Source organism: Haemaphysalis longicornis, unplaced genomic scaffold (assembly GCF_048455015.1).
Source record: "Haemaphysalis longicornis isolate Haplotype H1 unplaced genomic scaffold, Haemaphysalis longicornis Haplotype H1 scaffold_5, whole genome shotgun sequence".
NCBI classification, from domain to species: Eukaryota; Metazoa; Arthropoda; class Arachnida; order Ixodida; family Ixodidae; genus Haemaphysalis; species Haemaphysalis longicornis.
Window position 1 is genome coordinate 140,552,830 of NW_027526385.1, and position 144,179 is coordinate 140,697,008.

General features: G+C 45.9%; 1 long non-coding RNA gene and 1 other non-coding gene across 2 annotated transcripts; both read left to right on the forward strand.

The window, feature by feature from the left end:
• The first annotated feature begins 13,554 nt into the window (after positions 1–13,554).
• Trnaa-ggc (transfer RNA alanine (anticodon GGC)) lies at positions 13,555–13,627 on the forward strand. The gene has a single exon. It is a non-coding gene; the product is annotated as a tRNA-Ala (tRNA).
• A 5,331-nt stretch (positions 13,628–18,958) lies between these two features.
• On the forward strand, positions 18,959–102,456 carry LOC144139416 (uncharacterized). Its single transcript, XR_013316199.1, has 4 exons — positions 18,959–19,076; positions 27,375–27,436; positions 75,800–75,880; positions 102,354–102,456. It is a non-coding gene; the product is annotated as an uncharacterized LOC144139416 (long non-coding RNA).
• Positions 102,457–144,179: the final 41,723 nt, after the last annotated feature.

Sequence of the window (144,179 nt, forward strand, 5' to 3'; positions counted from 1 at the left end):
TACAAACAAAGCTACGGCAGCAAGGAGAAATTTCTTCCAGTAGTGCCATCTGCTCTGAGAAGCGAAATCTTACGAGCCTGTCATGACGAGCCTTCGGCCGGGCACCTAGGCTTTAGTCGCACCTTCGCTCGGATTCATGAACGGTATTACTGGTCCAACCTTCTTCGATCAGTACGACACTACGTGAGGACTTACCGGGATTGCCAGCGCCGCCAGAAACCTACCGTCAGGCCACAGGGATTCCTTCACCAAGTGAATCCTGCCGACGCGCCGTTCTGGCAGGTTGGGATGGATCTCCTTGGGCCTTTTCCAACATCGGCGTCGGGAAACAAGTGGATCGTAGTAGCCACCGATTACTTGAGGCGTTATGCCGACACCAAGGCCCTTCCCAACAGCACCGCTTCTGAAGCTGCCAAATTCTTCGTTGAACACATTGTTCTACGCCACGGCGTGCCGACCATTAATATAACAGACAGGGGCACCGCTTTTACTGCCACCTTCCTACAGGACGTCTTCAAGCTAACTAATAGCACTCACCGGAAATGCACTGGCTACCACCCTCAAACTAACGGCCTCACCGAACGCCTTAATAGAACCCTGACTGACATGCTATCTATGTACGTGAACCTGCAGCACAAAAACTGGGACGAAATTCCTCCCTATGCAATGTTTGCCTACAACACTGCCATGCAAGAAACAACGCGATGTTCACCGTTTGAACTTGTTTACGGGCGCTCTGTAACGACAACCTTACATGCAATGTTGCCTTTTGATTCAATCGACGTGACCAGCACTGATTCCGAGGCTTTTACCCAATGGGCGGAGGAAGCACGCCAGCTAGCACGCCTCCACATTCGACACCAACAAGAAATCCACGCCGAGAAATACAACAAGAGACGCCGCAACGTCGACTATCGACCAGGCGCCCTTGTGTGGGTGTGGACGCCGATTCGCAGCAGAGGACTTTCCGAGAAGCTGCTTCGGTGTTATTTTGGGCCTTACCGTGTTCAACTCCGTCTGTCCGACGTTACCTACGAGGTCGTACCCGACGACACAACAACCCGTTCTACACGACGGAGGTCCGATCCAGAAGCTGTCCATGTGGTACGCATCAAGCCGTACTACACACGGTCTTGCGAACCCGAAGCATTATGCTATGCGAGCTTACGTGGCCTGACTCTCGCCCAGTACTGAACATCTACGTGTCTATTTTGCGTTTTGCTTCCCTGACATCGGGCCGATGCCAACATGGAGGGGGGAGCAATGCCGCGACTTTATTATTGTGGGAACAACCCCCGACCGGCTAACGGGGCTGTTTCAAGTAATGGGTATGTGCTGAATGGTGGACGGAAGAGAAAGAAGTCCCAGCTCACTAGCTCTCGCTTGCTTGTGGAACGCCAGTGTTTGCCGGCACAAGTTCGCATTGTTAATAAACGCTTTTACTCTCCTTACTGGAGCTCGTCGCAACAATATATATATATATATATATATATATATATATATATATATATATATATATATATATATATATATATATATATATATATATATATATATATATAAAATATATATATATATATATATATATTTAAATATATATATATATATATGTATATATATATATATAAATATAGTACACTTACAAAGCTGTGCAACATGCAGGGTCTGGGGGCAAAAAGACAAGAGAGCTGAATGCACGGGAACGAAGCACGTCTGGCCATTCACATCTGTTAGAAATGATTGAGAAAGCTACCCCAATTTCTATGCAGTAGATGTCTACAGTCAAACTTTTTTGAACCCCAAAATAAACAGCCACGGTTTTACAGAAGGTATATAGACGATATATGTATGATATGCTAAGGTGATCCCACGTAACATTTAAAATTTATTGAGGTTTCTTACCCAGAGCCTTCTACTGTTTCATTCCGTCATTCCGTTCTCACATGATAGCGTAACATTTCTGGCTTTTACTATCACTGTTTTTATGGCTACCCTAAAACAAATGTGCACATGAAATGTGTGATAGCTACTTCGTAAACTGCTTATTTCTGATAACCAGCGAATTAAAATTCGCGATACCTATTTATAAGTCTCGTTCAATGCTGCATTGCCGTAAAGAAACGCTCTCAAGGAGACCGCTAACCGTGGTATCATCTGCGTGAGAGCAGTTGCTGTGGGAGAAACCCCTATATTTTTTACTCATTATTCTTTGTCAGTCTAATGCATGCACTTAACAATTTTGAGTGTCTGGGCTCAGTAATATCCAAGTCAGAAAAAATACCTATAATGAAAAAGAATGCATTGGAAGTGCACGGCCCTTAAAAGAGAGAGAACAAGAAAGTGGTGTGGGTCAGCGAACGAACGCGAGATAACGACGAATATATATATATATATGGGAGTCGTGGTGACGCGTTAATTGCAAGGCTATGGTGCAACCGGCTTTGGTGTGATGCATCCAAGATGGAGCCCGAAACGAACGCGCTCGTCGGCGAGATGGTTATGGTAAAGGGAGTGTTCTTGGCTGGTTCAGGTTTTTGACCAGTGCAGGACACGATATCCGATAGGACTGAGTAACTGTGCTCACACATATATATATATTTAGGAATTGGCAGTCAAGAAGACTTCGGAAAGCAAAGCGCAGGATGTAGTAGCTGAAGATAAATAATTTTGAAAATAAGAAAGTGGAGAAAAAATGCCCGCCAGGTGGGATCCGAACCCACGACCTCCGGAATACCGGTCTGGTGCGATGACCACTACACTACCGGCGGGGCTACTTTAGCCTCCACTTTCTGGGGTATTTGTGTTCAGTTGTTTTTTTTTTGTTTCCTGCGCTTTTTCCTGGGCACCTCCGCTCGGACACCTTCACAACCATACCGCAGGGGACCCTGCAAGGCTCCGTAATTTCACCACTACTTTTTAATATCGCAATGAAGGACCTCCCACCACTTCTGGAAGCGATCCCCAACCTCCGACATGGAATGTATGCAGATGATTTGACACTATTGACCCCTACAGGATCCATCGGTGCCCAAGAAGAGGCCCTCCAAACTGCAATACATGTGACACAGCAATACCTCCAAGCCCGCGGTCTTGAATGTGCTCCAGAAAAATCGGCCCTTTTAACACTCAGCAAAAGAACAACCAGGAGAAACGCTGAAGATATACCCGACCCGGAACTCAAGATCAACAACCAGCCAGTCCCCAACGTCCCCTACCTCCGTATATTGGGTCTAACCATTCCAAAGGATGGCTCAGGTTCCCAAACGATCCTCCCCCTACAGCGGACCCTCGCACAGCTCATGCACCTTATACATCGCGTCTCCCATCGTCGCTTCGGCCTCAAAGAAACCGACACGCTTCGCCTAATACAAGCCATCCTCATCAGCCGGATAGCATATGGTGCTCCATATCTAACCCATACACCAGCCGAGATCCTTAAACTTAACTCAGCGATCCGCCAAGCATACAAGACAGGCCTGGGTCTCCCTCCCAAGACAGCAACTACTAAACTCCTGCAGCTTGGCGTCCACAACACATGAAAGAAATCGAAGAGGCACACCACACTTCTCAAATACAGCGGCTTAAACTAACTCCAACGGGTAGGGCAACGCTCTTGAAACTTCAATACTCTATACCGCCCAACCACGACCAGAAAATTCGCATCCCTCTGGCTATACGACAAAACATTCGCGTTGCTCCAATCCCAAAAAATATGCACCCCACCTACAACAAAGCACGCCGAGCAGCAAGATCCCGCACCATCTATAATCAATACCACCACCTCCCCTGCACCCGATATACAGATGCATCGCCATACCCCCACAAATCTGCACAAGCCGCCAGCGTGGTTAATGCCAGAGGAACTGAGCTCGCTGCAGTGTCTGTTTTCACCAACTCCACCGAAACAGCTGAAGAGGTTGCCATTGCCCTTGCCGCCACAACAGGCCAAGACTTTTTAACCATTGTTACTGACTGCCAAGCCGCTTGCAGGAACTACCTAAAAGGACGCATATCACAACCCGCCTTGAAAATTCTGCAACAAGCCCAACTACTCCCAGAACTACAAATATTTTGGACTCCAGGTCACGAATCCCTCGGGGGTAACGAAGCGGCACACGCCGCTGCCTGCGCTCACTCACACCGGGCCGTTTCCCACGAGGGCCACGAACCCCCATCGGAAGCAACCGTTAAGCCCACCCCGCTGCAAACATACGCCGAAATACTCGCCCACTACAGGAACGAGCGTCGCAAATACCCATTCCCCCACCCGAACCTCTCTCGCGATGAAGCTACTACCTTCCGGCGCCTACAGACAAACTCCTACCACATAACACCCTGCTACATGCCATGTATCCACCCAATACCCTGCCACATGCAACTCCTGCCCCCACCCAGGCACGATGTACCACATTGTATGGGAGTGCCAGCAATCCCCTTCCCTCACCCCTAACCCCAACCCTACTTATAAGCAGTGGGTGGAGCTGCTGACCAGCTCCGACCTTCCACACCAGCGACGATTGGTGGAGAGGGCATGGATGGCCAGCATAGCCCAAGGCATCCCGGACTAAGGAAGCCTCCCACCGGGCGGGTGCCCTAACATCAGCCCCTGGTCTCCAATAAAGTTTATTCATCATCATCATTCCTGCGCTTGGGGGTGGTAGCCAGGGCCACTCGGACTACTCGGGGTGAAGGGGACCTTCTTTTTACCCCCGGGCCGTGACTCGAGCGTCAACGACAAGTCGAGAGTGGTCGACTAGCGTTGAACCCTCTTAAGCACCCTACGGCACCAAGACTGCCAGAACAGAGGCCCTCGCTATGCATGTAGCGAATCAGAATATGAAATTAGGGGCTCGTTGAAATCAAGAGAGAAATAAGAATTGGCAGTCAAGAAGACCTCGAAAAGCAAATATATATATATATATATATATATATATATATATATATATATATATATATATATATATATATATATATATATATATATTTACATATATATATATATATATTTATATATATATATATATATATATATATATATATATATATATATATATATATATATATATATATATATATATTTGTATATTTATATATATGTACACATATATATATATATATATATATATATGTATAAAACAATATCGATATTTATATTTATATATATAGATATTTACGTAACAGCTGGTTATGAAAATGAAGCCGTATCTCTATTTACTCAATGTGTCGCACGTGGACAGTACGCTCGCTAGAGTAGTGTGACCCACACTGGAAGTTGTTTTCATGCCGTTCCAACGCGGCAGTCTTCAGGGTTTTGAAGCATTTTCAAGATGAAGAGGGACAAGGAAGGACAATAAAGAAGTATTGAAAGTGACCGAGGGAAACAAGTATAGGCTAGAATATTAGACTGAACGTCCTTAGGGCGCTAGGGGAAACACAGTTATGTGGATGAGAAGGGCGACGAGTTTTAACTGGGGTCGGTGATGGCTGCATTCCAGTGAGTGATCATGGCGGAAGAAACGTGGTTTGTGGATGCCTTTTGATATCCGCGCGTTTGAAAGGTGCCTCCTTTCAACAGGTACTAAACACCTCCTCTCACTCTGCTTTTCGTCTGTCGCTCCGCCTTCTTTATTCATCTCCAGAACTAGAGTCATGATCTGTGTACCTGTCGAAGCAACATGGAACAACGAACAGACGCCGAGATATTGGAAGTGGGGCGCCATTGGCCCAAATGGCTGCGGACTAGGGTGGTCTGAACAAGTCCCCTATGTTTCCACCGGTGCGGCGTGCCATTGGGGTAAAGTGCCGGAGCGTTAAAGCGGGACGAATGAATCGCTTGAGCAAAAACAATATTGGCCTTGGAAAGAAAATAACAGAAAAAATTGTACGTAAAAAAAAAACAAGGCGATGAGGAAGCAAGAACAGATAAATATGGAAAAGAAAAGATAAGGCGCCAAAGAGAACAAGGTTATTTCTTGAGTGGTTAGTAGAAATCTATTTGGTGTTTAGATTGGCAAAGTTATTCACAAGGTCCCAAATGTTTCACACCAAGATGAGCCTCTTTAATATAGTTTGTATAGTTTTTGAAACACTTTGGACGTATTTTTGAACATTACAATGCCCCTTATTTTCGAAATATACTAAGAGACAGGAGGCAGTTTGTATTCATGCCGGACAAAGCTGCCGAAAGCAATTATTATTCAAGTTCACCTGTACTAAGTAGGTAAAACAATCAAAGAATTCCGTGCACCCTTTGCAAACCATAGTGACGGCAACGATAGACATCAGGGCTTCATTACGAACGGACACCACGATACAGGACATAAATAATTAGCGGTAGTACAGATGAGTAAATTGGAGGAATTCTTTTAGAAACACTACATGACGTTTCCTACCACAAACACGCACAAAAACACGAAAAAAACAAAGGATAGCTGTATTTCACAATGGGTAAATGAAATACGCTAACCGAAGCAAATAGTAATTAGGAGCAAGGAAGTGATGCACCAAATCCTGTGCTTCAGAGCAGCATGCCTTTTTGGGGGTGTTTTGACTCTTAAAACAGATATATAGGAAAGTTCACCAGCACTTTCATTTATTTCTTTCTCAGAGGTTTGGAATCTGAGGTTAGGTTCCTTTCAGCTCCTTTCTAGCTGTGCTCGTCCCCAATGAGTTGAGGCCTGATCCATAATGTACTAGCTCAAAACAACCTCCCGAGTCTTTGCTATCTTCGTTACAGTTTTTAGTCGAAATTGATATGGTGCCATAATTACTACCTATTTTAAACCTTTATAAAAATGTCTCAAGGTAACCGCCACGAACATGCGCTTCTATTGCGACCCGTCACATGCCCTGCGCGATTAATGAAAGTGATTTGCTCAACTTTAGCGGTACTGATGCCCAAATATTTGAGGGCTGCCTAACTCCGTACTAAAGGGTGAGCACACGCCGCTAGTACGAGGAGATCAATCTCAACAATGTTTTTTCAACTTACTATTGTTTTCAATCTTTGCTATTGGAACCATTACGCTGACATCCACAGGTTGTGGGGTATCAAGACCCGCTTTACTGGAGATTTTGACAGGCCTTCAGTCGCAAAGCTGCATGCTTCACAGCATTTGCGCAAACGCGCCCAGTGGTTGGACCAATCTTTCACATTGGCATTGGGGATATCGTCTGCTTAAGCACGGGAGTGAACAACACTATGAGCGAGGAAGGGACGAACAAGCATATTCTTGGGCATATAGATGGCGGTAACGTCGAGTTTATACTTGCTAAAACCCTCATACTGTGGCTAACATCAGCACGACGCAGACGCCATTTCCCGGCTTCGGCTCGAGAATTTTGCGAGACAAGGCGGTGATATCAGCTGCTCCTGCGGACCTCCCTGGACGACGTCACTACCCCACTACTACAAAGGAATCATCTTCCGAACCTTCGGTGTCGCTTGGCAGCGACGACAGGCCACGCGTGCATCGCACTATGTTTTTCAACAATTTTCGTCCGAGCAATTGACCGCGCAGCTGCAGCAAACGCCCAGTGCGGTTCAGCACGCGAAGCAGACGCCATTTCCCGGCCTCGGCTCCAGACTTTTGCGAGACAACGCGGTGATATCAGCTGCGCCTGCAGGTCTTCCCGAATGACGTCTTTACAACAAAGGAAGCATCTTCCGAGCTTTCGCTGTCGCTTGGCACCGACGACGCGCCACGTTTGAATCGCACTAAGTTTTTCATCGTATTTCATCCGAGGTTAGTGTTACCCTGAGTTGTTTCACATTTTTTTAATGGCGTATTTCGGCCCAATCTTCGCTGCGAAGTGTACATTTGAGGAATTTGTTGTTGCTTGCATCTCTGGCAAAATGTCTAAGAACATAGGCAAACTGAAGGATGAAGGGAGAGCTGAACTCAAAGAGTGAATAAAGTGAATAAAGCTGAAGGAATGAATGAATGAAAGTGGTAGGAGGAAAGTGGTAGGAGGAAATTAATGATATGAAAGTTGCCCAGACTAATTAGCCTAACTAAGAGCACAGAGTTTGCCCATGACTGAGTCCGGGACTAGAAGAAAAAACTGGACGATGAGGTTGCAAACAAATTACTCCATCTTCCCACGTGGGAACCCTGAGGGGATGCAAAGCCGTGCAATCTGGATCAGCTACTCGCCGCTGGCGTTTCAAAGCGGCTTCTTGTTCTCGAAGCGAGGAATACCCTGCTGGACGCTGCCGTTTACGTTCGGTGTCGCGACCTCTAACCTGAACAGCCTTGTCTTCGGAAGTGCTCGCGGTTCTGACAGTGGCCTGGCTGGCGCTAGTTGAAGGTATGCGAGCCAGTTTGCTGACGGAATCGTTGACGTCCATTTCCAGTCATCGGACGAAGCAGTACAGAAGAAGCAACTGAGCCGAGTGCGGACAAGGTGTATTTGCAGCGCAGAGGGAGTGTAGAGGAGGAGCAGCGCACGTAGCGCACAGGTGGTGTGGAGAGGAGGAGCAGTGCCCGCTTGCGTACAGGTGGTGTGGAGAGGAGGAGGGGAGAGAGTGAATAATCACAGGTGGTGTGGAGAGGTGCGGAGCCTGGACGCCGGGCGACGGAGGGTCGACTAAGCAACGCTTTGCATCTAAAACGAACGATTGACGGACGAAAAGGAGGCACTTATTTTTCCAGATGCAACGAGACTAGGGAGCAGAATAAACACCTTGCTAGCATGGAACAATATTCGACGAAAAAAAATTCCCGCGCCTTCCAGCGAGGGGAACGCGAGTAAATGCAGAGCATTCGGGGTCGTTTCGCCGCGTAAAGTCGCGTTAGGGTGGGTAGTTGGGTCGTAGTTGCGTTGATGTTGGTTGGGGGTAGAGAGAGAAGAAAGTCGCGTTAGGGTGGAGCGAGCGTCAACCAAGGAAGGAAGGAGCAACGCAGTAACTGAAGCACCATCGACCACTAGCCGCTTTATATTTGCAGCGCGCGCAGTAGAGGGAGAGCAGTACGGGGGGGGGGGAGAGCGCGCATGCGCAAGCAGCTCGCGCCCTTCCACGCCCCACCGTGCTGCTATCACGCACCTGTTACGCCGAGACCGCGACGGCACGAACGGGCTGACTACGACGCATACGCGCGCCAGCTGCTGTTGAGAGAGAGGAGGGCCGAAGGAGAGGCGCACCTGCTGCGGACGCGAAGCTGTGGACGCCGTCCGACGCAGGAAAAGGGGAGGCTAAGAAATGCTCTGCATTTAAAAACAACCTTGAGATACACGGGGGGATCCAGACAAAAAACGAATCGGTTCTGACATTCTAGCTAAGATCGGCAGCGCCATAAGCGAGCCAAATCACGGCAATCGACGTTGAAATCTGTCACCGAGTGCCTGCACGTGACGCAGATAAGACAGCCAACATCATCGTCCAGTTTCTGTCGCAAACAAAGCGCGACGCTGTTCTGAAGAAAATTAGGAAAGCGCACTGAACGCACAATGATATTGGCATAAATAAGGCAACGCCCAATAATGTCAAAGGGTATCTTTGCCCAGTTCGAAAGCGACTGCTCGCGATGGAAATCAAAAAGAAACATGAATACAAATGGAAGTCAGTGTAGACGAACCAACGAACAACGGACAGATTTTCGCAGAGCAAACTGATGACGCCGCCGGGGTTCGCATATCTAGTGAACAAGACATTGAAAATATTTTCTCACGGCCCCCGGCGATGGTATTTGTTGGCGATGCGGGGCGGTCGCCCCATACGGTAAAAACCCTTGAGCGCTGATGTCAGGATGTCGAAGTTACAACTTGTAACTGACGAACTAAGCACCACTGAATTACTTAGAGCGTATTCCACCCTGTAAAATAACACTGCAAGTTAGACTCTCGAATCTGTGCTACATATTATGCACGTTCCGTTTGTAACTAAGATGATGACATCAATCTTTTCTTGGGCGAACTGTCTTTTAAATTCAGTACAATAATTTTCTTTGAGACGTGGTACTCAGATGTCTGCAAAACGTTACATGCAGATGGATAAGGCCAATCTTACCTTAATCGTTCAAATCGTCGAGGTGGTGGAATTGCTCTCCTTACTATAAAAAAAAGTATACATTGTCCCTGAATTCAGCATGATCACTGGTGACTACGAATTTTTAACAGTTCAAAGTAAAAAAGACCTTATTTCGGTTATTTACCGTCCTCCAAATAGAAACATCCAATGTTTTATTAGCTTTTATGAATGGTTTCTTGACTATATTTGCAAGAACAATTTACGTCTTGTTATTGGGGGCGACTTTAACATCAAGTTACAGAACAGAATGCCGATACGAGCGATTTTAGCGGAGTGTTACTATCATCTGTTTTTACAAGTGTAATATCTATGGCAATCCGTATTACATGCTCTTCATCATTGTTGTTAGATTTAATAATCACGAACAGTGACATAAAAATTTTAGCGCCGGCACGATTTCATATGATATCAGTGACCATTGTCCCATCTTTCTGACTACCAGAGTGAATGTGCAACCAAAAAGGTGCAAAAACCAGCAGTTATCGTGCAATGTGTAACAGATGGTAGGCTTGTGTCCTTCAAGCATGATAATATGTTGGAAGAGTTGTTTTCCGTTAAAAATAAACAAAATTCAGATGAAGCCTACAATGAATTCAATAAATCAATAATGGTAATCTACTCGAGACACTTCCCCTTAGGGTATGTATGTCCTCAAGAAAGGCTCGGAAACCATGAATAACCCAACAGCATTTTAAAAATATTAGCGATAAAAACCGCAGCTATTAGCCATTCTTGCGCACACGTTCTCTTGAAAAGCTGTTAGAATTCAAAGAACTTCGAAATCAGCTCAATAAAGATATCCGATGAGGAAAGATTCGATACTATGAGGACTTATTCGAGAACAAAACTAAACAGCGCCCAGAGGCCGCGTGGAATCTTTTAAACAATTTTTTGGACTCAAAAAGAACAGTTCTTCACCGGATACGATGTTAATCATTGGTTACGAATTGGGCGGTGCAGCCCTTGCAGATTATATGAACTGTTATTTTGTAAATGTTGTCGTATCTTCTCATGATAACCTTGATTAAACGCGCAAAGAATATAGTTGTGTTTCGTATAGTATATTTCTCCAGCCGACTGCCGAAGGGGATGTTTTTAGGGTTTAGGGTTTTTATAAGCTTGCGGAATTCAAAAGCTTTATGTGTAGGTAACTTGCAGATACGACCATTTAGTTATGTATTGCAATCAATTGTATCCGTGTTTGTACACTTATTTAACTTAGCTCTGGAATCTCATACATTTCCTACTGCAAAGAAACGATCGATCTTGTCTGTAATTTATAAAGGGGGGGACCAAATTCTGTCCACAAACTATCGCCCTGTATCAATTCTGTCAGTCTTCTCTAAATGACTCGAAAATCACCGAACTCTTCGACAAACATGCTATTATGAGCGACTTTCAATTTTGCTTGAGGAAACATCGATCATCTGAAACAGCTCTTATAACATTGAAAGGATATAAACTACAAGACATCGACAAAAACCTGTTTTCTGTTGCGATTTTTGCACGTCTAAGTGAAGCTTTTCATTCTCTTAATCACAACATTTTAATTGATAAGCTTCGCTGTCCCGGAATTAGGGGAAAAGGTTTAGAACTCATTCAATCGTGTTTAAGTGAAAGAACTCAGTATGTTCACATCAATACCTCCAAGTCGGCCTGTCCGCCTATTAGACAAGGGGTGCCCCAAGTGAGCGTACTTGGCCCCTTTTATTCATCTCTTATATAAATGATATCGTTCATACTGATTCAGCAGTAAATATGTTATCTATGCTGATGACAGCCCGTTACTTATTTCCGGCCTTGACAATAATAATGTAGTTCAAAAATGTAATCATGTTCTTTAACAGTTGTCGACATGGGCAAACACGAATTGGTTGCAAAACAACCTTCTAAAAACTAAAGGTATTATATTTAGCGCTAGAAATAAATATCCCACGCTAACTATACCCGTTTAACTTGATTCTAAGGAAGCTGACATTGTTACTGAGTTTAAAATTCTTGAGGTATATTTTTCGTCACACCTAAGTTGAGATGCCCATATAAATTACACGTCCAAGAAACTTTCGTCAATTACTGGTGTTTTATCCCGTTGTCGTTTCTGTTTCTCGCAGATATTGAAAATAAAATGTATCACGCCTTATTCATCTCGCATTTATTGTATGGCTTATTTGTCTGGTCGACAACTACGCATACAAACCTTAATAGGCTTTTAGTTTTACAGAAAAGAATGATACGTCAAATAGGAAATATGTAACTTCAAGCTAGTACATCAGGCTCATTTTGAATATTTCGTATAATTATGTTATAAATATTTAGAAATACCACCTACAGATATTGCTATGCTTTTCCTATGTTTCTGTTATCAACTTGATAACAGGCCTGACTTCCTTGCAGCGCTGAAATATCACAGTTATTACGAGAAGTAGATATACTAGGGTTTTCCCGCAGTTTCGCACTTTTTACAAATATCAAGCAATAGCACACCACATTCCGTTTTATCATAATAAATTCCCAAAAATTGCAGGCCTAAACTGAAAGAAATTTGAATCATATTTTATAAAGTTGTAAACTTCGTTACGTCTGTGTTCCTGTCCGTATAGTCTGCTTTATATTATACCTACTAACATCAGGTACAGTAAACACGTGACGACCCATGTATGAAGTGAACCTATATAAATATGAACTAAGGATGAAATATGTGCTAGTACTTTGTTTTTCAGGTTTTTGTTTGTGCTTAAAATCTAGCACCTAAATGAAAAATTTATTTCGCCATGTAGCCACTTTTTTATGTGATCGCCCTATTTAGCTGATATTTATTGCTTCTTTATTGTAGTTCTGCTTGTTCTTTTATGTTTTCTTGTACTTCGCGGTCAATTTGATATCTAACGATGTTTCTAGTTACTGAAATTGCAATCACGCATTGTATATGTATAAATCACAAACAAAAAATTCTTCTGGTGTATTTTACATTTCTTTAAAAATGCTGTCAATTTCTGTTTACTGTGTCCATTAGCTTTTTATATTGCTGTAATATATTTTCTATGTATGTGTGTATGTATGTATGTATGTATGTATGTATGTATGTATGTGTGTGTGTATGTATGTATGTATGTATGTATGTATGTATGTATGTATGTATGTATGTATGTATGTATGTATGTATGTATGTATGTATGTATGTATGTTTCAATGACCTACCACATCCTCCCCTTTGCTTTGCGAGGTTTTCTTGACTGCCAACTCTTATGTCTGCGTTATTTCAACGAGCCCCTCATTTCCTATTCTATTCGCTACATGCATAGCGAGGGCCTCGGTACTGGCAGTCTTGGTGCCATAGGAAGCTTAAGAGGGTTCAACGCTGGTCGACCACTCCAGACATGTCGTAGACACTTAAGTCACGGCCCGGGGGTTAAGAAGGAGGTCCCTTTACCCCGAGTAGTCCGAGTGGCGCTGGCTACCACCCCCAAGCACAGGAAACAAACAAGCTTAACATAAATACCCCAGAAAGTGGAGGGGAAAATCCCCCGCCCGTAGCGTAGTGGTTATCGCCCCAGACCGGCATTCTGGAGGTCGTGGGTTCGGATCCCACCTGGCGGGCGCATTTTTTCTCCACTTTCTTTCCAAATTCTTTATCTGTTTCAATGACCTACCACATCCTCCCCTTTGCTTTCCGAGGTTTTCTTGACTGCCAACTCTTATTTCTGAATGTATGTATACATGTATGTATGTATGTATGTATGTATGTATGTATGTATGTATGTATGTATGTATGTATGTATTTATGTGCGTATGTATGTATGTATGTATAATATTGTACATTTCCTTTCCATGCATCACTCGCAACTTCTTACTGCCACACTTTGTTTCTGTCGCTACCGAGAAACGGTATTCTGGGCCTAGTTACGCTATTTTCCTTTACAGGTTTTTGCCCTGGAGGCTATCTAGGAAATCATTTTTTTTCTAAAAAATAAAGATGAATTGAATTGAACGTTTGAAAACAGCTTCACGAACCTCGTAAATATCAAGTCATCCTTCAAAGCCTCCAGGGCAAGAACAGTTCCTGGCAAGCTTGGCTTCTCATAACAGTGCTGCGCTGTTTTCGCATATTCAGCAGTTGGTGCGACGAGATGTGGTTGCGAGTTCACCCTTGTGCAGAACAAAGTGTAGACTCAGCCCAATTTCGCATGAAGTACCCAGCTGAGTATTAACAACAAACCGCCGATGAACTTCCAGGCGCCCGCCAGGTTATTCCCGCGGTGCCTCTCGTCTCATACATCAGCAACCAGCTGCAGACACCGACGGCCGCTGTTTGAACCTGGGATCCCAAGAACAACCCAGGCTTTACTTATGCCTGTGACGGGGCTAGATTTTACGCCGCTCATACTGCAAGCTTTGCAAATCTTGTATTTGCAGAGTCCTAACGCGTCAGAACTACACCTGCGGCGACGCATCGGCATTTCCAGTTCGCAAATCCTTGGCACATGCAGGAGATTTGCAAAACTTTGCAGAATTGCAGGATGCTAATATAACTACGGCTGTCGGGCCTTCGGGGTACGCATATCTTATGATACACCTTCGCTTCGCTGCTCCAGATTCAATGAAATACGCTCAGACCCAGTTGCCGACAAAACGCATGCATTCCCAAAACGGTTACTTTGCCAGCCGTTACTTCTGACCTTCGCAACTCAGCTCAAGGTTTTATACGAGTTCCTACTACCACGCAGGCGGGAAACTATTACCCACAAGTTCCAGAAGCAAAACCTGCGTTGCTTTTCACGTGCCGAGAACCTCCATTATGCCTTTGATATGCTAAAAAAATATCTTTTGGAAATGTCATTGAATTCACTGCAAAATGTGTGCCCAGTGTTTCATTCTGTATCTCTGCGGCATCACTCATGGATTGCAAATTAGGCCACGTTCAAAGAAGGTGGTGACTGCGTAATAAAACTATGTTTACGCACCACAAATGTTCCGCACCTGCATCTATTAGACCCGTGTACCGCTCGAGTTGTCATTCAGAATTATTTGAGAATAATCCAGTCCACCGTACTCTCGTCGTAGCTACATCAAGTCCTCAAATGAAGGCCTTTTTTCCAAACTTTGAGCCGCCATGAATGTGCTCTTTCTAAAATCAAATTGTACCTGTTTTCTCGGTTCTTCTGCCGCCGGGTCACCTTCTTCCGCTCTAAAAACTGCATCTTCGTGAAGGATAAGGCAATTCCCCCATACACCACGCTCATCTTTCCTGCAAGATGACATTCTTGCCGCCACTTCTTACGCCATCACCTCTGTTCGCCCGTATTCACCATGCTCAATGTCCCAAATGGCCGGAGCAATACTGTCAGTATTCCCACCCTATGTCCCAGACTGTTGCTTTGCGTTCTGTGTGCCTGACCAGACATGCTAATACATCGCGGGGTCTTCGCAATTCAGGCAGATGATTTGCCTCAAAACGAAATTGACACATTTTGTTTTGTTTTTTTTTTCATGCGGAAGTTTGGCATATTTACCATACATTTTCTGTCGTGCATTTTTTGCGCACCTAAATAAAAGAGGACAAGGTGAAGTTCTGCAGCTACTCAACCGTTTCCAGTGTTCCATTTCTCTGCACAAAACATTACTTCTTCCTCCACAATTCCAGGTACATTGGCGGCCTACCGTGTACTACTATCGAATATCAAGTCACTGGCAATGAAGCCGAAGACATGCTACAATGTAGTGTCTTCGAATTATCAAAATTCACATGTGTCTTCATGTTTTGCTTGTAAGGAAGAATGGTGGTTCTATCCGACTCTGCATGAAATATTATTTTCTAAACAGGATAATCCTCAAGAAGAGTTGGCCTCCAAAAGATGATGACCTATATTGCTGCACTGCGCCTAATTTCTCTCCACTCTGTGTTGTGCTCAGGGTTCACGCGAGATCGTGTGGCAGAAGCAGATCTTTCCAAAATCACGTTCGTTTTTTTAGAAAAATATACGTGTTCGAATGTAATTTACAACTTACATTGTTACGTAGTTTCTACCTACATGGTTACAGATTATATATTTTTATTTTGTATCAAAGAGTGGAACAACAGGTCATTGCTCATTTCTCATTTAACTGCGACAATTATGGCGCACGGTAAAATAAATCATAAATATTGTGCCGGCTAGCGCAAAAAAGCTAAATTCTAGTTTAATATCATCGCGAGTAATATACCGTATTTATTCGAATATAAGGCGAGGTTTTTTTCCAAAATCCGTAATCTCAAAGTCATAACCCGCCTTGTATTCGAAGATCAGAAAAATACTTTTTTTTACTCTCCAGACTGTACCCTCGCCTTATAATCGTGACCGTCTTATAATCGAATAAATACGGTATGTATGCAATATTGGTATGCAATATAGCACATACCGAGGAATCTTCGGCGCTGATGTGGTAATTTGGAAGAATTGAAGGGCACGTACTCTAATTTTTAACGAAACCTTTAAGTTGTTCTCTTTCCTTTATCTGCAACACGTGCGAGACATTGCGGTTCCGCAAAAACCTGACGACACCTGAAGTCCGACACATACTCGTCGCATAAGTACGGCGTTGGTACACCGAACAAGGGTATTTATGCTGCGAAGTAGCCTGCACAGAATAAAATGGACTGTTATCTTCTTTTTATGTTGAAGGCAGGAAAGTTTAGGGCCTACGCTGAGTTAAAGACCAGTTTTTCAGCTTTTTGTGACGCATGCTGTCTTCAATTTATTAGTACAGCCCTGATTAAAAGCTGAGCCTAATGTAGCAAAATGAGCTTTTTTCATGTTTTTGCCGTGCGGCGAAAAGGGTGACGTTGCTCTGTCACCACGCTCTGCCGAACACAGTTGTGTTCCCAGAAAAATGAGGAATTATACAAGGGCTCTGAATTGTCGTAGTTTTCTACCTCTAAAATACGGACAGCTTTTTAAGCAGCTAATTACAAAAAAAAATTCCTGTTGCTTGCGAGTTTGTCGTGTAAATGACCTATTCTTCGAACTTCGGGATTTATTTCGCTTTACTATTATTATATATACTCCAAATTATACGTTACCTAATATATGAACACGAACACCTCCGAAAGCTCCGAACAAATTTTTCTCAAAGGGTCGGATAACAGACACACATATATGTACACAAGGACGAGGAGTATAAAAAATTGCCTTTTTTATACTGAAACGTAGAGCTTCCTGTAATACACGCTACCAAACTTTACTAAGTTTTATCGGCTATGGAAGCGCGCTCAAAATTCTCATCATTAAAAATGCCCTCCCATTTTTCGCACAACAAAAGGCTGGAATACGAAGTCTAAGCGCGCTGCAAAAAAGCACTAGCTCCTCCCCTGTATGAAATTTGCAGAACGAGAGGAGTTTGTCAGTGTTACTTATTTCATACATCTCAAAGTTCAAAACTCTTCCATGAGCTAGCTTATAGCAGGGTAGATAACCCGTGTTTAGTCAAGGGTAGTGGTCTAGACTAAGGAGCCTCCTTGTGTAACTAGTGGTCACTACAGTTATTGCCAAAGAAGTGGGAAGGGCTCCTGGTACGGATAACTTTACGCATATCTTGAAGTGAAACCTTCAATTGTGATTGTTTACTGCAGGTCTGCTCAAAAATCGGGGTATATAAGATGAATCCGAATGTGCGAAAATTTACAAACTAGTGTTTTTAAAATTTTTTGAAATATTCTGAATACCAAGCGCCGTAATTCAAATGGAAACTGTTAAATGCGACTACCTGTGTTTTTAAGATAACAGTTCAGGGTTCCTTACTGCCCAAGATTTTATTTGTCAAAAGGATATTACCGAGCAAATGATGATTGATTGATGATAGTGTTTAACGCGCCGACGCAACGCAGATGATGAGGCGAGCCCTAGTGGAGGGCTCCGGATTAATTTTGACCACCTGGGGATTTTTAACGTGCGCCGAAATCTTGTATACACGGGCGTTTATGCTTTTTACCTTCATCAGAAAAGCGGCCGCCGCGGCCCGGAATCGAACCCGCGACCTCGTGCTCAGCAGTACAACGCCTTAGCCACTGACCAGCACGGCGGGTTTAACGAGCAAATGGGTCGCTGTGCGCCCGGCAATTCGTGCCCAAGCGAGTAATAGGGGTTGTATGTTCGACGGCGGTATAGGCACCAAGCACACGTGGGCGTAAAAAGTAAAAAAAAATGGTATGTCATGTTACAATTTAACGGCAGTACAAATTCAGGCCCGCCTCCTTCTTAAATATTTCTCGCAGCAACTCAGTTTTATTTCAACATAACAACAAATTTAAAAACTTGTCAATATTGTCAATATATTGGCACGATGAGTATCTGCAACACATTACCCAGTAAACTCTAAAATACGAGAAATCCACATGTACCCCCAATCAAGTTGATGACCCAGATACGCAAATCTAATCTTCAAAATATGAATGTTTTAGGTTTCTTGACTAGTAAGGTCCGTGAGACCAAAAATGTCTCCCTGCTTACTTTGTCAAAATGGGAATAGCGAGACATAGCGATTTGAAAAGCGTTTTAAAATGTTGATACAGCAAAGCTTACAGATGTTATTTTAAAACAGTTGACCTCCTGAGGCGGAAACAATCATGTATCAGAGGTTTAATAGCCACAGAGAAATGCCATTGTATGAACGCGTAGTACGCGCCCACCCGGATGATAATGTTGCCCTTTCCAAAGCCGCGTAGGCCAGACGCACCGTCAAAAATATTGTATTTGATGAATAAACTAAAGCGAAATGGCATGTGTCAAGAACATTCACTCTGGAAAATGACACTTTGGTGTGACCCTGTGTAATGTTTTTGCAGATCGCTTTTTTTGGAATAAAACCCAGAACGGTCACCACTGTTTGGATGTTTACAACCATAAAAACATAAATATATTGTGCCGAACACCTCCAACTTCTACAAGTGAAAAGTAGAAGGCACGTTTAGTGTCAGCCTATCTTGCTCAGAGAAAACGTCTACAAGACGACGTTTTATTGAAGTACAAAATGTCACCGGTGAAGACTTTGATTTTGCTTGTATCCGAATTGGGTGAGATGTTGATAAGTTTTATTACAAACCTATGTTCACTTGGATAATGGTGTTTGATTGTCACAGGCACGGGGAACACGAAAAATACCAACTGTTACAAAATCTTCGTGAAGAGCAGTTAGGAAGTTGGAGAACGTTAGTGCCATATTTTGGCTGACGTGTTATAAAAACTTTTGCACTAAAGCTTGAGCGAACGAAACTTCTCTATGATTTACTCTAGTGTGTTATCTAAAAGTATTATCAAGCAGATCACCGAGAAATATTAAGATTGCCGGTTTTATTTTCTGCCTATGCTAATACAGGCGATCCATGTTGGTGAATAAATTTGGGATATGTCCGTGTCCATGTTGTGAGGTTTTGGATATGTCCTTGTCCATGTTGTCAGGTTTTGTCACATGCAACCTCCGTAGGTGCGATGCCTCGAGAAAGGTAGATTTATTACTCGCTCCTAATTTTTCAACTGCTCCCTTCAGCGGGGATATATTCTCGCTAACTCCTGGTATCGTTTTGGTAAAAACGTCTGGACACTGCCGCTGGACGGACGAAACAAGGAGAAGAATGTTTATTCAATGCGCATTTTACGGCGATCTGCACATATTACAGAAGTGGGTTCCCCCGCTCAGAAATACATCAGATTTCTAAATCTTTTTTTCAATGGTGGCCAGGTGTCACTTATACTGGAACTGGTGTTCCGAGGTTCTGCTATATAGCAGGGTCCTTATTATCTTCCTGAGGCATAGGTTTGAGCACATTAGGAGAGTCCTTGCTATAGCGGTCTGACAAACGTGCACGCTGTTATTGCCCAGAATAGTGTTTCCACGATTTGTTACTTTGTACCAATCTTGGAATCTTGTGTTGGGTAGACCGGCGCAAGGAAAGACCTGTGACTCAATGTTTTTCCTTTTTTTTGTAGATTTATCAATGCGCTTTGCACGTGCCGCAAACTGGTACGGTCGATTTCATCATTTCACGCTAACAGCGTGCGCTATGCCAAATATATCCGTGCTAGGAAAACATTTTGGACAGTGCAAAACGTCCACGACAAGGCGCTGGTTGACTTGAGCAAAAATGCCCGTGCAATATTGATTGTGGAAAATGCTGTTACTCACATTTAACACATGTAAATGAAAAGTCGTATTAGAAAGTTGGGCAAAAAAACATAACTTTGTAATTTGCGTTGAGTTGTTCGTCATTTGTTATATTTATTGTAGTTGACCGGCGTGCTTTACGCGTCTGAGAACCGTCTGTAATTTTCGTTGGTTCAGCTGCCAAATGATGTTTACGAGAGAAGTTCGTAACGGAATGCAAGTTTTTTCAGAACCAGTGATAAAACTGTTACAACGGCCCATAATCTAAGCATTTTTACTTACAATATCTATACTCACAGTCACTGAGAAACCAAGGTAACCGTTACAATTCTTCTGCGCAGTCACTACTAACATGCATAGAGACACGCACTGCACGTGTCCCAATTTTTTTACTAAAATATAAACACTTCCTAGTTTTAAATAGTTGCAATTTGCGTCCTTCTGGCGGAAAAAAAATCCTTCGCTTAGACGTTTATGATAAACCTTTCCAAAAGAACGCGGAAACAACTGCAAATATGCACAAAAATTGCTCATAAGGCAATCCGGAAATATAGAGAAAAAATTGAGTGGTGCCTGCATTGGGCGGGCAATCCGCTCGTCTTCACACGACTGCAAACCAATTCAAATGAACCTCCAGAGTCTGGCGCCCCCTGCGTCTTAAATATCAGTATGAATGTTGCTTTCTTTCTATGAATTATCCACTTCCTGAACAGAGGACCATTTTTATTTCTTGTTTGTTTGCAAGAAGCTCACTTTTGCGTGCCTCCTGGCTAACGCTTTGAAATACTGTTTCATAGACATATTTATTAATACAAAAAGCGGTATGTGCGCAACAACATATCATTGAACATATATTATAGGCGCTAACAAGGAAAAGTATTGATGGCGTCACAAACCATTCGTTTTCAATAGTGAACCATCTAGCCTACACCAGCGTCTGATTACCGCCATACAAACCTCAAGGACGCTTGTATACGCTAAAATAGAGGTCAGCCTGGCTTTCTTTTATCAATATTTTTTGTTCCCAAAGCACAGCATACTAAAAAAGCAGTCCTTGCTGTTTCTAATACACAACTCTAAAGCAATGCTGAGGAGTTGCGCCACGTTCAACACTGCCACTAATAACACAATTGCAGAGGAGGGAGCTGACTCAGTGACGCTAAAGAGCAGTCCGAGCACCGCAGTGGACATTTATAAACTGGGGGTAATGCAGAACGCCTGCCCACAGAAAGGTGATAATAGAAGATCCACGTTAAGGCATGCGTTCCTTCGAGGGAGGTTTTATATATATGCCTCAGTGTAGAAACTTCGCTGTTCTTCCTACCACGCGATCATATATTGTTTTTTGACAACAAGCTATTTTTATTGACCCCTGCTAGTCAAGAAGACGCCAATCAGATCATTAGGTGGGTTCACTTCCCTAGAATAATGCAGAATTACAGAGTAACGAGCACCTTGTCTCCGTGGCGGGACACATCCCCCTCTTGTGGTGGCCCACACCATTTGCTTCTTCCTCAATAAATGAGTCACCTTCTCTCTCTAAACTGTAATATCTTCAACCAAACAATTATTATTGCATCTAAAAACCTGAAATTTATGTCGAAGCATTTTATATTGTCTTTGTGAAGTATACAGTGATGAATGATTATATGCGCGCACGTCGCATTACAAAAAATAGTTTCGACATGTTCTGCTTTCGACGTTTCTTCTACGAAGAATCTCCCAAGGTCCTTTGGTCAAAAAAAACATCAATCCGCCTGGATTGCCTTTGGGAGCCTATCGGCCACGTGAGAAACATTTCGGGGTACCGACGCACTGGTCGGGGACATTTATATTCGGAAAAGCATATATTTCTTAAGACATGCTTCAAACCTGAGAAGGCGGCCTGAAAATCACACCATGTCTTTGCGATGTGCCCTCATACCGTCGTAAGCCTCGTCACCGTGTTCCTTACCGAAATATAGGAGCGCCTTATTCAGTTTTATAATGCAAATGTCCTTGTAAGGGCGGCTAATATTTTGGTCTTATACATGTGGCGCTGCTCTATGATTTTGCACATCGGAGATGTTCTTCACGGTGATCGTGTTACTCATTATTATGCCACCTCCGGGAGGAGCCGGAGGAAAACAGACACGAACGTTTTTGCACAGAACGACGCCCTCATGAGACAGAGGAAACAATGCACTCTAGTGCTAGTGACTCCAACCCAGAAATCGCTGAGGAAACGTCTACATGGCTGTCGCGCCACTTTACAAAATAAGTATCGGAGAATTTTATTATATACCTAACCATCAACATGATCCGGCTATCACAACCCAGTGCAGGGCATAGGCCTCTCATAAACATCTAATTATCCCGGTCTTTTGCTATCTGCGGCCAATTTATCGCCGCAAACGTCTTGATCTCATCTGCCCATCTAAACTTTTTTCACCCCTGCCACGCTTGTCTTTTCTAAAGATCTACTCCTTTGCCCGTAATTCCTAATAGGTATCTTGCCCTCTCATTTCATGTCCTGTCCACGCTCAGTTCTTTCTGATTTTCCAATAATATAAAGTATTGCTCAATAACCTCGAAAGTGCCCATTGGTTTGATATGGGTGTCATGACAGTGGAAGTGCTACACGAATATATATAGTTAGGCCAAGTAGCAACTCCGGTACCCAATTATAACGCAGAGCTAATTAGAAGGATAACAATGGGGTGGAATGCATTCGGTAAGCATTCTGAGATAATGAATGGCAGCTTATCATTGTCCCTGAAGAAGGAAGCACATGACAGCTGCATATTACCGGTGCTCACCTACAGGTCAGAAACTTGGACGCTCGCTAAAAGGGTTCAACTTCAACAAGAGATGACAGGTGTAATATTAAAGACAAGAGAGAAGAGTGGGTCAGAGAACAAACCCGTTTAAAGAATATGTAGGCAGAAATATACATATTATGTAAAATGAAAGGTCTTGCGGTTTACTCTAGATATGTATGAAGAGATTTCTTCCCAAACATTTGCGGAAATGTCACAATTTGATTTATATCTGTGCCATTGGCATAACGGTCTTTGGCATAGGGTAGTTGTGCATCCCATTAGGGCCATCGAACTCGAAAGACACTGTGACGTAGCTCTGCCGCAGCTGCGAGCGTGTGTTACTTCTAGAAAATAAGCTCAGATCCTTAGGGCTAGTTCAAAACAGCATATAAAATAATAATAATGGCCCAATTCAACAACAACATGTCCGCCCTATGTTACCAATTACAGTAGTGGACAAAATTTTAGGACTTGGAAAAATAGTCCCAATAAAGAGTAGTCCGAAAAAGCTCCGAGTCGCAAAAACGAACTTCATTCCATTTAAATAGAACTGAAGAAGTCGCGAATGGCTCACAGCCCTAAATGCATCCTTCATGTGCGAACTCTGCTTGAACCTCTGTAAGCCTCCTGTTTTTTTTTTTGTAAACATTGGTCAAAAACGCCACATCGTTATCAGAGTACTGTGTTGGCCGTTGCAGGCGGTCGAGATTGTCTTTTTCGGATTCAGTTTAGCGTTGTTGCAGTGTGGTCGGTTACCGCATGATTCCTCCATCCGTTAGCGCTGGGAACAGAAAAAAAGCATTGAAAAAAACCTCGCCCCATATGACACTTTTTTGTCGTTTTGGATTGCTTCCGCTGCAGACTACATGTAAAATTATGGCCTCGAATATCGAATGTTCCTTACCCCGGTGGCAGTAAAGCCAATCCCCTTCCAATATGTAGCCACGTAGGGGGCTAATGATTCTCAATAGCTTCGACCTGGAGTCTTACCGCGGTTGTGTCGCAGAAACGTTGGTCCGGCAATATCAAGTTTTAGCTATATTGTGCATGAAGTATTCGTTGTCCATTTAAAATATAGGACAAGCGGTGGTTCCTCGAGGAATTTTGGAATATCCAGAGAGTCCGAATTTCTGGAGTCCGATAAAATGGTTCTACTGCAGCGTACGTAACTTGTGTATGCTTAAGGGGCAGCTTGAAGTCAGCACCAGTCGGAAGGCCTCGTTTCGCGGTCACCGTGGTGTGCCCCTGGAACTGACAAACAAGGCGGCGGCTTTTGTTCTCGAGCATCGTGCGACGTATTAACAAATATGTGTCCAGTGACAACACAAATACCCCTGCTCGATGCCTGCGCAGACCACGTCTCGCCGAAGCCTGTACGTGGGCGTCACATGCTTGGCGCTCACTTCCTAAACCCATTGTTTTTCGAATGTTAACAAGTACTCCATAAGTAATACTCCACACTGCGCCGAGGACGACTTGCTATATTTCATACAGACATACAAAATCCCTTGTTTGACAAAAGTTGCAATGAGTAACTTTAGGCAAATCAACTGCTTGCAGCATAAAGAAAAAAGGTAATGTGCTCATCACTTTTTCCCGTTTCGGGACCGCAAAGTAAGAGAGTAACGTACATGGTGGCTCGACCTACATTCCGACTTATACGTTTGAAGTGCGGACAGGCGAGGGTAACTATGTTTGTGGAGTAGGACGGACATCAGCGATGTTACACTGACCAGATACCAATAAATAAGGCTACGCGTGGTCGTAGAAGTTACATTTTTAATGAATGTGTCTTCAATTGTGACTGCAATTATCAGTGAGTATAGAAATACCACAAAGCCGTCGTGACCAATCAAATGAGGAAGTGAAGATGCAATAATGTTTTTTAAAGTCCTATATTTAACCAAGACAGTGCAGTACCTTTGTGCGCCCGATTGTTCTCACTAATAGTACTGAGACAAACTATTGATCTTTTATAAGAAGTCACAAACCGGTGTCCAGCAACAATGCGGTGTTTCAGAGGCATCATATATATACCCACATATATAACAGCTGCATAACAACAATTTTTAATAATATTTGGTTATGAACACAATCCCGTATACTCTTGCGAGCTGGAACAAGTGACGAATATTGCTTTTTACATACTTTTTGATAACTTTCCAACGTGCCTACTCTGCAATCAAAATACTTATCAATCATCTAAATCCTTTATGAGCTTTGTTTTGTGACACGGACGCTATGCGATTTCTGCTTTTAAATATTTACACAAGATTTGGCGATAAAGAGTCTTAAGCCATTCAGTGCGTTTTGGCGATCTCCCCATAAGAGGTAAAAATGAAAGCTGCTCAGTAACCAATAATTAGCGCACAGTAGTCATACCGGCCAGAAACGTGTCCGAAAATCAAGGTTTCAAAAACCGTTTGAACAATCCGCAAGTTCGGTGGCACACAAATTCGCCTGTATTGTATACTCTGCATGTCCTGGCTACGGGTTTGGCACTATTGCAGAACTGCTTAGAACACTGTGATGGTTTACGGAAGCCCATGCCAATGTGGCAGTGAAGATGTTCTGTGTTCTCCACTTGCGCTATAAAGTTAATTTCGAAACATCAAAGTGGACATGTGCCTTTATAAAAATACCTAACGCGTCCTAGCTGTACAGAATTCTTACGTCACCAGCTGGGGCTGATTGATATCAGTGATAAATTTGGAGTTTTCTTTTACAAGCTTCTGGTTGGATACATTCTGCTCGCAAGGCTTTGAGTACTTCTTTGAAAGTAGCAATAACGTTCCGACTTCAGTGGTGTACATGCTGCAAATATGGTGGTACGGTCGTGTAGTTGTTTTTGTTAATATTGTCACGAAGACAAGGACGATGCACTTGTGTTGAATGAGAAACACGTTTATTGGAGCGAACTTGTGCTCCCCTAACGACTCAAAAGAATACAGAGGCGGCGGAGCAGCGGTCAGCAAAGTGACTTGCACAGGCGAGTGTCGTCGAATCGAATGCCCCGGCGTCCGCACTGCAGGCTTTTTATCTTTTGGCGCGCGCGGTTCTCGAAACGTCGATTCGCATCGAGAACATAGTAGATCCAAGAAGATTATTCTGGGCTGTTCACGTTAGATCGGAATGCTCTCCCTATCACAACAGATAAAACATGCGCCACAGAAAGAAAGAATGGAACACGCGCTTCCCTTGGCGCAGAGATAACACAAACCGGCGCAGCCGGGCGGTAAAAGCAAAACACAAATAAACGAACCCAATGTATGGTTCGCGGCAATATATATGGCTACAGTACACAAAAATATTCACTGCGGCTAAAATCAGATTGTTAGAATATTTAATGTTACACAATTTGCAAAATAAAAAAGAGTTCCTCATTTGGTAACCTACTACGATTATTTTCAGAATAACGTGTTAGATGGCAAAAGTGCATTGCGAAATGTGTTGTCGGGCAAAGAGGTCCTAAACACAAAATATTCAATCCCAGAGCAGGTTTATTTCTTCCCGAGAAAAATGCGAACAATTTTATGGCAACTTCAAACAAATAGTGGGAAAATTAAGTAAAACAGATGAAGGAGCAAGGACTCAAGAGTCAGTTACCACCTGACTTCTCAATCATGTAATAAAAGCTAGTTTGTGGAAGTTGCGGTTGCCGTCCTAAGGCAGAGGGAAGAAACAAGACAGCCGATTGTAGCGGGGATTCTTGTTTCGCTGCATGGTATCACTTGAATGCTAACGGCCAATTACACACTGAAAACTATGTTTCAAACCACCGCTGAATAACGCACACTTTTTCACTATACGACACTCAGAGGCTACTTTTGAGTTTTTTCAATATTTCTTGCGTATTTTTGTTAACATTTTTCCACACTGAAGTGGACTTCAACGGGTGCCAACACTGGTGCAGTCAAATTTTCAATGTCACATTTTTCGGTGGCCACTCTAAGGGCTGCAATCAATATAAAAACCCCAAATAAGAATTGGGGCCCGACACAATCATCATTTATTGTACAGACGGTAGTCTGAACGCTTTTCTTGTGCCATAAGTTATCTGCAAGTATGTTGGCCACCAAAGCTATGTCAGGCTCCATCGGACTGAGTACGTTTGTGGGTGTAACCATGAAATAAAGACGCTGATAAGCGTTGGATATTTTTGACAATGTATGGTTCAATCAAAGTTCGATTTGGTGGTATACAATCCTGCCTGAATATAATTCAAGAATTGGTTAACTTAGCTTGGGAAATAAAATAAACTCGAAATCAGCCTATTCTAGGCCTTGAATCGTTGATTAAAAATATATTTTTTGGAATATAATTTTGTGTGCAAAATAAAGAAAACCAGGTATCTTCCTAAGACATATAAGGGTAAATGAACCAGTATGTTTTCTTGTGTATTCCCGCAGTGTTACTTCACGAGGTAGCAAGTTGTGATCCTTACATACTACCCGACTTCGAAACGCCTAAAGTAAGTATAGAACTTTCCATACGCAGATATAGGTCCTCTCATAGCGACGAATAAAATTTCCAAGATCACGTTAGGCGCTTCTAGCAGAGGTTTGTTTTGAATGAAAATATGCAATATTTGTTTACCAAACCAACCCGTAAGCACTGCGGTGACAAAAGTGCCATTTAGACTTTGATTGAAATTTTTAGCCTGTGCGAATAGGAACCAACGTGTTTTCTTTGTTGTCGTGACAATAGATAAGCCAAGGGGGCTGTATTCGTTGTAAATTTTGGAGGAACAGTTTTGTAGTGTTAGTAAAAAAATCAAGAGCAGTGGTCGTCAATACATTGAACAAATAATTACCTGCGGCCAAAAAAAAACATCGCGCCAATCCACCCCGTTCATGTGGTTGGGAAGCAAAGCAGTAAACGGCACCCATAACGATTACCCATGCAACGCAACTTAAATTCACTCACATCGCTCTACAAACAGTAAAACCAGAGAAAAGTGAAATGCACTTAACCACACCACTTATTAGTTCAAATAGATGTTCTTGGTAATGTTAAATCAATGCATGATGCATGGACGGTGTTTGGTTGAATTGTATTGGTGTAGCACAAGAGTTGAAACATTTTTTAATAAAATAAAGCTCCAACTCGGTGTTAGACGATCTGACTTCTCCGTCTCTGCGCCACGAACGGAGGCGACGACATTTGCGGCAGAGAAGGAGAAGAAGGAGGAAGAAATACTTCTGTTCAGATTTCCGAATGGCCCACAGTGTAGCCCTGGGGAGTGATTCCTTCTTCTGTGGGGCGCATATGCAGTCCGCGCGGCCTGTGTTGTGTCCACCCGCTGAAGCTGGGTAGGTAGACAGGGCCTGGACAGCACCATCTCCCATTGCTCTTGTTGGGTAGTTGACGGAAAGACAGGAGGGTGCTCGGGGCTAAAGTCGCACACCCCAATTACGGGGCGGAGTGTTCCTACTTCTGAGCAAAATTTACATTCAGCGTCGTAGCGATTCGGACGCGTTAGGGGAAGACGCGTAGGATGTGGGAAGGAGCCCAGATTGTATGAGCCGCAGGGTAGTTTGTTGTTCTCTGGAAAGGTGAGGGTAAGGCGAAGGTACGGTCTGTCTCAGAAGGCGATAATGCTGGGTTATCTCTCTGAACGTGACAAGCGGGTGACTGTCCTCGTGCAGCTCCATAGCACGGGAGGTAAAAGCGCAGGCTTGTTGGTTGGGCGTATTTGGGTGGGCGTATCCAGAAGATTGGGTGGGCGTATCCAGATGAGCTGACTGGACCCGTTTGGTGAGTGCTTTTTTAGCATGCGCAGTGCAGGTCAGGACACCCAACCCGACTGGTAATTCAAGTAGGCTTGCTGGGGATCGGTAACTACCCTCCGCACCCCTGATTGAGTGAGAGCCAGGCTGATGGCTGCCTCTTCTGCTGCCGTCATTTCTTGGGTCCTAAGCGAGGTACACGCAAGAAGGTTGGTTCTGGAGGTAGCCACGATGATGGCGTATTGCTGCCCTCGATGTTAGGAGGCATCTGTGTAGATAACTGCATGATTCCACTAAGGGTGGTGTTTAGAGCTTGAGCCCGTGCTTTTCGGTGACCCTCGTCATGTGAGGGGTTCATATTTCTAAGCAATGGGAGCATCTTTATTTTTAGTCGCCAAGAGTCTGGGAGTACGTCAAGTGTAGTGACATTCTGGGCTGCCCAGCCAATCTGGTGAAGCTTGCGGTTCCCCACCGCAGTTCTGAGTCGGACCTTCTGGTTTGAAAGATGGCCTTCTATTAGCTTTTCCACGTGTTTTGGAGCCCCATGCTAAGCAGCCTCTCTGTGGACGCACTGAGGAGAAGACCAATGGCATGCTCGACCGCCTTTCTAATCCTAATATAAAGCATCTCTATGTCTTCCTTTTTGAGAAGAAGACCGGGGGTTGACGCAAGTAACTCTCGAGAGGACAAAAGCTTCCATTATTCGAAAGGTACCGGATTCCTTTAGGCCTCGCTTCTTGGAGGCAACTCGCCTGATTATGTGTATGATTTGATTAATGCTGTTTTGATGCGCTGCCAGGAGACGTCACTCTTTGCGTTAGCCTCGAGATGTAGGCCCAGGAGCTTGATGCTGGGGCTTGGAGTGATAGCCTGGCCATCAAGGAGTATTTGAATGTATTCCTTGATTTGACGTGAGGGCGGACAAGGAGCTGTGACTTTTTATATGAACTCGGGAGGCCACAGGCTTTAGCACATTGGCGTACTAGAAGTGAGATACCATGCATTGGTGTGAGCTTCCTTGATTTTTCGTAACTCTTAGCACATGACCAAGTTGCGCACAGGGCCGCTCGACGGGCGTGAGTGGTCGCGTGACGCTTTCACATGGCATTCAGCGAGAACGCAGGGGGTAAACCCGTAGATGTGCTTGGTGAGTACACAACCTGTCTTACCCGTCTCCACGTGGGCTCGTAGCTAAATCGGTAAGACACAGGCCCTGCCTTTGTTAGTCTATTAGTTCCAGGTTCCATTACCGGCGGTGCCAGTAAATTCATTTATTTGTTCGCTGGAGTTTTCTGGTGACACCAATGGTGGCGAAAGACCACTTGGGGGGTAGAGGTAAAAAGCTTTCCTTTAAAAAATGTGATAAGTGAATACCGACTGTCACAATAAAAAAAAATGCCTCATAAAAAAACACTCAAGAAAACGCTCTTGGACAGCGAAGTTTTACATGTCAACGAAAGATAAATGAAGTCCGGACGCTTTTCTGGACGAACAAGAATTCAACAACTCGCTAACGCGCACATACGCGAGAAGAGAAGTATAATCTGGACAATTTATCATGGCGAGCGCGAGGGTGGCCCAGCGGGTACGCCGAGGGACCGCCCCGGCAGAGCACGTAGCCCTGAGAGTCACGCACACACTCGATGCTACCAGCAGGAACATAACCCGGCCCGGCGGGGAGCTTGCTTTATTTGAGCGCCTAGAGTCCACTGATGATGATGGTAGGCGTGGCGCCATCTAGTCCAGACCCTACACACTAAATCCCCCCTTCAGACCCCTCACAATTCCAGGCTTCTTGGCTCGCAAATGGTTCTACCGAAACGTGACACACGCGCAGTGGGCTTCCACACAGTTGGTGGTGTCCCACCATGTGACGCAGAAGGGGACGCTTGCTCACTCCCGGTGGCCACTGCTGGTGAGGCTGAAGTAGGAATAAGGTGACTGCGGTAGCGCTGCAGCACCCCTTTGGGTGTCTCTACCACATACGAGCACGGACGCTGCGCTGGGCTGAAGACGACAGCTGGACTCTTGATATCCCGGACCCAAACATGTTCACCTGGCTGAAGAAGACGAAGTTCACGAACAGCGTGTCTTCTGTTGAAGTCCTTCGCCTGTCCTTGCCTGTTAGCAGGATCCCGTTGGTCCACTTGTACCAAAGACGGCCAGCCTGGCTTCAGCTGGTTACCGGATTTGGGTATGCGAGTTTGCAGGCGTCTGCCCATTAACAGCTGTGCAGTGCTATGTCCATTGACGACCGGTGTGTCTCGGTAGGCCACCAGGGCCAGGTACGGGTCTTCCGACTTGCCTAGGAGGTCTTTGACAGTGCGGACCATTCGCTCCACCTCCCCATTTGACTGAGGGAAGCGAGGACTGCTCGTGACGTGATGGAAGCCGTAGGTCAGTGCAAAGTCCCCGAATTCCCTGGCCGCAAACTGAGGACCATTGTCTGTGCGCAGCAACTTGGGGATACCATGGCTGGTGAAAACGCTCTTGATTGCTGTGATTACTGCTGCTGCTGATGTTCACCCAAGGCTGATGACCTCGGGGAATCTGGACATGTAGTCCACCAGAAGAATGTAGTCCCTGCCGTTCAGATGGAAGAGGTCGGCGCCCACCTCCTCCCAAGGAAGACCTGTGTGACTGTAGCCATCATGGGTTCTGGACGTTGGACCCGAGTCTCAGCACACTTGGGGCAGCTGGAGATGGTGTGTTCAATTTGGCTGTTGATGTCAGGCCACCATACTGACTCTCGTGCCACTGCCTTGCAGCGGTTGACCCCTTGACGGCCTTCATGCAGCAGTTCCAGCATGTACCGCTGAAGAGAGGTGGGGATGACAATGCGAGTGTTCTTCAGGAGCAAACCATCACACCCAGTGAGGTCTCCCCTGCGTTGCCAGTACTTTTTCAGATGAAGTGGCAACCGAGACTGTCTGGGCCAACCCCTGGTGCAGTACTCCAGGAGAAGTTCGCACTCGCCCTCAGATGCTTGGGCTTGGCGCAGGTCGTCCCACCGTACGGAGGCAAGGTCTGGAAGGGAGCGGACGAGTTCTTGCACGTAGAGTTCGACCTGGTCGGCCTGCTGCGACGAAGGAGTATTCACAGGAGCTCGAGAGAGCGTGTCAGCTGTAGCGAAGAGTTTGCCGAGTACATGGAGTACCTTGTGCTGGTAGCTCATGAGCCTCAGACGGAAGCGCTGGATTCTAGGTCGCACGAGGTCGATTTCGATGTTGCCTAAAAGTGCAACGAGAGGCTGATGGTCGGTCTCCAGGATGAAGTCCAGACCACCGACATACTGGTCGAACGTCTGCACAGCCCAGCTGGCTGCCAATGCTTCTTTTTCGGTTTGGCTCTATCTTTTTTCTGCTGACGTGAGAGACCTTGAAGCGAAGGCAACTGCTCGACGCTCTCCGGATGGTTGCTCTTGAAGAATCACGGCCCCCAGGCCAAAGGAGCTTGCATCTGCTGAAACAGTTGTCTTGTACTGGGTGTTGTAAATTGCAACGCACCGTTCGGAGCACAGCAGTTCTTTTCGCTTCCCAGAAGCCGACTGCTGCGATGGGCCCCACGTCCATTCAGAGTTCTTCTGAAGCAGGGCGCGAAAGGTGCGGTGACGTCGGAAACATTCGGCAAGAAACGTCCCACGTGTTTCACGAGTCCCAGTAGACGACGAAGGCCAGAGAGGTCTTCGGGAGCAGGCAGACGCTTGATGGCTGCCACCTTGTCAGGGTCGGGTGAAATACCGTGGGCACTCACTACGACTCCTAGGAAGATGACACTGTTGGTGCCGAAGGAACATTTGTCTCGGTTTTGCGTGATGCTTGCCTTGGAGAGCCGTGTGAGGACCTGCTGGAGGCGCTGGTCATGCTCTTTACGAGTCTTGCCAAAGACAAGGATGTCATCAGTCATGTTCACTACGCCGGTCTGGCCTTCTAGTATCCAGGACATTTGCTTCTGGAAATACTCGGGTGCCGATGTGATGCCAAATGGCAACCGCAGAAAGCAATAGTAACCAAACAGGGTAATGAACGTTGTGTACAGCTGTGACTGTGGAGACCGCCGGACTTGATGAAAACTTGGCTTTGCATTCCACTTAGAAAAAACTTGGCATCTCCAAGCAAGCCTAGGCATTGTTCCACCATCGGTAGCAAGTGGCGTTTGCGAAGAAAGGCTTTGTTAAGCTGAGAGAGATCTACAGATCCTGTAATCACCATCACCTTTTGGCACAGCTACCAGTCCAGCACACCACTCTGTCGGAGCATCGACGCGGCGGACCATTCTTTCCGATTCCATCTTGTCCAGTTTTTTTTTATGGGCTCATGGAGAGGTAAATGAAGACGTCTCGGGGCACTTAGTGAGAAGGGCGTCGCCCCGGGTTTCAAACAGATTGTATAGGCGTCAGGCAATGTCCCCAGTCCCTTGAAAAGGCCAGGGTCTAAGAGAAGCTCTCCTGACGACTCCTGTGAGCCTGAGACATGGTCAAGGAACGTGCATACTCGCAGGGCCTGAATTGCAGGGAAGCCTAACAAGGGAACTGTTTTTGATTCCAGAACATACAGTTTCTGCTCTACGGACTTGCCTTTCCACGTGAGTGTGCCTTGGTATGTACCCCGGACAGGCAACGTGTGATTACCGGGACCTTTGAGCTCGGCTTCTGGAACTTTAAGTTTTGGCGGAACTCCGGAAAAGGAGCTTGGTACGACCGAAACTTCGGCTCCCGAGTCCACCTTGAACGACAGTGGGGAGCCATTCACGAGTACTTCAATGAACGTGGCGTTGGGGTGGTTCTCTGCCACCGCATGAAGCTCAACGGAGCTTGCTGAAGACCGAGTGCGCTTGGAGTTGCATCTTCTTTTCTTCATGCAGACAGTTTCGAAATGACCTTTCTTGGTGCAGAAATTGCAAGTTGCTTGTCGAGCCGGACAGTCTGCACGCTCGTGCGAAGAACGTCCGCAGAAAAAGCACCCTCTCTGGTTGGGCCTGTCAGGTGACCCGTTCTTTCCTTTCGCGTTACGAACACGCGCGGCAGCATCGAAGGCAAGCGGTGACGAGTCGGCCGAGTTACGTGCCCGGCGCTCGTTTTCTGCGTCCTCGTGTTGACGGTTGTGCGTAAGTGCCTCTTGCAAGGTGAGCTTCGGACTTCGGCACAGTTTATCCAAGAGGTTACGGTCGAGCAAACCGACAATGAAGTGGTCGCGGACGAGCCTTTCCTGGACTTCCGGCGACACGTAGGTGCAGCGCTTTACCATCGAGCGGAGAGCCGTGTAGAAGGCATCGGCAGTTTCGCCCGGTTCTTGAGCACGGCGGTGAAAGCGGGCCGTTTCGTACAGCTCGTTGGGTGGATGAATGAAATGGTCGGTAAACGCTTTTTTGACGGCGGCAATGTCTTTGAGCTCGGAGTCACACAGCGGCGTGGTTGCGAGTATGACGCAGGCTTGCGGACCCATACAGTAGAGCATAGAACGCACCTGAACCTCCAGCGGTGCTGTGTAGTGGCCTGTGGCGAAAGTTTAATCCTCATACTGGAGCAGCCATGTAGTCCAAGAGCCGGGGTTGTCTAAGTCGAAGGGCGGTGGTGGGCGCAGCTCAGTCAGCTGCGGCGCGGTGGTGGCGGCGATGGCAGGGGTAGTCATGGCGGCGGCGGCGGCGGTTGTCTCGTGGCGGGCGTGCGGGGTTGAACTTGTTGAACCGTTGAACTACGGACGGGCGTTGAACCGAAGAACTAAAGTCACTTCTGACACCATGTTGAGGGGGGCCGAGCGGGTACGCCGAGGGACCGCCCCGGCAGAGCACGCAGCCCTGGGAGACACGCACACACTCGATGCTACCAACAGGAACATAACCCGCCCCGGCGGGGAGCTTGCTTTATTAAAGCGCCTAGAGTCCACTTATGATGATGGTCGCCGTGGCGCCATCTAGTCGAGAACCTACACACTACAACACAGGCCCTCGCTTTGTTAGTCTATTAGTTCCAGGTTCAATTCCCGGCGGTTCAATTCATTCATTTGTTCGCTGGAGTTTTCTGGTGACACCAATGGTGGCGAAAGAACCTTTGGGGGGTAGAGGTAAAAAGCTTTGCTTTAAAAAATGTGATAAGTGAATACCGACTGTCAGAATAAAAAAATGCCTTATAAAAACACTCAAGGAAACGCTCTTGGACAGCGAAGTTTTACATGTCAACAAAAGATAAATGAAGTCCGGACGCTTTTCTAGACGAACAAGAATTCAACAACTCGCTAACGCGCACAGACGCGAGAAGAGCAGTATAATCTGGACAATTTATCACGGTGAGTGCGGCCGTTAGTAATTTTCTGAATGTCCAATAATTACTGCCTCAAGCGGAAAATACCTTGTGCAGTAGCATGTATGGAAACACATGGCATGCACCCCAGATGGGAGCGCTCATCTGAGTCAGCCGGCTTTGAACGGTTGGTCGTCCAAAAATGATGGCAAAGCCGCAGCGCCAGACGACGCTAGAGCTGTCAACGACGACCGACTGGGCGACAATCAGAGCCTATTTAGGAACTCTTATGGCAAAAGAGACTACCGGAAACGTTTTGGCGGGAGAGCACTGCACTCAAAAAAATGCAAACAAGGGCATGAGAACACTGAGAAGAGCGTGGCTCATATCGGCCAACGTCACATTTTCACTCGCCAAAATGGTGAATGCGTTTTTATGAGAACAGCCGGTGCGATCGCGGCGGAGAAGATACAAAACTCGGGAGAAAGGCGGCGTGCGGAACATACCTGTTGTTGCGCGCGCCATTTCTCTGTACATAAGGCATGATCCATACTCTTGCTTTATGCCTTGCTTCAAAAATTTTAGGTCATAGGGACGTGACGTGACTATTGACTATTACTGACGTAGACACTTGTATCAAAACATAACAACAGAGTAGTTATTGTATACATGTCGTGGGTTATATGGCTCGTAGAAGTAGAGAATATTCCAATGGCTTTATGTCGACAACATTCAACGTAGGACTCATGTGTTCCTGAGCATGGACACAGGAAATATTGTCACGCAGCCAAAGAGGCCGCAGTTATCTTCAAGTAAAACAAATTTATTGGAGCAAATTTGTTCTCCCCTAAAAACTCAATCAAAACACAGGCGGAGAAGCAGCAGTCGACAAAGTAACTTTCGCAGGCGCGCGTCGGCGAGTCGAATACCGCGGCGTCTGCTCTGCCGGATTTTATCTTTCAGCGCGAATATTTCTCCAACCGTCAATTTACATCCTGAACATTGTAGATAACACAAGAATATTCTAGGCTAGTGACGTTAGGACAAAACGCGACCTTTACCATTGATGAGATAGCCAGTGCTAAATCAAAATAAAGAATGAAACACGCGCTTCCCTTAGTAAACCGATAATACACCCGAGCAGCGCTGGGAAGTAAAAACAGAATATAAACCAACAAACGAACCAATGCATCGTTCGAGGCATTGTTCGCTATTTAAGAGTGCAATGACCCGATTCAGAAACAAAACGACAATCCAAACAAACAAAAACAACAAAACAGTCTGTCATCTTGCCTCTTAGGTTGGAGGCAAACACACGTTGACAACGTCGGGTCGTGTGCGTCGTCGTAATGTGCCGGAATCACCATCGGGGATCACTTTATAGGTGGGTTGGCGAACACATTGTACAACCTGGCAGGGTTCGAAGTACCATCGGAGAAGCTTTTTACTGAGTCCGCTTCGTCGGATGGGAGTCTAAACCCACACACGATCGCTTTGGTGGTACTCAGCGTCTTGGCGTTAGAGGTTTTAGTGTCGTGTATTCGATGCTGCTAATCCCTTGTATGAACTCGAGTGAGCTAGCGGGCCTCCTCCGCATGCTCAAGGTATCCATGGACCTTGGTGTTGAGGTCGTTCTTTTTACGTGCGGAAGCATGGCGTCAAGCATCGTAGTCAGCCGTCTTCTGTAGACAAGCTCAATCATCTTCGAAGTTTCTTGCATCGCTGTTTTTGACGCAGAAACGGGAGGACATCGTCCCAAGTCTAAAGTTCAACGTCGACGTGTATAGACAGCATATCAGCGATCGTTTGGTTCAGGCGTTCCGTTATTCCGTTCGTTTAAGGGTGGTACGCCGTCATTCTTCGGTGACCCTTGCTGCTGTAGCGTAAGATTTCTTGCATAAGCTCCTTAACAAAGGCCGTTCCACGGTCCGTAATTAGGACTCCAGGGGCTCAATGTCGCAGAACAACATGGTTCATGAAGAGCTTCGCGACTTCTTGTGCAGCCCCACTCGGAAGTGTTGCGGCCTCTGCGTAGCGCGCCATTCAGTCTGTCGTTGCGACAATCTATTGTTTCTTGATTGTGACGTTGGAAACCGGCCAAGGGTGTCCATTCTAATCTGTTGAAAGGGCCTCGATGAGAAGTCGATCGGCTGCAGAAGTCCGGCACGTCTTTTTGCCGGCATTTTTCGCCGCTGGCAGTCACTGCAGCTGCGGACGTAGTGGGACACATCGGTTGTAAGGTGGGGTGAGTAGTACTTCCCCACTATTTTTCCCGTAGAGCGTGGTGTGCCGAGATGTCCGAAAGATGGGTCGTCGGGGCTCCCCTCCAAACTTCCTTCACGAAGGTCTGTGGAGATGACAACAAGATAACAAGAGCAGCGGCATGGTAGTATTTCGGTTTGTTGTACATGTTGAGGACGAGATGTCTGGTTGTCTAGACGACATCCGCAGGACACCGTGGTTCTGGCCGTCCGTCTGACGGGCCGCAAAACCAGTGGACGCACCGGGAAAGCCAGGGTGCGCAGGGCTGCCTCATCCGAACCTTCTTTCCCCTCTATTCTTTCCTCGTAATCCTAAGGATGACGCTGAACTTTCGTTATATTACTTCCGTCACAAAGCGCTTCCCCTAGAGATTGGCCAACATCACACGCCCCCTGCAGCGGTTGCCTTCTCTAGGGATCCACTCGGTTACCCTTAATGACCGACGGTCACCTTGCCTTCGCTATACGTGCCCTGCCCACGTCCATTTCTTCTTAATTTCTACTAAAATGTCTTTAACACGCGTTTGTTTCTTGACCCACTCCACTCTCTTCTAGTCCCAAAATGTTACATCTATCATTTTCCGTTCTATTGCGCGCTGAATCGTCCTCAATTTAAGTTGTACCTTCTTAGTGAGCCTCCGTGTTTCTGTCCGTAGGTGAGAACTGGTAAGATGCACCTGTCATACACTTTCTTCTTAAGAGACCATGGTAGGCTTCTATTTATTATCTAAGAATGCCTGCCGAATGCACTCTACCAAATTCTTATCGGTAGAATCTTCTCTACCTCATGGTTGGCATCTGGGGTCAAAACATAATTTAAGTAGATATATTCGCTTACTAGTTCAACGGCTTCGCCACCTATTTCAAACCGCTGCGCTGTCCAGAGGTTAGTGACCATAACTTTAGTTTTCTGCATATTACTTTTCAGTCGAATAGTTCTCCTCTGTCCAGTGCTGTAGGCATGATTTGCGATTCCTCCCCTGAGTTACTTAACAAGGCAACGTCATCAGCAAATCTGAGGTTACTCGGGCATTCTCATTACCCTTACTCCCACCTGTTCAGAAATAAAAGTTATAAATACTTCTTGTAAACATGCTGTGAATAACATTGCCTAGATTCTGTCTCCTTGTCTGATGCCCTTTTTATAGGTATTTTACTGCTCTTCTTATGGAGGATGATGGTAGCTGTGGAGTCATTGTAGATATCCTCTAGTATTCTTACATAATGCTCATCTACACCCAGGTTCCGTAATGCCTGAATGAATGCTGAGGATTCGACCGAGTCAAATGCTTTCTCATATTCTATGAAGGCTTTATATTGGGGTTCAGTATACTCAGCGCACTTCTGTATCACCTGATTGATTGTGTGAATATGGTCCATTGTTGAATACCCTTTACGGAACCCTGCTTTTTCTTTAGGTTGACTGAAATCCAAGCTTGCCCAAATTCTGCTCGCGATTACCTTGTTAGTACCTTGTAAACGACTGGCGGTAAGCTGATCTGCCTCTAATTTTTCAATTCCTTCATGTCACCATTTTTATGGATTAGGATGATTTTTGCGCTCTTCCAAATTTCCTTACACTTGCGTTCATCAGGCATTGTGTATACATGTTTGCCAGCTTTCCAAGTACAATTTCAACGCCATCCTTCCAATGGTCTGCTGTTATCCGATCATCACCAGGAGATTTGCCCCCTTTCATTTCTTTGAAACCCTTCCTTACTTCTTCTGTCGTTACCGGTGGGATGTCTATCTTCTCTACACTAGTTTCTTGTTCGGCACTATCCTGGATGTCCCGGAAACTGTACAGATCAATATAAAACTCCTCGGCTTCTCTTACTGTTTTATCTCTATTTGTGATGACGTTGCCTTTCGTGTCTTTAAGTGCGTACATCTAATTTTTCCCTAGGCAAAGATGCCTCTTGACTGCTTTCAGGCTACCTCCGTCCTTTACTGCGTATTCGAACCTCTCCGTAATATACTTCTGTATGTCAGCTGTCTTAAGCTAATTTATGAACTTCGAAAGCTCCACTTGTTGTATTCTGTCAGCTGGGGAAGAGATTGTCATGGTTTTTCGTTTCCTAATTAGATCCTTCGTCTCCTGAGAAAATTTACCAGTATCCTGTCTAGCCATCGTGCTCCCGACTTCTACTGCACACTCCGTGATAATGCGTGCAAGGTGGTCGGTGGGCTCCTGTGTCGTACACGCTGCCGCCTCGGTAAGAGCTGCATATGGGTTCTGCAGAATGATCCCGAATTCTTCTACCTTATGTATTACTGTTAACTCATTAATCGGCTTCTTTCGTACTAGCTTGTTGCGGTCCCTCCTCAAATCTAGCCTAATTCGGGATCTTACCATAAGGTCGTCACTACACCTACCCTTCCGAACACTTCCACATCCTGCACGAGGCCAGGGTTATCGCATATTATGAAGTCTTTTTCGTTTTGTTGCTCCCAATTCGGGCTCCTCCACGTCCACTTCCGGCTGTCCCATTTTCAGAAGAAGGTATTGATGATTCGCAGGTTATTCCGTTCTGCGAACTCGACTAGTAGGTCCCCCTGATATTTCTACAGCCCAAACCATAGTTCCAGCAGCCTTTTCTCCAGCGTGATTCTTGCCTACTTTGGCATTGACGTCTCCCGTAGCTACGGCCGACTGTGTTTTTACTTTAGCCTTTGCCGATTCAACATCATCACAGGAGCGTTCCACTGCCTGGTCGTCGTGGCTGGATGTGGGCGCGTAGCCCAGTTCCACATAGAGTTCCAGATACTGGTACTCCTTGTAAATTTACTGACCAAACTTGGGATTTGCGTTGTTTAAAGTGCGCAATTTTTTTCGAAAACTTGAGTCATTCCCTACGACAACATCAACATCACGGACCGCATCTTGACAGTAAACGGTGATTATCAAGCTTGCGCTGGGTGGCAGTGGCACGTGATCATCGGCGATCCCTTCAGCAGCAGGGTGTTCAGGATTCGGTTCAAGCATCATGGAGTGATCGGAGAGAAATTATTGACATAGTCTGCAGAGTTATTATTCCACCGTTGTCCGTCAAAAATTTCATTCCGTGAATAACGTCGCGGGAGCGGTTAGGCAAAAAGACGAACGCAGGAGGGTACGTGGGCCCATCTATGGTGACACGCGATGTGCACTTCCCACTTTGTCTTACCTGATGACCTCCTGCTTTACGTATGTGCGGGTCGTTTCATCTCCTCGTCACTTTCTTAAGCTTAGACGCGAATGATCCGCTCATTACTGAGTAGTCGGCTCCAGTGTCTATGAGGGCGACGGCATGAAACCCGTCGATAGACACGGTCGCGTACCGCAAGGTCGCAGCGCAGCGCAAGAGAGAAAGTACCAGCGTGGCAGGCTTTCCGAATCGAACTGCCCGTGCCGTGCTGGCGCACCCAGCATGCGGCGCTCGTTTCTTTATTCTCATCTTTCATAGCCGGCGCCAAGGCGCCGGATAAGAGCGCCAACCAGAGGGCGCTTCAGGGCCCCCCGCCCAGACGGAATGTCGAACGTGACGCGACGGCCAGGCAGGCGGGCCTTGGTTTTGGGGGCGAGCAGTGGAGTGTTTAGGCCTGCGATGTCTGCGCCGAGTTCATTGGGTGGCTTCTCGAGGTAGGCCGGTTTGACGCGGTCGAACGAGACGACTTCTTCGCGGCTATTCAAGAGGATGGTGGCGGACTTCTGGGTCTTGTTAAGGACACGGTACGGCCCATCGTAGGAGGAGGTAAGAGGCGCCTTTACAGCGTCCCGCCTTAGGAAAACGTGTGCCGAAGACGCCAGGTCGGGATGCACAAAAATGCGGTGGTCAGAAGACCGAGGTGGGACCGGTCGCAGGTGCTCTCTATCCAAGCGCGCAGTGAGGGCATTTTTTAGCTGCGATGGAGCCGCTCAACAATGCCGTTGGCACAGGGATGGTATGCCGTGTTGTGGCAGTGTTTAGTGCCAAGCAAGCGGCTGAGGGAAGTGAACAGAGTACATTCAAACTGCCTGCCTCGATCCGTGGTAACAATGCTGGGACAGCCGAAACGGCAAACTCATGTCGAAATAAAGGCTTTTGCGACCGTTTCTGCCCGGATATCCGGAATTGGTACGGCTTCGGGCCAACGGGTGAAGTGGTCAATCATTGTGAGAATGTACCGGCAGTCACGGGAGGGGGGAAATGGTCCGACCAAATCGAGATGCACGTGGTCAAAGCGACAGCTAGGTGGCAAAAAAGGCTGCGTTGGGGTCTTCAAGTGGTGGGTCACCGTGGCTGTCTGACAAGCGAGGCACGAACGGGCGCACTGGCGGACATCGGTGTTGATGATCGGCCAGACGTACCGCTGTGTAATGAGGCGCTGCGTGGCTCGGATGCTAGGGTGGTAGATGTGGTAGAGCGAGTGAAAAACAGCACGACGAAAGGCAGCCAGAACGAAGGGTCGAGGCGCCACCGCTGACATGTCACACCACAGTGAGCCAGGCACAAACGGATGAGGCATAAGTTACAAACGAAGGGAACCCGCGTGGCCCCGCAGTGCTTGCAGCTCAGGGTCTTCAATCTGCGCCTAAACTAGGCGTTCTCAATCCACAGCAGATGCAGCACTGCCGATGGAGGTAATGCGTGAAAGCGCGTCAGCAGCCTCGTTGTCGGTACCTTTGATGTGCCGAATCTCCGTCGTGAATTCCGAAATATAGGCGAGCTGACGGAGTTCCCGTGCGACGTACTTGGAGGAGTTTGTACGGAAAACGTACGCCAGAGGCTTATGGTCCGTAACAACGTAAAAGCACTTGCCCTCCAAAAAGTGCCGGAAGTGCTGGATGGTGGCGTAAATGGCGAGCAGCTCACGACCAAAAACGCTGTAGCGCGTCTCGGCGGGTTGGAGCTTCCGAGAGAAGAAACCCAGCGGGTACCACTAGGAATCGATTCTCTGCTGGAGAACGGCGCCGATTGCAACGCTGGATGCATCCACCATGATGCGAGTGGGGACGTTGGTTCTCGGGTGGATAAGGAGCACCGAATCGGCGACGGCTTGTTTAGCAGCGTTGAAAGCTGCTTGAGCTTCGGGAGACCAGGAAATCGCGGATGAGGAACTCTTGGTTGTGCGAAGCTCAGTCAGTGGATGCAAAAGCTCGGCGCAGTGGGGTATAAAGCGTCGCGAGAAATTCACCACCCCCAGGAACTCACGAAGCTGGCGGAGGCTGGTAGGTTCGGGGAAATCCTTCACGGCTTGAACGTGAGAGGGTAAAGGGCGAATTCCCTGCGCCGAGATGTGATGGCCCAGGAACTCGAGCTCGGACGTCCTGAAGACGCATTTCTGGGCGTTGACAACCAGGCCAATTTGTTCAAGGCGTTCAAAGAGTTCTCGGGGGTGACGCTCGTGATCTTGTGGAGTGGGACTCGCGACGAGGATGTCGTCAATGTACGCAAATACAGTCGGAAGGCCGCGCGTCACCTCGGCAATGAACCTTTGAATTGTTTGAGCTGCGTTGCGTAGCCCAAAGGGCATGCGCACATGCCAAACAAGCCGAAGGGTGTAGTGATGGCCGTCTTTGGGATATCGACAGGCTCGACGGGGATTAGGTGATATGCTTTAACAAGGTCCACTTTACTAAAGATAGTGCACCCTTCCAAGTGGCTTGTGAAATCCTGGATTTGGGGTAGGGGATAGCTGTCGTGGACAGTCTGAGCATTGAGCACCCGGTAATCGCCGCACGGACGCCAGTCTCCACTTTTCTTAGGAACCATTTGCAGTGGAGACACCTGGTTGCTGGACGACGGGCGGATAATACCGAGTTCCAGCATGTGCTCAAATTTGCGTTTAGCAGTCGCCAAACGCTCAACGAAAAGCCGGTGGATCACGCGTGATGATGTGGTGGGTAACGCTGTGCTTGGGCGGCTGCTTTAATTTGCAGGGTCTCGTAACCTCAGGGAAGTCTTCGAGGATTCTTGCGTACGGCGACGAGGGAAGCAGCCTGCAGATGCCAGTTGGAGCGGCAGTAGACAGTACGTGCAGGATGGAAAGGCGCGTCTTGCTGTCAATCAGGCGATGGTGACGCATGCTGACGTCTAGGTAAAAATGGGTCAGGAAATCGGACCCGAGGATGGGCTGATTGACGTCGGCTACTACGAAGACCCACCGGAAGGCACGCCGCAAACCAAGGTTGATGGTGAGGGACCGCAGACCATACGTGCCGATAGAGGTAGAGTTGGCTGCACGAAGCTTAGGCCCAGGTGACTTAGAAGTACGCTCATCCTTGATGGCTGGTAGTACACTGACCTCAGCACCCGTGTCCACAACGAAGCGCAAACCCGAAATGCGATCCGTGACCAGGAAAAGGCGGCCGGGTTCTAAGGCGAGGTCACATGCCGCCAACAGTGATCTCCCGTCACGTTTCCCGACCAGCTGCATGGGGAAGTGCAGTGACGGGCACGGTGCTGGAAAGTGCAATGGTACGAGCAGATAGACGAGATTCGAGGGCTGCGTGAGCATGAACCTCCCGGGGAAGACGAACGACGGCTGGGACGTGGGGAGGAGCCGCATCGGTGATTAGATGACGTCCTAAGCGCTTCAATGGAAGCGGCGAGTTGATTGATCCGAGCCTCTAAGCGGGACACGGCGGATGAATCTGCTGTCGAAGCGAGGGTAGCGACTGAGGGAGAAATCGCGTCGTGAACCCTATCGGCAATGTCGGCGGCGCGGTCGAGGGTCAAGTCCCTTGCAGCAGCTAAAACGACGCGAGTGGACTGTGGGAAGCGCTGCAGAAAGAGCTCTTTTAAAAGTGCACTGTTCGAGTCCACGTTGCTCGCGCCTACGATCTGTCGCATGGTGTTGAGGAGCTGGGAAGGGCGGCGATCTCCAAGCTCTTCGTGGGTGAGTAGGTGCCTGAGGCGCGCGCTATCGGACGCCGTGGTTCGGTCCAGAATACTCTGCTTGAGCCGCTGGTACGGAGCATCGTTCAAACGTACACCAATGACGTCTGCCACTTCATCAGCCACCTCAGGCGGCAGGTTGCAAAGCAAGTGGCGGAACCGAGTACTCTTCGAGGAGACGCTTTGCAGATCGAAGATGGCTTCGACCTGGGCGAACCGAACGTGTGGGTTCTTGCGCACGAAGGTAGGCAGACGGAGCTATATGACTGCGACTTCCGGCGGCCGCGAGGAAACGTCAGGCAAAAGAGGGCCCGAGGGCGCGAGGTTGCTGGGGTCGCTCATGTCTTAGTCCAGAGTCACCACTGTCGCGTACTGCGGGGTCGCAGCGCAGTGCAAGAGAGAAAGTACCAGCGTGGCAGGCTTTCCGAATCGTACCGCCCGTGCCATGCTGGCGCACCCAGCACGCGCCGCTCGTGTCTTTATTCTCGTCTTTCATAGCCGGTGCCAAGGCGCCGGCTAAGAGCGCCAACCAGAGGGCGCTACAACACGTTGGCGTCAGACGCCGCCTTCCTCGAGTTCTGGGTTCGTGGGGGGGGTGGCATCTCGGGCACTGGGCTTCGTCGTTGTCATCACCTTCTCAGTCGCAGTTTCGGTTATGTCGGATATGCATCCCCCGTGTGGCTGTCATCGTCTTCGGCAGTCTCGTCAGGGTTAAATCGGGTAGTCCGGCTGAGGGCACGGTGTTTGGTGCGTCCTTGCGTCGTTGCAGGGGTTGTCGTGTTTCCGCCGTTGTGCAAGTTTAGCTCCAGAAGTTGCTGCTTTTAGTTTCCCCTGCAAGGGCTGGTGGACCTTCCACGGGTGAACTCTCTGTTGCTCGGTATGGGTAGACCGACAGAGAACAGTTCGAGCGCGCTGGACCTCTATTCGTGTTGGACAGGCATTCCTTCATCTGAGTAGGGTGCTGGCCGGGTAGGACGCGTGGTGCGCAGAAGAAAAACCCTCGCAAATCGAGCATCTTCTAGGGGCACCGACCGTAGATGTGGTGGGCCTTTCCGCAGTGCTAGCACAACGGACAATTTTCGATGATTCGGCGTGCATTCGTCTTCCTCGACAGCTGGTGTTGGTCTCTGGGTGTTCGGGTGGGCGACCGTGAATGGCAGTACAGCGGGGCCTCTTGACGGTGGGTTGGAGCAGGTCGGGGTCGAAGAACAGCTGCCGAGTAGGTCATTGCTTGTGGCTTGCGACACGCTTCAGATGACATAGAAGTTTTGAGCACCATTTGAACTTCTCGGATGACGTCAGTCAGGTAAGCGACTTGGGGTTGCCGCATCGTTGCAAACATTTCTGAAGCTCCTTCGTGACAACTGCGCGGATTGTTTCCCGTAAGTCTTCCGTCCCGAAACCAGGGACGTTGACGGGGTTCGCCCAACCCGCGTTGGGTGGTAGATTGTGCTGGCTCGAGGGCATGTCGAGGATCGTCTCCATCATGGAAGATTCGATCACGAATTCAGCAACGGTGTTGGGGGTGGGGGAGTGGCGAATGAGTCCAGCAAAGAGCTACTGTCTAGCGTCCCTAATCAGAAAGCCAGTTCTTTTCTTTGGCCATTTCGGGGTCACTTCGTCGGAAGAGCATCTTAATCTCTTCAACGAACACTAGAACGCCTTCGTTGGGGTTTTGGGTTTGCGTCTGCAACAGCAGCTCGGCGCATTCTTTACGCACGACAGTTGTAAACGTCGTCAAAAATTCCATTTCGTACTTGCTCCATGATGTTAGCGAGGTCTCCAATTTTCGGACCACACTTGAGCGGAGCCTTTGATGTAGAAAAAATCTTGCCTCAGGGTTTCTTCGTCGTCCCACCAGATCAATATTCGAACGCTTTCCAGCTTCACAGGGATCTGTTGCGGCTCTTCACCAGGGGATCCTATGAATGATGGGGCCTCCCGAGGGTGCAGAAGAACCACGGGAGGATTGGCTTGATTATCCATGGTCCCATACAAAAATGCCTTATGTGCGTCTATTGAAAAATGTATGTTGAGCTAAGGCCGCCTATGGGTCCCTATGGTCACCCATAACAGTGCATAAATTAGGCTATAGCCAGCTATTGAAGTTTTTATATATCCTGCACTAAAGACTGTTAACCATACAATTCTCTTTGGACGATTATAAAACACCCTATTGTGTTTAGTCTATAGAGTCACAGCTATTCAGGTTACTGTAGTCAGCTAAAGAAATATGTATTGCTTTATTCTATATACCAGCCGCGGCAAAGCTCCTTTGGCTGGCTATATACCATTGTTTAGCTTTAAGAGTACAGACTTGGAACCATTCAGCTGTCTTTTGCAAGTATTGAAAAGAGTTCGTCCTAAAGCTATAGAGAGAAAGCCATAAAAGCTCATTTGGCTGGCTATGAGCCATTGTTTAGCTCTAAGTCTACAAACTTGGAGCCATACGGGTGTCTTCTGCCAGCTATTGGAGAGAATTTCCTTTAAAGCTAAAGAGAGGCAGCCATAAAGGCTTCTGCGGCCGGGTACAGTGCAATATATAACTGTAAATCTTTAGACGTGTGATAATTAGGCAACGTTTTGCCGGCATTAAGAAAGTGTTTGGCTCAGAACTTACAAGCCTGCATCCATAAAGGCTTCTTTAGGTAACTACATAGTAACATAAGGCTCCAAGTCTAAACCCGCTAATCTCAAAGTGTTAGCCCCCTAAAGTATATTTCGAGCAACTAATAATCCCATTCTTCTGGTTTCAATATGACTTATTTCGCGAAATTCATATACTCATGATTTACCGAGCTACATGTACAACACAGATTGGATAACGATGATGAGGTTGATCGGCTGGTTATATGAGCGTACTTGTTCAATAAGGTTTGGTACTTATTATACCAACGATACGGGAGAAGTACAATGAACGGAAGCTACTAATTAATGCTCAAATTCAGGTGGCATCATTGGATACTGCGCGTCGGCAAAGCTTGCAAGTGAACGTTGACCGAAAGACCTATAATTTCGGAGAATTCTTCCTCTGCGGCTCTTCGCTGCCGCATTCAAATGAAAAGCGGGCTTCTCTGAAAACGACCCTCACACCGTCGAAGCAGATTGGAAATAACTTTCGCGGCCCACGGTACGCTGTCTCAGAAGTATGGTGGAAGCTGCGAACAACCGCATTATTTCTCCCGCGGAGCCACCTTTCAGATTAGTCATTGAGAAGAAGCCGGACCCAAGGAGGCGCGATAAGGAAATTCTGGGAAGCGATGAAAACGTAGAGGGGACACCCCTGCTTCCAGTTTTTTTTTCTGTTGTTTGTTAGGCACACTGGTTTTCTCGATGGGTACCGAAGGACACGGCCGTGCGGCCCGCACTGTGTTAGTATTCCTGCGCGCAGCAATGCTAGTGACAGACAAGTTTCCCTGAGTACTGAGAACAGATACAACTTTTTCGGATGAAGAAAACAAAACGTTAAGCGATCTTGTATTTACCGAAAAAATAATTACCAGCGAACAAGTTAGAAAAAGATAAAAATATGGGCACGTATCTCCGCACTAGGTACCTGCTTATACCTGGATGGACTCAGTCAGCCACATTTCGTCACCTTGCTTATGTGCGCGGGCATGGCACGTGTTGCCTGGTACTTGGGATTTACAATGTGCTCGTGTAGATGGTGTGCCGCCAAGCAAATGCTTCGCTTCTTGGTATCGTAAATTTCGGTGTTTACGGTGACAGTGTTACGATTAATTCAACATCAACTTCAAGTCATGCGAAAATGGATACCTGCGACACTGTGACAGGAATTTCATCGTAGGAAAAACTCCAGGGTGAGTGATCTTACGAACGGAAGAGAGTCTACACTGCGAGAAATGCAGGACTTTTTTTGGTGTTCACGAATACTTTTTTAAACTACCCTGCACCACATGGGCATTGCAACGTACACAGAAGTGAAGATTTGGCCGCGGTGATGTGGCAAAGGTAATTTATTTTTCGCGAACTGAAAAAACTTACAAGGAAATAATTGAGTGTACTTGAAAAAACGTTTTTTTAATCATTGCATTTTGTGCGGACGTCTTCATTGTTTTATTGAGAGTGCATTTCCATTTTCGCCACCGTACCTGCAGCTGTGTGCGTTGAGTACTGAGTGTAATGAGCGACCTCTGAGTGCTCTCTTTTCTGAGGACTACCCAGAACGTGTAGGTATTTGTGTCTAGGCGGGCGTCTACTGAGAATGTGCCGCGTAGTGTGGCAGTCGAGCGAGTCACTTAAGCGTGAGCCAGAGTGTTGGAATGCGTCTGCTGTGTTTTTCGATCGGCGTGTGTGAGCAACAGTTTACTGGTGATGAAGTAGCGTAGATAGTAGCCCTTTGTGTAATAAATAGAATGAATAAACCCCTTGGTTTTGGTTTCCTTGATTCCTTGAAAAACTGGCGAAGGGTTTGCAATCGCAACCTTGCACTGCCTCTATATTTCTGAAGTGTTCACGGAGCATATATTACAGAATGCAGCTAGGCACGCTACCTAAGTGCCACAGGAGAAGTTCTAGAGATCTGCAAGGCTGTATGCCAGCATGGCAGCGTGCTAATAATTTCTCAGCGGCTGCTGCTGTCGCTGTGTTTCAAGTAGTGTTGATTCTCTTTTGGCTGCAGCCCATGTAAAATATTGTATGGTCGGCTATTGAAAAACCTCCTTATGGTTATCTTTAGATATTTGGCCCAATTATCTTTAGACATTTCTATGGCTGCCTTTAGCCATTCCTATCGACATTCCTATGGGTGTGTTTAGATTCTTCTATAGCCATAGTAATATCGAAAGAAGAGCTAAAGGCAGCCGTAGAACCGGTTATAGAAGACTCTAAAGACACCCTTAGGGGTTTCAATACGAATAGCAAAAGACAATCATAGTACCGGCTATTGAAAGCTAAAGCCACCCATAGGAATGTCGACACAAATATCTAAAGACAACCACAGAACCGGCTATAAAGGACGCTAAAGACACCCATATGAATTTCGATACGAATAGCTAAAGACAACCATATAACCGGATATAGAAGAAGATAGACACCCATAGGAATGTCGATAAGAATAGCTAAACACAGCTGTAGAACCGGTTATAGAAGAAGCTACAGACACCCATAGGAATGCAATACGAATCGCTAAAGACAGCCATAGAAAAGTCTAAAGATTATTGGGCGAAATAGCTAAAGATGACGATAAAAAGTATTTTCTATAGCCGACCATACAATATTTTTGTACGGGGTGCTCGTCCCGTAATCTTCCTTCTTCACTTTCGCCGGAAGTAGACCTGGCTCTGGTTTGAGGCCTAGCTCTCGGCGGCTGGTAGGAGTTGGGCTTGCTTGGTGACTTGCACAGGGTTTAGGGTGCATGTACCAAGACCCTCCACCAGAGGTTATGCTGCCAAAGACGACGCAGTTGTTTTTGAGGAAAACAAGTTTATTGCTGCGAACTTCTGCTCCCCTAACAATTCAAAGAATACAGGTGGCGAAGCATCAGTCAACAAAGTAACTTGCGCAGATGAGCGTCGGGGAGGGGAATACCGGGGCGTCAGCTTTGCCGGCATTTATGTTTCAGCGCGAGTGTTTCTCGAGCCGTCGATATACATCCAGAACATTGTAAATCAAACAAGTATATTCTAGGCTAGGGACGTTAGGGCGAAACGCCCTCCTTAACAAAATGTGATAGCCAGTGCGGCATAGAAATACAGAATGAAACACGCGTTTCGTTTAGGACACAGATAACAAGCCGGGTGCCGGTGGGCAGTAAAAAGAAAACGTAACAAAACAAACCCAATGCATAATTCGGGGCAATATTGTTTGATTGCTGCTAACACATCATTGCACGCGAAACCATCCCACTACACTTAGAACATCCATCATCACGACATGCTTTTAAAAGTGTTGAATGTCTAAGAACCACAGCGTAGACATTCAACCATATAGCACGACTGGGTTTGCAAGATGTTACTGGATTTATCCTAAAAAAGACGACGCCAAAACTGCAGACTGCGGTTTCCCTTTGGGTGATTTTTTTGAAATGAAATAGACATGTTTGAAGAACATTTGCAGTGCTTTAACACCAGGCAGTTGGCATAGCGCGCCACCTATCAAAGCAGCAATGTCGCAAGGCGGTATACCATAACACTAGCGCGCTTGTTGTCGGCACATGCACAATCCGCACCTTCAAGACGCGGCTGCAAAAAAAAATGTCCGAGGCTCCTTGAGGGTGGTGCCTCAGCACGTACCGCAACGAGGAGCCAGAGACTCTGCTCAGATGTTTGGACGAACTATGGGAATCTTTCTATACATTGCACCACAAGAACCCTAAAAAGAACATGTTTTATAGAATACAGGGGCACCAGGCGATCCGAGAGAACCTCGCACAAAAAAGTGTGAAACTGCAAGCAAGGTTAAATTTTGCATGTGGACTGTAAGAATAGGGTGGGGCAAAGACAAGCGGGACATAAACCAGCCGTTGCGCTGACGATGAGGATGAGGATAATGATGAAAAGGGGAATGTTTTTTGGTAAATAGCAAATTCCCGAACCGAGGGTTGGCTAAAATTACGTTTCAGATAGTTTCTACTGCTTTGTTCTGTTTATTTTTCTGACTATTTCTCGACACATTGCATACATGGAACAGTTTGTGGCAGCCGAGTGTAAAGTGGCCAAGGGAGCATGTTGTACGTCCCGTCTGGTATGCACGCCCACCATCATGCTCGCAAATTACTCGTGTCATAAAAATTTAGTCCTCGGTACGGTCAACCACGCACGCAATTGCGGCTGCCTCTCTTCTCCTGTCGTAACTCCGAAAAAGTTTTTATCCTAAAAAAGTTAAGGAAATTATGTGGCGATACAAAAGCAAATAAGCATTACAATTCAATACAGTTAGGCAAAAATATTCAAGATATTCTTGCTCATTTTGATAACATAAAAAGCACTTTCTTTCAGGGTCGTTGGCTAGCACTTCTTGTAAGGCTCCGCAAGTGATATTGAGAACTGAAATATTCTGCATACATAAGGAAGTAACGCGACGATAGGCTTCATTTGAAATTGATGGGTTTACTGCATGATTCCTTAATAACCGCTGCGGGATCAGATCGCGCGCACACAAATGTGCCGTTCTACCAAGCCGAATCTGATGACGGGCTTTGCTTAGAAACTTCGCAATTGAAAAAAAAATCGCCCTGGTCCACAATTCAAACTCGGTACCACTACCAATTGCGGCCATACGGCTGCAATAAGGTAGATAGCCTACTTTTCTTCGCAGGTTCTTACTCTACGTTGGGGATTTCCCCCAATACTGGTCAATTAGCCCAGCTCTATAGGTACCAGATTTTGATCACATCGGTCTCGCGCTACAGACTGCTAGCCGCCTGGTTAGCTCATTTGGTGAAGCGACTTTTCTAGATAAGTAGTGGTCCCGGGGTTCGAATTCATGACGAGGACAATTTTTTCTTCGACTGCGATGTTTCTGAGAAAGCTGTACAAAAACTCATTTGTAGGCGTACAGATGCTTGAGGTGGATGTCAAATTTTCCTCCGCAGAACTCCCCCATTTGGGGGATTCCTACTAAATATAGTTGATTAGCACCTTGTAGAAAGACTGCTCTTGATAGACGGTTGTCCCGTGTTGTGATCCTGAAAAACAACAAATTTGGCTTCTACTGCAACGTTTCTGTGAAAGCTTCCCAGCTTTCCTGTGTAGCCTTACGGCTGCGTTTAGGGGGATGTCAAACAATTCCTCGCAAAAACTTACTGCACCTTTGGGATTCCCCATAAATCTCGTCCATTACCGTGGGAGCAACGCATGAAGCACTTACTGCGGCATATTGCTTGGTTAGGTAGTGAGTTGTGAAACATTACTGGGATGAGTACTTCCACTACATTGCTTCTTTTGTAAAGCACTTGGGTTTCCGGACCTGGCTGGTGAATAAACCGAACTTTTTTTATCCTTACTCACAAAATCTAACATTCTTTGTCGCCAGTTCTAGAGCACGACGTCATAATAAAAACTTAGGCCTCAGTCGCCGGAGAAGGGAGAATTAGTAGCAATTTTTGAATATTGATTGCTAAATGAGGTTTTTAGAGGGCTAAAGGAGGTTTAGGTATGTTCCAGACTTCCGGAGTCCGCAGTTCTGCGCTTTTAAAACTCACGTTGAAAGGCGGGTTTCGTTAATAGGAATTACAGCTGCTGAATTCAGAAGGACCTTCTGGAATAGGGCGCTATTCCAGAAGGCTCGATTTCCGCCTAATTTCAAGTTTTCAGCTGCGTGGGTTATGAAAGTATTGATAGTGGAGCATCCAATACACCTCGAGCGAAACCGCCGGAATCGCGCAGAGAACGCCTGGCATATTCCGCGCGCTGTATTTGGGCCTCTTACATTGCCACAGTACGGCTTGTGCTATCTTCCACATGCAGCACCATCTGAAATTGATGTGATTACTCCTTTCCAAACATAAACTATATAACCGCACTACTACTTTGATTGCCCCAGCCTGGTTGTTGGACACGCTGGGCGCGGGGCTGGGGGTGGCGGTGGTTCGTTTTTCTTAGTGTTCTGTTCTTACACTGAATTACCTGGCTTGAGTGTACAACGAGCGAAGCTCTGCGCAAGCACAAATAAGTAATCAAAGATGCTCACTGTAGCCAAAGGTATGCGCTCTGCTCCCGACCATCATATGACTTTTGTTTACGGCTTGGTTGAGTATGCACGACGGGCGATTATCAGACATCGCCCGGTGTCAAGATGGTGTTGGAGCTTTGAGCGAGTGCGTTTTTGATGTTGCACTTGTGTCATTTATCATCTAGCGGGTTTTCAGAGTACATAAAGAAGGCTCCCACGAGAAGTAGTGTAGTCTTGGCCTCTCGTATAGGCTCGGACAAGAGTGAACTTCGGTTCGGACGGAACAGACCCGCGAATGCGGCTCCAATGGCTGACGGTGGCATAAGGACTTTATTTTTGCTTAGCGCTAAGTCATTGTGTCTGCTTGTGGCCTTGAAATGACGGCTTCCTGGTTACGACATTACGTCCCCCCTAAGTAGACGCTATGAGTGGGTGTGACTTTGGTCGCTACACCACGCCCATGTATGGGCTCGGTGGGTTTGACTGATATTAGAACTCGGAGAAAACTCGGCAATAGTTTTGCCCGGACAAGTTGAACTAGGTATGCCCGTTCCGGCCGCTGCTGCGGCGTGGTTTATTGTTATGGTCACCGTAGCAGGCATATTTCAACCTTAAAAGGTCTTTTCAACGAAGAAGGAATTTTGAGCTAGTTTTTATCCCACGAAAAGTGCTGTTCAATGATTGTGCAATAGTTTGGGGACAGACCCCCGCTTGTGACGAATTCGAAGCGGCTTTCGCTTCACGACCGTTGAGGAGCAAGTTTTGTCTGTGGTGTGGTTTTACCTGACGGGTAGTTTCTACAGAACGGTTGGTGGTGACCGCACCATCGACGGGTACTAGTCGACCATCAGCCGGTGTGTGCGCCATAAGACCGCTGGAGGCGTGTTTCTCTCACCTCGCATCTCTTTTAGGTGGCTTGGTAGACATGGCTTCCGTAGGTTCCTATCCCGACTTTATTCATGTGCAGCCGAAGCATGCGCTTCAGTTATTTATCATCTGCCCGCAAAACACTTTCGAACAAGGCGTTGCATGACCATGCGTTTTTTTTTATCATCAGCACGGCAGACAGTTTCCCCCGAGGGGTTGCTAGACGCGCATTTATTTTTAAAACGTTACGGGGAGGATATCTTTTACATATTGCAGTGGAGCCACACAACGCATTAAAAATGAGCAACACCCTAGTCGTGCATAATTAGAGCTCGCTGCAATGGACCGGTTACTTCACCTCAGTAATCATAAAATAGCACAAACCGCTTTCTAAAACGTTTTAACCATACCCCGAAAAATTATCATGAGCTTATCATTACCACTAAAGCTCCGCCTTGCCCGATGTTTGCTCCCACTCGGGCCTTCTCGACTAGCGCTGTAATTTTGCATTTTATGGCGGAGATTCGGTCTTTTCTTTCGCATCAACAGGACAAATATCAACTTGTTTCCGATCATTTTTTCAGGGTATCGTGATAGCGTGGAATTTTCTCTCAACTGTAGCGTTGCTGAGTCGCCCTTTCAGAAGTTAAACATTCTAGGCCTTCTTTCGGTGCCATTAGTTTCCACATAAATTTATCTGCTAATATCACCATGTTTATTGAGATTTTTACTTTTCATTTATTTTTTCCTTTGTTTGGCTTGAGGACCACTTCATTGATCGCTTATACTTGATTCAATTGTTTTAGTTTTCTTTCGGTGCATTCATGTAGGCAGTGAGGCCGTGGCAAATTTGTGCTCTAATTCAACTTGCTTGGCGTCCAGCTCTGTTTTCACTGAACTTGTCTTCATGAGCGACTTGCTAAAGAACTTGCAGAGAGAGCTGTCTGTTAAGAGCTGTGGATGACTTTCAGCTCTTTCTTGCGTTAAAAAAATGATGGAAGCTCCACTAATGCGTAAAAATCTAAGTTTGGCAAGCTGTATGCCACCCTCCCAACCATCGCGATGTTTTAACGTCAGGATTGCCGACGATTGCTTGTTTTCGCTGCCCCAACGACCTCTACTGCATTATTGTTGCAATTAGTATGATATCCTTTCATTTTTTGGAGGTTATAATGATTGTACGTGCGCTATGACGTGTCTTTCTCGTCTCGAGGAAGTGTGGGCAATATTACGGCAAACGCTGGAGACTTTCTCGTGCCGCGCAAGTGTTGCTGCGATTACGGCGAGCGCTAGAATTTTCTTTTTGCCAATCTTGGCCAATCGTCTTGAGTGGGTATGCTCGGCTTGAATAACGTACGCCGAAGACGCTGGGCGGTCACGCGAGGCACGCACACATGTCCGGTTAGCATTTCTTGGTTTTGTCAACTGCGGGCGGTCTCCTTGCGGCCCGCGCTCATGTGCGCGCGCTCGTAAATTCCTTGGTATTACAACTGCGGACACAACAACTGACGCTTTGCTAACAGTTTCGATGTTAAAAGAACTACTTTCCGCCGAGAGTTCCTCTAAGCACTCTCATTTCGCATGAGTTGTGCTACGTCCTTTCTTAACGGGTTGGAACAACGTCGCTTGCTCAAGAACCTCCCTTTGTATACCGTTGCCGCCGAGTGCGGACATATAAACTCAGTACTTTGCGGACTATTGTCTTAAAGCGCTCTCACAGCTTGACTGGCACACGAAAAACTGCATACGGTCTCCTTCATCTTCTAATTGTTTTAGCTTTGCCGGCTTTGCCGTACGTAAGTTATTGGTTGTTTTGAATATAATTTTACGTTTTTGATAATGTTTTTGTATGCTTCATTTTGTTGTTTCTATTTTAGCATGGTATCTTGGACTAATCATTTTAATCATGCCTTTGGAGTCTGTTTTTTTTTCAAGCGCACTGCTATCTAGCTGTCGAATTCCCGCGCGTCAGATTTCACGGGAAGTTTTTAAAACACTAGCTCATATTCTTTATTACAGCAAAGTTCTAAGCTCTGCCTGCTTATTATCCGTTCTTGCGTCCGCGACCACAATTGCCATTCGCTGTATAACTCACGGGGCCGCTATTCTCTCCACGCGACCTGCCGAGGGCGCAGCTGGTCGCTTTGAGACTACCGTGTTCTCTGCAAACTCTACATGTAGCGAACAAGCTCGGCATGTACCTCGTTGTGAAATTGTCCTGTTGGTCGGTGAAAATATATGCCAGGACATGTTTTTGAACTTTACATGAATCTACTAAGCAATTCATAAAACTATCCAGTGAGCCATGGGGAAGTTACGACGACCTTCACGCGGACATCGTTGGTACGACTAGACTCCTAGGCTGAGCGACATTCGTGTGTGCACACACCCTCGTCATCAACACCACTTCTAAATTCTCCAAACTTTGCAAGGTGCGAGAAATAAATGCTTAACAAGACAGGTTGTTCCGCAAATTTACAAAAGAAAAGTAAATGTTCCATCATTCTGGAAATTCATATTGCGCTCTCAGAGAGTTTCTCTGTTCAATCATTCTTACCCTGAGAACTTCGTCATGATATAGGCCTTCCACCCTAAGACAGAACGAACAAAGCTGCGCGGGTAAATTAGGCCATCTGGCCTAGCAAAAAGATAGACATCGTGTTAGCTAAATTGTATTCTGTAATCTTAAGTATCAATGGCCGGTTCGCGGTCATGCTTCAAAATATCAATCAAATATTGCCTTTGAAGCCTTCAACCGGAAACCATTAAAAGGAGGTATCCACCACAGGGACGATAACAGGGTTCCAGATTTTTAACTTCAGTAACTCCAGATTTCTAACGTATACAGTATCATCACGGCCGGCATGATGGGCTCTACCCAAACTGTGGATCCCAGGTTGGCCGTTACATGCGTGCCTGTAGAAGTCCACTACAATGCTGGCCTACATAATGTACACAGCACAAACCACGCGCCCAATGCTACAAGAAGTGATTTTAGCATGGACATCCAGCTGCATCTTCACGAAAGTTTCCCACCCACATTTTGCGAAATCCGCATCAGCGAAAAAAGATGACGAAAAAAAAACTAAAGCCAGATACACAACATTTGCGCAAAAACTAAAATTCAGACACAATCCGGTAATCAAACACTGCAACACGCCAAAACAAATTCTAAGATATCTGGAGGATGGTAATTACTCCTACCCGCCATCAGATACGCTGATATGGACGCGAAAGGCGAAAACTGTGAGTGGGGCAATGAAGAAGCTCTGCTCGCCAAAAGAAGCAGATCCGAAAACCTAGCTGGTCATCGTTCAATCAAGCAGAATTCTGAAAAAAAATGTTCTACCTCTCAAAAAAAAAAAATCGCCGACAACAAGGAACACGTGGCGCTCCTATTATAAAACAACCCAAAAAAGTACAAGCCGGCAAGCGCCTTATATGCCACCTGCCTGACTCTGTCGGAAATCCACCAAGCTCAAGTACAAAGAACAGCCGCGATAAGAAACCAGCAACAAACATTACAGCCACGTATTCTGAATGCAATAAACCCCCTGTTTTTCAGAGCAGAACAAATATCATGAAACCTTAAGCTCATCGCATCCCCAGCTACTTGATATAAAATAGCAATTAGTAGATTTTCATCCTACAGTGGAAGTGCCATTTCTTACGGAGAAAACAGCCACCGTGTACCACCGGATAACAACCGAGCTCTGCGCTCTAAGTATCCCACTAAAAAAAGCATGAAAGAACAAAAAAATGGAGGGCACCATGACCTATAAACGTCACACAACATCCCCATCTGGTAAGCAACAGTATAGACGCTAACAATCAACATGAAACCAATACCAGCCTCAAAAAATCTGTCTCTGTACAGGGACGCTTTACTCAATTTGCCAATATATACAACCTATCAAAATCTACGATACAAAAATAAAAAAACGACTCACATGCAGGACAGGAACACCCATTGAAAGGTGATTTCAATTCCCTGAATATGGCTCTGAATTACTAACTACGCAGTAAATAGGGCAATAGATTACTTCGACTGCTAGCCCTAACGGAATACACAACACAAAATGAGTTCCCTGAATATAAGAAACTGGAACGTGTTGTGCAGACCGACACCAACCAGGACTTCTCTATCTTTATCAGACAGCCTAAAAATCAATGAACACACGAACAAAAATAATTTGGCAGTCAACATGCAACCCTACAAAAGATCCACCAGGCAAGGCCAAAGCGTCTTAAATAGTACAAACAGCGCCTCTATTATAAGCACAAATAGAGGCTAGGCAGTCAACGCTGTCACCAGCCAACTTTTGAAGCCTGGAATAAAGAGCACAAGAAAGCAAAGAACTGCACCAAAATTTACTCGAAAACGGAGCACCAACCAACAGGGAACACACAAAGGACTTTGTTGGGAAGCACAAACGGCACTGGGCAAACGCTGGAAGAAATAAAATTACAACAGCCAACGTAGAAAACAGATGAATACGCTGAAGGGGAATTACAATTATACTCAGCGCAGTACGTAATGTTCAGTGGATGAAAATGTATTCAAAAGACGTATATTCGGCCCAGTGATTGATGTTTCAGATTGAATCGCACTACGTATAAAAAGACATGCGATGCTGACGGGACCGGGACGAGGCGCAAACTTGCCGGAGTCTATTAAAAAGGCGACAAAAAGCAAGAAGCCTAAATGTATATACAAGAGCGATGCCCGGCGCTTGCGCGTACAGAAACGGTAAAAACCTGAAAACAAAAATAAAATAACATAAAACTAAAAAACATATCTACTCAGACGAAAAGAAGGCATAAGAACACTAGCAGGAAATGTGGTAATGATTGATTGCAGTATATTTTCTTTCTAATCGTGGTTCCTCTATGTAAAAAAGTTTTGTTCATCATTACAAGGAGGATTGACGGAGGGCTAGCAGCCTCTTGCGCTTTTGTTATTGTGTGGCTTCATGGATCTCGGGCAATATCCTGTCTTCAACGCTTGCGAAGACGTGCGTGTCCTGAAACTTTGGTGCGTACTCGTACGTTTCTCAAGGTTTGCTATGGAGTTACAGATTGCTCGTTTGCTGTGTTTGCTGACCTGCGTATCGGTGTTTTATGAGGGGGTCATTGATGTACCATGTGTTTTTTTTCCTATAAAGCTTGCCCACTAACCAGAGGTATTTTTTATACGGCGTGCATCTGATGGTGAACCAATTTTCGCCTGTGTTTCACGGCAAGTTTTTCTTCACCGTCCTGTCTTCTGTTCCCTTTCTCGCACATGCTTTTTAATTTGTGGCACAGAGAAAACCAATCACGCCATTCTTTGCAGTACGCTTTTTAAACCTGGGCGATATTCTATGGGTATATAGAATTGCCCACGGTGACTTTTTCTCTGTTACATCCTTTTCTTTGATCGTAGTTCCGTCTATGATAAACTAAAGCAGCTTTTTCTAACCGATGTCATATACTTACGAAATATCACACAGGTTAAAAAAGCTTGCAGAAAAATGGTGTAAAGTGCTCTTCTCTCACCGCTAAAGCCTAAGGGCAAGCGAGGGAAAGTAAACGTAAGAAAGGAAGAGGAGCAGAAGAGGAATGAGGTGTGAAACACAGTCAAATATTTGTTGCCTGTCACATGAACATAGTATATAAAATTCTTCGGGCGTGTGGGCAAGCGCATATCGGATGAAGCTGAATTTGTGTCAGTGAGCGCTTCACAGAACACCGATAGGCCGGTACACAAACTCAGCCAATGAACATTTTGTTACTCCTCCGCACAATTAGCCAAACCTGCGAGTGCACACCGCAGTTTGAGGGCATTCAATGACCAGATATTGCGCGAGATCGTTGAAGCCTACCATACAATCAGAGAAGCTCAAGGGTGAGCTAAACCTCCCTCTATCCAGCTGTGCAATGCCGAGCGAAACGTCTTTCAGAGAGAGACACCCCACTGACAATGACAGCATATTTCATGCAGTCATTACCCATTTTTCTGCCAGTGTTCTCGTGCATTATATTCGTCTGAGTAGGTATGTTTCTTCACCTTCATGTTATTTGTTATTTTTTTTAAGTTTTCATCGGTTTTTGCCCCGCAAGCGCAAAGTATCGCTTTTATGTATACATTTTTAGGTATACGCCGTTTTTGTCGTCTTTGTAATAAACAACCGCAAGTTCGCGCGTCGTCCCTGTCCTATTAGCGTCTTAGTCTTCTTTCTTTTATTTATAGCGTATGGAAATATGTGCCTAGTTTCAATGCCTACTCAGCACTAGAAAACAAATCGAGGCCACGCAGAGCGCTCATCATCCCGGACGCGGCAAAAAACACGACGCAGACAAGCTGCAGGACTTTACATTGAGCAATACAATTAATCGGACCGGCTTATCCAGTCTATCAAGGACATACGTATTCCATCGCCTAGACAACCACATTTCGCTTTTATTCGCTGCTTTCAATGAAGAAATTATTGTAACAAATTCGCGGTAATATCTCGGTAACGGTGGTTGGAAAGCGAAGCTGCCGACGACACCTACAACGATTACTCATATGACGTCACTTGGATTCACAAATGAGAATCTACCAATGGGGAAACCAGACAACAGTGAATTCCTCTTTACCACACCCTTTATTACCTCGAATAGATATTCTTTGCTAAGGTTTAATAAATGCATGATTCATAAATGGTGGTTAGTTAAGTTTTATTAGCGAACAGTATGAGTGGAAACCCTTTTTTTAATAAAATAAATAGGCTCAAACAAGTTGTTAGACGACCTGACTTCTCCGTCTCTGCAGCCGATCTCGTAGCCTCCTTCTGCGGCGGCATAGACCACCTACTTTGGCGTTCGCCTCCTTCGGCGGCGACCTCACATTTCCGTCTCTGCCGCCGTTCTCGTCGGCTCTTTCTGCGGCGGCACATACCACCTCCTTTGGCGGTCGCCTCCTTCAGCTTTCAGCGGGGGTGGCTGCCGCTAAAGGACGTGACCGCCCGAGGGGGTGGTCTGTGCTGCCGCAGAAGGAGGCGACGAGATCGGTGGCAGAGACAGAGAAGTGAGGTAGAAAGAGGTGATGAGTTCGGCTGTAGAGACGGAGGAGAACTGCGACGCCATGAGTTGGAGTGAGCTTCCTTTCTACGCCTAGCGCAGGCGCAATGCGCGCACACAGCCGCTGCAGGTACCGTGGTCGGAGTGCACACCAGCACCAAATTCGCGTGACACTATGACGTTGCATTCAGAAAGAACACAGCCGGTAAATATTTGTTGGCACTTCTGAAGGAATATTCAAAACGTAGATTGGACAAGAACCCCCTGGGAGGTAACGGCGGATTAGGAACATAGTATTAGAACATAGTTTTTATTCGTAATCCAGAAGAAGCCTTCCTACTCGACAGCCTTAGCCAGAGCCAACTAACCTCAAATGCCATCGAATACATGAAGCTAATCACCTCCTACTGCCTTCAACGTCATTTCGAAAAGGAAGAAGTACGTCCGTACAACATGGTAAGGTACCCATCCACCAATGTTGCACAAGATGCACCACTTCAGATTTTCGAGAATAACACAAAGTACCCCGCCATTCTCAAACCAAATTTAACCAAGCAATAGAAATCAAAGAAGCAATAGATCTCAAGAAAACCTGGATCATCATGAAAAAATAGGGGCACTCGATAAGGTCTGCCGCAGAGCCCGCCTGCACAACAGTTCAGGCACTTTTTATACGACAATGTACATAAATTGGAATATGCGAGCACACATGCGAAGACTATCAACACCAAAACCAGGAATCCCACAAGGCTCTGTAATAGCACGAAGTATTTCTACTCGGTATGCTAAAGGTTGACCAGTCCTTAGAATCTGTAGCTCACATTTAACAAACCTTAATGCGGAATTAGTTTTCGTACGCACTACACTTTGCACACACCTTTTGGTGGAAAAGTTTGGAAAATCTTGTCCCATGGAATAGATTTTTAAAAAAGGATTTTGAGTACAACGAATATGTAGAAAAAAAACGATTTGCTTGTGAACACACCACAATGTTGGAGTAAGGCTGCAAATACCCCTGTCGAGAATGGAGATAACCACCGACACTTCCGACAACGACCTAATACCAGTCATGGTTCGTTGTAATAAGGAATCCTCCAGATTCGTTCGGGAGCACCTCGCTATAAAATGTGATGCAGAATACAAAAGCCTGAGTGCTATCCGTTAGCGCGCTGAGCGGAAGTCTCGCTGTAATAAAGATTCAGAAGATTTCAGGCAGGCCCGCAAGGGTCAAATGCATGTGCGACGCTATTTAGAAAAGTTTTGTTGACACCGGTGGCGTGACTTCTCTACTAAATTGATATGTCCGCCAGTCTTTCTCTCGGATATGGCGAGTCATAAAGGCCATGCGTAACAACAACCAGCCGCTCAAACCATTCTGGGCACTGTCATTACACGACGGAATTACCGTACTTACCCGATTCTAACGCACCCTCGATTCTAACGCGCACCCGATTTTCCTGGCAAAAAAACCAAAAAACCTTGCACCTCCGATTCTAACACGCACGGAACATTATAACCCAGACCAACGAATGCGGGAGAAATGGGCGATTTATTTCCCGAATTAATCTCACTCATCTCCCTCCTTGTCGCTTTCCGCTGACCACAACATCTCATCATCGGTGCCGCCAAGAGCGTTCGCGATGCCACACTTCAGAACGAACGTTCAACCATTGTCGAGGGGATCGTGGCCCACGCCTCGCACGCCACTCCCGCGAGCTTCTCCAGAGCCGCACGCTTCAGCCGACCGCTCGTTTTGGACGCGTGAGAGCCGTTGCTGCCATTGCTGTTAGCAAGTGCGCAAGTGGAACGATTTGAGGATTTGTGTGAACGCCGATAGAAAACCATAGGCGCTTAAGCTTCCTCCGTTCAAAAAACTGTTGTTATACATGGAGGAGGTCTTCCTAGATGTTTCTAAAGGCTTTGGCGCCATCTTGAGATGGCGATGGCGAGGGGGGGACGAAATTTTTGCTGTTTTGGCAGTTACGGTTTCGTATCCGATTCTAACGCACATGCGATTTATCGGCCTATTTTCCCTCAAAAAAGGTGCGCGTTAGAATAGGGTAATTACGGTACCTAAAAAGAAACGGCTGAAGAGAATAGTAGGCTCCTGTCTATTATTTTTATGCTTCAAGTGTCCTCTCTACGTGTTTCTGACACAGCGCCCCCGGCCTCCATACCTGCCATGCACCTCCCATTTCGTAAGCGAGCTGAATACGGGAATATCAAACTTCAAGAAACACTCTTCTCCAGGTTGCGATGGCATCACTTATAAGGCGATTCCCCACCTCCCTTATCACTCCCGCTTACGCCTTCTGGAGTATTATAACTCGACGTGGCTGCGGAGTACTTTGCCCGTAGAATGGAAGAGTCAAAATAACAGCAATTCTGAAACCAGGAAAACAACCAATATGATACGGCTCTTTCCGCCCCATAGCTATACTTACTTTATTGGAAAAATCATGGAAATAATGAATTTAAAACAATGACTTAGTACATAGAAAGCAGGAATGTTTATCTACAAGAAATGAATGGGTTTTTAGAAAACCTGTTAGCTATCGACATCTTTGCTCTCGTGACGTCCCTAGAGGAGGTCTTACACCACGGACACATAGCAACAGTGGTATATCTAGACAAAGTCGTCATTTGAATCCGTCTCTCATACAGCGATTCTAGAGTCCCTTGCGGCTCTTGGACTTGGTGGGAGGCTGCATGCATGGATTTCCAGCGACTCGGAACGACGAGATCTTTTTGAGCACATCGGAAGGTCCTACGTCATGTTACAGTATAAAAATGGGGTACCTCAAAGAGCGATTTTGAGTCCTTTGCTATGAAAAATTACACTAATCGACGTCCTCCTGCCTCCTGGCGTCAAGGTCACAATTTACGCCTACGACAGCAGGATTTGGAGTGCCGCAAGGGCACATCTAAATACACAACAGAGACCCCAGGAAGCTCTAAAAATATTTCTGAATATCTGGCACCGAAGGGCCTCCACCTCTCATTTGAGAAGAGCATTGTCATGGCATTCACCCGCAAGCGGACGACTCAGTACACAAAAATCATTGGTGGTCGTTGCCTGCATTATGTGCGCACTCAAAGATACCTCGGGATAACCATGGGTGGAAACCTCCCCTGGGCAAGTTAGGTTCGGAGACTGCGTAGTCGCATTTGCGTGGCGGCGCAAATCATTGGAAACCTTGCCGGAAGTCGACGGGGCAGTGACCGTCGATCGATGGTGCTTCTCTACGAGGTTTATGTCGATGACTTCCTGCGTTACAGCCTGCCTGTACTGCAGCGACTGTCTACCACTAGCAAAAAGCAGCTTTATGGGGCAAGGTATAATTGCCTGCGCACCTGCCTTGGCCTTCCTAGGGGTTGTTCCTGTGCTAATGCCTTTGTGGAGGCTGGTTGCTTGCCCTTAGATGTTCTTCGGATTCAGTAGACATTCCGAATATACCTGACCTATCGATCGCACGCAACAACCAATCTTTTGACCCTTGTTTTACAGTGCAACAAGACATCCAGCTTCGCAGAGACTAAAAACTCTGTTAAGATATATGTGCCATCCCAAGCGCAACAGGCCTTGCTATGGGGCTCCCCCCCCTCCTGAACTCTCTCACCGGTGTGCATAAAACTCAACATACCTGGTTTCCACTTGAAGCAAAGCCTCCTTCAATTGTGCCTCCTTGAACTTGCGCTTGCCCACATCAGTACCGTTATTCACATGTGGCCCACATTTTTACGGACGGTTCATCTACACCTCGCCGTAGTTCATCAGGCATCTGCGTTTCGTGCACCGGCCAAGCGTTGCCCTACCGCCTTGAATGTGCAACCTCTTTTGCGTCGGACGAGCTTCATGCAATTAAACAAGGCCTCCGCTATATTCTTGGTCAGCCCTCAGGAGAATGGGTTATATTCACTGATTCAAAGACAGCATTGAAAACCCTGCGGCGTGCCAGTTGCTTAAGCCTTCACGACCATATAACCCGCGACGTCACCTACCTGCACCATCTAGCCTACGTCGTGGTGCATCATGGGACCTTACGGTGGATACCCGCACATTGTGGCATTCTGGGCAACAATAAAGCAGATGAGGCGGTTCGCAGAGGGCTACTACAAAGCAATGCAGGAATTTTTTAAATGCGAATGCATTTCTTAGTCGGGGGTTGTCGTGCTTCGTCGGCGTGCGCCTAGCAACAGCTGTGGTGTACCTTGCGCGAGGGAACACGAGGTGCCGCGAGCAAGCTCGCCTTCTTCTTCTTTTTCTCTACATCCTCCTCGTTCAAAGCGCGTGCAAGTTCCTCTTTCTCCTCCTCGGCTTTTAAATGCGAATGCATTTCTTAGTCGGGGGTTGTCGTGCTCTGTCGGCGTGCGCCCGCAGGTGTTATCTCTCCGCGCTCCTCCGCGCTCCTAGCAACAGCTGTGGCGCACCTAGCAACCGGAGCAGGTGGTAGCTCGGGCGGGAATTGCGAAGGGCAAGGGGAGAGGAGGAGCGCGCTCGGGCGTGTGACGGCGCTCACATCGCGGAGCTCGGCCGGAGTAGCGGAGAGTGGGCGCTTGAGGGCGCTCGCATCGCGGAGCTCGGCGGGCTGTCCTCTCCGCGTACCCTCTCTCCGCTCGCTGCGCTCGGAATCTATATAATGCAGTGGAGCACGCGCCTGGCGCCTTGATAGCGATTCTTCATTAAGTACGCCATAATTAATAATTACTCGCACCGCACTCATCGGTGCACCCAATGCATTCGCATTTCCGCACGATCCTCTTCGGGGAGGTGGACGGGTTTTTTTAAATAAAAAGCACGAGGCTAGAGCGCTAGCGACGCAGCTATCGTTAGAGGAACGAAACGGCGTCTGGTCCTTTCGCGAACCTCATCACCCTTTTCTGTATCATATAGACTATGACCTCAGAATGAGGCTCCCAGTGCGAATCCCACGTCGACTTGAGACGCTCTACCATCGGTTACGCCTCAACGCAGCACATACGAACTCCTACCGACATTTCCTCGGTCAAACCACAAACTCTTATTGTGAAAACTGTGGCTTGCCAGAAACTGTTGAACACATTTTATTAGAGTGTCCGGCGTACAACCACGAAAGGCACCACCACGTTAAAAAAATCGAGTGCCACAACAGCGGACTTTTATCATTGAAAGCTCTGCTTAAACCATGGTCATCTCCATTATCCCAGCGAAAAGTATTAGATGCAGTGTTTGGTTATTTACACGACATCGGCGTCGCAGAGAGAATGTACAGCTATACATTGTCTTGTTGTGAGACCACTTGGACTTTTACGTGATCAAAGGAACACTCCATGTTGCCGTATTTTTTACCGCTTTCTTTTCCCCGTGTCTTTCGCCCTGTTTCCGTTAGGGGCTTTATTTCCTTGATCCACACCACCGCTGAGTAGCATGTAGGCGAATACATGCCAGCGGATCTCTCTGCTTTCTTCTGATAAATAGCAATCTCTCTCCCTTTCTACCCTGAAATAAGGGTGCCGACAATGCAGCTATTGTTGGCGACGGAACAAGCTGAAGGCGCAGCATGACATACTGATAGAGTCAACATGAACAGAAAACCTACGTGATAGATGAAGAGAGCGGGTATATATGAACGTTACCGTACAAATACGTCGGCTCGCCTTGCTTTATATCTGATAGAACGAAGTCACTTGCTCGATGAGGTGGGCTCGTTTCAAGACTAAATATTTTCTTGGTAATATTAGAATTAGGAATTTTAGGTAAGCATGTATAAGTAAGCGCGTGCATTTCTAAAACTCTTCCTAATCTTGATGCCTACTGAGAAACTGATTTAAGTAGTACGTAAATAAATCAATCATGGAATTTTATAACCTCTTCAACACATATCCCAGACATTTTAAACACCCTCGGAAAAAAAGTCGTCATCATTAAAGCAAAGCTTACTTCTTCTTGCTGCTGGCGGCGTTGCAATAAAAAAAGCACTCAACGAAAAGCCACCTGCAGGAAATGTTAGCGTACATAACCATGAAAATTATGAATGATGATAAAACAAAAAACGCTCCTCGTAATCGGAATTGATCGTGGATTTCTTACGTGATGAAGAGGACGTCTATCCGACTGCACCATTCTGTCACGATAGAAGGAGTTAGCATATTAGAGTTTCAAATCTCCTCTGCTATTTCAACTATAAATTAAACCCAATTCAAACAAGACAATCGCCAACGCTAATTTCTTGCGCAAGGAAAGCTTCGCATTTCAACCATCTTTCTATTTATACGAAAGGGGCGTTTATTTTTATTACGACCCGTATTTAAACGGTGTTAATGCAATGAACATACAGGCGCGGCTACCATACAAAACTTTTCACAGCTTTTGGACAGTACTGGCATGCAAAATGTTAGTGTCTGCATTCGGTGCACTAAATTTTAATTTCTTGCAAAAATATATCTTATTGGCGCGATCAATTTAATAATACACTGTGCTACCCTCATATGAATATTTCACTTTATTTACGTCATTTGTAGTACTATTCCAACTCAGTAACATCAAAAGAATATTCAGACGGTTAACACTGATTCGTTCGTTCTTAACGCCTTCGTGCAGCAACAGTTATAGCATACCGATTTTTTATCCACGTTCTAAGGAGCCCTAGTACATGGCCATGATGTACTATTGGGGGGGTTGTGAAGATTTTTCACAAGGGGTGGTTGTTCTTCACGTAACGGTGTTTACACAATATATAAAAGCATCATGTATTCTGAACTGTAAAGCCGAATGACACATTTTCAACATCCTACGATTCAAAGAGGGTGTTTAGTCAGCCACCACCTTTTTTGCCGCACAGGTACGGTGTGATTACACCTGTAGCTAAAATGATGGTGTTGGGTCACACAGACAAAGGTTTTAAACACCTCCCAATACCCTATATAGCGGAAGAACGACGCAAGGCAGACCTGGGCCATGGCTGCCCTTAGCGGGGAGGACAGATTTAATGACAGGGGTGCTTTCAGGATGATTATGGTGAAGAGCGCATACCCAGCGGGAGATTTATCATCCTCCCGCGCCCAAGATAATCGATGGTTGAACACTGAATCCGCAATCCTAACACTTTGGTTTTCGGTCCGTAGTCAGCCCTTGCGAAGCGGTCTTCGAATTTGTCACCTCTTCTGTTTCAATCGATGCATGCTCCATCGCGCAGCCTTCAGCACACCCTGGTGGCGGCAAGGCGTCGCGTATGACAACCGACCTGGGCGAATAGCTCCCTCAAGCGTTTTCAGCCCCGTAGGTTTGTATGAACTGTAGTAAAAATGGTGTCGGGCAATGCTCAAATTTTTGGTGTAGCCGTAGACTGGTCTTCCCCAATCAGTGTGCCGGCTGCCTCGAGTTTTCCTTTCGGTCTTTTCTACTTCTGAGAAGCGTGCTTTCGGGCTGGGTGTCAGAGTACGATGTGGCTCCGTTGCTTCTTGACCACATCTTGCGGTTTCTTGGCACTGACAAGCAGTGAACAGCAAGGTTTCTTCTGCCGTTTCAATTTCAGTTCGATAGAACGACTGCGATTCGCTCGTGACCGCAGCCTTTTCAACTACTGCGACGATAGGAGCTGGTCGGGTCTTAAGTAGTTCCAATAAGGATTCACCCTTCATGAAATCAGGAACAAATTTGTTCTGAAACCCAAACTGCGGAGTATCTAGCCTTTCTTTCCCGTCCTTAAACGCATGTTTTTCGTCTTCCGTTTGGACGAAAGCAGCCGAGTCGTCCTTGTCTGTTGCACGCGTGTCCTCGCGGTCATCACCCTTGCCTTTTGTTCAGACACTCGACGCTGCCTCGGTGTTGGGTCACACCTGCAAGTTCGTGTGTTCAGCCTTTTGGTATGGCGCATCCTGCGCTGCGACGACGGCTTGTTCCTGTAGGAGACTTGCGAGACGTTACCGGGAAAATTGTTGTTGATAGTCTTCTCCTTCTCTGGTAACAACAAGAATCGCTTCCCCGCGTCGCACGTCACATTGTCTTCCTGCACCACCTTCATGAAGATGTTATCCTTCGACAGACCTCCTGGCCTCACGCTGTCGATGTCAGAAAAATCCCTTTGTACACGGGTTGCCGACTCGAAATGGTTCCCAGACCCTTGCCATTCACGTGTCTCACCGTTAAAGGTTGCATCCTTGACATTTTGCACTACAATTGGCAAGGTCGCTGCCAGTGAGCGGACGAGAGAAACACCTCGATGGGTTATCGGGAGAACGCTGTTGGCCACAATGGTCAGTGGTCGAGGGAAAGTTCGCCTGTTAGGAGTGGCGTTGGTGGTGCCTATCATGCCGGATGCTTTTGAGACCTTCAAGGAATTGCGGAGCCGGTTGAGGGCGCGGCATATACTTCCTCGGTACGCCAAGGCCTCGAAGTATTCGCGCTGGACTTCCTCATGGTCAAGAATATCGATAATTGTCTGGTCTATCTCGTAAATTGTGGCATCTTTGCTCTCAAGCAGATCAATGCTCGCTTGCAAGTCGTGTGGAGATGGAGACGGGGCTTCCACAAGCTCATTCGCTGCCTTGAGAAGTCTTTCAGTAGCTACGCGAAAAATGCATTGCTGCCGGCGCAGCTTATCTATTCGACACTTGCTGTCCGTCGTCACTGTACGGTCTGGGCCAGCCATGCCGACCTCCGGCTGAGGGCGGCGTGATCAGCAGAAACAGCAGTCAACGGAACGGGGTTCTGTGTACCTCAAGCCGGAGGGGACGTCGGTGGTCTCCTTCGTCGTGTGCGGGCATTCTCCCGGGTTTCGGCACCAGAAAATATAGCGGAAGAACGACGCAAGGCAGACCTGGGTCATGGCTGCCCTTAGCGGGGACGACAGATTTAATGACAGGGGTGCTATTATGATGATTATGGTGAACAGCGCATACCCAGCGGGAGATTTAACACCCTACTGCTACCTATAAAACACCTTCGAAAATAATATGGTGCCCCTGGCTATTGTAGAAATGCGTGTTCAGCAAAAAATAAATAATTCAACGTTTTTACAAAACTTTTCCATGCTTTCGGATAGTAGTTGAGGGTGCAAAGGGCTTAGGGTGTGCTTTAAGACGTATATATATAGATATACTTTTTTATATTCAAAAGAAATATATTGGTATCTGTACAGCAAACAATTTAGAGAATACACAAAAATCGCATTATTTTCCCCTTGATACAAGACAATTTTGAAGAGGCAAGACCACTAATAAGAATATCCTTTTCAGAAACTACCCGGGATTTGTGCGCTGTTTATTATTGCGTAACAACTGTAGTGTAGTACAATTGTTTCTTCTAACATAAAGGGCTCACGTTGTGTAAACAGTAAACACACCGATGAACTTTAGGATCTTCCACAATGGTAAGGGTGGGAGTCTTTAAAGTTGATATATGGCCCTAAAAATAATGCCTACATCCGAACAGCAAACACCCTTTCCACACTCCATCAATAACCTACAGAAACTTGAGGTTTTTAGAGGCCGTAAACCCCCTTTTTGCCAAGGAAAGTGTTATGAAGCTGGAAATTATGGTTTTGGAATAAGAGAAAACTGGTAAAAAATGCCTTCGAACACCTTTCCACAGCTGTTGCACAACTTTTGGCCAAAAAGGGAGAAAATATTGAGTGCGTAGTGATCAAAGCAGGCAGACCCGGGCACGCCCAAGGGTGCCTACAACAGGCCCTCGACTCCACAGAAGCTTGCGCTTTGACGATAGGGTCAAACATCTCTGTGGAGAAATTTGATCTTCTTGCAGCCTGTAGTATTTGATGTAAAGCTCCAGAACTTTCGTTTTTTTAATGGCCATATCCCCATCACGGGCTAGCAATCACTTTGGCAGGAAGAAGAAGAATAAGTAGTATATTTGTCGTAGAAGAAAACTTCGAATTTTAAAATATACAGACGAGGGTACCAAAGTCTTGTGACTGTCCCGGGATTCTTCTTGACAGTTACAATAATAGACACATAAAGCAAACAGCACAGAAAGTGTTAGGAAATTAGCAGATCAGCAGTACGCAGAAGGTACAAAGCTCGTACAAAGATACAATCAATACACACACACAAACATACACATACTAAGAAGTTCGAATACATAACAATTCGGGAGCTGGGAACAATTCGGGAGTGGCAGCTGTGTAAGAAATTATGCGTAATCGTAATAAAAAGATAACTTTAAAATACCTTCTGAGGAGACACATCGGAACGCACTTTTAGAAAGTGCGAAGTGACATTGAGAAGAGAGATACTGGTGGAGAAAAATTTCTTGCACTTTTTGAATGCGTTAAGTACATAGCGCGTTTAGTTTCAGAGGCAGAGTGTTCAACATAAAAATCAAAGCCACGTGAACAGCCCTTTTTTCCGTAGTCTGTTTTACCTCTTGGCAATCAGAAACTCGGTTGGCACGCAAAAATGGTGGGGTTTGGATTACGCAAACATTAATAATTCATAAATTCATAAGAGAGTTGTTTGGTTATTAGTTTAAAAAAGATCACATATATGTTGTGCTGAGAAAACAGTTGATTTACAGATATTTCACTTGCGTAGCAGTAACGCCAAAATATCGCAAACGGAACTATTTGAAAGTACGCGCAATGCTTCGTTCTGGATGTGTTGAAAGGAGTGAAAATTTTATTTATAAATGGGGCCCTCTGCAAGGAAGCCATAATTAAGGTGGCTGTGAATGAATAAGAATAGAGCCAGAGGAAATTTTATTAAATACTTTTTTTTCTAGCCTTCATTACTGCTCGAATGTCCAATTCAGCCGCTGTTTTCAGGTGGTTTGTGCCATCATTAAGCTTCAGCTGACAAAAGAGGTGGATACCAAAGAATGTAATAAATTCTTTACAAAAATCGCCCAAATCTCCCCGCGAGGGATCCCTGGTGTGATGCGGTGCATATGGGGGTTCAATTGGCGTTTCCATTGGGTTGATTCTCTACATCGCGTGAAACGTATTGTGAACGCGTAGGCACACAGTCGTCAAGCAAAGTGACGCGAAGTCAAACAACAGTGAGCGCTGGCTGAACCACCCCGGAGTGATACCCGCGTTATATTCACAGCGCTTGAAGTAGATGATGATGATGAGAAAACTTTATTTTGCCCAAACAGGGGGAGGGAAGGGGACAAAACGGAGCGTTCGATGGTCCTTCCCCGTCAGATGGCGGCCAGGAACCCGTGAGCCCTAGCGGCATCTTCGGCCAGTTGGACAAGGCTGCGTTGAGTATCTTGGTCGGGGCTGAGCAACACGGCCTCCCATTGCTCCAGAGTCCTGATCACTATTGTCTGTGATGTGTTGTTGTGGTTTCTCGGGACAGGCCCATACCATGTGCTGCAGGTTGGCTCGTTCGGAGCACCATCTACATTGCTCTTTGTAAAGGTCTGGGTATAGGCGGCTGTAGGCTACGGGGTTCGGAAAGGTGTTGGACTGCAAGAGTCGCCAGGCCACAGACTGCCACCGACTGAGGGAGGGATGCGCCGGCGGGTACTTCAGGCGGCCTAAGCGATAGTGAGCGGTGATGTCCCTATATGTCACAAGCCTGTCCCTGCCCCCCGTATGTAGCGATTGCTCATCAAGATCGAGGCAGTCCCGGTAGCTGAAACCTCGGGCCGCTTCGTGAGCATGCTCATTACCTGGCAAGGACGAATGTGCTGGCGTCCATATAAGAAGGACCTGGCGGAGTTTAGACCCAGTAAAGGGTTGAAGAAGGCGCTGCGCTTGGGGTGAAATTCTACCCTTCTCAAAGTTTCTAATGGCTGTTTTCGAATCAGTCACAATTATTTTTGCGGGTGTGGAGGATATGGCAAGTGCAATGGCTGCTTCCTCCCCGGTCTCTGGGTGAATAGTACAGACTGAACCAGAGGCATTTGTATTACCCTGCTGATCCACGGCCACTATGCTCATGGCCGCTCTGTCTGGGTATTCTGCGGAGTCGACGTAGAACACTTGTTTCTCCTGTCGAAGGCGGCGGTGGAGAGCAGCCGCCCTGGCTAGGCGTCGATCAATGTTGTATACCGGGTGCATATTTCGAGGAAGTGGAGATATACGGATATGCGCCCGCTGTGAGTCAGTAAGCATCACCTTTTCCCCATGCTGGGAGGCGTAAGTAATGTGGAGCTGTTGAAGGATAGTGCGCCCCGTTTCGCTACTGGAGAGCCGTTGAAGTTGTGCTATTCTCTGCGCCTCAAGAAGCTCTTCAAGGCTATTATGGATACCCATTGCTTCAAAATGTTCAGTATACGCGGTTATGGGAATTCCAACCGCCTGTTTGTAGGCTTTCCTAATAATGCAGTTAAGTTTATCTTGTTCAGCTTTTTTGAGAGTCAGAAATGGCGCGACGTAAGTAATTCGGCTGATAATAAATGCCTGTACAAGCCGTACGTGGTTTACTTCTTTGAGCCCATGATGCCTTTTTGCGATCCGAGAGATGAGGTGACTTATTTGTGTAGCGCTCGAGTGTAGCGCTCGAATAGTTTCTGAGTTGGAGCCATCAGCTTGTATTCTGAGGCCTAGTACCCTGATGCACGGGACTCGAGGAATAGTGTGCCCTTCTACTTGCAGGTGAATATCTGGGGTAGCTTGAGGGCGTCTGCGCCCGCGAATTGATGGTTGGTAGAGAAGGAGCTCGGACTTTTGCGGAGAACACGCAAGTCCTCGAGGGGTTACGTAATCACGAACGATGTCAACAGCTTGTTGGAGCGTCTCTTGAATATCGCCATCCCTGCCTCCAGACATCCATAACGTGATATCATCGGCATATAAACTATGTTGAAGACCTGGCAAGGAATTGAGTAGCTGAGGAAGTTTAATCATGGCCACGTTAACCAAGAAAGGGGACAAAACGGAGCCCTGTGGAGTCCCCCTACTGCCCATCGTAATAATGTCTGATTCCAGTCCGCCAACGACGAGCCGGGCGGTGCGTTCGGAAAGAAAGTCTTTGACGTAATTATAAGCTCGTTGAAACACGTCGAGATCAGAAAGGTTGGCCAGGATAGCGTCGTGGCGTACGTTGTCAAAGGCCTTAGTTAAATCTAGAGTAAGAATGGCCCTGGTGTCCAGCGGAGAGCAGCCGTAGCCATCGATTATCTCGTGTTTGAGGCGCAACATGACGTCTTGCGTGGAGAGTCTGGCACGAAAGCCAACCATGGTGTGTGGATAGAGGATCTTGTTTTCCATAAAGTGATTAAGGCGAGCGAGCACAACGTGTTCAAATAATTTTCCTACACATGATGTTAGCGAGATTGGCCTGAGGTTGCCGAGCTGAAGATTTTTTCCTTGCTTAGGAATCATTGTGATTTTGGCTGTTTTCCATGCGGCGGGAATAGCGCCCTGCTCCCAACATTTATTCATGTACTTCGTTAGGGCCTCTACCGAGCTATCGTCAAGGTTGCGGAGGACCTTCTTAGTAATGCCGTCCGGCCCAGGCGCCGATTTAGTGCGAAGTCCTTGAATGGCAGCGCGAACCTCTGCTATCGTGATGGCCCTATCTAATTCAGGATTGGGATTCCCCGTATACTCAGGGAGGGGATCGGGCGGGCTGGGGCTAATATAGCGTGCCTGTATATCATGCAATAAATCGCTGTCAGTGCCCTCGAAAGAATGCAACAGTGCTCGTAGGTTGTTACGTTGGATGAGCCTGCTGTTTTCGGGGTCAAGAAGACTTCTAAGGGTGTTCCAGGTCCTGGATACCCCCATTTGGCCATCCATACGATCACAGGTACTGTGCCAGTTTTGTTGCGTGAGGCGGGTAGCATATTCTTCGATTTCCCGGTTGAGGCGAGCAAGCCGTCGACGTAGTGGGCGATTTAGTTTTTGGTTTTGCAGACGGGCTTGGATACTAGATTTAGCCTCCCACATATGGAGGAGCTTAGTGTCTACCTGCTGGAGCTGAGCCTCCTCGGGAATGATCTTCGTGGCAGCGTTTACATGGTCATTTAGCTCGGACATCCAGGTTTCGATGTCTTGAATGTTAGTGGCATCCGACTCAGCCGCCACCTCCCGAAGTTGGCGGAAAGTGTCCCAGTTCACGATTCGAAGCTGCTTTCTGAGACGGCGGGGCGGACCTGAAGGGATCGTTATAGACAAGATATAATGGTCGCTGCAAAGGTTCTCGTACGTGTTCTGCCAGATGGTATCTCGCGTGTTTTTACGAAAGTAAGATCGGGGGTGGAGACCGAGGGAGAGAGTCGCGTATACGCGAACATGCGCACCGGAGCAGCTGTTAACGAAGCGCCAACCAAGCGCGCCAGCTGTCGTTATGCTAATGCGCCGGTGTGAGAGTGTTCCGCACAGCTGTGGGAGAGACGAACGGAGGAGAGTCGCGCATGCGCAGGTGGCGTGCACACAGACGCCGACGACGCAGGAGGGACATACCTCAGAGCAAGAGATCCGCCGCATCTAAAATTGAAGTATTACCAAGAGCCAAAGAACGAACCAGCGTAAACAGTCTGTGGCTTGAATTACAAATCACACATTTCGTCTAACTTGTTTTTTTTTGTTTTTTCGGAACCATTAGAAAATATAGTGAGAACAGAAATAACTTAAATGTCATTGAACCTAAACGTTTGCTAGACTTCGTAACGGATATGTCATCTGCCCATAAGACCGAACGGGAGGAATTCGCAATATCAGGCATATTATTGATATAGATTAAGAAACGCAAGGAACCTTGCATGAACTCCTACGGGACACCTTGGTTAGATATTTTGATCTCTGAGGAAGCCCCCACTGCATATAACAGATATTGCCTGCAAAGTAAATCGTTTTCAGAAAGGGTAACGGTAGGCCAGAAATCTACGGAATTTTAGCCTAGTAAAGAGAATTGGGTTGCGTGATATATCATCCTCCCCATCATCATCAACAGCCTACTCAGGCCCAGTGTACGGCGAATGCCTCTCCCGTTGAATATCAGTCAGCATTAGAGGTTCGATCGCAAGGTTTACCCCCGGCAATTTAGTCACATCCTGTAAACTTTTTCTTCGTTGTTCATCAGCGCCCGTCGGCTTTCTATTGTACCAAGTTTTTTGACCTGTTTATTCCAGCAATGAATTCCCAACTAGCACAAAATCAAGCAGCATGTGCATAATTATTTGTGACAAAATGACATGTTCAAACCAAACAAATGTTTCACATATCCCGCATTCTGTGTAAAACTTTTGGTACTACCTTTGCCCCTACAATCGCAACATTTTTCTTTATTTTTGAATTTTCTTGGTGTTAGAAAGGAATGGTAGACAAATGCCTTTACCTCGCTACTGATGGATGCAACTACCGTGGGTACCCAGATGAAACTCACTGTCAAGTAAGTAAAATATACACCCATATTATCCATCTTTTTTAGTTAGAGGTGTCGCAGTAGAAGTAGTACTGATTTCAGCCATGTTTTATTTAAGTCCTAAACTAATATTGCTGCCAATCATGTATGTGTTTGTTAATTTATTATTTGTTTTTACTGCCCTTCCACCCCCGGATCTGTTATCTGTGTCCCAAGCGAAACGCGTCTTCCATTCTTTATTTTTATGCCGCACGGGCTATCTCATTCAGAGGAGACGGTTTCACCCTAATGTCACTAGCCTAGGATTATCTTCTTTCATCTACGTTGTTCTGGATGTAAATTGACGGTTCTAGAAGCACTCGCAGCGAAAGATAAAACCCTACAGAGAAGACGCAGTGGGATTCGAGTCACCGACGCTGGCTTAAGAACGTCGCTTTGTTGACTGCTGCTTCGCCGCCTGTGTATTCTTTGGGTTAGTAGGGGAGCACAAGTTCGCTCCAAAAAACTTCTTTCCTTGGAAGACAAATACGTCGCAACCAGCGCCCCTGTCAACCAAGCCAATCATCCCGTCGTTCTGAAGCAACCTTGGATGCCCTGTTCCATAGGATGCCCTGTTAAAGACCCGGAAGAGTGGCTGGAGTAGCTGGAACGTTTCCGAAGTTTCAACCGACGGGATAATGAACAATTTCTGAGAAAGTGTTTTTCTACCTCGGAGACACGGCTCAAGTCTGATTTGACAATTACGAGAGGTATCAAATGACATGGACCATGTTCAAAGCAGAATTTTTCAAAACATTCACAACTGTCGTACGGGAAGAACGAGCTAAGCTGTTGTTGGAGACGTAAATCCAACACCCTAACGAAGGTGTTGTGGTGTTCGTTGAGGAGATGAAGATGCTGTTCTGATGAACTAACCCCTAAATGGCAGAAGAGAAGAAGGTCCGGGTTTTGATGCGGAAAGTCAAACAAGAGCTCTTCGCTGTACTCATTCTAAACCCCCAAAATCGTCACTGAGTTCGTCACCAAGGCTTCGACGATCGAGAAGACCCAGGAAATGCGTTCGAGGCAGTACGATCGACCACTCAACGCGTTTTCGGTGGTCCCCGTCAACGCCGTGGATTCGCGTCAGAAGACGTAAGGGAAACAATCCACGCCGTCGTTCGCGAAAAACTCAAAATTTTTCCCTACCACGCCACAACCCAAAGTCACCTCTCTGGCCGACGTAATCGGAGAAGTCCAAAACGCACTGGGAACTTCTACACCATCGAAAGCACCCCGCGAACCACAAGCCATGACCTGCTCCAAAGCTGTTCGTCTACCCCGCCCTGCTCCCACCCGTCGCCTAGGATCCCCATCGTACCGCCGTCCATGGTCACCTGAACGACCCCCTGTAGCCCAAACCCAGGCGCCGAGAGAGACGGACGTATGGCAAACCCCCCATAATGGTCCGCTGTGCTACCACTGCGGAGATGCATACCACATCTACCGTCGCTGTCCCTACAAGAGGCTCGGTTTGCGAGTGTTGTCCGTCGACGCCCCACGCCCCCTACCCGGCTAGCGCACTACTGAGATCGAAGGATACATATCCTACACCAACCAAGGACAAGCCCGCTTCAATCGTAAACCGTCGACCTACCCGTACCAGTCGCCCAACCGCCGTAGCACTGCTGACTTCTCAGGTAGAAGGTCCGCCAGACCGAGTAGAAGAATCCTAAAAGCAGAAACTTTGGGAGGTAAACTTGCACAACCGCGGAAAATTGAAAACCCCCCAACGACGCAGCGCCTCGCTAAGAACCATGCCCTCATCCCAACGACCCGATCTGACCCTGATTTGTCTCCCGGACACGGCGACACCGAAACGATGCGACGCGTACCCGACATGACCGCACCTGCTGCTGCGAATACGACGAAGACGACGACGCATAGTGGCCGACCCTAAACACGTACAAGAAGAGATATGACGCAATGACACACCCGGAACTCGAAAAAGGCGGCGTCCGACGTTCAGCTGCCCATCGACGGCTTTGTTGTAGTCGCCCTCATCCTGACCTGTGCCGGCATCCACACGTATGCCACACGTAATGAGCGGAGCATTCGCGTCTAAGCTGAAAAACGTTATGTCCCGATGGGGCGATCCGCACATACGCGAAGCAGGAGGCCACCTCATGACGCCAAGTGGCCACCAGGAGGACACCTCATGACCCATAGACGGCACAACGTACCCTGCGGCGTTGGTCAATTTGCCGAACTGGTCCCGCAACGTAATTCTAGCAATAAACTTTTTGACGGCCAATGGTGGAATATTTGATCTACAGGCCAAGTCTATACATTTTCCTCCGATTACTGCATGACGCCGGAACCAAACCCCGAACACCGTGCTGCTGTAAGGATCGCCGACGATCATGCCACCCTGCCACCCCGCGCAAGTTTGACGATCAGCGCCTACTCTGAAGATGCGGTTCCTCACTGTCGACGCTATCTTAGAGAGTGACCAAAGGCTGCTTCTAGGCCCCGGTGTTTCTGTCGCAAGAGGCATTGCGTGCTTTAAGCAACGACAATCCCAGGTTTTTTCGCTAATTTCAACAACGAGTACCAGCATTTAAACAAGGGCGCTGCAGTTGCGTTCCTCGAAGAAAAGCAACAAGTGACGTGATGGCGGCTGCCGAATTTGAACGCGCACTCGAAGATACCTTGCAGCTTGCGAATCCCTTCGACGTGCATCCGCATTACCGCAAGCAGAATGGAACAAATTATTGGTATTGCTGTGTCGCTATAGGGAGTGTTTTTTGTATAACTCAAAACTGCGTCAGACACCTCCAGTGAAGCACCAAAAACCAACCGTAGGTGGACACTGAACTGCCAGATACTCAACATATCGCGCCTCTTCACACGAGTGGGACGCCATCCGGACTCAAGTCGACGACATCCTCAGCGACAACGTCATTCAGCCATCGAAAAGCACCTGGGCTTCGCCTTTCATACAGGTAAAGAAAAAAGACGCCACATTAAGGTTTTGCGTTGTGTACAGGGGACTGAACAAAATTACCAAACAGGACGTATACCCCCTGCCACGAATCAACGATGCCCTCGACCTCCTTTGCCACGCGAAGTAATTCTCATCGATGGATCTAAAGATAGGCTACTGGCCAATAGAAGTGGATCGGAGAGACCAAGAGAAGACTGCATTCAGAACCCCGGATGGCCTGCGCGAGTTCAAGGTGATGCCATTTTGGGTGTGGACTGCGCCAGCAACAGTTCAGAGTCATGGACACTGTGCTAGCTGGCCTGAAGTGGCACAACTGGCTCGTATAGCTCGACGACGTTGTGGTATTCGCCCGAACGTTCGACGAACACCTTGCTAGGTTCGAGACTGTACTCGAGGCTATGTGTACGTCGGGGTTAAGGCTGAAGCTTGAAAAGTGCCATTTCGATTGCTAGGAGCTCATGTTTTTGGGTCACGTCGTCAATGCCGAGGGAGTCCTACCCCACCCGGCAAAAACTTCAGCCATTGCGAACTTCCGAAGGCCGAAAGACAAGAAGGGCGTGCGAAGATTTTATCGGACTGTGCGCATACCTTAGGCGCTCCGTCACAAACTCCGCGCGCATTTCAGAGCCTCTCACGCGCTTGACGAAAGATAGCACCCCTTTTAGCTGAGAGAACGAGCAAGAAAAGGCATTTTGCGAGCTGCAAAAACGCCTGAAAAGCCCGCCCGTGCTCGCGCATTTCGACGAAGATGGCGAAACGGAAATGCACACGGACGCCACGAAGATAGCGTTGGGGGCCATCGCCGTCCTAAAACTAAACGGTTGAGAAAAAGAAATCGCGTTTGCGAGCCGTGGTCTGTTGAAGGAACATAAAAACTACTCAGCATCTGAAAACGAGTGCTTCGCCAATATATGGGCAACTTCAAAATTTCGCCTATGCGTTTATGGTAGAACATTCAAGGTTGTTACAGACCACCATGCGCTGTGTTCGCTCGCCAATTTTAAGGACCCCTGTGGGCGTCTCGGGCAGTGGAGCTTCCGCCTGCAAGAGTTCGAAGTTATAATCGTTTAAAAATCTAGAAGAAAACACTCCGATGCCAACTACCTGTCCAGCGCTTCCGTCGACCCACCATCACAAGACTCTGATAAAGACAGAGCGTTCTTCTGAGTCGTAGTGGAGAGCGACCTAGCCGCCCAGTAGCGTGCCGACCCCGACTTACGCGTCATAATCAACTACCTCAAAGGATGCAACGTCACCCTGCCTAGGGCGTTCAAGCGGAATTTACCAGCATTCAGCCTCAAAAACTCAGTCCTCGAAAAGAATTTCATCCCCGGAACATGAACTAATTATCTACTTGTCGCCCCCGCAGACCTCCGTGACACACATTTTGGAAGCGTGCCACGACGACCCGTATTCCGGACATCTCGGCAAAGCCCGCACAATAAGAAAAATCAAGGCGAAGTACTACTGCCCCGCCTTACATCCGACGCCACCCACTACGTCCGGAGCTGCGTGACGGCCAGCGACGAAAAACGCCACCGACGAGACCAGCAGGACTTCTGCAGCCGATCGCTGTCCCATCGAGGCCCTTCCACCAGATTGGAATGGACCTTCTATGCCCGTTCTGTACATCCCGATGCGAGAACAAGTGGGTTGTCGTAGCAACAGGCTACATGATGTGCTACGCAGATACCGCCACTCTTTCGTGGGGGAGTGCACAAGTCGCGAAGTACTTCATGAGCCAAGTTGTGCAGCGACATGGAGCCCCGGAAGTCCTATTTACGGAACCGGGAACGAGCTTTCTGCTGAGCTCATGCAAGGAATATTACGCTACAGCAACACGGATCACCAAAGATTGACGGCGTACCTCCCCCAAACGAACGGACTAACGGAATGTCTGAACAAAAGAATCGCGGTTATGCTGTCAATGTACGTCGACGTTGATCATAAGAATTGGGACAAAGTGTTCCCGTATGTCTGATTTGCGTACAACATGGCTATCCAGGAAACTACGCAGATGACGCCGTTCGAGCTTACCTACGTAAGACCCCGAATACGATGGTTCGCGCCATCCTTCTGCATGTAGAAGACGACGACCTCACCCCGAGGCGCTGAGACACCGAGTGCCACCCAGGGGATCTCCTTTGAGTTTGGACTCTCACCTGACGACGCGGACTCAGTGACAAGCTTCTGCGACGGTATTTCGGACCCTACCAGATTCTATGACGTGTCCGCCAACTTACCTACGGGGTGATCCCCGATGGTGATTCCGTAACATCACTGCGACGCACACGGCTTGAAGTCGTCCACGTAGTTCGCTTGAAAAAACCTTACTATGCACGATGACGAATTTTTTTTTGTTTGTTCGGACTATATTTTATTTTAGCATCGGGTCGGTGCAGTTTTAGAGCTTGGTTATGCCTCGAACAATGTATGGGTTTGTTTATTTATTCTTTTTTTTACTGGCAGGCCGCGCCCGGTTCTGTTTTATGTCCCAAGTGAAGCGTGTCTTCCCTTCTTTATTTTTATGCCGCTCCGGCTATCTCATTCAGAGAAGCAGACGGTTTCTCCCTAACGTCTCTAGCCCAGAATAATCTTCTTTGATCTGCAATGTTCTAGATGTAAATTGACGGTTCCAGAAACCCTCTCGCCGAAAGATAAAAGCCTGCAGAAAAGAAGCCGTGGCATTCCAATTGCCCACGCTCGCTTGAGCACATCACGTTGTTGACTGCTGCTTCACCGCCTGTGTATTTTTTGAGTAGTAGGGGCACACAAGTTCGCTTCAATAAACGTGTTTCTCTTGAAGACAACTGCGGCGTCTTTGACTTTGTGACAATATGGTGCGCCCATGCAGTAAAACTTTTATAGTCGTAAGGGAGGCTTCATTGTGTTAACTTTGTTTTGCCGTGACTAAAGAAAATCTACCAATGGTTTGCAAATTGCTTCGGCAGAATAGGAAGTTTGCTTACAATTGCGTTAGCTGAAGTTCATAAGTAATTGCCAGATTATTCCCAAGTAATGTCCTAAACGTAAAGTCATACCACACGCTGTGCATATAATAATTACCAAGAATGATTGCTCCTTAGTTCCGAACACCGAGCATCAGATCGTTCAAAAATATACACAATACTAGCCGTTTGCACAGTCTGCAACGAAACGCAGTCTGATATTCTTGTACTTTCAACCCACAAAGATGGTGAAAATAGGTTATCGAACCACGCGGTTTTCCGCGATCCCTCGTTTCGCCGTAGAGACACGTGTGTGGCGACGGAGCGATTGGTACTAAAAAGGCAACACAAATACGAGTGTTAGCTTAGCAATTAGAGTGAGTTCTTCATGGGCCAAGTGTTGCAACTCAGAGATTAGGGAAACAGACGACGCGGAAGTTGAATCGGACAATCAGAAAAGACCGTAGTCAAGGTGATATACTACTAGCAGCTTGCCACTTTGCGCGTGGACAACAGCAATCCACAGCCGATGTCCTTCAAACGTAGTTTGGAGCACTTCGACTAAGCAGGATACTTAGAACACATGTTGTAACAATGCTTCAGAAGGGCAAACGTTGAAGACTCGCTTTAGTCGTATCTGATTGCTGTCTTCCGCAAACGCCGGCACTCCCAGTAGTGTCTTAGACAGCGACACGAAGTAAGTTGTGAATGCCTCTGCCTTCGAATCTCCAAGCGGAAGGCCGCCAAACCTCGGATCACACCACATACTCTATCGCCGGTAATTTGCAGGAATGTTTTAAGACAAACGCTGTTTAAAATTTTTGTTCCGCCGGCGAGCACTACCAGCAAAAACAATGAGGAAAAAATACAGGGCGCCCGGGGTCGTGTGCCTTCTGAGCAGGACCCCGAGTCGGCCAGGGCGACTTTCGAGAACACTTTGCCCATCGTTTGTGGCGCTATCTCTTATGTGCGGTTATGCTCTCCCCTTCATTCAGTATTCGTATGAAGTAGGAAACAGAGACGCCGAGTTCCTGCTACAAACGCCGAGTTCGTGAAGCCAATTGCCGAGGGTTCTAGCGGGTGCTACAGGGGCAAGGTGTGGGAGAGACCCCGGCTACCATTTCGAACATTCAGCGGCAAGTGCAGAAATCTTTGTATTGTGTAACAGCAAGGTCTCCGATGAAGGAAAGGGGCCTGCCAGCTCTACTGTTTCTCTAGCCTTGCACAACTAGCACTATTACCCAGTTTTAATAGTTCTTCATAAACGCCTGCGTTCTTTGTGTGTTGTTAACAGGTTTTGAAAGAGTGCCTAGATGCTCGTATGCTTTGCTTGCAATTGCAAGCAGTGCAATATTCGTGCTCCTTTCTTATTTGTGTTTTGCTGGAAAATAGCCAGCCTTCAGGCATAATATCGTATCTGGCCTAATTTTGGAGTAGGAGAGCGTTCCGTTTTGCTAGCCAGTACGTAAATATAGCTTTTTAGTTCTACTAAACGGCGTCTCAATTTTTGCATTGCGAAATGCAAAATCTCCACTTCACACGCTGAATGTGCTTTCACGGGGCGATCAGTTAAAGAATGTGCTGATATCCAGGGGCAAACACCCAAAAAGGGTGAAATTATCATTGCCTATAATGTTTATAGAAACACACCGCAGTGATCTCTACCAACATGTGGCAGCCAAATATTCATGTACCAAAATATAGGCGGTATTTATTGAAAAGTTTGGCCATCAATATCTTCGCTTGGCAACACTAGAAACGGCCACGGACATGGCTTATACGCCACACACATGTCGCGGCTGGTGCCCCTGCGCCTACACGCCAACGAAAAAAAAATATTGGCGTTCGTCTTCTGCTCTGTTCCACCCTGATTCTGTACGGATGTGTCGGCAGAGATGTTATTATTCGCCCTCAAGTTAAATTCGAGGCATTACGGTGCGTTCGAGGATGTAGAGTTTCGAACGTTCATCACACATCATGTGCTTTGCATGGACAAGTACCGACATCCCACAGAGCCCGACGCAACCAGCAACGGCACACTCACATGGTTGCCTGCATGAGTGCCTAGCCAGGACATACAAGCTACAAAAGCACGCACTTCAAATCCATGCCGACTGAGCGTGACTGTGTGAGAAAACCCAGTTGAGTGAACCAGATCGATTCCATCAAGTTGATTCGAGTTTTCAAGTCCTGCTCAAGCGCTGTTAAGGGACGAGACGCAGGTGTACATTTTTGTGTTATGTCTGGCCCTTTGGTAGACAAAACTTAGCGAAATTTTGAATTTTACACGCAATACAGCACCAAAATTGAGTATCGTCTGGCCCCGCAAGACCAACAGTCACAGCACGTACGATAACAAATGTGTGGCTAGTCAGGGAACATTGATTGTATAGTTAACCTCGATGAATTCGAAGCAGCTCTTAGTGCCTTTTTAAATTTTGTTTTGTTTATTATCCCTCACTAACGTTGTTTAAAACTTTTAAACATGAACACTAAAAGGGCCCTGCAAATCAGTTTTTATTGAGGAATTACCCTGAAGCGCTTTGATTTGTTGACGTACTTACTTTCTGCATGTGCCGATAAATGGCGTGTGCCGGTAAAGGGCCGGTGCATGGCGGTAAATGGCGGCGGCGGCTACAATGTATAGTACAGTGAAGCTGCATTCTTTTTGTCCCCCCTCCCCATTTTTATTCCGGTGAAGCGACTTTACCTCGTAGCACTTCATCGCTTCTAGTCGGAAGTGCCGAAGCATCTTTCACAAGTTATATACCAATCACCTACACCTATACGTCTTGCACAGGTTTCGCAATTGGCTATTAACGACGCAAGCGCGGTATCAGCAGTTGATGTTTTGGCGCGCTCTGTAACGTACGCGTGTCGTTTCCTTGGATGAAAAAAGCCAAAATAAACGGGACTTGAAGCAACGTCGGCACGCAACGCAACAAGGGGAAGTAAGCCCCACACAGAAAGCCGCTCATGAAGCATTTGAAGCCGCCGCCATTTCTGTAAGAAATTCGACCTCGCCGTGTAGGTGCGAACGCTTCCCGAACGAAGGGCAACTTCTCCGCTTGTAACACTGACCTGACGCAATAAATCTCATTCAGCTAGAAGTTGTTTTGGAAGGATAATATTGGGATGCTAAGCACTAGCACATTACGAGTTTTCGGTTTATACGTGCACAAGTGGGAGGTGGAGTGTGGGTGGGGGACCCGCTGCGGTGGCTCAGTGGCTAAGGCGTTGCGCTGCTGAGCACGAGGTCGCGGGTTCGATTCCCGGCCGCGCCGGCCGCTTTTCTGATGGAGGCGAAATGCAAAAACGCCCGTGTGTACGAGATTTCGGCGCACGATAAAGATCCCCAGGTGGTCAAAATTAATCCGGAGCGCTCCACTACAGCGCGCCTCATCGCCTGCGTTGCGTCGGCGCGTTAAACCTTACAGTTAATCGAGTGTAGGTGGGGGCGTGTAGGAGCTGCAAGGTTTAGGTACTCACCACTGACTTTAAAATTTTGCTTTCAGGACAATTTAAAGCGGACGTCATGGCTCTAAGCGATCAGGATGGCTGTATCCAGGGTCGAGAGATCAGGGTTCGTGGGTTAGAGAGACTGTAAACGCCTACGACGCGACAGAGAAACTGAAAACTCTGTTTGTGAGCTAGATTCAAACGCGTTTTTTAAGATTTTGTCCTAGTATGAATGCGCACTAGTATGAATGCGCAATCGTAAATTACAAATGTCTTTTTAGTGCGCTTCCTGCGCGGCGTTCAGCTTCCCTGGTTCTTATCCTATTCATACAGTAAAAAAATACCTTCAATGCTTTTGCTAGCCGATGAGAGGCACCGATTTCGGAACAACAATTAGGGTAATACACTTCTTCTGATTGATATGATCTGTAAATTGTGGGCGTGATCTCACACGTCAAATTACAGAAAAAATAAAAATTCTGCTAAAAACCCTTATTCAAGGGTGGATGCCAAATTCACTTTAGCATGTCACAAAAACGGGTATTCTTTTCTACATGGTATCAGTCGGGCTACGCCTTGCTTGAACTAACCAGTTTAGACGGGCCTCAAAGAGCCTGGAGAAATTTTTGTTTGAGCTTTTGAAATAGCAGGTTCCAGCTTCGCAATATGCCTATTATTTAGGCGTATGCAAGTCTGATGCAAGGAAAATAGGTGTGAATAATAAAAAAACCTTTTTCGCAATTCACGTTGGGGGACATTTCTCGAAGTAGCAAAAGAAAAAAAACTGTATTTTTCTAATTCTTACAATGTTTATTCTTAGATATTTTGAGCAGAATCCAGCTCATACATTTGGTAACGGCTCATTTTATTTCAAATAGTCAGGCCATAAAACGCGTCGTTTCGTAGGCGTGACGAAGCAGACTGTTCAGAAGGAAATGTAGTTTAGAATAGCCCAGCAACAAATGCCTGTTCTAAGCGCATCACATCTTGCCCACGTGTCCCTCTCTATCGGTTTCTCTATTACCTGTTCACTATCAGAAGCGTCAAACAAGACAATTTGCTGATATGCTTGCTCATTAGGTTCTGTTGCAGCATCTGTGACACTTACAAAACTGTTTTTGTAATGATGCACAACAACCCCAGGATATGTGGCGTAAATATAAAGTGTTTATTGGACGTTCTGATGTACTGCTCTTGTTAAAAGGCTGCTTGTTTACACGGCTTTGTAGCAGATCCTGCTTAATACATCCGTACCCTACAAGTAACTCCTGCTGTCACCTTAGCTGAGCAATCACACTATGTGTATTATCATTTCGCCAATTACTTACACAATCTGTGTGTTCTCTAACAGACAAATACAAAGGTGTCTTGGTGCGTTGAACAAATGTGCTGCTGTCGGGTGTTCTGTGCGTTTCCAGTACAGGCATTTTGTAAAGCATACTAATTTTTTCTGTGCACCTGTGACGTCGAGAGCCGCACTTTGTATTCGGAACCAAACTCAGATGATGGCGTGTCATCAATACATGACGACAATTATATCTGTGCAGCAGCTGAGCAGTCACATGTCTTGCAAATGTTGCAACCAATATACCTCCCATCATCAAGACTTTGATTTCGATATTTCACTCGCCCTAGCTTGCCCCCGATCGAATTCCCCCCAATCGATGTCTAGCCATGAATACACTACGGTGATAACCTGGCCGCAAATTTTATTCATTCCCTACAAATTTTGTTTACGATGCCTTTATGTTGATACCCCAGACGCCCTAATGGCATAATTTCAAAATTTGTTCCAATGTACAACTAACCATGACTGTCCCTCTAGTGACTATACCAGGAAAGCGAGAATTCTGGCTACAGTGACTTCTGTTATCGAGACTTTTTTGTCACTTCACCCACCCTTGTGCACGCAATTGGATATTTCCCGCATTTTATGATTTTAACAATAAGGCATTTTCATGCCACACGATTCCCCTCGTTGAAACCTTCAGATGGATACCCCACCCACCATAGCTGCGTCTATTTCAATTTTGCCCTAATTTATAAGAAACGACTACTATTCCATGATTACAAACACGTCACATAATTTTGTTGGCATTGTGCAGTTTCTTTCAAAGAGGCCGTCAATTTGACACCCTGCAGGCCATCGCGGGCATGCTGGCAGATGGACAGATGAGATGGAGAAGTTTGCGGGGATAAATTGGTCGCAGTTGGCTCAGGGCCGAGGTAATTGGAGATTAAAGAAGAGGCCTTTGCCCCGTAGTGGCCGTACGTAGGCTGGTGATGAGTGGTGATGGTGGTGCAATAGCAGCAAAACTGTGAACTTCAACTCAATGTATTACCTTCCTAATGAACCCCGCATCTCCTAGAGAAGTTGAATAACCTGAGACGAAAGTACTTTTTAGTTTAAAACGGTCTTTTCTAGAGGTGCCAGCCTTGGTTGTGGTTGGAACGATCTACCAACGATCAGCTTCTTGGGTTAGAATGATATGTTCATATTTTATTTATTTAGTGCTCCTTCAGTGAAAAAGATTATTAGGGGTAGTGGGCGTGAAAAAAAACTTGAAAGCCGGCAGCTATTTCACAAGAAAAAACAAACTTACTCAAGCACTGTACAATAGAAAACATTTGTGCAGACATGCAAATTTCAGACATACAAATGCCCAACCAAATAATTTGATACCTTTCATTCCAACAGTCTCGTGGAAGGTGGTTCCCGTATTTGGATATATACAGATGATTGAATGACCAAATGTTTCAATTGTACAACAGCTTAAGCAGATTTTGTGCATGTGATCGATACGCAAGTGTGCATATGAGGCCTTGTTATTAAGCAACCTCCTAAAGTTCTGTGGAAAAAAGTTTGTAAAACAGCACATACACGTGATTCTACGACGTTCCCTTACAGTAGAAAGTTCAAAAATATTTTTACTTGAGGTTAGGCCCGATCATAAAAAAAAGTTTGAGTAAATGAAATCAACTCAGTTATTGTGTACCATTTCTAGCAAATGAGTAAGCAATTCCACAGAAGAATACCATATAGACGAGTGATAGTCAAGTTACGAGAACAGGATGATTTTGGAAAGATAAAACTTTACGTGAAAACGGGCGCAGTGAAAGTCACGTTTCAAATAACGTGACTTGCGGGTGGCTTTGTTTGTTAAGAACTGGGTGTGCAATATTTTATGGTAGGTCAGATGCAAAATGACAGCTTGAATGTTTATCGATTGAGAACGGATTCGATGGGTACAAAAAAGATGCTTGTCTACAAAAATATTAAATGACCGTATTTATTGAAATCAAAAAGGCTTTTATTATGAAAAGAGGCCACAGCATTCCTATAGATTTCAAATATGTTGGAACGTGAGGTAACAACGTAAATATCTGGACAGTTTCACGTTTATAAATATTTCGGGCAAGAGTAGGCTGTGAACTTTTGTGGATTTATAAAGAAGAACAAGATATGCCACAGGGCTCAATTTCTGTGCTCCGACTTGTTCACTGTTAAAATTAAATCACTAGAAAGGCAGAGCAACCAACAATCTATTATTTTACGAATGTAAATGACGTGCAAGCATGTGTTAAATTTTATTTCTGTCCATCTGTGAGCACCAAGTTCAGCTTCTCTTTACGGAAGTTACTCCCAAGGCACATAAAACTTGTTTAAACTTATTCTTGTAAAATTACCGGCTTCGTAATATATGCGGGGTTAAGAGAGTTCTTGACCTTAAGCTCAATGGTGACTCCACTTCTGTAAAAAAGGAGCACACATTTTTAAGTGCACTCTAAAACAAAAAACGCCGGACGCCGGAACATGGTGTTAGAGTGGGATTACGTTCGCTAAGGCAGTAACAATAAGCAGAGGGGCATCCACGTGCACCATCATGATAGAAATACTGAAGCCACTGCAGCCGTTGGTGCTCTCGGGAAGTACAGCGAATAATTCGATCCTTTTCAAGCAGAGGTTCGAGCTGTTCCTGCGGACAACGGAGCCGTCGAAGGAACCGAGGTCGGAGGCAGCACAGACAGCACTCCTGCTCAGCGTTGCCGGAGAGAATGCCCTGGAGCTATTCGACAATTTTGCCTCCTTGGAGAACGAAAGCAACAGTTACTACCACGTTTGAGGCGTACTGTCGACTGCAGCAGAACGAGGTATACGAACGTTATGTTTACCGCTCAAGAACGCAAGCGGAGGGCATGCCCTTGGAGCATTTAGCCCAGTACCCAAGAAGGCTTGCACGAAGCTGCAATTTCGAAACTGGGTGATTCTATGGTCAGGGACCAGATTGTCTTTGGAACGCTTGATCCGAAATTGCGCGAGAAAATGCTTAAATTAAAGACCTCACGGTACGAAACTCGGAAGACTTTTGTAAGGCAGACCAAATATGTGCTGGGAAAAATAATGCCTGGGCTGATGCTACAGCGTAGGAAGTAGCGCCGATCAAGATGCACCGGCAAGCCAAATGTGCTCTGCGTGAACAGTGTTCCGATTGTGCCGGGGATTGTGGGGCGGAACCCGAGAAAGCAATTGCACCTGTTAACACACTCAGACAATTCAGGTTTTCCCGAGGAAATCGTTCACACGATCTTGGAAGACGCCCAGCACATGGCAAAACTTTTTTTGTCCCGGGGGCGCTAACCACTTTGCTGCCTTCCGCAAGAAAGTGCCTGAAGTCAGTGAAGTACGCGATGAGCAAGATGACCATAAAATCCTCGACATCAACGTTGGCCTCAAAGCTGATAGGCTGATCATTGCAACAGTGGCTTCCCAACAAGTGTCTCTTAAGGTGGACTCAGGCTCACAAGCTAACTTGTTGCTCAGTCTGTGTTCAAATACCTAAAAGCAAAGTCCGGGATAAGGAAAAGCTCCTGTGTTCTGCGCTCATACCGTGGCGACACTATCAAGCGTATGTCGCGAATGGAAACAGCGGTTACTTCGAGTTTTTCATTGTTAAGAAGAGCAACGAGGCCGTCCTAGGGCTGACGGCGAGCGAAGCTTTAGGACTGGTCTCTCGTCCTGCCGACGTAGTGAATTCAAGCAGCAGCTCTCAAGTGATGACAGAATTTCCCGAGTGGTTTTAGGGCATCGGCTGTCTAGCGCGCCAGTACCACATGATTCTACGGGAGGATACAACACCGGTGGTCCAACCAGTTGCCAGGTTTGTCTCTCGCGTCGACGCGTAGTCGGGCTTTCAAATTACCCTAGATGAGGCTGCTTCGAGGGTGTGCACAGTTGCAACGCCGTTTGGGGGCTACCATTCCCTAAGGTTACCTTTTGGCATCTCTTTTTTAACGGTTTTTCGAAAAGACACGCAACCCTTATTCCAACTGCGCGGGGTTCTCTTTTTGCGTAGTGTTTTTCTTTGCCTCTACTCTGTCTCTCGCATTAAATAAAAGGTACAATCGCATTGTTCACTTCAATTGGAGATTATAGAATTCTCATAGCCGTAATACCGACGATTTTCTCTTTTTACATGATGAAATTTGTCTTTTAATAAACATGTTTCGATTTATTTACGTAATTTAAAAATGAATAAATGACCAACTTTCTTTAGAAGCAGGCCTAACCCGTGGCGGGGTCATTATGAATATACAAAGTTGGAGCTAAAAGTATTATTTTGGCACTCATTACACCAATAGAAATTTTATGTTGAGAGTTGGCAGCCCCTCCAAAGGCTGTGAACGCCCAATTTACCTCAGGGGGCAACGCAGGTCAACACACTCCATGAACACCCTTTCTCGAGAGGGTCGTCCCGCACGGTTTTATACTGGTTCGTAAGACCCTTACTCTGGCTATGAAATAAAGTAGGCAATCCGTCGAATGGTCCTTTTACCATTTAATCACTGACGTCGAGGTGTGGACGGAAGCAGTGTACTGTCCAAGCACTGAACACATGCAGACGAACTACAAGCGGCTGTCTTCAGCTTTGAGTGCCGATATGCATATCTCAACCTGCAAATGTCCTGAACCATGCTAGAATTTTTAATATCATTGGCCACCGTGACAGGGATCCGGTCTGTCATTTAGGACTTTATACTCCGAATACCACACTATTTTTCTGCAACTACACCAGCTCTTGGGCTCCCAAATTTGGAGCTGCAACAACACCAATGACCTGAACAGTAAATTATGAGCGAACGGTTGGCAAACTTCGCATTCAAATTCCCACCGTCGAACACGTACTGCTGGCCCCCAGAGCGAGCCTGCGATAAAATGCCTGAGCGATTTCATTATGCCCAATCGGCTAGGTCCTGCCAATTTATAACCTGCGCAAAATGCATATGAAAGGGCTGACTGTTTTACATGAAAGCATGATGCGTTCTTTTACGGGCCTCCCATGACACACCATCGTCGAATCCATAAACCATCCTGCTCCGTTTCCCCCTGTCCTCATTCTCAGACAAGATATTATACTACGTCACAAACAACGCCCTTCCCTTTAAACTTAAGAGTGAGATCTCCAAAAATGGGCCTTCAGAACAGACAAATAGATATTTCCGATATGCGACCTGCTCTCCAACCATGGGTGCACCCAAAACTCGGAATTCACTGCCGTGACCCCATTGCACGACGCCACCAAGGTGTACTGGAGAAGTAAATTGCGCGATTAAGCCACGACCAAAGTTTCGAAGAGGTGGGTAGTGTTACAGGTGCAGCTAGCCACCCTGCACAGAACAGAGGCTGCTGTGACCGCACCATTTTCCTAAAAGATGAACCTGTAGGTAACGCTGTGGCATGGAAAAACTACAGGGCAGTATTAGAGAGGGAAATAAAGAGGAAACTAGAGAAAAAAAGAGGGAACTAGAGGGAATTGAAGAGGGAACTAGTGAGGGAATTATCTGAACCAAGTATGACCCACTGCCTGCAGCGAACGCTTGAGCAGCGATAAAGTAGTGGGAATTCCAGACCCCACACACCCAGTGCCTGCAGCGTGCCTTGAAAACTGTCTACGCGGCAGACACTGAGTTAAGGTGTAAAGGAAGAAAGCCATGATTAAAGAACCGATCGCTCTTTAAGTTTTTGGTTATATGCAAACTGATTGGTGAGTTAGAACTTGAGTGACTCACGTGTTGTCTTCTGCGGCACCTAAACTGTTCGTTCGTATCATATATTGTTAGGATGACGTTACGTGAATAGTTTGTTCATGAGGCGATCCGTGTATAGACTCGGAATAAAATAGGCTGTTTGTACCTCGGCTACGCGCCAAACGTGCCTACGTTTTTTGTGTAACCAAAGGATAAGCCTTGCATGCCACCTTTAACAATCAAAATGAAGCCTCCTTTTAACATGCTACAGAAAGTGGCGCTGCTGCTCGCGCGGCAATACACAGCGCATTGTGCGTACTAGCGGTATGATCGAGTAATCCCCTGGACTCTCCCCATGAACCCAGCACTCAATGGATTCTGGCACATAACCGACACGTACGGCCTTACTGAGGAGGGCGAGCTATTTGGCATACTTATAAATCTGCAACAAATTCAACCTAACGTGGACCAAAACATCCCTAATACCTTTTCATTACAGAGTCACACGAAGATTCTCATGAAATTACAAGGCTTACAGCTGTAAATTTAGTGCCACCTGCATTAAAAAAAAAAAGACTGTCTTTGCACTGGGACGGCATTTACAATCACCTGGCTTGGACACCTCTTTACTCATGGGTGGGGATGGAAATCCCCAAACACAATCTGGGCCCCGCAGACGCCACAACCGGGGGCGACCCCACTCCAACTGCGTGTTTAGAGCCTGGTACCAAAAAAGCTGATGACACAGACAACGCAGTCAATGAGGTCAGAATTCCACCACCTGGCTTCCTCCCTCCGTCAATATCCCGTGTTCCTGAATAAGAATCTATGTCAACAAAGCTTCCGCAAACGCAGACAACACCATGCACATTCTTCCATCATTGTACTTTGGATGTACATCGGTCTCATTTATGCCTACCTGAATACTTAACTTCGCCAACACTGCGCAACCAAAATTGTTTTATTTGATTAGGTGATGGCTCACATTCGAAGATACCTTGTCAAAGCTGATAGCCTACTGTTCTCCAGCAGTTAATAATGCGGCATACCTTGAGCTTGTAAAGCACTGTGCTACTGTTACGGAACGCAACGGAATTTATCCGTTCCATTTGTCTTTGTGTAGAGATACAGAGCTGTTTGACATATTGTATTTGCGTGGATATAATCTACTTACTGTCGCTGCGGGGAATATAGTTTTCAAAAATATAGCGTATTTTTTTTCAGGTATGTTGGGCACAGAGCAGCAGGCCCCAACAATGATAGTATCTCTTCCAAAAAATATTGAGGCACATAGTGATTTTTCGAGCTTTTTGAACAGTCGCGTTTACCTTTCCGGGGGTAAATATTGTCTGTAGCATCTACTTTACGCTTTCCTTACCACGTACGGCTCCATCACTAGTTGCCACAGTTTCTGCCGTAGCATCGTCATGCAGCAGGTTCTATTAACGGCCGCATTTTAAGAGCCAAAAAGAGAGGAACCTAGAGAGGAGCAAACAGGACAATCGTTCAACACCAACTAGCCTAACTTTCAGCTTACCTGTTAACAGCAGCGTTGGTGGTAACGGCGCATTGATAAACAGGGACATGAATCAGAACCGCTCCATATTATCAGCTCATCTCACGGGGTTCGGTGTCCCAGCTCGGCGGCGTCAATAGCAACGATGCACCCTTAGTATCACCAGAGTCCCTTTGAAGACTCTGGTATCACTTCCACCGCTTTGCAGATGAATTCCGTGCCCGAATGGCGCAGTCGGGTAGACGTCGTCAATAAACGACAAGGAACGCATATTTGATTTCAACCACTAGAACCGTTTTCTGAAGCCAAGCTTGTGTTGACCCGCGCGTGTCGTCGGAGCTTTTGATGGTATTAAAAATACCAAGCGCATACAAAAACCTACGATGATTAAAACCGAACCTGGGTTCCTCGAATTACTAAATCGACGTCTATACGATTGCTCCATTTGTGCATGGTATTCAAGATGTCGCGTAGCGAGGCGTGACCCTGGTTTGTTCAGAAACGAGGTTTGTTGGAGCAACGGTTAGGGTGAAGTTTTGGTTCACAAGAAATCGAAGAACACAAACGCGGCAAACTAGCAGTTAACAAAGTAACATGCACAGACAAGATTTCAGCGAATGGCATGCAACGGCATTTACCCTGTAAACTAATATCGATCCGTGTCGTACCCTGTGGTTCCGTCAAATTACACCGAAAAGGCGTGCGATAGAAGAAGAAACCTTAGTCTACTGACGACAGAGCAACACACTCACCCTATCAAACCAAGAATTTTGCAAGGCATACAAAGTAAATAGAAAAAAGACGCTTTTCACTTCATTCGCGGATAATACAGCCTGGTACGCCCAGATAAGCAAACACACGATTTCAGAGAAAGAAGGCATAGTTTGTGGCAATATGCAAAAAAAAGGTTGAGGTGATTGTCACCCTCGGTCGTTGCAAAGGACGCCGCTATTGCTAGGCTGCAGTGCACGAAGTGGGATCAGCGACTAATTTGAAATTGGTACCCTGCAGATTGATAATTTTTTTATGGCATCGCTGTTGACACAGACCCTGCCATTGATAGACCACGCTACATGCTGGAAGATGAGTGGCTGATTTGAATGCTGACGAGAACTGTATAAGAAAGCAGACGCGCCAGCGGCTAAGCGCTTGTATTTAATGCGCTGATGAGGTTATTCTTTATGTGAGGAGGGGTGATTCTTTATCTGGGGTTTGTGGTACTTTTTTTCTTTTTAGCTATAATCGAGCTAAGCGTTAAGCTCGGGGTTTGGTTTTAAAAGTTTCACGGTGTGGTGAGGTAGAAGACAGCAGTAGTGTGTGAGTGTTTGGCAAAGCTTAGACGGAGAGAAATTTTATAAAGAAGGTGAGATGGCAAACCTTGGACAATAACCGTGAGTGGGTATGCACCATAAGAACAGGAGGAGATCATGGCTGGTGACGGAGCAGCATGAATTCAGAAAGGCAAGGCTTCTGAGAGGTGCCTGCAAAATGGGGTAGCCGTAGTCTCCCAAGCCCGTGGTGAGGACGCCCGGAGTCCCAGCAAAGATACAGTGACAGCCGTGCTATAACCGGATGGTATACCATGCAACATATTGACGGTTACAGTGAGACACTCTGTTATTCCTGCCGTTCTTCCAACAGCCGCCGAGACTGACCAATGGATCAGTCGTGAGTGTTCCCAACAACAGGAGAGCTTAAACTATCACGGGCATGCATCCAGACTCAACTGTGTACTGTTATTATTTCCTGGTTGCCCTTCCAGAACTTTGTGGCTTGAGTAGAGACTTTATATTCATACCGCTGCAAAATTAGCGAGGCTCACTCAACCTCACTCCCAATTTTTTTTTCGAGTCACCACTCACTCAAACTCTGACTCAATGCTCAGGAGCACATCTGCGCTCATTCAAACTCACAGTGAGCGCAAAACTCAGAACTTACTCTGACACAAACTCAAAATGTACTCAGAACTCACAATGTACTCAAACTTAAAATGTACATAAACTCAAAATATACTCAGTACTCAAAATGTATTCAGTACTCAAATTGTACTTAAACTCAGAATGTACTCAAACCCAAATGTACTCTTTACTCAAAATGTACTCAAACTAAAAGTATACTCAAAACGGACATTTTACTCAAACTCAAAATGAACTCACAACTCCAAATGAATTCAAAACTCAAATAGACTAACAACTTCCTCGTGCTAGGAATTTACTCAGGCTCAGATGTACTCAGATTTTATTAGCATTCTTAGTTTTAAAATTTACGCGTTGTAAAAATATTACGGTTGCAAATTCGTAAGCTCAAACTCTTGCATTCGGTCCGACGTGACACTAACTCCTGTGAGGCCGGAAACAATTTTCTTTGCAAAGTAACACAGCTAGACCTACTGGCCACGATGATTAGCTCTGGTTGCAAGCAATTGTACATATATATTGGATACCAAAGTCTTGATGTAGGCTCCATGTTCGTATTCATCAGAGGGGCGGTCTAGACTCAATAGTGTGCTGGGTCCCTGGGGCGAAACAAACAAGATTGGGCAAGTGGACGTGCGTTCACTGCTCAGTTCAATAAGTTGAAGCTGTTTAGGGTTATGGTTTCGTAAATTCTTGTTCTTCATCGTAAAAAAAACGCCTTGTGTCCAACTGAACTGTCGCCGCGAATCTCTGAAGCGCGAGGCCTGCATGGCTATGCGTTTGCTTTTTTAATGCATAGCATTCTTTGCCTCGTATGCCCCCTCTCGTCCTCCGGCCCTGATTGTGTAACTCCCAGCATTTCCACAAAAATGCAGATATCACGGAGGTTAACCTCTAATCATTATAAAAGCGTAAATGTAGATATTTCATCACACAAAAAAAAACTACAGAAAAAGAAATAGGAAAAAATATCAAAAATAGAGAGTTTTAGTTTGGCGTTTTTACGCTACGCTCCGCTCCGGGTATCCCCGCTAAGCTGCAGCGGAGCGGCGAGAGGTTTTCTAGTTTTAGTTACGCGTAATGCGCAGCGGACCGGTCCTTTCGGACTAGCAGCGCCGTCTGACCAAGTTTGGCGTAATGAAACAGAACCGAAAACCATTCCCCCACTTCAACAATGTAAAACCAGTACGTATAGCTTATTTGTTTATTACGTATTGACACGTGCAATCGTATTGCGTTACTGGTCAATTACAATGAATGATAATAAATTTTCGACTTGACGGTAGCCACACAATAGACAACAAAGTTGCGTTCCAGATCCAATCGAATCCTTTTCGACGGCAACGATCCAACGCGGCGTTTTGTCGCAGTGAACTTGAATAGTTCTGTGTAGTTTTTAAATCGGTTCGCAGTCGCCACTTCTCGCAGCAAGCACAAGCCCTCGTCGATGCAGAACCGCTTTCGCGGTTCGCGCGTCAAACAAGAGCCTGAAGCAGCGGCGCTCGTCGCAGGCGTGGCAGCCATCTTAGAATAGGCAAAGTCGTCGCACGCGCGCGAGAGGGCGCCCGCATCGCCCCGCCGCGCTAGCGGAGCGGGCCGCGACGGTCCGCTGAGGCTGCGTTTTAGCGGACCGTGCTTCTCGCTCCGCTAGCCCGCTTAGCCACTAAGCGGAGAGCGCATGCGCAGTCGCACTCCCGCTCCGCTTAGCTGCTGAGCGGAGCGTAAAAACGCCAAACTAAAACTCTCTAATGGCGAACCGCATAACACGGGAGTCATGGATAGCCACACATTGGGTTAAAATTCAAAGTGATGTGCTGCTAAGGCATGTGGATATCAAATTGAAGGTCTCGGGGAGATAAATTACGTGGAACACAGAAAAAATGCTTCGTGGTCATAATCATAACTTAGTTATGGTGAGTCATAATAAAGGTTGGACTTCAAATTGATGACCCGTAGACGTATGAGGTCTCAAATAAATGTTTCCATTAGGGACATAACGTTGGACAAATAAGAAATACATCCTTGTAGTAATAACGATATAGTCACGGCGAATCATACAGCGATTTAAAGTTCATTGGGATGTTGCTAGTGTTTGCCCCACACCGAATTGTTGATCTCGGTGCAGGGATTCGCGTGGGACCAAAAAATGCTTCTTTTTAATTATCTTAACACAGTCATGGTGAGTCATAAATATAGTTAACTTTCAAAGTGATATGCTCTAGGTCATGTTCGGTGTGAAATTGAAGGTCTCAATCAGGGATATCGCGTGATACAAATAAAAATTCCTCCTGGTTTAATCATGACAGTCATGGTGAGTCATCGTTTGGGGTAAAAATCAAAGTGATTCCGCCGCCTGATATGGGGTGAGGTTAGGTGACTGTGAGAGGGAAAGAGGTTCCGCGATAGTCACAGTAAGCCAGAACTTAGGTTAAAATCCAAAGAAATTCCGGCAGAGTGTGCGTGGTATCCACAAAAAGGTTTCGATGAATAAAATCTTGTGGATCAGATAAAAAGGGCCTTCCGCTTATCTGTACTAGTTAGGAGTAAACTGCGCAAATTTATCGCAGATGCTAGAACGGTAGCACAAAATGAATTGTGGTGCGAAAGGGAAGTGTTTGAGGGAGAAAATATAAACCGGGCAATGACCACATCGTAAGACCATTATGTGCACTCACGTCATAAGTAAAAATTCGGAGTTGTGCCGTAAGCTCATCGGGGCTGTACAATTATTGGTTTCCATGTCGGGATTCGCGTTTAGGTAAATCGAACAAATGCTACTTAGTAATGGCAAGTTCAGTCTTGAAGGAGGGCAATATTGTAAACGCGAAGCTCGGAAGCATTAAAGTTTATTTATTTCACTTCCACATTATCCCCAAACACTTCGAGGAACCCTTCGTCTTCGTCTGGACTGACCGTCATCATCGTTGGTTCCTGGACCGGTGTTGTTCCTACTTCACCAAGTACCCAAGGCCCTTACAATTCAAAAACCCTTATCTGGTGCTTGATAGGGATCAGTCGTGCTTGCGGCATTTATACAGGCCATCTTTAAAACGTGACTTAGTCGACACCTTGCGGCTCCCACTGTCTGAAAAAACCCCGCGCAGCACCAAAGCAACGCTTGTGAACAGCTACAGGAGCAATATGGAAATTGAAATCAGGGAAACTTTGTTAATGTCTGTATGCGTCAACATCCGGAGCCAACCACTGCTCACTGTAAATCTTTTCTATAACTTGTATACACCTAAATATTTCCGGGTCGGCCATTTTCTAACGATCGAGGCACCCCCTGGCGTGCCTTTCTTGGGGCCTGCGGGGCGAGGATATGGCATCGCGGTCCGAAGCTGTTGTTCCGCGTAGCGCGTGGAGATCAGACATCCCGGTGGCATTGAAAATCGGTAAGTGTGCTTTATTCGGTACGTCAGCAGCACCAAGTTCAACAGGGCTTTAGAGAACGTTCAAAGCGTCCGACAGCTGCCAAATTTGCCAATAAATTTTGTCCCCAACCCGCTAAGGTGGCGGGCCATCCCACAAGCGCTTTGTCCTGGCGGGGCTTCCCTGTCAGGCTACGTTTACCCGTGCAAGCAGGACGCCCTATATTTCATCCCCAATTGATGTTTATGATCTTAATTCGGGGCAGGTTGCTGTCATTGCCTTTACTTGGCAATGTTCAGGAGCTTCTCGTCCGGGCGTAATTGGGCCATTGTTTGGTGCTCCAAGCATCAGTGTTAGCGCAAAGGGCTCGTTCAACAAACTTGTGAAGTGCACCACGACAAAAGAAGTGCCTGCCTGGGTGGAATCTATTCGCTGAACAAATTTCTTGCGCCCCTTGAGTGCCGCCGCCAATTGGTCGGCGTGGTGAATCGGAAAGGCTTCGAACCAAGCAAACTAGACAGAATACGTGCGATTTTACGCTGCTTCCCTAAGCACTATTTAGTTCAATCCCTATCGCACGTTTTTGATCTCTGAAAATATGTTCTGTTCATCTCATCGAGAGGAAGCCGACGAAAATTATCCGGATACCTATGTTCGAGTATGCGAAAACGTTGACCCGAAAGCGAAATAGAAGCTTCGCAGTGGAACAAAATGCCCGGTCGGGTCAGGAAATAGCTGTTCGCGGTTCGCACCCACCGCTGAAATTCTAAAGCTCTTCTCAGCAATCACAGTGCCGTGAAATCTTGGTTTACAAAAAAGCTGCCCCTGTTTGGCAGCAGAAACTTGCGTTATGAGGCGGCAAATGGTTTACTTTTATGAGCATGTCGTACGTCTAGACCTGCACAGTTAAAAAGGTATTTTATGGCCTTGTGTAACAACCAAGTCAGTATGATGTATGGGAGCGCATAATAAATGTCAACACGTTCGCGCACCGACAGCTGAAAGCCATGCCTTGAAATTTGCACTATCGCGCGCGCGATGGAAGGCAATCGGGGATTGTGCCAGCCCACTCACTTCCTACGTATACCTTGGAGGAATATCAACCCAATAGTTCCTAAGCTGTTTCATGGGGACGCAGGCTTGTTGACGGATGTTGAGTGATGCAATGTGTCGAAACAATCACGCTTTCAAGATGGCGTGCCCAGAATAAACGAATACAAGTATATCTATCGGGCGCTGAATGAGACTTTTAGATGCAACGCATCTCTTTAACTCGCCTGGTTCCCCGTCGTTGTCTCGGCGTAGTCCGCATCCCTCCCCCATTCTCCTCCCCGCGGCAGATGCGCGCACCGCCACTCTCACCGCAGCGCCATCTGTGCGTCAGCGCGGTAAGCGCGCAGCTTGCACTCAGCTGCGCTCGCTCCCGTCGCCGTGTCAGCTGTGTGTTAGCGCGCAGCTTGCGCTTGGTTAAAAATTTACACCGTCTACCCGCGAAAGGAACCATGGAGTAGATGCGACGCATCGGGGGTGCACATGCTGCGCAAATAGGATACATAACAGCAACCGACACGCTGGCATCGCTAACATAACGGAAACGCAACGGCAACCCCCCATGCGTTGCATCTACCCCATGGTTCCCCTTGCGGGAAGAGGGTGTAAATTTTTTTACTTAACTGGTCATTATTCGGTGCCATGATTACCGATGGTTGCATTCGATCCACCTTCCTTCAAGGACAAAATATTTTAATACCATACACGCCTTCCGGCCTCACTTTGAATTTTAACCCATTCATTAACTAGCCATGACTATATAATGATGATAAGGAGGACGCATTTTTTTTGTTTATTCCACGCGAATCTCCTCATCCAGATTTTTACCTTAATACCCAACAAGCCCTATCGGCGTCACTCTAAATTTTCCCTCAATCTATGACTCACCACGACCATCTCATAACTAGAACCAGAAAGCATGTTCATAATTGTCCCACGTGATTCCTCTCAATGAGACATATATTTTGGTACCCCACAATTTCTAGCAGGATCATTTGGAGTTTTATTCAAATCTGACTAACCATGACCCTCAAGACTGTAAGCAGGACACGTTATTTGTGTGCCCCACTAGATTACCCTAATTTAGACGTTGTATTTGATACCCCATTTTCAAGGCCTCAACTTGAATTTTAACCCAATCTATGACTCATCTTGACTACTTCATGATTAGAACCTTGAAGCCTTTTTTTGTCCAACGTGATTCCCCTCATCAAGATCAAAAATTAGATACCCTACACGCCCGAGCTCGGTTTCAAGAGCGGGGACGAGCGGGGACAAGAATAACGCTCGGGGACAACAAACGAGCATTCTGGGTTTAAGACTAAATTATCGTTCACGATGCCATTGTTTAAATCGAGAAAAAATTTGACTTGGGCTGACCATGCAGTGAGACAAACCTACAACCGGTGGACAATTAGGTTATGGAATGAACGCCAAGAGATCGGTATAGAAGAAGGGGACTGCGAATAACACGATTGAGGGACGAACTGCAGAAATTCCATACCCAGCTTTCTCGCTCAGAATTCCGACATCTCAGGAACCTAGCAAAATTACTTTAGGAAAATGATATTTGGCACAAAGCAAGAAGTCAACATGAAGATAAAAACACTAGAAGAAGTTTCCAGGATTCTGAATAGTTTATGTGCAATTCGCTTTTAAATGTTACTATGGGATAGTTTTCATGGCTCAGGAACCTAGCCGCAAAACGTGCAAGACTTGAAACTGTGCGCAAAGGTAGTGTTAACCCCCAATATTAGCAGCGAAAAATTATTTTACATTACGCTGAATAACTACAGAGTAATCGCTGTTGAAAGGACTGCCATGAGCGGGAAAGCTGCACATGCGGGGGTAAACTGTAGACCCGAGTAGCGGTGGACAGGAGCGGTTGGAGTTTAATTAGGGAGGCCTTTGTACCGCAGTGGCCCTGAGCAGGAGGATGATGACGATGATGCTGTAAACTATTGTATAAACAATTCATACATTTCCTTTCTATTTTGGCACGTCTTCCCAGTAATAATAGGATCACAGTACCGGTTTAAGAGAAGAGAACGAAGACCTTTCATACGAAAATTACTAGTTGAGTCTTTATTCAGTTCATAAACATCCAACATGTACTTAGTTTTTAAGCAATTGACCTAAAACTATATTAGTGCATTAATATAACGCACAAAAGTATAGGAATTACATTGGTAACAAAACACTACTTTTTTTCTATATTTCCCTTCAGATTCCAGATACGAAGCTCGTCGGAAGATGCTGTGATTACTCTTGTCAACAAGTACAGCAGTGCCCACCGAGAACAATATTTAGCATAGGAAAATAAAAGTAATAATTACACCATTCTACATTTGTACTTTGGTGTTGGTGGGCGGTTAAAAATCGTTTCATATAACATAAGTTCTAAGCTAACAAAATCCCGCCGCTTTGACTGAATACCCCAACGTGTTTTATTGTGTGTTATGGTATATTAATCACTTATATGTTCTCTTCTTAGCCCCACATGAGCTGAATGAATAGACTGCATGCTGAGCATATTCCAAGACCTGTTTTAAGACAAAGTTTTGTTACCAGTGTGTACCTGCCGAACGTAGAACAATCCTGCGTAATTTTAGTATATAGATAGACTGTGAAGAGGAAATGCCCTGTGGAGCGCTTCCTCGTGATTTATTTGCTAAAATCAATACGCTAGTAGAGGAGCACGATATGTTTGTGCGGAGCTCTTTCGTGCCCCAGTAAACAAGCAATGCCATGAATGTCTTGAAAGCAGACGAAATAGTGGCAATATCTGCAGTCATGGACAATTCAAATGCAAACGGCAGAGCGCAGGGCGAAGATACTGGCGCCGTCACCAGGCAGCGTTCGTCGAAAAACGACGGACTTGCGCTGTTGAGATGTCGGGTGTGAAGGGGCATGTCCCACGGCGATTTGTCGCCCTGTCCCCGCTAGTATGCTTGCCTCGTCGCCATGCCGCAAGAGCGCTGCAAGCACTGCAACTACTACCGCCGCTAGAGCTGATGTTGTTGGCCCAGTTGAGAGAAACGCTTTGCGTAATTGCGTGCAAGCTGCCAAGAATGCGCGTTTGTTTGACGAAGTCACGGGTGAGGCAATTCGCGGATTTGGTGCTTGTGGCAAACCATAAATATAACACCAGAATTAGTCTCCAATGGTTTACATTTACTGCAAGCATTGTATGGGCTGAGCATAATAATGAAAGAATTTTAATATTCACAAAAAGTAAGATGATAGGCATGTGCAATCATTCTATAGGCCAGTTTTCCTTTCACAACATTTTTGCGGCCTGATTTCTTTCTGGCAGGCACCTTAGTGCTTCTAGAAATCGCCGGAGCATGGTTAGGGCACCACCCAGCTGTTCATCGTTATTTGAACAAATTACTCCCTTCCACATGCAAAAATATGTTTGCAATATCACGCCGGCAAACACGGGGAGCAGGTGCTTGGGTAAGTCGAGCACGCAGTTGCCGCAGATAGTATATCGCGCCACATTCGGGACAATTCTTTTCAGCGCTCTTAGGGCATGGAGACAAGGCAAGCGTGCGAGCGAGCAGAGGGCAACATATCGCAATGGGGAACGCATCCTCACTTCCGAATTCTCAACTGCGCTTGTCCTTGTGCTTTCCCTGGGCGCTACCAGGTGACGGCACAGGTTTTTTCGGCCATCCGCTCCGCAGTTTGTATTTGAATTGTCCATGACTGTACGTACATTGTGGAATCTTTCTCAGGACCCGACAAGTTGCATCCCTGGGCACAAGAAAATCTTCGAGCGTCCAAATTCTCTCTCTCACAGCTTATTCTAACTTATTCTAGTACGGATCACAAGCCAGCAAGCGAAGTTCAAAAGCAATCATTACTGGTGAGGTGGCTTGCTGACTAGAGCTCGAGCCACATTCTTGCTCGGTTTACAAGCATTTTTTTTTGATGAAGTTGACAATTTTTCTGAGATTATCATTGATTCCAAAGCATGTGAAAGACGTTTTGGTATTCTGGGGCAATGAAATTAACATATTAAAAACGTCCTTCTGAAAACCTCCTAGAGAACTTTAAATATTTTAATTACGGACAGCTGATAGGGCATTTATTATACCTGTCTAAATATGCAGAAAAAATTGACACCACACTGAAATTCTCATTCACCTACTTTGATAAACAAAACTGTCATTTATTTTTCACACTTCTTGCCTGTCAAGCTCGCCTTGTGTTGAAGTTTAAAGCAGATGCTTGCGTTCATTGCACCCAGCTCCGACGTGGTTCAGGCAGACTCATTTTTTCACCCCTCCTGAATTCAAACATTGCTCTTAAGTTGATATAAAGGGTGGTGCAATGCTTTTGCCTTGGTAAAAATATACGTAAAGATTTTCACGTTAAGGTATTCTGTTTCTTTTTATAATTCCCCGTAATGCTCAAGGGAGCCGGGTAGTCAGTGTCGTATTCACGGTGTTAGAGAACATTTTTGCACCATAGAAAATAAAGTGAGGGGATATTTGAAGTTCTGAGGTCTAAGTAGCATTTAAATCAGAAAACGTAGGGTTGTGCAACAACCCACACAATAAAACTGTCGTCTACGTTTGTATGAGCAATAGATCTGGTTGTCAGAAATGTTGTGTCTATCTCACAACACTGCGAGCGCACCGGTTTTTCCGTCAACAGATCAAGTCACTCAAGGGCGTTGAGTGAGAGCGTGGAAAGAGGGCATGCTGCGATATTGGAGTAGTGGAGCGCTGGTGAGGATGCTATGGAGTAATTATGTCAAACCTCGCATGACAGCTGATTCGAGTGCTGTAGGGCCGTTTTATTCACTTCCCGTAGCAGCGGGAAATGCGAGACGTGCTCCCTCGTTTACGCGGTATATATTCAAGTATGAAGCTAGGGTGATCGGTCAAAAATTAAATCTGAAATGATGACGACAGAATGCTGGTGCTACCTAACAATAAAGAAAGGTAAAATTGGCTAAAGCCACTACAGAACAAACTGAACATGACCGGTGAGACGGTATTTCTCTAAGCAAGGTTTTGAATTTTCGCGAGGATTGGATGAGAAAGGCCCCGTTGTGAACTGCTAAAAAAGCAGGAAGGCATGCACTCCTCAACGACCATTGAATTGGCCAGGCAGTTGATGCGTTCTTCATACATTTCTACAAAGATCCACAAAAATCTTGGATTTCTTTTTGCTTGAGTCCACACTTCTCTACTAGGTACGTATAGAGCTAGATACTTATATACATGCCGCGTGACACTCAAACATTAGAGAATATTTAAATGCAACTTCAATTCGCAAAAACCTCAGGAAGAACACACATAATTAGGTGAAAACAACAATACCATACGATCATTCGGAGTTTAAAAAACAACGGGGAATGCAACCTTATTGGGCTGAGTACAGTCAGGAACAGCATAGCAACTACTATAGAAAACTAAAAGAAAATTCAGAAGTTTCTTTTTTTGGTATGCCGAGAGACGTTTCAAGTCGTGTTATACCTCATTTCTATACCTCAAAGACGTAATATGCATCCATCAATTCCTCTAGGAATGCGAAAAAAATCTTAGTAAGGTGTGGTATTTTGTCCTAAATTAAAGTTTCGTGTTTTCTGCAATATAATTAGGAGCACTTTTTGTAACATTGTTTGAACAAGATCGTACTGCTTAGCCGAGATAATGAATTCTTCAGTGTACAAGGAGACATACAGGGAATGCCAATACACAAGTTTTCTTTTCCAAGATAGTGTCTAACGTGCTGGTGGGGTATTCGAACGTCCTGGTGGGGTATTACAACCAATGAGATGCCTAAACTGCTGCCGTGCACTGCATTATGTACTCCCTGTGGATACCTGAGTTGCATTTCTCAGGTAGGTGAAGCCGAAACGGGTAAATTCAAAAGGCCACCAACCGCTTTTCCTCACTACAACAGGATTGACTGCTCTGGTACAGTAGTCGGCTGAATTGGAAAATTTCGGGAATGGTAGTTCTTACAGGGAATGTATCACGTTTAATAGGGAAACGCTGGACTCCATTCTTAAAGTTTGCACATGGGGATGGTATTTACTGATTCCATGCTGAACACTTATTTGCCACTTATTTCTGAACACCGAAAAACTGTGTATTGTATACCGTGCGATTCGCCTATGCAGAACATTGAACGCGTGCTTGCAGAAAATTCTAAACATGTTTTCCCACTGCTGGAGTTGAAAAAATCTACGTGAAAGCTGATAAATTATTGGTGCAACCCAGGAGAGACTGCAAAGCCAACATGTTTAAATTTCAACGTGCTCCCTTCAACCTCAAAGCGTGAACGTATGATTGAGAGAGCGTTGCCCGAGCCTCTTAGCAAATGCGTAATAGTTGCTTAACTTCCTGATTACACTAGCGGCGCTTCAAGCCACAGCAAAAAAGCCGCGTCTTAAGTTCTTGCATTGGGGTCGGGGTGTAACAATATCTGCCATGAGGTGTGTTTGCAACGCTAACGGCTACTCTGTTTTGCAGGGCTGCATCGACACACCTGTTAGTCAGCTCTGTAACCAATATTAGTATTACTATAAATTCAGCGGTAGGCCAGAGAGAGCGGCCGGTTAGCAGTTTCAGCCATGACAATATTTTAAATAACTTCGAAAGTGCTGTTCGAAACAGGACTTTCGAAATAGTGGGCTCCCTATTGGGGGCGCAAGGCTCCACAGAATTCTCAGAGTTTTATCCGAGAAATACAAACAATGTCTGACTGCGATGGGTGGTGGCTGATGAGGCTCACAGTAATGGGTTTTGGTGCAGGGCTCTGACAGCGAGAGAAAGTTACGGGGGGTTATTTCCCAGCTCATCCTGAAAACAATTGAAACTTTCCACTGATGATTTGCAGGTGAGGGGTATCTCGTGCAATAGAAGTGAGCAAACAACTTTGAGTGAGCTCCCTGGTCCTCAAATACTAGGTAACCAGAGAAATTCCGCAAAACCTGCTCTTTTGCTGAGCTTTATATCCAGTGTTTAAGTGGTTTTAGAAATGATGTTGGCAACTTTTGCCAAAAAATTATTGAAGCTGCATCCACACGCCGGACTTGAATGGCGAAGTTGTTGTAGGTAAGCATGCGGACATATTGTTATAACTTAGTATCATTGATTATTTCCATATTTGCAGTCCTACTAATAGTCGTCTTTTGCTTCAAAGATGTTTCTTCGTCTTCTTCGCGGCGAGTAATGCACGCAAAGGCATCCTCATAATTGTAGACTTTAAAGACCTCAACTGGCGAAGCTTCTTTAAGTCGCACTACTCTTAAATTTACCACAGCGAAGCTGCAGAATTTCTTTATACGTCAGCACTGAAGGACACATCACCGCGCATGTCTGCAAGTTCGAAATAGTTTATCTACATGTTCTCTTGATACTTTCCACTGTGCTAGTAGCAGTCATCGTCAGATGCATCGATGTCGAAATGCTGATGATGCCAAACACTACAGGCGTGGTATCGCATCACGCCAGCGCTTGAGTTTCTCTTTCGCTAAAGTCACTGCGCGAGCCAGAAATGCGGCGGGCGCCGCGAGGCATGCGCTCACCAGCGGTCCACATTTCTTGGTATGTTTTTCTGCAACACCGAACTTGTGGCTTGTACAACAGCTACGCTGTTAAAAACACAAAATTGGAGCACCACCGTAGCTCTATTGTGTGGTTATATGGTCGTTGTAGGATCCACGTCCAAAGTTACCCGTATTAAGCGTTTTATGAGGGGTTTATATTCATCAACATAATTGCACTCCTTGGGAAAATCTGTTGATATTGCTTCAGTCTCTGTGAAGGAAAGTGCGGAAGAATGACGGTTCGTTGTGTGTTTGTGCTCTGGGTATGTTAAGAGAAAGCAATTCGTAGTATATAAAAAAGTAGCATTTTTATAAGGAGCGTTAGCAGAGCCTTGAGGAGACCCCTTTGTTGTAGCTTATATAAGTGATGTGTCCTAACATCCCAATATAACAGACAATGTGCCACAGAAAGAGCTACTTGTTATATAACAAATCGTGAGTTTTACGCAATAAACCCACACCTGGGCTATACCATTCGCCGAACTAGACGGCGCCAAAGCAGATTTGACCACATAAAATTTTAGCCGCGCCCCTTAACAAAGACAGACTGGCGTTTTGCGTTTCGCCTCCATCTGAAAAGCAATTACTGGGGCAGGCAGTACAACCTGTGTCCTGGAGCTCAGCAGCACAATTTGGAAACCGTAGAAAGGATTTGAGAAGGTAATAAATGTTTTGTGAGCAATGCTGGAAACAGAAATAAATGCAATGAAGGGGGTTCTAGACAGTTTCGAACGGAAAACAAAATAAAGGGAAATAACAAAGCACAGTTACCCAGTGTCTCGATGGTCCACTAGACATTTTCACAAATCAAATAAGGCGCTCGTCGTAATTTTGTTGTTTTATTCCAGTGTTGTACGGAACGGCGTTACAAGGAACGGCGTTCCTGGAACTAGTTCCTTTTTGGAGGAACGGAGGAACGCCACCGTTCCATTAAGGGTCGGTGGAACTGTAACGGTAACTCGTTACGTTTCTGAAGGAACGGCAGGAACGGCGTTCCTGCCGTTACATCGCTAGGATTTGGCTGTTTTTGATGCCAAGGCTCGAGTACAAAAATCCACAAAGCGCTACTGCGTTTTTCTTCCTATAAGATGGTCAGTATGCCCGCCCTACAGCCATACGTGCTTCCTCGAAAGTGAAATGCAGAAGAATAACCACGCAGCAGGCCACAGCTTGTGCTTGCTTTCATGCTGGTTGCTTACACGGGGTTCGACGGGTGAATAGCGTAGCCACGAGAATGCTTTTCACAATTCATCGTTTGTCTGGGGAGGCCAGAATGCGCGTCTGGCCGATAGAATTGTTCCTTGGCGTGGAAAGAATAGAGAGTTTTAGCAGTCCGTCCGTTCTGTCGTATGCGTTGTTACTGGGTTCACCGGGACCCGGCTGGGCACTTGGGCATTCGTCGCGGTAGGGGGATTAGTTCCGCGGGCCTGCCTTCGCCATGTCCCTGCCTCCGCACCCTTCCTACTCGCTCTTCCGCGCGCTCAGGAGCAGACCGGTTAAGGTCAACCCGGTAACAACGTAGCCAACAAAACGGACGGACTGCTAAACGGTATCCGGACATTTCGGTGTCGGACATTTCGGTCCAGGACGTTTCGGTGTGGACATTCCTGTGCACGGACATCTTGGTGCACGACGTCTTGGCCCAGACATTTTGAGTGAGGTGATGTCCCAGGCATTCTTTGAACATTTTAGCTTTTTTTATGAGTTCGTGACTTGATATGATTTTACGTTCGAGACTTGTGCTTGCGCCGCCGTTCGTGGAAACAAACGCTAAACCCTGGCGGAGCATTGCCACGTGAAACCCAATTTCTGTAGCAGATGGTAAAAATTAATGTTGTTAATTTGGATCCGTTCAACCATTTTTCGTTATTTTAACATTCATGTGAACAACCCTAATACTTTAAGTGTTACCAAAGCGCTTTCCTTTCACTTCACCAAACGGTGCAAGACGCTGCTGCTTGTAGTCCCCCCCAGCAAAACTACCGCAAAAAAACAGCAGAAAAACGAGGTCGATTAGGCGCGTGTGCATTTCGTTTTATTATTCTCTCAATCAATCTCGCCTTCGTTGCATTCGGTGTCAGTTGAAACTAACAAACCAACGATCGCACTTACGGTGGCGCGCCGGCAATCATCCCCCTAAGTAGAGAGAGAGTGGTGTCACTTGTGCTTCACCATTGCGTCCACTGGACTTCGAAAACTTGAGGACGACTGTTGCCGCTCTCGTCACACTAGCCTATTCATTTTTTTTTTGCTCCTGATAATGGGAGGGTGTCCATGATATGCGTGACTTGATGAGTTAATTCTGAAGGGGGCGACAGAAGGCGCAGAAAGAGCGATTCCTGGAGTGGGGGCGCTGTCGATATGACCGCGACGCGCGGAAGGGCGTAGCCAGCAAACGATAGAGGCCATTGTGTTCTCGGCGGCTTTTTGGGTGGCTTTTTGTGTCACATTATAGAGGTTTTGGGCGCCCATGGTGAATGTAAAGCTTTTTATCTGTTTAAACGCGAAGTGCGCTATGTCATTGTTCTGAATGCATCACCCAATTCCTGCAAAAGCCTCCACTAAAAGGCTAGCAGTATGTTCTAAATAAAAAAATAAAAACATCACTGCGGTTACGCTTCGGAGACGGTGAACTCCACCACGCCAGTAGGATTTTCAGGGGAAACAGAAATTATATGGATGAAAAAGAAATCTGGTCGAGATTCGAGAGTACAGGCGAAAAGTGGGAGGGGGGGTGCTAGAACAAAGAATTAAAATGTGGTAAATGTAGGCTCGTAAACATTAAACGAAGGTTGGTTGTCCCGAACACAATGGGTGGAATTTGTATGCACAACCGGTACGCGCTTAATAAACATTTAGGACATTAGAACCTGCGGCTCTTTTCCAAAAGGCTCGTTTTTCCTCCCCGACAATGTCCTAGACCAGTGTTCGCGAATTCATTTTAGCAAGGCAGCCCAGCCCTTTTAATACTCTTCATAAGGTTTTCTTCATTCTGGGGGGCTATCTAATGTTTGTTACTTTTTGGATATTGAGAGTGTGCATGTAATTTATGTAATTTGAGGGTGTGTAATTTACAAAAATACAAAAGAGGCGATCGTAAACACGGGTAATTGTCTTAGCTAAAAAAGAGCAAATATAAATAAACAACCTGTCATATATGAAAAAAGAAACATGTGCTAAAGAATTCAATCGGCTGCATAACAGGTTTCCCCAGGAAGAGGTATTAAAATATATATATACATGTAGAATTTCTAAAAATACCTGGCAAAGATTGAACATGACATCAATCAAACAAAATAAATTGACGGCTCCAGATTGTTGTACATGACCCACGTTAAGCGGAAATAAAAATATAACGGCTCTCGCAAACAGGCAAGCACCGGATAATTTGGTCGCCGAAATGTCCGTACACCGAAATGTGCGTGCATCGAAACGCCCGTACACCGATATGTCCGTACACCGATGTGTCCGTACACCCAAATTTCCGCACCGAAATATCCGGCACCGAAATGTCCTCGAGCCGTCTGGAGTTTGTCCGGTGCTCCCTGAAAAAATTCACCTAGGCGCGTTTCTTTTGATTATCTTTATCTCCAGATAATCTGCTGCCGGTGGTGTTAATATTCGTATAATATACGTAGTTCGATGTGAATTTTAAATGCCTCACTTAATTTCGACCCAGGATTATCCGACACTATATTTACATTTAAAAACCTAATTGTAACGTTAATGTAACGACACATTCCAATTTTCGAAGTGGAACTGAAACGCGTTCTTTTCGTAATAAAGGAACTTGTAACGGGAACTCGTTTCAAAATTGGCAAGGAACGAGGAACGAGCTTTCGTTCCTATTTTGGAGGAACGTGTACAACACTGTTCTAATCTCATTATTTTGAGGTTGGAGGAGTCCAAATTGCTGTAGAAAATATTAACGAGAAGTAATTACCATTTGGTTTAGCAGCTAACCAATTTTCGGCGGAGTGAAAGTTCTTGTGCAGCGACGTAGCCATAAATATTTTCCGAAGATTTTATACTCCGCCTGTAAGAACATTTAAAAAGATAGTCTGCGCTCCAAAACTATCTAATCCTTGTTTTTTTATCTCATTCTCGTTTTAAATTTAAATTTAAGAATAGGTGTGTAAGAAGCATTACCAACGTAATAGCCGTAAGAATCGAAATATTTTCCAACTAGAACATTAAGGGGTTGTTTTGGCACCGAAAGACCTCCACCTGCAAAGTCCGTGATCCTGTGTATAAAGGCTTGCGGAATTCTGGAGACCTAGGTTTCTATAAAAAAAACGTGGGCTTGCTTTTTCTAGTGAGGGTTGTGACCACATGTGGTGAACGCGAAGATAAACCATGGGAGAGGCGACTCTATGATAGCCTTGAGAAGTAATCGCATTTAAATTGTTATCATCATCATCATCATCACCAGCCTATGTACGCCCACAGCAGGGCAAAGGCCTCTCCCATTATTCTCCAATTACCTCGGTCCTGTGCCAACTGTGACCAATTTATCCCCGCAAACTTCTCGATCTCATCTGCCCATCTAACTTTCTGCCACCCCCTGCAACGTTTGCCGTCTCTAGGGATCCACTCTGTTACCGTTAATGACCAGCGGTTATCTTGCCTTCGCTTTACATGCCCTGCCCACGTCCATTTCTTCTAATTAATCTCTACTAATATGTCCTTAACACGTGTTTGTTCCCTTACCCACTCCGCTCTCTTCTTGTCCCCTAATGTTACACCTATCATTTTCCACTCCATTGCCCGCTGAGTCGTTCTCAATTTAAGTTGAACCCTCTTAGTGAACCTCCAAGTTTCTGCCCAGTAGGTGAGTACCAGTAAGATGCAGCTCTCATGCACTTTTTTCTTCAGCGACAATGGTAGGCTGCTATTCATTATCTGAGAATGCCTGCCATATGAACCCCACCCCATTCTGATCCTTCTAATTATCTCTGCCTCATGGTTGGGATCTGGGGTGACAACTTGGCTTAAGTAGATATATTCGCTTACCACTTCCAATCACTCGCCACATATCTCAAACCGCTGTGCTGTCCCAAGGTTATTGATCATTACTTTAATTTTCTGCATATAATTTTCAGGCGCACGGTTCTACTCTGTTCGCCCAGTGCGGAAAGCATGCGTTGCAATTCGACCCCCGAGTTGCTTAGCAAGGCAACGTCATCAGCAAATCTGAGGTTACTGAGGTATTCTCCATTAACCCTTACTCCCACCTGTTCCCAATCCAATGTTCTGAATACTTCTTGTAAACATGCTGTGAATAACATTGGAGATATTGTGTCTCCTTGTCTGATACCCTTCGTTATAGGTATTTTACTGTTCTCCCTTTGGAGGATGATGGTAGCTGTAGAGCCATTGTAGATATCCTCTAGTATTCTTACATAATGCTCATCTACCCCCTGGTTCCGTAATGCCTGAATGACTGCTAGGGTTTCGACCGAGTCAAATGCTTTCTCATAATCTATGAAGGCTATATATAGGGGTTGAGTATACTCGGCGCATTTCTCTATCACCTGTTGATCGTGTGAATATGATCCATTGTTGAATAACCCTTACGGAACCCTGCTTGTTCTTTAGGTTGACTGAAATCTAAGGTTGCAGAGATTCGGTTAGCGATTACCTTGGTAAATACTTTGTAGACGACTGACAGTAAGGTGATCGGCCTGTAATTTTTCAAGTGCTTCATGTCGCCTTTCTTATGCATTATGATGATGTTCGCGTTCTTCCAAGATTCCGGTACCATTGCGGTCATTAGGCATTGCGTATACAGGTTAGCCAGTTTTTCAAGTACAATTTCTCCGCCATCCTTCAAGAGGTCTGCTGTTAGCTAATCCTCACCAGGTGCTTTGCCCCCTTTCATTTCTTTCAAAGCCTTCCTCACTTCTTCGGTCGTTACTGGTGGATGTCTATCTCATCTGAACTACTGTCTCGTTCGGCATTATCCTGGATGTCCCAGCTACTGTACAGATCCATATAGAACTCCTCTGCCACTGTGACTATTTTATCCCTATTTGCGATGACATTGCCTTGCTTATCGTTAAGTGCACACATCTGATTTTTCCCCACGCCAAGACGTCTCTTCACTGCTTTCAGGCTGCCTCCGTTCTTTACAGCGTATTCGATCCTCTCCATATTATACTTCCGTTTGTCAGCTGTCTTGCGCTTATTGATTAACTTCGAGAGCTCCGCTAGATCTATTCTGTCAGCTGCGGTAGAGATTGTCATGGTTTGCCGTTTCCTGATTACATCTGTCGTCTCCTGTGAAAGTTTACCAGTATCCTGTCTAGCCATAGTGCCCCCGACTTCTACTGCACACTCCGTGATAATGCGTGTAAGGTTGTCGCTGGCTTCCTGTGTCGTAAGCTCGGCTTCCTCGTTAAGAGCGGAATATCGGTTCTGCCGCGCGATCCTGAATTCTTCTACTTTACGTCTTACTGTTAGCTCATTTATCGGCTTCTTTCGAACTAGCTTGTTGCGGTCCCTCCTCAAATCTAGCTTAATTAGAGATCTTACCATACGGTGGTCACTACACTTCACCCTTCCGAGCACTTCCACATCCTGCGCGACGCCAAGGTTATCGCATAATATGAAGTCTATTTCATTTTTGTGCTTGCCATTCGGGCTCGTTCAGGTCCACTTCCGACTCCCCCGTTTACAGAAGAAGGTATTCATTATGCGTAGGTTATTCCGTTCTGCAAACTCAACTAGTAGGTCCCCCCTTGTATTTCTACAGCCCAGACCATAGTTCCCAACTGCCCTTTCTGCAGCCTGATTCTTGCCTACTTTAGCATTGAAGTCCCCCATAACTACGGTATTCTGTGTCTTTATTTTGCCATTGGCGATTCCACATCTTCATAGAACCGTTCCACTACTTTTTTGTCGTGGCTGGATGGGGCGCATAGCCCTGCATCACCTTGAGCTTGTACCTCTTATTGAGCCTAATTACAAGACATGCTGGCCTTTCGTTAATGCTTTAGTATTCGTCTATGTTGCCAGCTATGCTTTTATTGACTATAAATCCCACTCCCAGCTCTTTTCTGTGCTTTAGACCACGGTAACATAGGACGTGTCCATTTTTCAGCACCGTAAGGGCATCGCCTGTCCTCCTAACCTCGCTAAGCCCTATTACATCCCATTTTATGCCCTCTCTTTCCTCGAACAACACCTCGAGTTAAATTGTTATAAGAAAATCTAAACTGTAGAAGAGAGAAAGTTATCATCTTGGGCATCCGTCCGGTACGTGCGCAAACCCCCACTTCTGGTTTTATAAATTGCACGGAGTACGGTAAAATACCATGACCAATTGTTGGCCAAAACTTTTGGGTCAATGGCTGGCCAAATTCTCATTGTTAAAAGAGGGCCAAGTGATTCTGACCAGTAAAGAGCATTGCAAGCAAACTCGGGGAACTGCTCACGAGTGACAATATCACGGTTCACGTAGATCGCACAATGCGTATTTTCCTACCAGAAGCTTTACATAGCCAAGGACAATTGAAGTACAGGCTTCATGCTTTCGCCGATGATTAGCAACCTTAACAACGACAACATACTTTCTGAACAACAAAATTCTTGAGCATTGTGTGGCCTGCGATGCATGTTTGAGAGGGTAATCTTGCTTCATAGAATTTGGTGACACTTGCAGGTTTTGTTCAGAATAAAAAGCAGTTATTGTTTGCGAAAAGATTCCTTACCTATCGATGCGGGAAAGTTATAATATTACTGTATAGGCATTTTGTGAAAATTTATGTCGAATTTGGCAATCAGCAAGTCGGCCAAAATACTGCTCTAAAATGTTCATGATAAGTATAATTCAAGGAGCGAAAAGAGTAAGTGCCCTTCCTCTCTGTGAAGATGAAGAAGCAGCAAAGCCAGCCGCCGTCGACAGATGGCCCAATTCAAACCATGCTTGTTTGTAACTTACGCTTGAGCATAATTTTGGGCCCATAAAATAAATAAAGTTAGAATATATTCAAGCTTTAGACAAGCGGACAACCATCGGGCTGTCTTTTTTCCTCCCGTGTTGTAGGCCGCTAAATATTTCGGTAATACAACTCAAACCACTCGATCACAGAGAACAGACTTGTCTGCTTTAAATACGTGTACAACTAGATACTCATATAGATGCCAAGTGACACTGAAACGTTAAAGAATACTTGAATGCAGCTTCAATGTGCAAAAACGTCAGGACGAAGAAACCTAAATAAGTCAAAACCAACAATAGCTTACGTAGTTTCAGATTTTAGAGAAACGATGTGGGGTGCAACCTCACTGAGTTGAGTACAGGCAGCAACAACATAACTACAATAGGAAAAAAAATATTTCAAAAGTTTTCTTTTCAGCTATGCCGAGAGTTGTTTTAAGACGTAGGTATTGTACCTTAGTACTTTTTCTCAACGAACGGAAACACGTAATACGCATTCATTACCCCTTTAAAACCGCGAGAAGCAAAGCTGAGGATTAGCGGAGTAAGCGGATGGCCCAAGGCGAAGTATGCTTGTTTGCAATTTTCTCTTGAACATAATTCCTAGCCCATAAGAATGAAAAATACAAAATAAACTCATGCTTTAGACCAGTGCACAACCATAGAGCTATGTTTTTCTCTGCGGTTTTGTAGACCTTAAATAGTTCTGTAAAACAACAACAAAAACCGCTCGACCACAGAGACCCCACTGTTCGCGTTAGAGCGTGAGCCGTATATGATAAAACCCCCCACCATGTAATCCTGAGTGCATAAATCCTAGCTGCGTGTGCAAGCACCGTTCGTCCTTGGAAACTTGCCCCAGCAACATGTCTTGTACGTGCGCCACGACGAGGAAGACACTGTTCAAAATATTGTTTCCAAAACCGTTCTAGCTGAAAAACGGCTTTCGCGGCAAGGGAAGTTGCTTTTCGAAAGGGGGGGGGGGGGGTTCAATCAGAGCAACTGTTAGAGATGGAACTTGAAAAGGCAATGGCGGTGGCATCACGACTTGCGGTAGTTGATGTCTACTGTTTTCGCACTCATTCGCGAGTCGGTGCGCGCAGACGCTTATTCAAATCGCGCTCAATTTCCTCCTAGCGAAGGAAATACATTCGTTTTAAAGCGAGTTCAATGTGCAGCTGAAGATTGCGGCCCTAGTGCTGCTACCAGCCCATTGCGAAACTTATATAGATCATAGGTAGTGGCGACGTTTATTGAATTTCTGAAAAAGGCGTCACCAGTCGCGATGGTAAGCACAAAGGCATATCGAGTAAATAGGCTTGAAACGTCCAACGACAGACGGTTTAGGCAGATACAGCCTCGCTGTTAACTTCCTCTGTCGACTTTAACCGGGTGACAGGATTCGACGTGAACGTTTGGCGATAAGGTTACTTACTTACCCTGGCAATGTACGTGCACGCCTTACTCTGCTTACACTGCTTTATCTTTCGTGCAAATTATATAGACCGGCCTCCTGCTGCACGTGTTTTTGGGTGGTTCTTCGCTTTTGCTTTCTCTTTCTCACAGCGTGTCTGCAAGCTGACAGCAGCACCCCACAGCTTCTGTAGGATAAAGGCTCTCTGCGGCTGATCCGCACCTGTTACGAGCCTGTTGCATCACGTTCAAGTGACAGTGGGATCACTGTTGTGAAATTTTACGTTCCATATATAAAGTGTTGTGAATGTCATGACGGGGTCCCTAATAGGCACCTAATTAACCCGATTTAAAGCAAAACACGCGAGTGGGTAGGTACTTTGACAAATGTTACAACGATAACTTGGGACCGGCTGCTGGTGGCATTCATATTTTGCGCAGTCCTAGTGCGACAGACTGCTGCTATGGAAATTCGGTTTCACGTTTCACGCCGCAATGAGGAAGCGGCGAAACATCAACTGGTAACTTGTTTGGATGTTGTTTCTTAGCTACACATCCAGGAAATGTCGGTTGCGCGAGGTCCATCGCTGGCTTCTTGGTTGTATTTTGCAGCTTTAAAAGTAGTTTTAATTATGTTCTTTGCTGTATATACCGCTGATAGTTTCCAGATCATGATGTTTGTTCACGCCGCTGTATCTCCGAAGTTTTCTCGCCTTCAAAACTGTGTCAGTAGCCCTTAAAGCATGTGCTTATCGGGTGAACATTGCCCTACCATCTTCTTTGCAAGCCATAGTCTTGGGCGTCCAACCGTCGCTTAAAAACTGGCACTCGTTTTCTTTCTGTTTGAAAAAGGGAAGACACGTGAGCTTATAAGGAAAAGACGGAATATGAGTAAAAAACCCAGTTCTTTGTGGTGTAGTCTCCTTAGCAACAGAAGAAGCAACTCTACGACAACGCTGTCGCAGTCCAGTGTGCCAGATCCCGTGCGGATCCATGTTTTGTAGGGCAACAAACTATTGCTGGTCAAGAAAAGCGAAAAATTTCCAACGAACGTTTCCCACTGCCTACCTCAAATAGGGGTATACTGGTCTATGCAATAGCCAATATGCACGGAATAATAAAGCACAACGTCGTACATTTTTATTCTTTATACCGCGGTGTTATTACGACCTTTACACTTCAGTACCCATAAAACGACTCTAATAATTCTAATACAGGGAAACAACGGCACCAGCTTTCTCAAATGCAAAATGCCTGGGCATCAAAACTTACTTTGGATGCAAAGATGATATAGTGGATTCAAGACACATGAAGGCGGTCACACATTCAGCAGTTTTACTAACCCAGTTCAGGCAAATTTCGCCGTGTCCTGTGATTGGACCTTGATTTACCCGCAGTTTTGCCGCATCATTGGCAGCGCATTACATGAGCTGTGGAGCCTAGCTCCGCTGATGCTTCATGCACTAGCAGCCACAACATGAGGGGGAAGTAGGATGTGCTCTCAGCAGCTGGGTCGATGTTTTATCACATGACTCGCTGAGCACCAAGCGAGCGTGGCCATACGCGAGAGAGGCAGGGTGGTCTTGCCGGGGCGTTGCGCTTGAGTGGCTGGCATTCAGCCATTGTCAGCAGGTGGCAAATGACCACCAAACGTATATTGGCCGAGAAAGCTGCTTCTCTGGAGAGGGTCCGGAATCCCAAGCTGGCGAAGCTTGCGTGTGGGACTAAAGACTGCCTAACAAAGTTAAACCCAGGCTTAACCAGGCTAAACCAAGATTTTGTGTTACGTATCCAGAGTCCGCTGAGCATTGTCGCAGCCATTTCTGTATTTGCAGAACGAAAACATATTAGGGTTTTGTCGCATGACGGCTGAACACCATCGAAACATGTTTGCATGATATGTGCTGAGGTATAGCCTAGAGAATAACAGGGTGAGTCAAATAGGAGCGCTTGTATGAACCCTACTCAGGAGTACCAGTCGCCCCGTCACGCAATCAGAATACTAAAGCACGTGTTTTATACTCATGCATTATTGATATCCTTCTCCTCTGGCATCAAAGTTATCGTTTAACCCAGTAAACACAGATAATACAGGTACGTCATTGCGGATATGGAGGCTTGGCTCACTAGCAACGCCCCCAGTACACATTCTCTTATACATGTAACCATGCCCGTGGGGAGGGAGAACTCTAGAAGAACGCCGACTGAATCTCTGAGCAAAGGAGGTTTGCAGAGCCAACTGGGACATTTGTGGCTGTGTGAGCGGCCAGAAGGAGTTCCATCTCAGAAACACCCGCAAAATCAACAAGATGGGCGCGCACACCTGAAGAAAGCACGGTTAAAATGGTTTTCTTCGGGAGGCACTGTGGGGTGGGAGGCGAATGAAGATCTGTGTACCAGTGCATTGGCTGCAGGGTTCTACACGTTCCTCCAAAATAGGAGCGAACGCCCGTTCCTCGTTCCTTCCTAATTTTGAAACGAGTTCCTTTATAGTTCCTTTATTGCGAAAGGAACGCGTTCCAGTTCCACTTCAAACATTGCAACGTGTCGTTACATTACGTTATGTTTCATTTTTAAATTTAAAGTACGGTGTCGGATTCCTGAGGCAAAATAAAGAAACAAATTTAAAGCTCACCTCGAATTACGTATATTATAGGAATATGAACACCGCCGGAAGCACATTATATGGAAATAAAAAGAGTCCAAAGAAACACTCCCAGAAGATTGTTTTCAGGGAGCACCAGACAAAGACCGGGCATCTCTAACTGCGATTTTGGTGCTCCTCTACTATAGATGCAACACATATAACACTCCCCACTATGGTTGTACAAACGCGCCGTAAGGTTTCTGCGCTTCATATATGTGAATAGAAAGTTTCTCAGATGCAGGAACGTAATTATATGTCTTGAATAAGAAACCGCGTAGAAAGGAACAACACGTAGGCCTTTATTGAATGCTGACCTAATATTTATTTAAGACCTAATATTTATTTATTTAAGTTTATTTAGGATACCTTAGAGGCCCCTTTGCAGGAAATTTAGAACGGGGTAACAAAAGAATCTTTACGGATTATACAGCACAAATTTTCGAGTAACAAAACACAGCAGAACAAGTAATGACTACGATGTTCGCAATCAAAAATTAGGTCGGAAGGCAATACCAAGAAAAAGGTTAAAAGCCAACATCGTAGTCACGCACGAAATCTACGGACAGAAATTACAAAGTATGCCGAATACAGTCAGGGTATTAGATAAAGGAAACAACCAAAGATAGCCAAGTATGTGTACACGATCTACAAATTAGTTGCTGTAGGTAAACTACGAATAAGGGTAAGGTACCGGAAATAACACGGAGCCTAATCACATGCGTAGGAAACATTTACACAAGAAAATACATTCGCACAGGAACTGCGTCATTTTAAAATAGAAGAAACAACCACAAATAAAGAAAACCTAATGTGAAAACGAGAAAACGCGTGCCGTGATAAAGAAACAACAGATTCTTCAAGCATTAAAAAGTCAAGTACATAATAAAAATTTTCATATACGGCAGGAGAGAAAAAAATGTAGAATGAATTGAAAAAATATGAAAACAATTTGTGGGAAAAATGCCCCAAAGCATTGTCGCAACATATCAGAGTCCCGTGTTTGAACTCAGCAAGAGTTGCACTTTGATGTTGTAGTCAGACAGATGATCGCACTTCGTTGGTAATGTTGAAGATCCGTTTCCCGGAAGCGCTTGAGGGTACTGACGTGTTGTACTTGAAGTAAAGTTGGTTCAGATCCTCGAAGTTCTTCTTCAGCGAGAGCGAGTAGTCAACTGGTGCCAGCAGGTACCGCGACAGCTCATTCTAAGCCTCGGCTGGAACGGTTTGCTGCCCAAAGGAAAAGAAGTCCTCGAGCGCAGACAAGGTAACAAATTCTGTGACGGATGACTCGGGCACCGCAGCCAGCTCTGTCTTTTTGTCGTCTGTCGTCTTGTCTCGCTTAGAACTGTCTGGAATCTATGATAGCTTAAACTGTGGGATTAAGCAAATGGGGACAACGAATTCGCGACCGTTTAGAGGGGTCCAAACCTACAATCCCTAACACTTCCCGGTTGCCCGGTGACCCTTCAATGCCTGTGTCCCTTTGATTGATCCACAGCGAGAGCACCTCCCTCAACAACGCACCCGCGGCTCGCACGTCTAATGCGGTAATTACTCCTGATAATATAGGGGGCTTTCACAAGGTACCTGCAATACCGCTCGGACTCAGAATCCTTTCCCCGTCAAGGAACAATTCTATCGGCCAAACGCGCACGCTGGCCTCCTTAGATAAACGACGAAAGGTGAAAAAACGTCTCACAGCTGCGCCATTCACCCGTCGAACGCCGCGTAAGCTCAACCGGGATGAAAGCAAGCACAAGCCACGGCCCGCTGCGTGGTTATTTGTCTGCCTTTGATCTTTGAGGAAGCACGTGTCGCTGAAGGCCGGAGGAGTTGGCCACCTTACAGGGAGAGAAACACAGCAGCGACTTGTAGAGTTTTGTACTCGAGCCTTGGCATCAAAAACAGCCAATTTCTAGGGATGTAACGTTTGCAGAATGAACGAGGTTCCTGCCGTTCCTTCAAAAACCTAACGAGTTAGCGTTACACTTCCACCGACCCTTAATTGAACGGTGCCGTTCCTTCTTCCTCCAAAAAGGAGCTACATTATTCTCTTGTTATAAATAAATCAGCAGGACCCAGATAAATTTTGTTATAAGCGGTATTTTGATATAAGCGAACACCCGAGAAAAGCTTAAGTAGTTGAGTTTTAACTTCCCCACAACTGCAAGGAATCAAAACACAATGTATTCAGAGAAGAAAGGCTTTATTATGGTGCAAAAAAGGCAGTAAGCTTAGGCTGTTTCAAGTTCTTGCCGGGCGCGAGAATCTCTAGCTCCAATTTGACGAAGAATTGCATGAGGCTGTGGTCTCAATCCTAAATGTAGCAGTTCATGTGGCCAATTGACAAGGGAGCGTGCCCAAGTCATGGAACGCTGCGCGAGTTTTGCCCTGGAAGCACCGCAAATTCTGTCGCTGGAGTCTGAGGTTGCGTTTCTGGCGGCAAAAAATGATTAGCTGCTCATTTTGGGTTAAAAGTCCTGGATTACAACTGACCGGTTTTGCACAACTGGCCTTGCATGACCTGTGGGACATTTTTTCCGAGATTGTGCAGCAGTGAAGTTTGCAAAACAACAGTTTTCTCGCGCCCCGTTGCCGACGTCACTGCTAATTGGATGGTTTGAGTGTGGGTGTTCGTGCAGCATCACGTCCACGTCATTGACCAATGTCTAGGAACAAAATTCAATGACCCTACCACGCATTCGCACCGTTTGTATATTGCGGATGGCGCGAAGCGACCATGACCGGCTCGAGCAAATCGCCTGGGAAAGATCAGCTTGCGTTGAACCGCCATGTTTGAAGCTTGACTTGCCCCTGGGCCGCTGCGACTCGGCCATGCCTCCGCTCGCCACGTCGCTCTAAGCGGGTCAAGCACTTCGTTTACTTCGAGTAATGCGGCCTAAAATGCATGCGTTATGGTTGGTACGATAATAGATTTCAAATAAAGTGATATTTCGAGTAATGCGAGTTCGTTATAATTAGGGATTACTGTAGTTCCAGGAACGCCGTTACTTGTAACGTCGTACCCTACAACACTGATTGGCTCAGAAGCCACGGAGAATCACCGGTACTGCGGATCTCATGGCAATTGAGGTAGCTAACAGGCACGAGACTACGCTGCTTGCATTCATTAGCGGCTTGATGACTACAGAGGGTAACAGGTGAGCAATTTATGAATGGATGCCTAAGAAGCCATTCATTCCCCTGGTCAATTCCGTGAAGTTGCCATTCGGACAATGGCTGTACCGCAAAAAATGGCGCATATTATAACACGTACATCACTCTGGTGCCCGCTCGGCGATAGGCCACGAGTTCTCTGATCTTAAAAAAAGATCCGCAACACACCCTGGAACATTGTACAGCCAACATGGAGACCTAGTCATCGCAAAGCACACCAAACACACAGTGTATAGTAGCTGACAACAACAAACCGCGATCCACAAGAACCATGTGCAGCTACCGGTCATCAATAACGTCAATGAGACCAATTTGGACAGGAAACAGCTTCGGGAGGGAGATGTAGCTGGAGAAACGACACAGCGGGCGGCAAAAGACCGTAGCAAAGCCATCTCTGCATCTTTATTCCTCACCAAGCGCGCCATTTCTGAGGAAAAATTTTTTACAACTTGCACTGGAATGCGACAATGTTCGCAGCGCGAGCTGGGGTGCTAAGACCACGGATGCAAGGACGAAGTGGGATGTTGCAGCGGAGGTGCCGTGTGCGGTTTGTGATGAGGAAGAGAAGACGACAGAACTCATTGTTTTGCTCATTGTTTTGCGATGAAAACAACTGAATCCCTACTTCCAAGAGATAGCCTCACAACAGAGAAATAGGTTTTGTTGCACGTCTCAAACCAGTCAGCACGCCTGGCAGGGGCGACACCATGTATGCGAGTGGAGCCCCGAGTGGATTAGTGCTAATAACGTAGCGCTGAATCATGCCGCCACTCAAGCCTCGATTTGACGAATGGCGAATATGTGCTGATTAGAGTTAGGAAGGGCGACCACAAGCAAAACTTTGGGGCTAGGACGCTAGGGCGATTTTTACCCAGTGATGGGTCCCCCCTAGCAAAAGGCTACCACAAAGCCACTATCATTATCATCACCAGGCTAGGACACCAGGCCGGTAAAGTCGTCGTTGGTCGTGCAGTCAAGGTGTTTGTGTGCTTGACCAAAGCAGCATCACGATTAAAGCTGTCGTAAAGCTCAGTTTGTACAACACAGCCAAAACTGAGAGTGCCCGTTAAAGCTGCTTCACCTATTGGGTTCCATCAGCCGGGTTCGCCTCTTTTGGCAAGGATGGCACAACTGGTGTCAGGAGCCCTAAAAAGCGTGCTTGGGGAACCACAAATAAAACCCTTGGCAACGCTGTCAGCCCGAATCACCGGGCAGAAGCCCGAGGAGGTTACTAGGATATCTTTCAACCTCACTTTAAGAGAAACTTCCGCTGACCAGCACCCACGCATTCTGGAAACCAACTCCCTAAAATTTGACTTCGCAATTCAACTACATTTGGTTGTCGGGGGCTCTTCCCCGTCGTGGCGATGACTGTTGGCTGATACTGAGATTTTTTATCTTAGCGGATGAGAGGAAGGAGGCTGTTTCTGCAGTAAGCAACAGTCGAACTGTGGCCTTGTATACTATCTTGTTAATGCGTGTTGAGGCCTCAACGATATTCCAAAACCATCGAGTTGGGTCTACCACGCGGTACTGCGCAAACCATTGCGTAAGCATTTGGGTTACCGTTATGGTCCAGTAGCACTGGCTGATAGTACAGTCGCGTACCAAGTTGACATTTCGTTAGCTCCTTTGCTTCCTAAAAGCAGAATTAGGTGTCTAACTTCTTACCCTTTAGGGATGAAAACTAAAAATCCTCACGACTGCAGTGGTTCAGCTACAAGAATATGACTCCATCAATTCGAGTTCATAAATTCGCTCTCAAGCTCCAAAAGGGCAGCATCCAGTATAGGTCAATTGTAAGAACAATTGCCCTAGATAGGCGTTGGTCTCGTGTTCGAATCCTGGACCAGCACAAACTGTTCTTTAACAGCTAAATATTTAATTACGCCATACAGTTATTTTACCCACGTGGTTGCGATGAGCGTGAAGTCGATTACTTCGCACAAACTTGCTAGACCTTGGCGATTTCTTTCATATGAGGCTGATTCTTAAGTAATAGGTTTTTGCAGCTCTTTGATCTTTTCAAGCCGTGCAATTATTTATAATACACATCAACTTCTTTTCAATGCTTTTTTGGGAGTTCAGGTTTCTGTAATTACAAACCAATCAAGTATTCACGTTTTGTTCAAACAATTCCTCTGCATTGCATTGTATGTGAGTACCACTGCATCATATCCCTACTACCCAACTCGCACAACGTTTAAGAGAAGGTGGGGGGTCTGTGGGCAGCTGACAATATACGACCACCCCGTATAGTATTCTGTGGTGCACAGTGCCTAGACACTAAGGTCGCCGAAGCACCTCACGTGCACACAAACATTGTCATGCAAGTCGCCCTAATACAATCGTGCCGCACGATTATAAATGATTATGTCAAGTAAAAAGAACCAATTTTCAGTAAACAAATGTTCCTCCGATGACGTCGTTTTTGCATGAAATGTTTCCTCAAATACGTTTTTTTGCTGAAAAAGATAATTTGTGTCCAACACATGAAGATATTGTTAAGGTACTAAGATAACCACCAGCCAGCCAGCAAGCATTGATAACCACCAGCCGGCGAGCGTTCACGTTCTGCACGCCACCGCTACCAGAATGGAACTCTCAAACGGCTGTACTTTCAGGCTACTGTGCTGCTGGCGGCAAGTCTGTGGGCGCCTGGCTTCTGGCTACCTGTAACGGTGAGTACCTCCGAGCCCTGGCATATTCCTCAGCCATTTCAGCCAACGTTGGAGGCTACTGCCTCGTTCGTCTGGCAACGCAGCTCGTGCACTACCACCCCTTTCACGGTCGGCGCGGGATATAACAACCAAGCAGCAAGCGTTCCCATTGGGCACGCCACCACTACCGGAATAAAACGCTCAAAACGGCTGTATTTTCATGCTAGTTACAACATCGGTGCTGTTTGCGTTTGGAGTTTCAAATAATGTCTTTTACCGTTGTCGTGCCCATACGAGGTGATTGTTGCTAAGAAAAAGCTGATGTCGGGGTCTTCTAGCTTCGCCTGTCGTCTGTTAAACTTTTTTGTTACTGTGTTGCGGCGATGTTGAGGCAAAACCTGGCCCAATGAGCAAAGCCGAAGCAGAGGCGTTTGATTGCGCCTTGGCAGCCATTCGCAAACTCGAAACAGGACTTGTTTCAGTTTGGGCCGACGTAAAGAGGATTAAGGAAACCCAAACAATAAATAAAAACAATACGAAAAGGATTTCTGAAAGAGATGATAGTCTGGATTCAAACACCTCTCTCTTGGGTACTTCTGTCATAGAGCAAATTAGAACTACGATTGATGGTGCTGACCATCTACAAAAAATTACATCAAGGTGTGAGGACTCCGAAAATACACTACGGCGCAGTAACATCCTATTTTACACGTTTAAAGATGATGATGAAGAAGATTGGACGGCGTTCAAAAAGAAAGTAATGGAGTTTTGTGCAGACAAACTTGATTGCTTTCACTGGAGAGCGGCTTGTACGTGTGCACAGAATATGTCCGTTCCACGCGCATAAGAATAGGTCTATCAATGCTAAAATGGCGTTTTTCAAAGTGAAACAATCCATTTTTTCCTGAGCCCGTAAGTAGAAGGAGACCACCTTCTCTATCAGCGAAGACATTTCCTTGCCAACTAGGAAAGCTAGGAAAAAATTGCTTGAGTTCAGCAAGTCTCTCACAAAATCGTGGGATCTGTCTGTCGACCAGCTGCGTGTAGAGAACAAAACACACAATTACAATAGGGCCACATATACTGTTGTCACCTTAGCTATTTCTTCCGTTACACCATCTGCCAGTGCAGTGTTGTACTCCATCGCTCCACCCATCACGCCATCTGTCACTTCACCTCTGGCATAGCTAAATCGAGCCTCGTCACATCATACCTAAAAATCTTCTTAAAAAAAGATTGTAAGGCCTCCTTGAACCCTTGATGATGTCTATGAAATATTGCCCTCCAATCAGGAAAGTGTCATGTGTCCACCAGAAACACATTTAAACTCAAAACACACAAATCTCTTGAATAGTTACATAGTATTTAGGAAGGACAGGGATGGTGGTGGTACATCGGCAGGTGGTGTGGTCATCATTGCCCAAAAATCATTGGCATACAACCCTATTCAATTAGAGACTCTCCTTGAGGCTATTGGCATTAGAACCATAATTTTCAATAGGCTAATTACCATGTGCTCGATATACATCCCTCCTGATTTCCAGCTTTCAAGCCCCGATTTCGCGGGCTTTGTAGATCAGTTACCAGAACCTTTCCTTCTTATAGGCGACCTCAATGCCTATAACACTCTTTGGGCCTGTCACCACACGGATGCCCGAGGTCGCCTAATCGAAAAAATTATAATACGTTCAGGAGCATGCCTATTTAACATAAACAAGCCTACATACCATAATATAGGACACAAAACGTATTCAAACATTGACTTGGCTATTGGCTCTGCAGTACTCTTTCCATCGCTTGAGTGGGATGTTGGCAATAACTTATATGGCACTGACCACTTCCCTACCTTACTAAAATACATAGATAAAGCCCTAACAGTTCACCTTCCCATTTCAAGTTTATAGACGCAAGAAAAAACTGGAACACATTCACAGAGACATCTCAACTACACAACACATACATAACACACGTGTAGAGAAGGCGAACCAGCTCGCGACGGCGCACATCTTCGCTGCCGCCAAAACGTCAATCCCCTGGCATCTGTGGCCTCGCACAACCCGAGAAGGCCTTGGTGGAATGACGACTGCAGGCGTGCGTGGGAGGCCCAGAACAAGGCTTGGGGCATCCTCCGTAAATAACCCACAAGTTTTAACCTTATTTCTTTCAAACGTGCAAAGGCATTTAGTAAGCGTGTGCTCCTGGAGGCCAAAAGGGAGAGCTGGCGAGCCTTTCTCACATCCATAAATTCATACACTGACACCCGCAAGGTATAGACCGGAATACGTAAACCAAAAGGACATCACACATATAGCCTGCTCCAGTTAGCACGACACAGGACACGCTTAACGATCAGGATAAAATACTTGCACAACACTTCCAGCACGTGTCTAGTTCTTCACATTTCACAAATGCTTTCATGCAACACAAAACATCTGCAGAAAAGAAGCCTATACGCGACATGAACAAGTCAAAGTCTGCATACAACTCTGAATTTACACTCTATGAGCTGATGATTGCTCTTGCCACTTGTAAGTCTTCAGCTCCAGGTGCAGACAACGTTACATACACTATGATTTAACACGATCATGCAGAAACCCTTGATACACTCCTGCACCTGTACAACCGAATATGGCTATCATGGCACCTTCCAAGGCCTTGGAGGGAGGACGTAGTTGTGGGTTTTCTGAAAGAAGGGAAGGATTCTTCTTGTCCCGCAAGCTATAGACACATAGATCTGACAGGCTGCCTGTACGAGCTCTTCGAGAAGATGAGTAAGCGGAGGCTCATGTACTTTCTTGAATACAATGGTCTTCTCGAGAGCTGCCAGGCAGGCTTCCGGGAAGAGCGATCCACAAATGATCAGCGTGTAGCATTAGAATCGTAAAATAAAGATGCCGTTATACACAAACAGTATTGCATGACCGTATTTTGTTACGTCGAAAAGCGTATGATACGGCATGGCTTTACGGCATTCTTGCAGTAATAAAATCATATGGTGTAACAGCTAATATGTTGAACACTCTTGATAGTTACTTCTCCAAACGGCCATTTCATGTCAGAGTCGGGTCTGCACTGTCACGAGTTCACATTCAAGAAAATGGCGTGCCTCAAGGCGGAGGTTTGAGCTGCACGCTGTTTATCGTCAAGATGAATTCGCTTCGGAAAGCGCTGCCCCCCCCCTGATCTCCTGTTTAGTGTATGTGGATGATGTACAAAAATCTTTTAATCTTGCAACATATCTATGTGTGAACATAAAGTCCAGCTTGGGGTTAACAAACTTTCTCTCTGGGCAGGCGAAATAGGTTTCAAACTTAATCTCACGAATAGTACCTGTGTCCTATTCTCAAGGAGACGCGGCGTAAGGCCCGATCCTGAAATATATCTCATTGGTAATCCAATTCCTGTTAAAAAGGAACTTAATTTTTGGGTGTGGTGATGGATGAAAAACTAACATTCATCTCCCCCATTAAACAACTCAAACAAAAATGTCTAAAAACAATGAATATTTTGAAGGTCCTATTTCACCAATCATACGGTGCAGATAAACAGCACCTGCTGCGCCTTTATACCCCTTTGGTAGGGTCTCATTTGGATTACAGAAGTGTTATGTACTGGTCGGCCACAAAAACCGCACTAGAAATGCTCGACCCAGTGCTGCACCTGAGGATTCGCCTTTCGTGTGGTGCTTTCCATACAAGCCCTGTCCAAAGCTTTATGTGGAATGTGACAAATGGTGCCTAGAGTACAGCAAATTTATGTTGATCTTTATATGCGTGTAAAATATCATCAATTCACAACCATCCTTTTAAACCTGTTTTATAGAAACATTCATGACAATGCTCTTGGTAAATCGCCCATTCGTTGCCGTTCCCTTCTCACAAAGAGGGAGAGAGGAGGCAGCTTTACTTGCTTGCCAACTCCGCACTGTGCCGTGTTACTGATGTTTCATCCAACTCGAGAAAAATAGGGTACCGAGAAATCCGAATGCAGGAAAAGTACCAGTGTGCAGAAGTTTACAGGGACGCCTCCAAAACTGCCTCGGCCGTGTCATGTGCTGCGTACGAAACCAATTTTAATGTTCCTGATAGTATGAATGTAAGTTGTATCATCTTCACAGCAGAGGCTTATGAAATCTTTCTTGCTGTAAATCACATGGTCAAATCTTTATAGACGATATTTGTTTTAAAGTTTAGCGGTCAATTTCTTCGCTTGGCAACACTGAAAACGGCCACAGACATGGCCGATGCGCCATGAACACGGCGAACCCTGGGCCACTGCGGCCGCACGCCGAAGACAAAAAAGACACCGGCGTGAGCCATCTGCTCCGTTCCGATCCTATTGTAAGCTAAGGTACCAACGGAGATGTTATTAATCGCACTCACAGTGAACTCGACGCAGTTATTTGTGTTCGGTGAAGAGTTCGTAACGTGAAACACAGTCATGTGTTTCGCAGTCATGCTTAGCTGGACAAGTGCCGCCTTCCCGCGAAGCCCGACGTAACGAGGGACTGCGCACCGTGGCCTCTGCGATCGGCTGCCGGCGGCGCGGAGGCAACGGGCGCATTCACACGCTTGCATGAAGGAGAATAGGGGTGCCTGATCTGCGTGCCGTGCGCACAAAGTCGCCTAGCAACAGACGCTTGGCCACAGATATGGCGGCGCTCACTTGGTTGCCTGCATGCATTCCACGCAATTGATTACCGAGGATATTCAAAAATCAGTCATTTACACTGATTCACTAAGCATTGCACAGGCATTATCATCCCGAAAGAAGTCCAAAAATATTATCAATAATCTTATTCTTAGAACAATCATGTCGGCATAAGCTGCACACCTTAAGGTGACTGTCTGTCAAGACTATGGCCAGAACACAGTGCTGTAGACTATCTATACGGCGCGGAAGCGCTGCTAGAAATCGTTACATCATATACGCGTAGCGCTCCTCCTAACCCACAGAAATTGTCGGTAAATTCCTGCCTTGAAAGGCAGGTCACAAACTAGGGGCGAAGCACAGGCAGAACAGGTGCGGTATAGAGCATAAACCCTGGTAGCTTTTACGTCTCGATCAATTGCGGACTATGGCTCATCCTGCCGATGATTCGACGTTTATGATTTTTTATAGTGACGGAACGAGAAACGCTTTTAAATGCGCGAGCTACCGTTGTGTGCGCCTACACCTCATTCCCACATTCCATCCACCTGGCTGCCAGCGAAGCCTCTTTGAATCTACAATTACGCCGTTTAGAATAATAAGTGGCGCTTCCCTGGCTCCCGGTTGCCGCCCTCTTGAAGGCGCCTTCATTTCTCCTCGTCTGGTGTCAAAGCCATCTCATTATAATTTCACTCACGCGGAGCGAGTCCAGCATGAACTAAACACTTTTCACGGCATCCGTGTCGGCAGCCGAAGAGACCGCACTCACCTTGGCCAAAACATAACAAGCTAGGGCACAGCGACTCACGCTTTAGTGATTATCAGCAGCGGCTGGAAGAGAATGGCCGGATCTATCAGCTAATGACTCGTAATAAGTTCATTTCATGGGAGATTGTATTCGAACCGGGCGCCCTTTACGGATAGCAATATTTAAATAACTCTCACTTTGGGAGCGGAGAACGCGAGATAGAAAGATCGGGTGGCTTTTGTTCCTTTTGCCGATCCAAATGAACGCACTTCAGATGCTTCCTGCCAAATATATCGCTTCCACAGGCGCAGGCGCTCATTGTCGTAGGGTATTGACATCACTTATCGCGCTCCAGTGCTCTCCGAAAACTAAACTGAAAACTTGACACCTGACTGAAAGGTGAGGGAAGCAGCCTGCCTCGCGGTGTATAAAATCTGTACTTTGTATTTTTTAGTTACGATAATTTGACAGGAATCTTTGATTTACGTTTATTTCACGTGCTGACTGATGAACGAACTTTTTTTTAAGAAAAGGTGAATAGATGCTTCTCCAATGAGCTGTCGCCGTTCACAACTTTTGTGACGCCACAAATAATTGTGCGCAAATGCGTACGGAGCGTCTTCCCTATTTTCACCTTTCTGGTATTTTCATCCTTACCAAACAATTGCTGTTTCGGAGCATCATGTATTTAAACTCTCGGCACCGTTATCCATTATTACAGGCAAATTCTTTTCCACCGTTTACTGTCCCTCTAATAGCTTTTTTGGACTTACAAATATTAGAACAGTTTTTCGTTGTTATTACTTCTTTTTGCCAGACCGCGAGCAAACACGCAGACGAGAAGATCACAATTAAAGCTGAAATCTTCCCAGTTATTGTGGGTACACAACGCACGTTCCAGTATTTGTTGCCTTTTCATATTCTGCTCTCCTCTTTCGAGGTAGATTTAACAAGCACACGATGTAATTCTGTTTCCTTGGCAACTCATTTTCTGAGTAGGTGTATTTACATACTAAAATTTGTACTTTTGGTTTTTGTAGTGGCTGCTGGATGTTTCCTTTCTACTCAAGGTTTTTTTCGTAAACCATGCTAACAGTTATACAATTTGTTAACGTTGACTGCCTGATTTTATTTCGTTTCTGAGAACATAGAACATAGGTGAATACACTCACCACAAGCAGGCAATATGCACCCTATGTGTAAGTTATGGGCAGATAGTCTAGTTGCTACCCCCTATAGTTACTCAAAAGCCGTTCTTTATTCCACTCTGCATGAAGCTACATGGTGTCTATTTGGTTTTTACGAGGTTTCGTACAAACGCACATAAAAGCACTTCGCTCTATTAGACTAAGAATGCCAGAAATAGCCGATACCGTAGAATTACCCCAAGTTCCTGGGTATTTTACTCTGCGAACACTTAGTTTAACATACAGCACAATTTGCATTCCCTCGGATAACAGCCTCAATCTCCTAAAATAGCGATTTTAACGCACTTGGAAAGTTAAAAACAAACTTTGACGCCCTAAAGTGCCCAAAGTTTTGTTGTCACAAATGCTGGAGCCAATGATATTCTACCAAAGTTCTTGCTTGACGGCTGTAGCGTACGCTGCACATTTCATCCAGTATCAAACATGCAAGCTGAGAAGTGGTTATGTACGATAGTGTTGCCATGATTTTTTGCTACTTGGCCACTTGTCACCAGTCTGGTTGTCCTCATTACCGTTCCCTGCAAGTTTTGTTTAGAGTAATTTTCATTCTTGTGAAGAAATCCGAAGACGGAAAAAGGTATTACAAACAGATGCCGCTGCGCCTGACATTGTCGAAAGCGTGAACAGCTGGGATGTGCTCAGTCTTCATAGGACTTGCTTCTTCTATTTCAATACACAACACGCCTTCATCAAATTGATATGTTTTTGTAATGTTCGTTGCACCAAATCTGCCTCTTCAAAGGAATTGCAAGTCTATGTTAAAATGAGAAATTGGCATAAACAATTGCCATTGGCCGATTTGCAGTTAGCCTTTGTCTAAATACGCCGATTTCATTAACGTGAAAATTCTTTTTTTCTGCATGTTAGGGCAAAAAGTCACTTAAGTATTCGAAGTGATCACCGAACAGGTAGTTTGGTGCATATAGCATCTCCTTGTTATTACCTTCGTTATAGAACTAAAAAAACGGCCACATTTTCTCATTTATTATGCGAATCTACTTGCCTTATCACATTCACATTTCTGGGTGTCAATTGATGTTTTAATGGGCACCCTGAACATAGACCCTTACTGCAACTAAAATAACTGCTAATTGTGTTGCTAATTTGCTGACAGCCAGGAATGTCGGCTTCCAACAAACAACAAATAATCTTTACGGCTTAGTCCTTGATAAAAAATTGAGAATTTCGAGTACCCATATGCTTTAGATGCAGAAAAATGATCTAGGCCAGAATTTGCCAAGCCGGTGTAATTGCATTAATTGCGTATTACACATATTGCTGAATGTTGATCCCGCACAAAATAAGTACGTTTTATGTGTAATATACAGCGATTAAATTAAAAGTTTTTTTTTCACGTTTCCTTCTGTGGTATTTTTATGGTGCTTTCAGCCAAACAGTATTGCCGAGGATTTTAATCCGAATTGCAGCTGATTAAAGCCCTCCTAAAGCGGTGGAGCAATTTAATTTATTAAAGCATAAAGAACAATATCCACATGCTAGTAGGAACTCACAGAGTTAATAAAAATCTGTGATAAACCGGTTTTTTATTCATACCCAATGAAGCACGGATACCAATGCAAGTTCAATAATATGAACTAAAAATGTCCCTGCTAGATTACGCACAGTGTACTGTGTAAGTTTAGCTTAGTTTTCATCTATACTAAGTGCTTTAACTGTCATCAGCGGCTTCAGCTTGCACGTACTGGAAAATGAAGTATTGTTTACACAGAGGGGCTTGAATGTATTTCACTCATAAGAAACATGCACATATCCAAAAGGAATGGTGAACGCTTAACACGCTTCATACTGCACATTCTAAGTTTGATATACACCACCAGACGGAAAACAAACGCTAAAAAACACAGGACGAGGAGAGGACGGTACAAACTCCAAATTTCAACAAAAAGTGTTTTGCGGAACGAGCGCTTATAAACTCGTCTGGCCAGCATGAAGAGAGCGGAAAGGAAAGGGAAACATAAAAAACGGTGGGCAAAACAAGAAAAACAGTGACGTGCCACCGATGACAAGAAATCCAATTCAAGTTTCGATGAAGCTAAAGACGCCCTGCTGACGCATTGATCCCCCGACCGTGCTTTCTCTGCCGCTTCCACAATTTCTCTTGTCAGGGCCGAGCGCTGAAAATACAAGGCGGTTGTTTGGTCGTACAGAGGATAACACAGGTTTCCCGAGACACATTTTTTACAGTGGGCACCCAGCTGGCAGTCAGTGGAAACGCTCCTGACCTTGTTCTTGTGCTCTTGGAGGCGAACGTTTAAGCATCTGCCGGTCTGGGCGATATAGTGTCTGCCACACGACAGAGGAATTTTGTACACAACGCTACGTCGACATTTCACAAAGGCGTCTCTGTGCTTGATGGCGCGGATCGGTTTCTGCGCACGTGTGGGACAGCACAACCTGCTCAAAGCCAAAAGCTTGTTAGGCGCCGTGAACATTACCTTGACCCCTGAACGTCGCCCAACTTTCTTCAGATTATGCAAGACTTTAGGTAAGTATGGGATAAAAACTATTTTTTCTTTATCTCTTCTTTCTCTCTCCTTTCTCTGGTTTTCTGCCTTCTGCTCATCGCTCAAACGAGAGTCAATTTTTCTTTTGCGATGCAAGCCTTCCGCGGCGGAAACAATAACCTGCCTAGGGAAACTCGCCGCTTCCAAACGTACCGCCTGCTTGCTAACGCTTCCATCCAGGGTGTGTTGGCATGACTTGCTGAGAGCGCTAGCCAGGAAAGACAGAACAATACTTCTCTTGGCCAGCTCAGAGTGTGCCGAGCTGTGCGGCAGGGGCGGCTTGTTGGATCTAGGGTCATACACACAACACACGTGATAATCTTCAAAATGCAGCCGCAAAACCAAATACCTGATGCTGTCATGTTCGGGCACTTCACACGTAAAAATCAGCGGCGTAAAACAGGAATTAAAAGCGGCTACGATACGCGACACAACAGGGTGAGACAGTCATAAAGCATCATCAAAGCTGTTCATGGTTGAAGAGTCAATAAAACATGAAGTGTATAAACCGATTGAAAAGTCATCGACGTATCTGAAAATTTTCAACACTTTAAGCTCACCTAGCCGCTGAAAGAGGGCAATTTCACAACGGGCTAAAAACAAATCATTTAAAACTGGTGCAATGCACGACTCAATACAAACACCCTGCTTTTGCAGGTAAATGTTACTCTAAAATGAAACAAAGGTTGATGTAAGATAAACAGATAAAAGCTTTAAGAAACCGCTCGTGCTCACAAAACACGCGTTCTGAAATTCGACCCCACCGAAGTCATCAATGGCCGCCTCGTCACTGGATGGCAAACCTTCATGTGGCAAAGAATAAAACAAATGTTTTATATCCACAGAAAAGGCAGTTAAACTTGCATGGTCATTTGTTTTGAAAAAAAAATCAATTACGGCGGCAGAATCTTTGGTATGAAAAGGGTCGGCAACGTCCAGCAACTTAAGCTTGTCCTGCAAGGAGTCTGCAACACACTTTTGCCACGTCCCTGCCTCGGAAACAATCACGTGAAAAGGGGCATTCCACCTTATGGGTCTTTGCCGCAAAAAAACATTTCAACAGAGACAGAGTCGCTGCTCTCTCTTTGCTTGACAGTTTTTATTAGGTTGAGCTGCTCACACAACTGCTTAGCGCGACACTTGACTTTTTTCAAAGACATTTTTCAGTCGGACTAAAAGACTGCTAGAACAGCTTCAATGGGCTTGACGCGGCACGTATCATGCCTTATAACGGCAAATCCGCCCTCCTTATCTGCTGGCAGGACGCACTTGAGAGTTATATTCAAACTTTGCAGCCGTAGGTCAGAGCACTGCCAGCCGCATTTTGCGACCACGTTGACTCCATGAGTGACACAGGAAACACTTTCGTCCTCCGGCACCCGACTGGCCACTTCCCGGACACAGTAAAAAGCTCTGCAGCGTACTTCTTCGGCTGCGTTTAGCGTGATTGTTTCCAAGGCAGGGACGTGGCAAAAGTGTGTCGCACAGTTCCCGGAGGACAAGCTTAAGTTGCTGGACGTTGGCGACCCTTTTCATACAAAAGATTCTGCCTCCGTAATTGATTTTTTCAAAACAAATGACCATGCAAGTTTACCTGCCTTTTCTGTCGATATAAAAGATTTGTTTTATTCTATGCCGCATGAAGGTTTGCTGTCCAGTGTCGAGGCGCCCATTGATGACTTCGGTGCGGTAGAATGTCAGAACGCGTGCTATGTGAGCACGATCGTTTTAGAAAACTTTGCTCCGAAAGCAAAATTGTACCGGCTAGGATGCGCGAATCAGGTAGTCCTTGGGAGAAGCACTTGTACTTCAGTACACCTATCTAATTATGTAATCCTTACTATGGAGCCTCTCTAACATCAGATGTTTCAACATCTAGGTAATTTTTTCATAGCAACAAAAGATATTTACATATAAAAAATATGATTTCCACAACACATCAAGCCAGTCTATATCCTACAGCAACTTCCGAAACGGGTATTCAGATTTTGGCACAATCTCTCACATTTAACTTGTTGCCCTAAACAACAATTTGGTTATTGTACGTTTGCTTTGTCTTTTTTGTGGTTGTACGACAAAGTTTTGAAAAGTTTTGTTGCCACGGCTTACGGCTTCTAGCATTAGGGGCGAGAGGACGGTCAAGAGGCGATTTCTGCCGCTTTTTTCGCGACTCCAGGCCATTTCCAATGATAGCAAATAAAGGGGAACCTAAATTTCAACTTCAGTACAAAATGAACAACACGTCCTATGCGCTTTTCTGTGTCAATTCGTGGTTTTTGAAGAATGAAATTCAGGCCGTTTATAAGTTGAGCTTTGTCATTTACACGCATGACATCGCGTAAACGTCCCTCATTACACTTACTTTCACTAAGGTGGCTCACATATTACTAAAAGACACAAATAAAATGGTTCATGTAAAGTTTCGTTTGGCTTGTAGTTTTTCAAAGAGCACATCATTTTACTAATTGATAAGCTAAAGAGTGGGACTCAAAATAAAAAATGGGGCACCGCTGCTATCGTTATTTCTTCAGCTTATAAGCAGAGAAGAAATAAATAAATTTCATTTTTTATTTAGTTGAAGCTGAAAAAAATTGCGCTCGTTGCACAAACGGTTCAAGGCTATAGAAGCGGCAGAGCTGGCGGCCCGTCTCCCTTCATCGATGACCCGGCTGTAGCAGCTGAAATGGATTTGCGACCCTGCCGCTTTACTTTCTTCATGACTGCCAGGCACGGAGCACTGTGGCCGCCCCGTTTCAAATCTCTCCCAAAGCGAAGCACGCGCTGGAACCCCTTGCAACTGGCTTTGTGAACTGGTGGGCTGCAACGCCGACTCGACCTCGGTACTGCACACATCAGGCGTGAATGCACGCAAACTGGTAAGGAGATCAGCACGTGCCAGATCCCGCCATTAATTCTGGGCAGACATTTCTCTATGATCGAGCTGACCGACGCCGGACGCCCCTCACGGGGCGCAGGAGAGCGTGCGGTCGGTATCTCAGAATACCCGCAAGTAAACACTCTTCTCACACAAGTGGGAGAGCCTCCACAGACTTTCGTGGATGTGGGCGACAGAGAAGCGCAACAAGAAACTGCAGAAGCGCATTGTCGTCTTGACCAAGCAAGCAGGTGAATTCGCCGGGCAACTAGTGAAGACAAAATTGGAACACGCTATGATGTCGAATACAAGAGACACATAGTACTCGAGGGACGTGGAACATTTTGGGGTCAGTCATCGGGCACACTGAATCCAAAACTACTACGGACCAATGCTTACAGCGCATCATTAACAATTTTACGGTGACTCAAGACGGTGTGCGTAAGGCTGTAAAAAGAAATTTATCGTCAGAGAAGACTAAATGAAACCTGTTTCCCAGCCCCGAATACACCGGACCCCGGACCTCAAGTGCCCAATAACGACGGCGGAACTGGTTGCGGCACTGGCAAAGCTCACAAAAAACTTCGCCCTTTGGGACAACAGTTGATTTTAAAATTATTGGCAACATGCGACAAGTATCTTTTTGATGAGTATCAGAAAGTGGTACGATACCGGCGCCATGAAAACAACTTATGAACATATTCCTGAACCCCAAAAACGCATTGGCGTACACATACTTGCGATGATTCCATTCTAAAATTCTAAATAAAGCTGCTTGCTTTCTTGGGGAACTGCTTGCTCGAAATGTACCTGTAGAAACCTTTTTTTTCGTCACCTGAACCTCAACATAACCGTAGCTAGCACAGTTTGCCCGCTCGAGAGTTGCTCCAAGAGTGTTGACAGGTATTTACTCGCATGGGAGTTCAGCCGAAATAGGTTCCCGCAGGTGAAGGATGTGGACCTAAGTTTGTCTCGCGAAAGCTCGGTTTTCCCACTGCGGCGTGAGAAAACGGCACAAAACTGCCTCTAAGGCGAAGCACAGACGCTGCTCGGCGAAGTCGTTGCTGTATGTCCAAACGCTTTGAAAACTTGGGGACAGGCTACGCCTCCTCGCATCACTCGCTGGTGGGGCGCACTCCTACTTTTTCTGTCAATCACTCTTTACGCACCATTCCGCTTGCAACGAAAAAGTGAATAAACGCTTTTTTCGTGTAATTGCACCATTCGCTATATTCACTTTGGCTGAGCATGAAGGTCCAATTTACGGTGACAGGGCGAGCCATGTTGGGGGTTTGTGCGCAGAGAAATAGGCTTCGGCAGTACGCCGTTGTAATGGTTAGGCTCTTCTGACCTCCACTTTTTTAGATAGTCGAAGCACTATCGCATGTATACTTGACGTGATCGCTGCTTAATTAACAACACTAGTGCCTCCTCAAAACTGAAGGCCTTGGGTGGCTTCATTTGTTTTAATTAAAGCTGTACATAAATGCTGCACAAACGTCGTCAAAACACTTGATGATACGCTGCAGGAAATTGATCGTAGTTCTACATTTTTTGCTTGTGATACAGCAGATTTATATTATTACGCAGAAAATATTAAAGTACGATAAATGCGATTGTGTTGAACATGAAATATTTTCTTTAGCACAGCGTTTGTAAATAATTCCACAAAATTACGTCTTCCTCTTCTATCCCCCTTTTTCATTGAGTGAATGAAAAGCCGTTTTATCGCTTTCATGCAACCATATATCTTTTTCTGTTTTTTTTAAGTTCCATGTTGGGAGCAGTACCCCACTAAAACGTCAATGCTTCTTGCAGCACGACATTCAGAATTGTTCAATAATTTTTGGCTGCGTTGCCCACCCCGCAATCTTCTCTTTGGCTAGTTACCAAAAGAATAATACAAATACACCACTTTTATTTGCAAGTAGAATCAAAATACCCACCAGGGATCTCTACCAGAGATAAAGCACATTTTACATTTTAAAGATTCATATTTTATGCCCAGCCTTCGTGCACTGCAGATGCTTTTGAAATTTGGAAATCGTGTACTATAGGTCGAACAGTAGTTTTATTCGCAGTTTTTTGTGGAAAATTTATTTAAATGTCTTTGATGCCGCTTGCTTTAAGCATTAGGCCGTAACAGGATATACAAATTATGCTTGCAGAGAAGTCTTAGATGTCACCGTTTGTGCACAGCCCGCCAAGGTCTTCAAGGGCTTCATGCAGTACAGATGTTTGTCAAATGTTTGGACGACACGGCAACCCTGACCGGAGCAAGCGCGGTGCCTAGAAGGGGTGCTGCGAATGCCACCATTCACTGGTAGCGAAGCTAATGAAAACGAAGAGTACCTTCGCTGTGGGATTCCTAGAGTGTATGGCACGACAACTGAGCTCGGGGTTCATAACAGAGTTGTGGGACTGTGGGAAGCTCAGCTATATGGGCTAAATTAGGCGGTTAAACCAAACATCCAATGGAAAGTGGCTAATGGAGCATTTACTTATCACCACGCCCGGCGGGAGTACAGAGCCGCTAGAAGATCTCGCTCCAGACATGAGAGCAAAAATTACCAACAGTCGAATACCTAGGAATGTGCATCCCATACATAACGCCGAGAGAAGGATAGCCAGGGCGGAGTACCTGGGGCGACGATGGGGCAGCAACCGGAATACCCTATATGTGGACGCCGCCGGACATCAAAAGGGCAAGATGGTAGCGGCGGTTACGACGCCGGATAAAAGAGTTGTAAATTCGGCCACCCTAAAGACAAAAATCGCCACCCAGGGGGAAGAAGCAGCCATCGCCCTAGCTGTCACTTACAACACCAGGGCAATAATTTTTGCTGATTCGCAAGAGGCCTGCAGAAACTTTATACAGGGCAATGTCTTCAAAACCACTCACTGAATTTTTCATATACGCCCACCGGAAAATGTGCTCATCATATGGACGCCAGGACACACGGGTTAAAAGGGGAACGAGGCCGCCGATGCCACAGCCAGAGGTCTTCTTATTCCGGCCCCTATTTACCAAGCCCCGTCCTTGGAAGCGTTGAGCTTAACCTTTGCCGAATATTCGAGCGTATTGAGACTCACCAGAAGGACATTTCCACCACCGGACAAAAGCCTCACTAAAGAAGAAGAGCACATTCTCAGGAGATAGCAGACAGACACATTACTCACACTGACTAGACTACACTGCTGGTACCCCACGTTATATACTCCTTTTTCCAACACTGCCTGGAGATGGCAGGCGCGTACCACACAATGTGGGCATTCCAGTACATGCCAATAGTACACCCACTCACAAACACATCAAGGGAGCAGTGGGAGGCCACCCTTCGCAACGATGACCCTGTTTTCCAGCGATGGCTGGTAGAGAGAGCCATAGCGGCGTTAGATACCAGTGGAATCCCGGAATTAGAATAGCCACCTTCTTTCCTGCATTTTTTTTTCTTTTCTTTTGAATAAAAATACTTTCAATCAATCAATCAATGCCGCGCAAAGCGCCGAGGCTAAAGCGTAGTGCCTGCTCAGAGAAACGGCCACGCGCTGCTCTTACTGCACAAGCCACAGTACAAATGCAAGGCCCGAAGTCTCCATAAATGTCTTGAACCCCGACACGAGCCGACAGCCGCTGACACAGCGACTTTGTGTGGCCGCGCACCTGTGAGGCCAGGATCACCCTCGCATAAAACAAATTGACAAACAATATGTACACAAGTTAAATGCTATTAAAGTGCTTACAAGATTGAAGTACACTGTTCGTGTTTATTTGTGGGGCTAAATCTCTGTCAGGACTTAGTGGTATGAATTTAGTAGTAGTTTCAATTGAGGCGCCAAACAGCAGTAAAGGACCTGCCTCCTTCAAACATCATGCTGCTTGTTTGCGACAAATCTACGCCGAAGGATACCTGCTGTGCCCGACCTTGCGATGAAATATTCGATGGTAAACGGCTCCTAGGTGTAAATCTCAGACCACTGAACGCGTTCACATTGTATCAATATTACTTCCAAGAGTTTAAAAAAACATAAAAATTGGCTTTAAAATTTTCAGATATTTATGTTACGATTCAGAGATAAGAAATCCAGATCACACATTTACAGCCAGAGCTTCAGCGGTATCTTTAAATTATACCTGCAGATTCGTAAGAAGGTTAAATAGCTTTTCTCTGAGGAGTTTGCACGAAAAATATCGCGCAAGTTTTTATACGAATAAATATTACCCGAATTTTTGTTTTTTTTTTACACCAAGGATAGTTAAGATTTTAATTCAAGCAGCTGGCGTTACCGAAAAAACAAGATAAAATACCGACCGCACGTTCTCCTGCGCCCCGTGAGGAGCGTCCGGCGTCGGTCAGCTCGATCATAGAAAACTCTCTGCCCAGAATTCATGCCGGGATCTGACACGTGCTGTTCTTCTTACCAGTTCGCGTGCATTCACGCCTGATGTGTGCAGTACCGAGGCCGAGTCGGCGTTACAGTCGTCCAGTGCACAAAGCCAGTTGCCAGGGGTTCTAGCGCGTGCTTCTCTTTGGGAGAGATTTGAAACGGGGCGGCCACAGTGCTCCGGGCCTGGCAGTCATAAAGAAAGTAAAGCGGCCGGGTCGCAAATTCATTTCAGCTGCTACAGCCCGGTCATCGATGAAGGGAGACGGTCCGCCAGCTCTGCCGCTTCTATAGCCTTGAACTGTTTGTGCAACGAGCGCAATTTTTTTCACCTTCAACTAAATAAAAAGTGAAAATTATTTATTTCTTCTCCGCCTATAAGCTGAAGAATTAACGATAGCAGCGGTGCCACACTTTTTATTTCGAGTGCCGCTCTTTAGCTTATCAGTTAGTAAAATTATGTGCTCTTTGAAAAACTACAAGCCAAACGAAACTTTACATGACCCAATTCATTTGTGTCTTTTAGTAATATGTGAGCCGCCTTAGTGAAAGTAAGTGTAATGAGGGACGTTTACGCGATGTCAAGCGTGTAAATGACAAAGCTCCACTTATGAACGGCCTTAATTTCATTCTTCAAAAACCACGAATTGACAGAGAAAAGCGCATAGGACGTGTTGTTCATTTTGTACTGAAGTTGAAATTTAGGTTCCCCTTTATTTGCTATCATTGGAAGTGCCCTGGAGTCACGAAAGGAGGAGGAGGAATAAATGTTTATTCCACGAGCGCTGGTGCTGCTGTTAGGGCACCCGCCCGGTGGGGGGCGTCCCTAGTCCGGGATGCCCTAAGCTTGGCTGGCAGTCCAGGCCCTCTTCACCAGTATACGCTGGGTCCCAGGGTCTGGACTTTTCAGGCAGGCCACCCACTGCTCGCAAGAGGGGGAAGAGTTGGGGGGAGCCCTGGGGTTTGTCCGCACTCCCATACTTGGTGGTAAAGCGTGCCCGGCAAGGGACAGAAATTGCAGGTGGCCGGGTATATGGTGGGGTAGATCGCGTGAAGGAGGGTGCGATGGGGATAGGAGTTCGTTTGTATCCTTCTCAGGCTGGTGGCTTCTTGTCTCGATAACTGGGGATGTGGAGCCGGGAATAATCTTCTGCCTTGGCGATAGTGGGCCAGAATGTCTCCATATTTGACAAGAGGTTCTGTTTTGGGAGCAGCAGGCGATGTTTGTCCCTCGTAGATAATGGCCCGGTGTACGTGCGCGCGGGCAGCGGCATGGGCCGCCTCATTACCGGCGAGGGATGTGTGTCCGGGTACCCAGACGATTTCTATTTCAGGTAGCTGACCCTTGGTTTCGAGGATGCGGAGGGCTGTTTTGGAAATGCGTCCCCGTAGATAGCTGCGGCACGCTGCTTGCGAATCCGTAAGCACTGTGATTGCGTCCTCGCTAGTCGTTGCGGCTAGAGCAATATCCACTTCCTCTGCGCTTTCCGTGTGCGTTGTACGGACGGTGAGGCAGGTCACTTCTTGCGCAGTTGAATTGGTGACGAATACCGCGTGCGCTGGTCGCTGCAGATAAGGAGACGCGTCAGTGTACCTTGTGGTCGGATTTCGCCCTTACTTTATGCCCATGGCCCTGGCTCATGCGATTCTGCGAGCTTGATTGTAAATTGGGTGCATGTGGCGTGGTAGTGGCCTTACCCTGATGTTCTGTCGATTAAGTAGGGGAATCCTAACCTTGTGGTCTTGTATTGGCGGCGTTTTATAGTGCAATCTTCTTAGGGTCGCACGTCCTGTTGGCGTTAATTTGAGGCGTTCTATTTGAGAGGTATGATGGGCTTCCTCTATCTCTTCCCAGGTATTGTGTAATCCAAGTTGAAGCAATTTCTTTGTCGATGTCTTACAGGGCAATCCTATGGCGGTCTTATATGCTTGGCGGATAAAGATATTCAATCTTGCCTTCTCATTCTTTTTGAGAGCTAAGTACGGCGCACCGTACGCCATCCGGCTGACTAGTATTGCCTGCACCATGCGCAAGGTGTCCGACTCTTGCAATCCAAATCGGCGATTTGATACGCGGTGTATTAAGTGAGCCAATTGACTGAGCGTCCTTTTTAGTGGGGCTATGGTGTGGAGGCCTGATCCATTTTGGGGGATTGTAAGTCCCAAAATGCGCAAATGGGATACCTTTGGGACTGGTTTTCCTGCTATGTGTATTTCCGGATCCGGAATGCACCGCTTCTTTCGTTGAG